Source organism: Punica granatum, chromosome 7 (assembly GCF_007655135.1).
Source record: "Punica granatum isolate Tunisia-2019 chromosome 7, ASM765513v2, whole genome shotgun sequence".
Taxonomy (NCBI): Eukaryota; Viridiplantae; Streptophyta; class Magnoliopsida; order Myrtales; family Lythraceae; genus Punica; species Punica granatum.
In genome coordinates this window covers 3,022,379-3,132,183 of record NC_045133.1, presented here as the reverse complement: position 1 = coordinate 3,132,183, position 109,805 = coordinate 3,022,379, and the positions used below count along the sequence as shown (strand labels likewise).

General features: G+C 35.6%; 8 protein-coding genes and 1 long non-coding RNA gene across 13 annotated transcripts; 3 read left to right on the top strand and 6 right to left on the bottom strand.

The window, feature by feature from the left end:
* Positions 1-4,752: 4,752 nt before the first annotated feature.
* Positions 4,753-6,924, top strand: LOC116213148 (beta-1,2-xylosyltransferase XYXT1-like). Its single transcript, XM_031547987.1, has 3 exons — positions 4,753-5,134; positions 5,334-5,423; positions 5,574-6,924. The coding sequence occupies exons 1-3, from the start codon at positions 4,993-4,995 to the stop codon at positions 6,743-6,745; spliced, it is 1,404 nt and encodes a 467-aa protein (XP_031403847.1). The 5' UTR covers positions 4,753-4,992; the 3' UTR covers positions 6,746-6,924.
* A 13,535-nt stretch (positions 6,925-20,459) lies between these two features.
* Positions 20,460-22,013, top strand: LOC116213638 (organic cation/carnitine transporter 3-like). Its single transcript, XM_031548658.1, has one exon. The coding sequence runs from the start codon at positions 20,460-20,462 to the stop codon at positions 22,011-22,013; it is 1,554 nt and encodes a 517-aa protein (XP_031404518.1).
* Positions 22,014-28,503: 6,490 nt separating this feature from the next.
* Positions 28,504-30,549, bottom strand: LOC116212641. Its single transcript, XM_031547274.1, has 4 exons — positions 30,205-30,549; positions 29,767-29,949; positions 29,606-29,665; positions 28,504-29,134 (listed from the first exon to the last, which is right to left on the bottom strand). The coding sequence occupies exons 1-4, from the start codon at positions 30,439-30,441 to the stop codon at positions 28,841-28,843; spliced, it is 774 nt and encodes a 257-aa protein (XP_031403134.1). The 5' UTR covers positions 30,442-30,549; the 3' UTR covers positions 28,504-28,840.
* A 3,547-nt stretch (positions 30,550-34,096) lies between these two features.
* On the top strand, positions 34,097-36,080 carry LOC116213637. The gene is made up of 2 exons (XM_031548657.1): positions 34,097-34,169; positions 35,056-36,080. Exons 1-2 carry the CDS (start codon positions 34,097-34,099, stop codon positions 36,078-36,080), a joined length of 1,098 nt encoding a protein of 365 aa, XP_031404517.1.
* Positions 36,081-36,643: 563 nt separating this feature from the next.
* Positions 36,644-39,800, bottom strand: LOC116215010. The gene is made up of 6 exons (XR_004158391.1): positions 39,739-39,800; positions 39,241-39,367; positions 39,051-39,086; positions 38,672-38,949; positions 37,889-38,548; positions 36,644-36,954 (listed from the first exon to the last, which is right to left on the bottom strand). It is a non-coding gene; the product is annotated as an uncharacterized LOC116215010 (long non-coding RNA).
* An 11,800-nt stretch (positions 39,801-51,600) lies between these two features.
* Positions 51,601-56,767, bottom strand: LOC116214754 (eukaryotic peptide chain release factor GTP-binding subunit ERF3A-like). Of its 5 annotated transcripts, none has more exons than XM_031550203.1 (19): positions 56,360-56,767; positions 55,863-55,917; positions 55,701-55,775; positions 55,181-55,234; positions 54,994-55,092; positions 54,804-54,915; positions 54,612-54,657; positions 54,458-54,529; positions 54,182-54,244; positions 53,941-54,095; positions 53,734-53,798; positions 53,305-53,455; positions 53,053-53,158; positions 52,777-52,912; positions 52,605-52,669; positions 52,338-52,502; positions 52,140-52,212; positions 51,988-52,058; positions 51,601-51,879 (listed from the first exon to the last, which is right to left on the bottom strand). In XM_031550203.1, the coding sequence occupies exons 2-18, from the start codon at positions 55,909-55,911 to the stop codon at positions 52,003-52,005; spliced, it is 1,542 nt and encodes a 513-aa protein (XP_031406063.1). In that variant the 5' UTR covers positions 55,912-55,917; positions 56,360-56,767; the 3' UTR covers positions 51,601-51,879; positions 51,988-52,002. The 5 variants fall into 5 exon arrangements, with proteins under 5 accessions (XP_031406063.1, XP_031406059.1, XP_031406058.1 ...); XM_031550199.1 differs by having other exon boundaries at positions 55,863-55,904; positions 56,360-56,719; XM_031550198.1 differs by having other exon boundaries at positions 51,983-52,058; positions 56,360-56,633.
* Positions 56,768-64,104: 7,337 nt separating this feature from the next.
* On the bottom strand, positions 64,105-67,818 carry LOC116215186 (pre-mRNA-splicing factor SPF27 homolog). The gene is made up of 7 exons (XM_031550797.1): positions 67,512-67,818; positions 66,990-67,165; positions 66,271-66,354; positions 65,140-65,209; positions 64,925-65,058; positions 64,792-64,847; positions 64,105-64,543 (listed from the first exon to the last, which is right to left on the bottom strand). Exons 1-6 carry the CDS (start codon positions 67,764-67,766, stop codon positions 64,802-64,804), a joined length of 765 nt encoding a protein of 254 aa, XP_031406657.1. The 5' UTR covers positions 67,767-67,818; the 3' UTR covers positions 64,105-64,543; positions 64,792-64,801.
* A 394-nt stretch (positions 67,819-68,212) lies between these two features.
* LOC116215185 (peroxisome biogenesis protein 3-1-like) lies at positions 68,213-72,631 on the bottom strand. The gene is made up of 7 exons (XM_031550796.1): positions 72,352-72,631; positions 71,989-72,150; positions 71,669-71,868; positions 71,428-71,555; positions 70,116-70,243; positions 69,106-69,333; positions 68,213-68,810 (listed from the first exon to the last, which is right to left on the bottom strand). Exons 1-7 carry the CDS (start codon positions 72,363-72,365, stop codon positions 68,564-68,566), a joined length of 1,107 nt encoding a protein of 368 aa, XP_031406656.1. The 5' UTR covers positions 72,366-72,631; the 3' UTR covers positions 68,213-68,563.
* An 828-nt stretch (positions 72,632-73,459) lies between these two features.
* LOC116215184 (DExH-box ATP-dependent RNA helicase DExH3) lies at positions 73,460-81,559 on the bottom strand. Its single transcript, XM_031550795.1, has 19 exons — positions 80,914-81,559; positions 79,360-79,514; positions 79,170-79,257; positions 78,810-79,052; positions 78,606-78,701; positions 78,334-78,522; positions 78,070-78,229; positions 77,847-77,977; positions 77,402-77,572; positions 77,047-77,319; positions 76,235-76,429; positions 75,948-76,151; positions 75,798-75,867; positions 75,570-75,718; positions 75,166-75,474; positions 74,967-75,026; positions 74,740-74,892; positions 74,495-74,605; positions 73,460-74,394 (listed from the first exon to the last, which is right to left on the bottom strand). The coding sequence occupies exons 1-19, from the start codon at positions 81,253-81,255 to the stop codon at positions 73,903-73,905; spliced, it is 3,591 nt and encodes a 1,196-aa protein (XP_031406655.1). The 5' UTR covers positions 81,256-81,559; the 3' UTR covers positions 73,460-73,902.
* Positions 81,560-109,805: the final 28,246 nt, after the last annotated feature.

The window sequence follows — 109,805 nt, the reverse complement described above, 5'->3', positions numbered from 1 at the left end:
TGACAATGACATCCAACTTTTACCCGAAATAGAAATTGAAATAGGATCCTTTTCTGTGAGAAAATATCACATAAAAGAATCCTAATTAACCTCACGAAATTTACGATATAAAGGAGGAAAAACGCCAAGTTCTTCTATTATATATCTAGTAATAAGTGTGACCAGTCTCATTCTTGTCAATTTATATAAAATTAAATACAGGAGCGAACGTTACATGGATTTGAGAAATTATTAATTTTATGTAATTTTCTTATTATTTTTGAAAGAATTTTTTGTAATTTCGAAAATTGAGAAAACCTAACATTTAAAAACTTTTAAAGTTTATTTCATGTTTTTAGTATGATAATAAAAATAATAATTTTGCTAAGAATAAAACAATGAAAAACATATAAAATTTTAAACTGAGGTTTATCAAAATAAAAATTCGTACTTATCCAATTTTTTTTTAAAAAAATATAGAAGTCTCACGTATTTTCCGACATTCTTTATAATTTTATATGTGCTTGAAATGGATAATAAACCTAAATAATATAGAAACAAAAGATTTAACTGCAACAATTTTTTTTTGGTAAATAACTGCAAAACTTGAATCATACAAAAATAGGATTGTAGGATTCAGGAAGAACAAAATTACAAGGACAAGAAGAACCAATTTAAATTGCGTGGGATTATTATTATCAATAAAAAATTACAAAAAGAATTATGTTAAAACTCAAAATACGCACAATATGACTACAAAATAGAAAGAAGATAATATAGAAAATGTATTTTTTGTGTTCTATTTAGAGGATATTTAGTACATTAAATTTATCAAAATATTTTCATTTTTTGTGAAAAACTTTTAAGTGTTTGAGAGAATTTTTAAATTTTTAAAAAATCATTAATAATATCCAGAAATACAAATAATGTGAACAAGTATTTTAAATTCATTTAACAGACCACATACCGAATTTGCAAAATTCACTTAAGTTAAGACTATAGATATATGAATCTTAAAGTCCGAATTTATTAGGCCTTACACTCGAAAAGTCATGCAACAATCAAGCCCTTGGTTTTATCAATTGGATTATGTTGTACAACTACGTCTCGGTTGGCAACTCTTATATGTTATAATAATCAATTCTAGCATGTAGAAGAGCTATATATCGACATATTTATGAAGTGGTCTAACGAAAAAATGAGAAAAAAGATGGAAAATGTATACTATATGACGTTTGAGAGCTTTGTCAATGTGCTATATGACAGGGGCGGCCTAAGCCAAATGGTCGCCTAAAGCGAAAAATTATATGAGGCCTTTAAAATCTTTTTTAGGATAAAAATTTAACAAATTAATACATAATTTTTTATTTTAATTGACTTGCAAATTAACAATTAAAATTTTATAATAAATTTCTCCGAATATTTTATTATTCAATCATTTTCAACGATATTTTTTCTTTCTTGCATCAAGAAAAGAGTAAAAATTATTAGAAAAATCACCAAAAAAAAAAGAAAGTCAAGTCAAGAAATGAAGAGAAAAGTTGACAAGTTAGTTGATAAAAAAATGGATGACTAGAAGAACAAAATTAGTTTAATTGATTATCACGAATGAACAAATTCAGATAGAACAAAGAGAATGAGAAATTTGACTAATAAACAACCGTAAAATTCTGGGACGGTGCAAGAGAAAAGAAGCCCTAAAACAAAAAATTATATGAGGCCTTTAAAAAAAATTACTAAAGAAAAGTTAATAAAATTAATACATAATTTTTTTTTATTTTTATTGACATGCAAATTAACAATTAAAAATTTTATAATAAATTCCTCCCAATATATTATTTCAATCATTTTCAGCAATCTTTTTTCCTTTCTTGCATCAGTAAAAATTATTAGAAAAATCACCAAAAATGAAAATCAAGTGAAAAAAAAGAAGAGAAAACTTGACAATTTACTCTGTAAAAAAAAAGGATGACTAGAAGCATAAAATTAGTTTAATTGAATATTACAAAAGATGAACAAATTCAGACAAAACAAAGAGAATTAAAAATCCCACTAATAAACAATGAGCTATTTAATATAGATGAGTGTTAGGAAAATTAAAAGGCACAATTTTGGGAGGATTTAATATTTTTTTGATATTATTATTTTAATTGAAGTTCTATTCTATTAATTATGAATCTCATGGAGAGTTCGATCCTAGCTTAGGATGAACATTCGCGACATGCTTAACACATGCAAATTGGACGGGAAGCGGTGTTTCTAATGGCAGATGTGTGAGTAATGCATAAGATTTTGTCATTGAGAGGAGAACAGTTGGAAACGACTGCTAAAAAGCATGATAGAGAGTTCTTTATTTCTCCGAACACTTAATTAAAAAAGTCAAAAGCCTGGGAACTAGTTTGAGAAAATAGCTTGACAAGTGGCATCCATTGCATGGTTAGGGCATAGATGATGGTGCACTGAGTTCATGTAATACCATCTCATAGATATAGAAGATAACCAGTGATCAAGGAATAATAGACACAAGTTGTCTCGTGGGCATGGGCCAGGATCCCATGTAGCTTTGCCAATTGCCAGTCATTTCAGGTGGGGCCCAATGGTTTGCAGTTTAGGCTGTAAATGGGCCCGGGCTAGTGGTGGGAGACTCAATTTGTTTTCATGGTTCGATAATTGGGCTGGTAATGGACCCAGTGAGAAACGACCCAATGGGCCCTGCCCCGTTTGAGTGGGAGAAGAGCAATTGGTCCGAGTTATAATATGTATCGGCTGTGACATGAAATCATTCAAGAATCCTCGTGATATATACAAGCAATGAAGTGATAACCGGAGAAAACTCACCTTTGGAAGAGTCAAGACCCAACCGAACTTAGATTAGTCAGGACCCACTGAATCTATGGATGCCAATTGCCAAGTGATGCACATCGAAAGAAATGAAAATTAAAGGACGGACCAGGGGATTTTGATAAGTTTCTCTGTTTTTCGTTCCGCTTGGATGCACAGATGATCTCCCTCTAGGAGATTAAAGGATAGGGTCAGAGCCTATGAACGTTTCTTGTAATTCAAAGGTATGGCTGAGGTAAATAGTCCAATTAGAGATGGAGTTTCACCTAGTGATGAATCTGCTTGCACCAAATAATTCAATTCAGAGACATAATCCGCATGTGGATTTAAATCCAATTTTGAATACGGAAAAGGGGAAATATATATATATATATATATATATATAAATAAAATTAAAAAAAGTGTAGTACAGTGGTGCACGATTTTGCATGGTAACCAAGAAGTTCCAAGTTTGATACCCGTTGGGGACCATCGTGCCCATTTATTAGCTATTAGATTAGAACTTTTATTTCATTGTAACAGAGTCATGAACCTCTCTACATAACCATATATATATATATATGTATGAATAATCGAATTCCACAATCTAATAATTTCAGGTTAAGAACCATGGCACATTGCAAGGACTGTTTACTGGGTTTTCGTTTTTCGTTTTGTTGAATCATGAGCAGGGAATGGACGGACACTTTCTCGAACTAACACAGCTTAGAAATAGATAAATTAAACTATATAAATGTGGTTGCAAAAAATAAATATGTATATATATTATATGTAATCATTAAAAATACAGGAATAATTTTATTTTATAATTGCACTCGTTTTCAATTTGACTGTAAGAAGAAACCATTTCTAGTCTAGGTGACTGCTAGCATTGCATCAATCCCCGACCAAGCTTGAAACCTAAAAGGGCAGTTGATATGTCTTTGTCGACCGGCCGAGCAACAATTGTTAATTTGTGGATCAATATGTTCTTCTTGACAATCAATCCCACCGTATGCAATCTCCGAACCTTATAATTAGTACGAATGATTAGCAACTTCATTAAGTTTCCTATGCCTATATAGAGGGGTCATCACTAGGTCGTCTCTCCTCAGTGGCATCCTTGTTTCATAGACATAGTGCAATCTCGACCCATTCGATTCGATTGTGCACATGCATGCCGTCTCCAAGAACTTCCCGTATTGTTTTCAGGTGCAAAATTCAGCCCCTCGTCGATCCTTGATTGAACTCGTGTGTCCAGCGGTCGTGAGCATGTCTAGTCTCAATCAATTAGCAGAATGGCTTCCCGTACGAAAAGACTGACCACGTTCATGGTACGTGTGTAGGTGGGTATTACATAGAGCTGTCCCGACACTTGTGAATGAGAGAAACTTATGGATTGATAAGGAGAAATGACATTATTCTCTCTTCAGAAGGCATCTTCTGATAACATATAATATTATATATTATATCTTAGAATCCGCCAATTCAGAGAAAGAAAATAGTATAGTGACACATGCCCTCTCTCAATCTGTAATTAAAATGTTTCAGACTCGATTCTCGTTAGTGAAATTATATGTAGCATTTATTTAGTTTGATTGGTTTTCATGGATATAAATAGTCTTGTTAACATTCAATATGTGTAGTCCTAGGGTGATTTGATTCAGATATAGATTTATATATTCTACATACTTCGTCCATGTAATATACCAAAAAACTATCAATGCTTTGGAAAATCTTCCCACCAACTCCGTTTAGGTCCCATTATATATGCGAGGAAGGTAATATCTACTTTGGTGAGAAATGTTCATATATTATTCTAAGATATATACGTACATGCAGGGACATGTCACCTAACCCCAATCATAGAAACAAATGCTTACCACTGTGGTCAACCCCAATATATAGTGATTTCCCCCAGCAAAATCTATATATATATATATTATACATATATAATTATAACCCCAATATGCATGTATTTGTATTATTAAGTTCGCTAACCCAAGATTTACAATCGTGGGCAGCAATAATTCAAGTGAAATGTGGCATTCAGTGATTGATCTTTGGAGTCTTCCTATAATAGCATAAACCCACAACATTGAGCTCCAACCTCATGTTTCTTGCCAAAAACCATATATTCCAGTGATGATGATGATGTAAAACTTGGAAGAGATCTTGCCGTGTTTGAGAAAAATGACAGACGAAACGATACTTGCTCGGAGTTTCAGCCGAAGCGATCAGAGGAAATTGCAGTATGGTGCGGTTTTCGTTTGCCTGCTCATTGCATTGAGCATTTCAACTGCACTCAAGCCTTACATGGGCCCTCTGGCTTCTTGTAAGTTAATAGCTTGTTTTCAATTCGTCGTGCTTTGACGCTGGATAATTTCCCGAATTTCATTCACTATGATGTTTATAATATGCGTTTTAGTTCATTCATGTCCTGCACTGCAAAGGCGCGTTAGCATTCAGTTTATGAAGCAATGCGTATTTCTCGAGTTTTCTGCCTTGCAATTAATTGGGACGTTCGTTTCCAGTGAATTTGAGATTGTCCACGGGAGATGGCCTCAAAATGCTCGTAGTCAAGGAGAGCAGCTACGGACAGAAACATGAAGCTGCTGCTACAGGTAGGATTAGGTGATGACTACTACTACAAATTAAGTTGAATTTTTCGAGAACGAACCCAACACCGACGACTTGTCTTAATCTCGAGTTGTTGAGTTAAGGAAAAAGACTTTGGTATGATCACTAATGTATGTAGCCTCATTGATATGCAGCTAAAGAAAATGTGACAAAGGAAGTAGAACAGCTATGCGCCATCGATCCAAGATCAGATTACTGTGCCATCAATGGTGACCTGAGAATCCATGCCAATTCATCTACAGTCTTTGCAGCTACGATCCCCGGGATGGCAACTTTTGGAAATGGTTCTCGGGCCATACGACCCTATGCACGTAAAGGAGACATGACGGCGATGAGCAACGTGAGGGAATGGACCATTATACCCCCAACTGATCCTCGAAGTATCCCTCAGTGTACCCGGAATCATAGTGTTCCAGGCATGCTCTTTTCCACCGGAGGGTACTCCGGGAACAACTTCCATGACTTCAGCGACATTATCGTTCCACTGTTCTTGACGTCGAGGCAATTCAGTGGACAAGTCCAGTTCCTTGTGACCAACTACAACTCCTGGTGGGTTCGGAAATTTCATGTGATTTTGGAGAGTCTGTCTCGATACAGGTTGATCGACATCGATAAGGAAGAAGCGCAAGTTCACTGCTTCACGGAACTCATTGTCGGCCTGAAACATCACAAGGAACTTATCATCGATCCCTTGAGGTCCCCGTACTCAATGAAGGACTTCAGGGAGTTTTTGAGAAACGCCTACTCGCTCAAAAGATCAACCGCGATCAAAATAAGTGACAGAAAACGTAACAAAAGGCCTCGGCTCCTAATCGTGTCGAGGAAGAGAACACGCGCTTTCCTAAATGGGGCAGAAATTGCCCAACTGGCAGAGACCTTAGGATACGAAGTGATCATGGCTGAGGCGGTGTCGAACACGAGCAGGAACGCCGAGATCGTGAACTCGTGTGACGTGATGATGGGAGTCCATGGGGCCGGTCTCACCAACTTCCTCTTCTTGCCCCAAAAACCGGTCCTGATACAAGTGGTGCCCTTGGGAGGGATGGAGGGGCACTCCAAGATCTGCTTCGGGGATCCCGCGAGAAGCATGAACATGAGCTACTTGGAGTACAGGATCACGGAGAGGGAAAGCTCGCTCATGCGCGAGTACCCACCCGGTCATATCGTATTGAAGGACCCGGCCGCCTTTCATAGGAGCAGATGGAGTGTTTTCAAGTCGGTGTACTTGGAGAAACAGAATGTGGAGCTTGACTTGAACAGGTTCAGAGGCACATTACTGAAGGCCTTGGAGCTCTTGCAAGCTTGATTAGGTAAATTTCTTGGATCAAACAAATTAGAATGTAGTGTACAATGTTGTTCATTGTGTGATTTTAAATTTGTTGAGGAAAAATTTAAGTATTCTACAGAATCTGCATCGAATATGTTTTCTCGGAGATGTTAATTTACGACGATTCAATAAAATACTTCGATGAGGTATATCCTTCTCACCATGTTATATCAAGTCGATCACAAATATGAAAGGCTTGAAGTGCTTTTCAGGGATACGGCTTTCCAGAAAGGCCAATTATGAAGTTAATGTTTTAATCACGATTCATGAAGAATGAAACAAAGTTTCAACGGACAGGCTGCAAGGGTTCTAAACCTACTAAAAATTTCTCATGTTTAAGATTAAACCGACGTTCGAACAGAATTGATGTCATTCTATTGCCTGAGAACAAAGACGTCGGTAGTCTCAATATAAGAAAATGTTCCTAGGAAATGATTTCCGAAATTAATTATTTATGTGATTTGGGCCCCAAATACATAATCATATAACCCAACCTTCTTAAGTGGGAATTGCATAGGAATCTTGTTCTTTGGTCAATGATGTTCCTAATTTCTCGCTACCCATGTCATGTGAATGCATAAGAGCTTATTAAAATTCGAACAAATTGCTAGCAAACACATACCATGACAACCTGGCACAATAAAAATAGGTAAATCTTAATATATACTTTTTCTTTCCAATACTGAAATTCGATTAGGTTGCATAATCCTTTTTTAAATGCGTCGGACAAGAAGGTGAGGTCATCAGATGGTTCAAAGATCTCAAATAACTAAATCCTAGCTAGAAAAATGAATAGCAGGATAAATTTTCCTGCGGTTACGCGAAACTATAGAAAAAGCGATCGAGAATATCTCACGCTTCAATGTTTGTGTCGGTCCAAGTTGATTATAATAGTCAGTTTGTTTCTCATAGTCGCTTCATAGACATGACAACGAGGTAATCTCCATGGCTTACGTCCATCATCCATAGGAAAAAGGTAGCCCTAATTCGAAAGTACTTTCTGTCAGTTCACCGGAGCCTGAAATTCCGAGCACTGCCATGTTGATACGATCGTAGGATGACATCGCGACGAGCTTGGAAAGTGCCCTCCCACGAGTTGGTCATAACATTCATGGGCCCCAAATGCGCACACCATAGCTCGTTCATCACGGGCCTGCCCAATTCATGCTTGTACATGGGCTGTCCCAGTTTATTGTGAATCTCCTCAATAATAACTTGATCGCAAGAATACATTTATAGACACGCATACACTTATACATGGGGTAATTTGTCACATCTCCTCACAATGAATATCTTTCTGAGAAATCACCAAAAGATCTTGGTCGACTGTATACACGTAGAATGCTGGAAGCTCAGGAAGCAAGACATGGTTTCGTCATGTAAGTCAAATTACAAAATCCTCGACTAATCCTTATATGACTTTTTAAGTGTAAAGCTTTACAGATTTGGAAAATATTTATGTATATATTGGCTTAACTATAATATATATATATATATATATATATATATAAAAAGCCAGCAATAACAATAAAAAAGCGCCAAATTAGCCTTTTCTTGATATTCTCAACTTATGATTAAGTGTCTGTTCGGTCAATTAATATCATTCACAACCATATTATGATATATCCTTTAAACTAATTAAAAATAAAAATAAAAAGAACTTGTAAACTTTAATTATTATTAAAAATTTAAAAAATTTTCAATTCACAAATAAATAGCAAAGCAATTTTGAAACAATGTAGGAAAAGAGATCGTGTGCTTCTAATGGCAACATCAAGCACTTCGTTGTTTTCCCTAAGAGAGAAACTCCATCACCCAAGTTAGATAGACTGACAAATGATACGATTACCATCTCCAAATGCATTTGGTTGGACCACATAAATTAGAAGCACACGATTCTTTTTCCTATATTGTTTATCATCTTTTGCTCCCAATCGAAACAATTAGCATCTCTTTATAGAACCCAAGGGTCAACCTCTAGTCCTCGAGCTGAAACTTCATCGCCACACTTTGGGACGCGGCGTATAGATTTACCATGAAAGCCAACGCAGAAATTTAAGAGGGGAAAAAAAACAATATCTCCCGATTTTATTAAAGTAAAGGCTATCGAGCTTATATAAAGCTAAATTCATATCAAACAGTTCTATAAATGCGGTAGGATTAGCATCGTCTATTGGACAAAATTCCACTCTCTGCCCCACTATTACGTATACTATATATGGTTGTCTTTGTAATTTTTATAATAGTACTCAATGTGTGCGGGCCTCTGCTTGTTCTGTATTTTAGTTTATATCTTGCAAATTAAAGTTCTACATTTTAAAAACACCCATGAATCTCGGCCGTTCCTCCTCATTAATCAAAGAAGGTGAACTCTTCATTCAACTTTGATATTAGAAAGGGTAAAAAGAAATCAAAAGAGAGTATAGTGCAGTGGAGTACACTCTCAATTGGTAATCAAGAAGTTTCGAGTTCGATACTCAGTGGGATTATTCGTATCCATTTATTAGTTATTAGGAATTTTTTTTATTGCATTAGGTCAACAGACATCCTTTATAATCGGAAAGGGCGAAAGAAAAAATATTGAGCAATTATTATTCGTTTACTAGATAATTGCCAGCAACCAATTGGAATGCCTCTAACAGGTTAGCCATCTACGAGATTGGTATTTGGCAACCTTAGCTTTTCTACGAGGGCCCGCATATCAGCCTCTGGTCCCACCACCTCCACCATATTAAATCTTACCAGTGAACCAGTCCCATGTTTGTTCAGGTTGGGCTTGGATCAAAGGCCTGCTTCCTAATGCTCAGCTCCTACACTCTCCGGGATATTGGCTTGTCTTGTAGTTATATATATATACCGTAAAATTTCCAGCAAGTTTATAAGTTTGAGCTAATAGCATAGTAAACTCAACCAACTTACATACCAAGATTTTCATTCTATTTCCTCAATATGAGACAACAACTCTCAACACATACAATACAAATATCCTGTTGAGAGTTGTCAATCCCACATCGGAAAATGTAAAAAGACATCATTGAATTTATATGAGACTGGATACCACAACCCATCAGCTCGAGATTTTGGATTGAAGATCTTATAAGTTCAGTGAAAATTTTATATGATTGGAGATGTGCCCTTTCTTGGCCTGAGTGGAAATTTTACCCATCCATTCATTATGTAATTAACCAACATAATAAGTTGTCTCAGTGAAATATAAATAAAAAGAAGAAAAACGAGAAGGTGCCCCACAATATATACTAGCTTTCCTGTCACGTGCGTTGCACGGATTCGTTTTCATATATTGATATTAAGTTTCATATGATAATCAATTAATAAAATTAGACTAACTTTTAATGTTTCGATAAATATTTTCAATTAACGGTCTCAATTATAGTACCTTGTATATTTAATTAATCGTTCTATATTACATACTGACACAAACTTGATTACACATTTTTTAAATACGAAATTTTATGACACCCTTATATCAAATATTTAAAATTTTATTTTATATGTTGGTATATCATAATAAGAAATGATATAAGATATATGAATTATTTTAAATCATCTCGTTAATCTTTTACATAATTTATTTATTTCAAATATTTAATTTTAAACTCATTTCATGGACCGTTTGTAATGGTCGTGGTGGCTGGTACACCAAGTTGTATCTCTTATTAGTGAAGTCGGTGGTGTTCTGTGCGTAGTACGATTATTTGCGGATCGCAACAGTAGATAGTCCCCTGCATCACCTTGGGTGCAATCAAATACGCATTATATAGACGAAAGGGTCAAAAAATTGATTTTAACTTTTGTGAAGAGAGTGAACGTGTTTGAAGGTTCAAAAAATTGGTCCCCTTGCAATAAAATTGATTGCAACCATTGTTTGTCTCCCCTTCCCTTTTTTGTGACAGATATAGCCGATCGATCGATACACAAAGTTTTATTTTTTTCTTATTTCTTTTATATCTAATTATAAAAGAAATTTATGATTTTTGTTGAACGATATTGTCCCACACAAAAAAAAACAATTATGAGTAAATCACAAGTTTATGAGAGAATAGATTCCGTAATTTATCGGCTCGAATTTTTTGATTGAAGATGAATTCAATTGATTATAGATCATGTTGAAATTTTACAATTCTAGCAAACATAAAATAAAAAGGAAATAAAATTGTACCGAAAGTCTCGATAAAATTATATGAAGTACATGTGTGTAATTTTTTTAACAATGAAATACATCACTTATCCAATATATATATATATATATATATATATATATATGTAATTGCGGCTCAACTCACTTAGTGGTTACGATCGATGTAATGCTGACCAGAAACTCTTACTGATTCCTGCCTTGTGGCTCCAATTGATCAATAATCGGTCACCTTTGGGAGCATATAATGTTCGATCCTCTCAGCTTTTTTGATGCAATTCATTCCCTTCGGCGATTCTCTCATGTATGCAACAATCTAACCATTGAATAAATTGAGAAGATTTTATAATCTGCTTTCGAATCAATGCCTTGTTACTCATTTCTTTTTGTCTAAAATGCGCGTGATCACTAATCCCTGGAAGTTTCTTTTTATTATTAAAGGATTAATTGTATAAACACATGCCGATGCATGTTCTTAACCATATTAAATAACATTAGTCAAAGAGGAGTTACTGAATTATCAGTTCTTAGCTCATTGTCCCTTTTGACTTCTCTACGTTAATACATACATAAATTTTTAATTTCTTTTAATGGTGCTCTTTATTTCTTTTAGCAACCATTCGCCTGCCAAAGAAAATCTGCGGAGTCATGATAAATGACCTCAACCATCACAAGCGATTCATTGTCCGGTAAGGCACCAAAATTCTTTAGCAACTATTCACCTGCCAAAGAGAATTTTCTGAGCCATAATTAATGACCTTAATCATTACGACCGGTTCGTTGTCCATTAAGGCACCAAAATTGATCACTGTGTCAATGACAGGCGGTTCCGCCGCATTGGATGCGCGTGGGGCTCGTGAGACACTGTAGCATCCGACGATGGGGAGTGCAATGTGACGATAACACAATATTATATTAGAATTTTTCAAATTGATCTTCTTCTTCTTCTTCTCATCAATACTTCTTATTTAGTAGCATATATATATATATAAATCACACCACATATTCGTACATGATAACATTAATCTTTGAAGAAGATGTTTTAGTGCAGTAATACAAAATGCTAAATAGGATCTAAGAAGTTCTGAGAATTCAATTTTTACCTCCGAAACATATTAGCATCTTTATTTCACTTTTTTTCCTATACTTGTATTAAATCAATGAACCTCTCTTGTGACTCATAAAATAAAAAATAATATTTTAAATTAGATGGTTCTGACATTTCAAAATCTTACACGGTATCATATCGCAGGTTCAATACGTCGCGCACATATTTGTCCTCTATTTAATTAATTTTATGCAGTGAGCCTTCAAAACTGATTCAACCCACGAATAAGGGGGACTATTGAGTATTATTAGATTAAACAGTTATTACATTATCAAAATCACACGCTTGTATAGCATCTTTATGTCCTTCTTTGTCATGCTCAATGTTCGTGGAACACATTTTAGGGTTTGACAGGGACACGAATATCATCAAGCCAACATCTTTCACCATTGATAGAGAGGGTCACACTTATAATTCGTCAAATTATGCAATTGCATTATGGGCCTTTCCTAGTAAATAATAAAAAAAGAAAGAAAAAACTCGGTTCGCCCCCCACTTTTTCCAGTTAAATTTGAAATATGAGATCGATTCGTTTGATATTGTCAAAAAAAGCCTATAATTCTAACCGACTGAAACAGTGATGGAAGCACAAATGCTGAAGAAGTTCAATCTTGGCAGTATTGACACAACACTTGACAGTATAGTTCACGTGATGCAATTTCCACGATAGCCGGCTCAAACTAATGAAGTACCAAAGTAGAGTGTTATTGAGGCAATGACATGCTTGGAGTAGTAGAGTAGTAGTAATGAGTTGGGTCACCAACCGGCCATCTTCAATTCAATTCTTATCAGCTCACGCTTAGACTAACTCAAGTTAATCCATGAATTTATGTAAGTCCCTCTGTAACAAACATATGGATGGTGTCAAGAAACTTTCACATTACGGAAGATACTAATGCCATAGCCTCTTAGAACACTCATGAGCCTTATGCACGTTCGATCCGCTTGAACTAATGTTTTATTTCGATTTAAACTTTTATGATTGTTAAAAAAATAAAAATAAATGAAGACTGCATGCAGTCTGCAGCAACTATGCAAAGGTTCTTTCTCGCTCCTAAATTGTGTGAGCTGTATCAACAAACCCAACGTGGGATTCATCAGATTTCGGACAAACGACACCGTCCTTCCTACTTTTTGATTCCCTGTACGTCTCATTTCATCATTTCTCGAAAAGGGTAAGAACACGCGGGAGAAAGATCCCGTGACTGGAGGGCCTATAGGCACTGAAATGTCAACTACAGCCTTTGCTTGTTCGAACAAAAACAACCGAGCATGGGACATGAGGGGGCATATTTGTCTTTTTGTCATCGAGTACCCAATAATTTTAGTACGTACCAACCATTGTTAATCTAATGGACCTGAGTACTTGCCCCGACAGAGAAACTCCACCAATCTCAAGTTTTTCTGTTGCTCGGCTCTGATTTCCAGGTGCAAAAGAAATGTGTTAAAATAGGATTGATTAGAAGAGTAGAGCTATCGTTGGCGAGTCTCTTTAAGACCCAGAATAAAATTGGATGGGATGATGAGAAGTTTCAGTTAATCATATGATCGTGATTTCAAAAAATTATGTAAACTTAACTAATCGGCTCAAAAAGAAAAAAATGATATTGGGACAATGTCTTTTCTTACCATATGACACCTTTAGAAACCTTGCAGTTGGGGTTGTATGTCAAGCATCAGTGATCGTAAAGTCTCTTTTATACTTCAACTAGATGGTCTCAATCCCTTCATACACCAACTTAGTCTAGCTATGTAACGATAAGGCCATTTAATAAAAACAAACTTTGAAATCTCGCCTCATTTGAATTTTTTAGCAGCCCAACATATATATATATATATATATTATTTTAACGGTGAGTTTCTATCAGTTGTGAGTAGCTTTTGTCCTCTTAGATGGATGAATGAGATTCTTTGCACTACTATCGATTCCCACTTCCATTAGACTCTCAAAAGCTTGCTATATATCCCCTCATAATTCTTGGAATCTCCTGTGCGAGGAGGAGTGGGATGTTGGGTCTGTATTATGGAAGAGAGCGTCGCAAAGTCATGAGTTGGTGTTCGGTGGATCACCATACCTATTATTTATATCCTTACATGTGGTGGACGCATATCAAGGTCAAATTAGTAAAAATAGTTCATCGGTTATTACTATATCAAGGCAAACTTATTGAATCGAATTTAAAAGCTTATGGTCGGACGAACTCTTGCAAAGTGACATCCTATCAGTTGTGGCATTCATCCCTTCTAACTTATAGAACATAAATGATCAATACTAATTTATGTATTATATGAACTTAAATGTTAGTGATATGGTCCCATGGCGACATAAGAGTGAAGTAATGTATATGATAATGATTAGGGAGGAAGGAGTATCAAGTGGAGGGACCCAACATTAACTAAATCCTACCAAGTAGCAATATTAAACTTAGCAAGGGGATGCCGAAGATAAAAAAGAAAGTATGATTTAGTGGCACGCATTTTTTTCGATAACTAAGATGTTTTACATTCAAATTACAGTGCTAAGATTTCCTATATCCCATTATTTACGTTTTTTTCCTGTACAAGGATCATATACCACTCTTGCAATTCAAAAAAAAAAATTCCAAACTTAATGGAGACAACCAAACAAATAGATATTGGCACTTAGGCCCCATAGGTTTTTGGATTTTTTTTTATAAATATAATTTTCCCCCAAATTTGTTTTTTAAAATTTTTCCCCTAAAACTAGGTGGATATATTTCAGTGGAGGAGCCCATTGGATCATGGAGTATCACATGCACCAATAATTGCTCTTACTTTAATTGCTTTGCCTTTAAAATTAGAAAAAGAAAAACCCCCACCGTCACCCAAAAAGAGAGAATATCTGAAGTGGTCTGCTTAGGTACGAATAAGAGCTACAGTATACCGTTTTCTGATGAGTGATCAATAGTTGGATCATCATCAATATATAATTTTCTCTTAAATTCTATAGGAGTGATCCAATGATGACCAGGGGTATGAGTATGGTATCCCCTTCGTAGATTTTGTCAAATCTAAAACTAAAAGATCAGCCATGCTTACACCTTTGATTTCCCGACAAAACGTTTAAGCGATGATGATGAAAACCTCCCTATGGCATGGAGAGTTCGGCTTTCATATCTTCCCTTGAAAAGAGATAATCATCATTCATTTATTTAGGGTATGAATCCATCAACTGAATATAGTTTCAAGATTAAAGGTGTTGAAAAACACAAACAATTGAGGAAGATTCACCACCAAAGGTAGTAGTCTAGTGATTATATGCTTATTTACAATGTGGTTTAGTACCTCGAGGGTTTCAAGTTCAAATCTCCTCTATGCATTTGTCAAAAACATTTGCTAATTGCATGCCATTCGGCTTGAATATGGGGAATATCGGCTTTTGTTAACTGTTATAGGCCTTTGATGATACTAAGTTGATGGGGTCAGTACTTACACTGGTTATTTAGTTTGTTTGATATGTTCACAGTTGAATACAAAAGTCCGAACATTGAATAGTGGGAGGCGGCAATGTTGCCACTACAATGCCCACAATTCTATTCATCAAAAGGAAAAAAATTGAGGAATAGGATTTGATACGGCTACTACAATTAACCGATTCAAAATCATTTATGAAGTCTCGAGTTTGATCATTATCAATGGAACTTCTATGGCCTCTATTTAGCTTTTTGTACTAAACGTCCTTTAATTACATATAACGGAAAAAAAAGGTGCACACACACAAACACAATCCCTATACGTATATATGTATATATATATATATAGGGATGAACCGGGTTGCTTTCAAGTTTCTAGGAACGGTTTGGTTAAATAGTTGGATTTCACAAATGTTCATTGAGATCAGAGTGAGAGATTTTTTTAACATCAATTTTCGTCTTAACTTATACATAGATACTTAAAACGTAAAAGACCTAGCATCTAATGCGGGCAAGGTCTAAGAATTCCAACAGAGTTGCCATGATATGGCCAAAAAAAAATGAAAAAAAACTCCCGACTAAGAAAATCAACTTCGAGGATAATATGCCTACTTGATAAGTGCTAGAAATGCTATATATTTACTTAACATATGCTTTTGATTATGTTCTATTTTATTTATAGTTAGATTAATACTTGTTTTTATTTTGTTTAATTTCTTGATTACTTTGTTTATGTTTTTAGGTGTTTGATGAAGTTGAAGTGCAATAAAACTCATGAATGGAAGAAGACACAAAGCGATGGATTACTGGGATGCGATGAAACACAACCGGAAAAGTCAAGTTTATGATGCGGAGGATTAATCCCATGATTATGCCTTTTTCTCTAAGTTTTTAGAATATTTATTGAAAATCAAGAGAAAATATTATCATATTTATTTAAAGTTAAAATCTCAATGAGATATTTTACGAATATTTAGATTTAGTATATATATATATATAAATAATTCTAATCTGGTCGTATCTCTTTATAAAGATAAGGAAAATAATATATAGATAGAGGCTAGAGACTTGAACATACGAGAGAGGAGAAGAGAAGTGGCCTGTGGCATTCTAGGTTTTCTTGTGAGAATCCGAAATTGAAAAAGATCGAGACTCGAGCTTTCAAGTCTGCTCATCATCGACAGGGGAACAAGCATGGACATTTCTTTATCTTTCTTTTCTTTGTATTTTCATTATCCCTTTTGACTTCTCTACGTCAATGCATACATAAAATTTAATGTCAAGTTTGGATTCAAAGTCAATTGATTTTAACTTTAACTTTAATTTTAACTCAACATACTACACAACAAAAATACATATTTTTCAATTTAAAAATTTTAACTTTAACTTTAACTCAACACACTATACAACAAAAACACACGTTTCCCAAGTCAAATTTATAATCACATCTGATTTGTCATTTTCCACCATCAAAATCAAAATCAAAATCAAAGTAATTTTAACTTAAATCTCGGCCCATTAATTTCTTTTAATGGTGCTCTTTATTTCTTTGAACAACTATTCACCTGCCAAAGAGAACCTGCGGGGCCATGATAAATGACCTCAATCATCACGAGCGATTCATTGTCCGGTAAGACACCAAAATTCTTTAGCAACTATTCACCTGCCAAAGAGAATCTTCTGAGCCATAATTAATGACCTTAATCATTTCGAGCGGTTCATTGTCCATTAAGGTACCAAAATTGATCACTCCGTCACTGACAGGCGGTTCCACCGCATTGGATGCTCGTGGGGCTTGTGAGACACTGTGGCATCCGACGATGGGGAGTGCAATGTGACGATAACACAATATTGTGTCAGAATTTTTCAAATTGATCTTCTTCTTCTTCTCATCAATACTTTTTATTTAGTAATAAATATATATATATATATATATATATATATCACACCACATATTATTGCCTAATAACATTAATCTTTGAAGAAACAGTCTTAATACAGTAATACAATACGTTAAATAGGAACTAAGAAGTTATGGGGATTCAATTTTTACCTTCGAAATTTATTAGCATTTTTATTTCACTTTTTTTTTCCTGTGCTTGTATTAAATCAAAAAATCTCTCCCGTGACTCATAAAATAAAAATATTTTTTTTTGAATTAAATGATTTCGACATTTCAAAATCTCACACGATATCATATCGCAGGTTCAATACGTCGCGCATATATTTGTCCTCTATTTAATTAATTTTATGCAGTGAGCTTTCAAAACTGATTCAACCCACAAGTAAGGGGAATATTGAATACTATTAGATTAAAAAGTTATTGCATTATCAAAATCACACGCTATTATAGCATCTTTTATGTCCTCCTTTGTTATGCTCTATGCTCGTGGAACACATTTTAGGGTTTGACAGGGACACGAATATCATCAAGCCAACATCTTTCACCATTGATAGAGAGGACCACATGGTCGGCTGCATTTTCCACAGCTAATCATGACTTCAAGCATTTCATCTTGATCTTTATTGACGAACTCGTCAGCCACATATATGTTGACTTCAACTTGTAAGATTTCTCTAGAATTTAATTCGATCTTTCTTTTCTCTCAATGTGCGGTTTCAAACTTTTGGCAGCCTGTTGAATTCTATACCACAATGACCAAGTATGATAGTATATATAAAAATTGACAAAAATTTACATACCGTAATATGCCTTTTACAATCTTTCAAATATTTTTATTGATAAAAATATGAAGGAAAAAAAAGAGCTGAGCTTCAATTTTTCCACATATATGTACATATATGGGTGAATTAGGAGGCCAAATTCCGAATGCATTAATTAGAAGAAAGAACAGAATAAAAAGACGAGGTAACTATATCCTCTACAATATAGCCAAACAAAAGCGGAGCGAGGCCAGCTAGGATGCCTGTAGGTATAGCTAATGCATATTTCCTCGATCAGCCAACACACATATTCCCTTCCCGATACAAGTTATCAATCCGTCACTGTCCAATCTCTCGAGCTATAAGGATGCGTATATCCTGGACAATGGCTTCATTGCCTCCCACCTGTTCCCGGTCCGACTGAAGGAGTTGAGTGACTACCATCGAATCAACCTCATAAACAAGTTTCCGCACTCATAAGTCATAACTCCCACGCTAATTAACTCAAATTCCGACTTGACCGCCCAAATCGAGGCTAAAAGAAAATGAGCTCTCGGAATTCACCTTATCCTCCTATAAAATGTCGAAGGGAAAATTTTCCCTTACCTACCTTTTTTCCTCTTTTACCCTCAAACCAAAAAAAAAAAAACTGTTAGCTACATTTTTTTATCAAAGCTCTCGGAGCTGACCAATTTCATTTTCTTCGCCCAAAACAATATTAGATATATCATATGTATATATTTTTTGTGCATCTTTTTCTCGGTTATGAAACAAGAGGGAGAATAAGGGATATCAAGAATCTCCCTAACGAAACTCAAATTAATAACCTCTTAAGACTTGCGAGCGGCGTTATTACACCAAACCCACTTCTTAATTTTTTCTAGTTGTCTACGTGTCTTGTTGGAGGATGTTTTTTCGTTGACCTGACTTATTAAATATCAATGAAATAATTGACCCAATGAGATGTCTTCGTAGAACTAACTGACCCAAGAGATCCCAATTCTCTAGTATTATTATTAGGACATCATATTCAGCTGTCGGGCCAATAATAAAATATCTATATCATGGGAATCTAGTTTGTAGAAAGACATGGGGAATCAAAATCTATTATTAAATGGGTATAATGCAGTAATTAAAAGATTCTAAATTCAATATTTAGTTGACCATTTATAACCAAAAAAAATCTATTCATCTTTTTTTTTTCAGTGTGAAATCTAATATCTGAATTATAAATCCAATCGAGTCGGATCGGTCCCACTAAGAGGTAAATCTATTTCATCTTCATTGATTGCAATTTGAAGAAATTCAAAAGATATCACCAACTTTGGAAAAAAATTTATCTCATATGTCAAGTGTGTAATATATAGCTAGATTGTAGTAATCAGCATTGGCTATCACAAGATATCGCCAACTTTGGAAAAAAAATTATCTCATATGTCAAGTGTGTAATATATAGCTAGATTGTAGTAATCAGCATTGGCTATCACAATATAACTCGATAGATTTTTTCAGTTGTAAGAGACATCCCTGATCTCTAGTACAATTATAGAAAATAAAGTAAAATAAAGTGACGCGTAAATTTCACTATTGAAGATTGAATTCAGGATCTTTTGATTATATATTAACGTCTTATATCATTGCACTAAAATTCCTTCCATAACATGCCAGATTAATTCTTGCAGAATGTAGATGACAATTTGTTGATTTTCTCCATCGGTAATTTCCTTATTTGACTTTAAGGAATGCAACTTATATTCTTACAAAATATCTCTCTATACTTTCAAACAAACTTACAATTATTGCTTTTAACGAGCCATCTTGTATAGGACTTTTCTTTTATTTTTTATAAAATTATTGAAGATATTGCTATCATAATTTTAAGAAATCGAATATTATAAGTTATTCTCCTTTCAATAATAGGCATTAAAATTGTAGGACCCATTAATTTTCATAACAATGAGCATGACCCTTCTTGAATATGTATTTGTTTTGGTGGAAACTGTACCGAAATTCAAATGTATTAAATTAAATAAAGGATAGTTAATAAATAAAAAAGAGACGTATGACCGCCCTAGAGATATCACCAAATAAAAGTAAATCGAGCCCAATAAGGCATTTGTTATACTTATAAATTTCAAGAGGAAATGTGATCACGTGGTTAGCCAGCTAGTCTATACGCATATTTCCCTCCCATAAATATTTCTATCTCAGTATCTCTTCTTAAGCTCCATTCACTATATAGAAGAGCCTTCCATCCTCCACAAAAATCATATTCAGGCGAAAGCAGATTCAGTTCAAGAACAACGAGCTAGCGTCATATCACATTACATTATGTCGAGTTCAGCTCCACTTCTCTCAAGGCCCGACTCATCATCGGAGCATGAAACTCCGAGCGATGCCTTGCCCCCTGAGTCATTGGATGAGATGATAGAGTGGTGCATGGGAGGGTTCCGCTGGAGACAGTTCCTGCAGGCCCTCGTCGTCTCGGCAGCCTGGTTCTTGGATGGTCAGCAAGCTTGCATTAGCGACTTCACTGACTCAGAACCGACTTGGCACTGCACATCCGTGAGCAATTCCACGTGCTCATCGAGCTCAAATGTGTGCAACCTCCCTGCGTCACAGTGGGCTTGGGACAGCCCCTCCTACAAGACGATCATATCGGAGTGGTCCCTCGAATGCGCTAGCTCATTCATCACTGGCCTGCCCACTTCATGCTTCTATATGGGCTGCCTAGTTGGGGGCTTAATCTTCACGACCCTCGCAGACTCAACCCTCGGCCGAAAAAACTTGCTCACGATGTCGTGCCTATTGATGTCCGTGGCGGCATTCGCCACGACATTCTCAACCAATATCTGGATGTACTCAGCCCTGAGGTTCATAAGCGGGTTTGGGCGTGCATCAATCGGCACCTGTGCAATTGTACTGGCCACTGAAATGGTCGGAAAAACGTGGCGAGGGCTCATTGGGATGATAGGCCTTTTTGTAGGCACGCTAGGGTTACTTTCCCTACCCGCCTTGGCTTACGCACTTAGGACCGCCTCGTGGCGATCCCTCTACCTCACGACTTCTCTAATGGGGATAGTATACTGTGTGCTTGTTTACTTCTTTACCAGCGAGTCTCCGAAGTGGCTCATCATGCAAGGACGAGAATTCGAGGCCTTGGCGATACTCCAACAAACTATCTCGCCCGCAAAGCATAATTCCTTGAAACTTTACTTGTCCAGCCTGGAGCCAAACGTTAAGCAAGACTTCTCTAAAGTCGGTCTCTACTCATCAATGAAAGATCTACTCAAGACCCAATGGGCTCTCTGCCGAGTGCTGAAGATCATGGTTGTAGGGTTCGGCGTCGGGATGATGTACTATGGTATGCTTCTAGGTGTCGGGAACCTCAACTTCAACATCTACCTCGCCGTCACCTTCAATGGAATTATGATCATTCCGTCATACTTTGTCTCATACTTCTTGATAGATCGACTGAATAGGAAGAGCACATTGCTATGTTCTACCATGCTAAGCGGGGTGCTCAGCATAATATGTGCTTTCGTCGGAAGTCAGCTAGACAGTGTAAAATTACCGATGGAGCTGGCATCGTTCTTCTGCGTATGCGTGGCCTATAATGTGCACGTGATTTATACAATCGAGCTATTCCCCACGTGTGTGAGGAACTCGGCCACTTCGATGATGAGGCAAGCGATCATATTGGGTGTCCTATTTGATCCGACATTAATTGCAGCGGGAAGGAGCATTTCATTCCTCACCTATCTAGTGTACGGACTGATGATAATTTTATGTGGGATGGTGGTAATTTTCTTGCCAGAGACAAGGGGAGTTACGCTTTCTGATACGATGGAGGAAGACCCAAAGAAGGGTAATGCAAATGCTTGATCGGTTAATTATTGTGCTCATCGGAGTTAATAACATTATGTAGTCCTTTTCGTGCTGCCTGTAGAAGAACGGCTATGTTGGTCATCTATCGAAGCCACGTTCAAGTATTTTGTTTTAAACTCTAATGAATGATCTTAGGAGTGTCCGATAATTGTGATCCAGACGCAGATTTGTTGGCAAGTCTTATGTACATCCTTTTCATTACTGACTAATGAATCAGTTGTAACATATCAGATTTTTCATGTAGAGAACCCACATCTACAATGATCACAACTACCCTCTTTCGGTGAGTAAATGGACAATACCGATCATCTTCGCGGAATACACTTGAGTGCGGTCGTGTCCGCTGGCCCTTTATGATTAGATATTCGATAGCTGGGGTGTTTGAAAACGAATGATCGATGAACCCAACCTGCAATACTTTAATAATTGACAAGAAGCATGCAACAAAATATTAATTGTGGAGGAAGTGTGATAGGCAATATGTGGAGCGGGCGAAACACAACATTGAAGTCTCTGTAGTCTTCGTATATATACATTAATAGGTCCCCCAAGACGAATATAGAAAAGGAAAATAGCCACTAAAACTCGATGACAATTACACTTCATACAGGCCACATGGTCGGGAAAGAGGGTGCAATGTAGGCCGTTGCCCTTCCCCTTGAATTATAAGAGGTCCTGAATTTAATTCTAATCAGTACGATTCTCCATATCCCTTTACTTCTCTTACTTAAGTCTATAGTTTTAATTTTAATAAATACGATAACTCCATTTGTGAAATTTGGGCCCGTGAATCAGTGCATAGGCTTTTTGCTTTTGGGTGAATACTTTTTTTTTTTTCTCTTTTGGGTGAAAGGGTGAAATCATTTTGATCATGTAACTTTCTCCTGCCAATAACTTCGACCATGGAGTTGGCCCAAGCAGGACTGAACCATGCAAGTTAATTTATTTGATAATTCTATTCTTCCTCCGCTAGCTTCTCATAAATAACTAACAAAATCACGTTGTCTTGGAAATAATCCTCTCGATTGGTCATCAACATCACGAATACATACCATTTGATGACTGTAAGGTGGAGTTCAATATAAGCCATTAAGCCTCATCTGAGAGTACGAGGAGGAGGATGAGGTTACTATCGAGAAATGAACTAATAACGATAAAATCGATTTGTTGAACATTCATGATTCTGAGTAATATATGCTGAGCTAGTAACGGTCATAGCATTTCCTTCTCATGGCTGATAAAGATAATCGAAGCAAGGGGGACCATAAAATAAAGAAATCATCAAAAGAAATGTGATGCGCACTCCAACATGAAAAGACGAGTGATGCTTTATTCATTTTTATGGAAGGAACCTACCGTATATACAATGAAATCGGCAATTCTCGATATTCTCGTCAGGTGGTACAGTCTATTCTCGTGCAATAGAATTAATCATCACGTTTCGGTATTTATATCGATCGTATTCAGGCAGAGACCAGAGAAGAAAATGTGAACTGTCAGTATTAATATTGTATCCGTATGTTAGTAAGTACCTATGTTTAGGATTAATGCTGTGTACATATGTTGGTAAGTAGGTCCACGGATACGTGTACTCATCTGCCTAACGCAACTTCTTCGTTTAGTAATGGAGATTAATTCCATTACAACTTCACTTCACTCCATTTTTTCAACAAAATAATCATTTTTCTTTTTTCTTTTTCTCCTACTTAATAATAAATTTTTACAAATATTTTTTCTTAATCATTATTACAATCAATTTTTTAATAATAAATCAACTCACTTCATTCCATTATTTCATCAATTGAATAATATAATCATTACTATTTTTGTTTGTTTTACTATTTAATAATAAATTCTGAGCCATACTTTTTCCTAATCATTACAATTACACTTATATATATAAATTAATATTTATAATGGACTCCACTTCATTACCAAACGTCACATAGTCATTTCTAAGTATCGAATCTTGAACGTCTTGGTTATTAAGCGAGTGCATACATTACTACGTTACGCCCTCTATGATAGCACTTTTCTTCCTTTATCTAGTATATCATGTTGTTGAATCATGACCTCGAAAATCATCCCATCTTCCTATTGAGATATGGATAATCGCTTCTGGGATAGCCTGACTTGCAAGTCAAGTACAGTAGGGGCCTTGTCTAGGAAGGAGAACCCGACCTCGTCTTCCTTTGCTTTCTCAAAGATCGGGCTTCTCTTCTCAAAGATAGTATACGTTTGGTCTGTTGAGAGAGATTTCATGTTTACGATTCTTCATTTATCCTTATAATCAGTACTTTAGGAGCATGCCGGAAACCGGCCAGCGGATGATTACTTTATGGCCATCGCCAAGGGCAACATACATACTTGCATGCAGACCATTAAGCGATTGTTGCTTAAGAATGAAGAAGTGATGTTGGTCATTGGATCCTCTTAAGTATGGTCATTGATTATGCACTAAGAAGTGGTTGTTGAACTAGCTGGATCGCGAAAGCCTAGCAGTCCCTGACAAGACCAGAACCCGAGGCATGGCTGGCCATATTTTTTGACATCATTATCACAATGTACGAAATTCATCAAAATTTTTTGTATAGTTGTATACAAATCATATCAGCACGAAAATAAAAAGAAATTCTTGATGAGGAAGAACACTCTTTAGTCTCGAAAATCAATTAAAGGATGTCTGTACTTAATGTCCTTCCAATCTATTATATATATTTAAAGAGAACTCCGCTACAAGAGTTCTCTATTTGTTCTACAAGAGCTTATCATTGGTCTTCCCCTCAGCTAAAGGTGAGTCGTCCATTCACGTTCCCTATTACAAGTGTCATTCGAGTAGTCATTTAAAGTGATTTTGAAATGTCTTCTTCAATGTACTCAGATAAGCATTCGTGGAATTAGATTTTTTTTTAAGTGTGAACAGTCAAACAACACTAAATAAAGAAGGGAAGAGAAAAGAAAAGAAATGGAATAATGATTGGATCAATTAATCATGCATGCATTCCTCTGAGGCATGAATGACCCCAGGCTATTTTCGGTCAGATCGGATGAGTCATGTTTGTTGCTTCTTTCTTAATTATCGATACGTTATTTTCAATCCATGTTGAAATTTCTCTGACTCTTATCTGATTACTGGAATCGAGAGTTGACGTGCAATAGTCAGTACAAAGTATGACCTTACAAAATACAAGTTATACATTTCAATTCCAATATATTATCCAAAACTAAATTTATGAAATATAAATTGAAAAGTAATAATGCAAGTCCTCATGCAATGCGTGGACTAAATGACTAGTGTCTACATTAATATTGACCATTTGAATTTTTCTCGAAAATAAATTCATGCTATTGGGACATTACTCTTTAACTCGGAAAATGCCTCGTTCATAATTCTGTAATTATAATATAATATAGTTTCAATATCAAAGAGTTGATTTACGGATCATAATCTCAAGTTTGTTTACAAAACACAAGTTATACATTTCAATTCCAATATATTATCCAAAACTAAATTTTCTGAAATACAAATTGAAAAGTAATAATGCAAGTCCTGGTGCAATGCGCAGGCTAAATGACTAGTTTCTATATTAATATCGACCATTTGAAATTTTCTCGAAAATAAATTCATGCTATTGAGAAAAACTTTACTCTTTAACTCAGAAAATGCCTCGTTCATAATTCGGTAAATATAATATAATATAGTTTCAATATCAAAGAGTTGATTTACGGATCATAATCTCAAGTCTATTTTAACATCTCAATAAAATCTTCTGTCCGTGTGGAATTTTACTTTTAACTATCATAGGATCAGGCTATTAAATTCTCACATTAAACGCACATTAAACTCTCTCTCTCTCTCTCTCTCTCTCTCTCTCTCTCTCTCTCTCTCTCTCTCTCTCTCTGTCTGTGTTTGGTTTTGGCCGTGAGGATTGAAATGGTCAAACAATGAAAAAGGACAATTTGAGCAAGCAATAAATTGTCTGAGACCCACCAAAAGAAAATATCTACTCATATTTTTTTAAAAGAGAATCATAATAATTAATTAAAAAAATCGCCTGAATGTCCAAAGTGGGTATACAAACATGTATAAATACGAAAAAATGGGGAAATAGGTTACGATTTTACCTCATTCAAAGAAAATTGATTTGAGCGCAAAAGAACTCGCAATTAAATATATGTAACTAAACAAATATATGTTAATAAACAAGTGAAATCCTTAATACCACAAGTTCTCTAAAATCGAATTAAATCTTAGTTTAGCGTATAAAATTCCTTAATAATTACTAAAATATAAATTCACAACTTGTGAAGACTGATTAGAAATTCAGGATTTCACAAAATCCCCTCCTTTAAGGAACTTCATCCACGAAATCGGTGAAATTTTATACATCAAAATTAGGTGCCAAAAACCTATATATATATATATATATTTTAAAGAGTACCCTAAAGAAGTGTAGTATTAAAACTCTCTTAAATTATATATGTTTAGAAAACTCAGGCGCTACACTTCTCCACCTCTTAAAGTTAATTCCTCTTACAAATATAGCTACTAAACAACAGAAATTCGCTAAAATTTAGAACTAATGCAAAATTTGGCATACGAAAATGAAATGAAAAGAAATGAAATAAAATGAATATTTTATAATAAAATGCGATCATATTGAGAGAAAAATAGTGATTTCTGGTTGAAATATAGAGTATGAATGAGTGTATGTAATTGGATGAATTTATTTTCAAAATATCATTCTATACATTATTATATATATATATATATAATGCATGTAAAATTAAGTAGAAGTGATGGAATGAGCATTTTTTTTTAGGAATGATCATTCTATTCAGTTGAAGGGAAAATGCTTTGATACGAAGTATTCATTCTAACTCATGAAAATGTCGTCATACAAATAAATAGAATAAAAGAATGGAATCTTCACTCCGTACCGTTCTATTTCATTCCAACTAGACCTAAATGCATATCGGGCATATTACATCTTCACTTCATTCCATTCCAGTGGGAACTAAGAGCATATCATATTTTCCTTGGTAATATATTCCTACTTTCGGCTGTTCCTAATTCAGTAAATATAATACAAAATAGTTTGAATATCAAAGAGTTACAATTGCATATTATAATTCTCAAGTCCGTTAACATATTAATGAAATCTCCTATACATCTCAAATTTCATTTTTAACTATCACGGAATCATTTGAGCTCCAATCAAGTAAATTTACTGCTAATTAAAGTAGGAAACAGCACCTTCGACTCGAGAAATCATTGTACTCGTTGTCCTTTCCTGTTCTCTCGAACTCTCTCTTTGCTTCGTCCTTGAAGATGAAATGGCCAGAAGAATGAAAAACACATTTCCTAAAAGCAGGGAAAAAAAAGAAGAAGAAAAAAGCTAGGCGGTGGAAATGTTGGTGAAAATGATTGGGCAAGCAATAAAATTGTTTGAGCCCACCAAGAAAAAAAAATTCCATTTATATTTATTTAAAAAAATCAAAATAATCAATTAACAAAATCATCTCAAATGTCAGAAGTATGTACACAAACATGTCTAAGCACGAATAAATTCGGGATGGTATAATCTTAGCTCCTTCAAAGAAAGTTTGATTTAAGTCACGTAAAAAATATTAAAACCAAAAGTTCTCTAAAACCGAATAAAGTTATAATTCAATGTATTAAATCCTTAAGAATAAGAAATTCGGGTTAAACAAAACCTGTAATTTTTTTGATAAGTTTCTGGTAAAAATTGCGCCAAAAACCTTAAATTAAAGAGAAAAAAAAGTATGATGTCTACAAAAAGGAAGAATCAGAGCTATTCTTTTTACCGGTATTTACTCATATATCCAGAAACCTAACGAGTTATGATTAATTCAATTCGAGTCTGATCAGCCTGTTAAGGGGTGGTGAAGTTTTCCCAATCAAGAATTTTCTCCATTTCACAAGAGTCAAATCCGAAATTTTATTTAAAGAGAATAAATACTGAACCCCTTGAACCAATTTTGATTGATGGAGCTATTTTTTTTAGTTGTCATCCTTCACAATTTCTTTTATTTATTACATATTTTTATAATAAATATTTATTTTTTCATTTTGATAATTTTAAATTTTTTTGAAAAATTATTATTTTAAAATTTTATTTTTAATGTATATGTCCGACAAAGCATGTAGTTTGCGTAAATCTTCACATCTCCGACCAGAAGATGCCATGTCCCAAACTTCTGATCAGCTTCTTATGCTAACGAAGCGTGGACCGAACCCAATCCTTAATAACAGACCAGACATCTTCAATATATAGTGATACTCGTTTTCAATATGGAACAATTAGGTTCTAATAAGTATGATTAACTCCATACTAGGAGAACATTACTCTTTAGTGAGTCGACTCGGCTCGACTGAATTAATCGAGCTCTATTAGACTTTCGAATATTAAGATTCACACCGAAAAATAAGTACCATTAATTCTTGGTGATGACATATCGAACAAATTCTTGATCCCTAGATACGGACATCTTCATAGTTTCTCTCGACGACGTACTAAGGTGCCATATAAGAACCTGCTCCTTAACAAAAGTTATTGTCATAGAAACTTCAAAAGAAGCCTAAATTGTTTCCCCTAGTTTAATGTAATGCAAAAGAGTAAAACTGAAAATGAATCACGAACTCCGAATGGCGGAGCACATACAAACGTAGTTAGATTCTTAAGAATGTACATACTATTCGATGTTTACCATGCTATATACCCAACTGTGGACAGCAATGAGAATGGACAGGCCAGGAAAATACAGTTTGTGGGTGTTCAAACAGCGACGCAGTGGGATGTTCAAGGATTATTTGCCACGCGACGGCACCGGCACCAGAAGGCGGTCCCCCCGCTTCTCCCCTGAGCAACTGCTATTTCCTCATCAACATAGAACCAGATAAAGAAAGGATCCTTTGTGCTTGGTTCTCTATCATCCTTTTGCCCGAGACCGATCTCTAGCGGGTTGAAAGGTCCGACTTTTATGCGGATTCTCTCAAAGATGAAGGCGAGTATCCTCTTCTTCCATGAAAACCTGCCTTCAAATGTCAAAAACCCGAGAGAACCAAGATATACTCCGTTTTCAATCCTCTTTCCCTGGTAATCCAAGTAGGAATTTATCAGTTGTTACAGCTCTAACAAAGGCAGACGAGAAATATTTCAGGATCTCCAAAGAAGGAAAAGGAAACATATCGACAAACGTAAAGTAGTCCATGCATTAAAGAAGCTTCAGCATGGCCGATAAATGCCTGATAAAGAGTTCATTCGGGTTGAGCAATTTCAAGATATGCTACTCCGGTTTATATCTTTTTGAAAGGTCAAGAGATGCTTCTCGAGTTTTAGCAAGGAGAATCAGAAATAATTTACAAATTTAGCATTAGGATACTTGTCATCTCTCCGATAAATATTTTCGCTTGCATATATACATTGAGATAAAATCACCCTCTGTCGAATTAGATTTAGGACCGAAGGATGTTTCAAGTTTGCTCCATATCCTTCCTGACAGCAAGCTCCTTTCATTCGCACCAAGAAAGAAAATAACAAAGCACCAGAGAAGAGAATGCTTACAGCAGAATCAAACCTCTGAACCGCCGTCAACGGAAAGTACCGACCTTGCTCAAGCTTTTTCTGCGATTCAATCGATACACCAATAAGAACTAACCAATGATCCTCAAATGTGATGCACACAGTTCAACATGTGTAGATCAAAAGAGTGAGAGGGTCAAGACCTCGGCGGTGTATATAAGCATCCATGTCTTCCCCGGAGTTTTCGTTCCACCAAGAGTCTCGAGAAAAGGCGAAGGATCAATCTTTGCCTTCTCGATCACTGAGAGAGCTGGGAGGATCTCCTCCGACGCAACCTTTCTCGTCTTCGCCGCATTCTTCAGCACCTTTATGCTCTCCACGACTTCCTTAATCATAACAGGATTGAATGCAGTCATTGCCCGCTTAGAACAACAAAAGAGACAACAAGAAGCGCGCGCTGGAACCCACGATACTTCAGCTACAAAGTATTCGATTTCCAAATCTCCTACATCCCGGAAGGCAATATACATCTCACATGATATCCGATTGCAAGAAACTGCAGCAAACTACCCTTTCATGTCTATCCTCCATTGAAACAGAGAATCACATGTAAACCGAAGAAATGGGAGGAAGAACCTTACCGGGCTGAGCTGTTCTTGAACAAGAACTGGAGCAGCGGTGTAGCTCTGGTCCTTCTCACCAACAGCTGCTCTGATTCTTGATCTGCCCGATTTCACATGGCAATGGCGATGCTTCCCTCTGAAGGAGGCAGACTCGGGGAAGCCGAGGAAAGGGGTTCTGTGGGTATTAGGAAAGGCGAAGCTGAGGGGATTAGAATGGCAGGAGAGAGATGGATTCAGTGAACAAGCCATGGCCATTGAGCTTTGAATCTGCTTGAATTTGGGGACTTTGGGAAAGAACAGAGGCTTTTCCGTACATCCCCTCGTCCTCGTAAATTTGTGTGGATTAGATTTTCCCTTGTGATTTCTCATGGTCGTGTCGTTTGCTTAAGAGTAAATTGAAAAATTAGTCCTCCAAATATGCATATTACATCAAATCCGATTTCAAAATTCTTTTATATTAAATTGAACATTGAGAGATTAAATATACATCAAATCCGACCTCATAATTTTTTTATCAAATTGAATCTTAAGAGATTAATTGTATATCAAATCCGACCTCAAGAAATTTTTTATATGAAATTGAATATTGAAAAATTAAGTGTACATCAAATCCGACCTTCCATCATAATGTCATCTAAAAATGGATGGAAAAATCTGATCTGGTATTCAACAGTTGATGTGGCATTATTTGATTGTTTTCTTCAATTTTTTTTTATTATTCTCCATTTTTGTCTGATTTTAAAAAGTATTTCCTACAGTTCTATGACTTTTCAGTCGGAGGCGGAAAAAAATTTCTCCTCCCAACGCGCCCTCTTCAATCGCTAGTGCTCTTGGCATAGAGAGCTTACGGCGATAACGATTTGAGAGTCTACGCCGAGAGCACCAGCAATTGAGGAGAATGCGTCGAGAAGAGCAAGTTTTTCTTGCCTCCGACTGAAAAGTCAGTGAACTGTAGGAAATTTTTTTTTAAGCCAGACAAAAATGAGGAATAATATAAAAAAATGAAAGAAAACAATTAAACAATGCCACATCAGTTGTTGAATGTCAAATCATATTTTTTCATTCATTTTTGGACGGCATTATGACGGAAAGTCGGATTTAATGTGCACTTAATCTTTCAAGGTTTAATTTGATATAAAAAATTTCTTGAGGTTCGATTTGATGTATACTTAATCTCTCAATGTTCAATTTGATGTAAAAAATTTATTGAGGTCTGATTTAATATACACTTAATCTCTCAATGTTCAATTTGATGTAAAAAATTTCTTGATATCAGATTTAATGTAATATGCATACCTGGATGGTCAATTTGTCAATTTACTATTTGCTTAAATCTTTCGTTTTCAGGAACAGGTAGCTAAGAAATTTTCATTTTCCTTTTTCTTTTTTTTGTATAAATAGTAGGCAATCGCGTGAGACTAAAAAATTTTATATGACTGAAAAAGTAAGAAGTTGCAAATGCTTACCAAAATTATAAGTAATGAAGTGTGAAGTCAACATAAGGGACCAAGGGGAGGCAATTTTTATCTCATGTTTCAACCCAGCATACTATTCATAACAGTGGCTGTGTCCTTACAGCTTCTGCGAGTTGCATGTGAACAGTTCATCAAGCCATTTCTCGAACGATCGCTTCTCCTTGAATTAGGAACGATAGCTTGCAAGAGATTGGCATAAAACATGATAACAGATAATCTTAAAGGGTATATATATATATATATATATATAAGAGGTATAGGGTCTTTCGTGAGGGATCTGGTCATAGCATAGTGAAAAGAGCTACACACCTGGTGGAGTGGGAAGGAATGAAGACTAACTTGATAAGAGTATAAGAACCCGTACGATAATCGGCTAGATCCCCTTTAAATATAGGCTCAATAAGCTTCTTTTTCCTATTTGAAAAATTAGTCTTTTCGATCAGTCTTACCAGCATGCATACAAAAGGGTCGCTCGAGAAAAATGGCGATATGTCGAATTGTTACTATATACCACACAGTTGTGAAAGAGCAAGAACCCCGCCAAATGTTTATAATTTGGCAAACAAAATCACATATGCACTCATATTATCCCAAATTTTGTGGGGCAGGGGGTACCGGCAAGGCTCCCACCATCCTTCTAATCACCACTAGTCCTAATTTTTACTTTTTTGATTTTCGGAACTATTTGTAAATTCTGCAAAGTGAAAATATGATGGAACTATAGTGTTGATACTACTTAAACACCATATTTATTGTTTCATAAAAAATCCACACGCCAAAACAGAACAAATGGATATTCAAGACTATAGTTACATGTCTGAGCTACAATTATTGGTGCTTAATGAAGATTATCACTTATCATCAAAGACGCTGGAGGCAAATGAGCCACGACCAGAGAAGCTTATGCCAAGGGACCAGGGGGGTGCCTTGGCCTGAGCTCCTGCCAAAGCCCGCATGTGCTTAATCTCCATTCATCAGCCTTCCAAAGAAAAGTGCATGTCAACATATGCCCTCTGAACTGGATTGGCCCTCTAAATAACTGAAGTTCCATGTTTTTAAAAAATTAGGCATATATTATTGTGAGAACCGCGACGATTATCATGCTCATGACTAAATCAATTTTGGAACTTAGCAAGCTTGTCAATTAAAGGTTCTTATAAATTCTAATGTGTGTAGTGATCTAAGACTGATTGAAGAGTTCCGAAATTATCAACAAATTCATAATCGATATGTGGCCTCGAAAATTATTTAACTCATAAGACTTCAGTGAATAATGTTAATGCTCACTTAGGTAGGTGACATGCTAGAGGAAGAACCTATTGAGACCTTACAATGGTCTGATTAGATCTAATTATGATTATTTTATTACATTACTTTGACACGGCTGGTATAAAGGGTGTGGTGTTTCTTTCCCCACCTGAGTACTTCTTCTAGTTCTTTCTACATAGACAGGTAAAGCCTATTGAGTTAAAGTCCTCTGTAAAACCAATCAAAGGCACATATTGAAATAAATTTCTGTATTGTCAATGTGCAGACAGTGTTAATAGAATCTTGTTGCCTGTCTTAATACATTGGTCACTTAATTCTTTGCAGACATCAACTAATCCAAGTATTGATGCCCAAATTCCAAATTTCAATTGAATGATATTAATGGCAAGAAATCTGAAATAGAAGAAGAGATGAATGAGAAGCCAAATAGAATAAGAAGATACCTAGAGCATGTACAGCCTCAGTCTCTTCTTGAACTGATTCTCATTCTTTCTTTCTTTAGCTCAGTGAACTAATTAAGCGGATATGACTTCTGCAATGTGACGACTCAGAGAAAAGGATGAACATTTCGGAAATAGATTAAATACTATAATATATATTACGACCAATACTGTCATTACGATTCTTTGTAATAATTTGACGTGAGATTAAAAAAGTAAAGTGATATTGAATAGTATGTCAAGAAATGGGTCATAAACTGAAAAAACATAAGTAAAATAAATATTAAGTTAAGAAAATTACATGTAAGTAAAATATCGTTTTATATTTTATGGTACTTTATAATAGCACTCACGCAGGCGCTAAGCGCAGGCGCGATTATTTACTGGCCTTGGATCAAACTCGACTATTGGTTTAAAGTCCAAATTGTTACTCTCGGCCATTGGCGCAAATTCGACTATGGAATTTACGATCCAATTCGCTGAATTATTGCTCTCCACATATTAGTACCTAAAGCTATATGACTGAACACGCTAAAAAAATTGCTAGACAGCAACGCGTGGCCAGCAACACCGATTTCTATATCCCGATTTCGGTGCGGGCAGGCCACGTTGCTGCCTAGCAATTTGTTTAGGCTGTTTAGTCATAGAGCTAGGTTTAGGAAATAATATTTAGAGAGCAATAATTCCGCGAATTGGATTGTAAATCCTATAGTCGAATTTGCGCTAATGGCCGAGAGTAATGATTTGGACTTTAAAACAGTAGTCGAGTTTGTTCCAAGGTCGAAATCGGTGCAGGCAGGCAACGTTTCTGCCTAGCAATTTGTTTAGCCTGTTTAGTCATAGAGCTAGATTTAGGAAATAATATGTAGAGAGCAATAATTCAGCAAGTTAGATCGTAAATCCAATAGTCGAATTGCGCAAATGGCCGAGAGTAACGATTTCGACCTTAAAACAATAGTCGAGTTTGTTCCAAGGTCAAAAAGCACGCGTGCGTGAGGGCTAATAATAATTAATTAAACTTTTTGACTCAAGGATTATATTGGAAAGTGAAAATGAGATGGAAAGTCGTATTTCTGGCATTATATATTAGTATAGAAGTATAGATATGCATATCTTTTTTTTGCTTAGAAAGAAAATATATGCATATCGATATTTTAAATGTATTTCAAAAAAAAAAGGCAACATAAGAAGTACTCTTTGAAAAACAAATATGAAATAGGTGGAGGGATTTTATTTTACCTATCAAAACTAATCGGGTAGAATATTTTCTCAAAACTATTTTTCTCCAATTTCTTATTATGTACTCCACTCCACACATATGCGTCCTCTAAATATTCTCTCAATCACTAAAAATAAGGAATTTCCCGGTAAAAATTATCCCCGACATTATACTTTCCATTTAGGGAGAGGTCAGAAGTCTGGTGATCACGAACCACTTCTTGACATTTTTAGGGTTTGCGGGAGATTTCTTTTTCTTCTATTATAGATTAGCAGACAAAATCGTGATACTTTAGGCATCTTAGAATTTACCCTTGTTGTGATAGGTCATCTTTGTAGATTTATGTATTCATTCATTTGAGAATTAATCACTAAAACATGAGTACTTAAATTTAGTAGTACTTGTATGATAAATCGTGAATCGGCACTTTAGTACTTAATTTTACTATATGCATACAATATCGCAGGGTGGTACGACATCATCCAAAACAGGATTGGTGATTCTCGACTGCTTGTGCCTTATAATGGAAGATGTTGCGGATCGTCACATGGATGGTTGATTTTCACAGAAGAGAATTTGGCTTTGACGCTGTACAACCCTTTCACCGGCAAATCCATTCATCTCCCCCCTGTGATTCCAGTCCCATCCGAGAATGAACGTGCTCTTGATTACGACTACCAGCACGAGATCCCGAAAGTAGTGCTTTCTGCTGACCCTTTGGAGGCTCCTGACACCTATGAGGTTGTCGCCATATACAATATATGCGTTGGGAAGCTTGCTTACTTTAAGTCGGGATGGAGCACCTGGATTTATGCAAGACAGTCGAAGCATCGTAGAGCTTTAAGTTTTCATTTCTACGACATAACCTGCTTCAATGGAAAATTTTATGCCGCAAATGGTCAATGGTTGGCATCTCTTGAGGTATGCATCGGTGAAGCGGAACCTAATGCATCATATATTAGGTTGAATCATGTCGCGGTCCGAGACTTTAATGAGTACCAGTATTTGATCGTAAAGTGCTACATCGTGGGATCGCCCGACGGACGTCTTGTCTGGATTGATAGGCACAACAGACGGCGAAGAGCAGGAAAAAAGGAATACTTTGATATCAATGGGAGTTCTTATGAGTTTGATCCTGACAGAATGCAACTTACATCGCGTTTCAAAGTATACGAGATGAAGGAAATAGACGGAGAGATGAAGCATGTAGAGTTGAGAAAGCTAGAAGGCCAAGCCATATTCGTAGGTCACAACCATTCGGAGATGATCTTGACTAAGATTTTGCCGGAGTGCAAGCCCAACAGGATTCACTACACGGATGACTGTATGGATAGAATTGACGGGCCGTATAAGCCCCTCGGAGCTGTCGATATCGGAGTCTTCGATCTTGAAAAGGAACGCATCGAGTCGCTCTATGTGCCGGGCCCATCAAAAAGGGATGTGCCACCGCCAATTTGGTTCGTCCCGAGGGCCAATCACATTGTTAATTGAATTCCATTTGTTTTAATTTGTTTCACAGGTTTTTAAGTTTATTATTATAAGTAGTAACGCTTTGCATAATGAATTTGATCGAATCACTGCGTCTGTTTTTTTTTTCTTTATTATTTCTTACTCCACTGTATCGAGTTATATATATTCTATTTGCTTTCTTACTTTTGCATCTAAATAATTTAACTTTCAATTAAATAGAGACTATGGTATTGGTAGTCACTAGACGAGGCAACCGTGGGAATGTTATTATTGTGCAATGCTCTTTTTTAGAACCACAAAAAAGTGAAAATATTATCAGATATAGTGGCCAGACTCGAAGAATAGAAGCTAAAAATGGTTATTCATTTGTTCTTGTTTACTTGTATTTTTCTTTTCCGGTAGTTATTAACTTATATATTTAAATTGAAAATTGATATTACAATCAATATACTCGATTGAATTCCGTGTCTATGTCCCCTGTGTGTGCGCGCGCATATATAGAGACTTCCAAAAATACAAAAATAACAATATATATATATATATATATATATCAAATTGGTTATTATAGTTATTAGCCCGTCGAACAAAAATGATTTATATCTGACTTAAAGCCTCAAATTTGAACGGCAATCAGACATTAAGAAATGGTTTAAAACTAAAATGGTACCGGAAGGATGGTGTCTAAAGAAACTTATCGACAGCTTCCGCTTCGAGGAACGACAATGCCAGTGTAGGAGCTCTTAATCCAGCAGAGTAGCTACCTGCATGCAGCAAACAATGCTGGTAATCGAGCTTTGCGAAGCTCATGAATCTTTGGTTTCTTCGTACGGGCTTTAATCCGATAGCCAGTCTTCGAGGAAGAGCCATGTCGTCTATGGGGCTGTCATGCTCTCCTCTGCAGGGATGGATCTAGGAATTTAGTCCAATGAAGGTGTACTTCGAAAGGACTTCGTATCGTGAAATCATGAAGGCGAAATAGGGCAATCTTATTAAAAGAAAATTGCAAAATTTGACCAAATTTAATATAAATTTTTCCAAATTTTTTAGAGTTGATGGGGGGCGATCGCCCCCCTAAATCCATCCCTGCTTCTCTGAGCTGAACATTCTTATAGTCTATTACTGAATTCTTATAATAAGGTTCAATTAATGACACACTAAACTAGAAAGGCTCATATTATAAAGTGTTGTTGTTGTCTCCTACTTATCCTCCAAAATATCTTCCTAATTCAAAACTCTTTTTACAATTGCACGAGTTATAATTTTCATAACGTCCAAGGTTATTGAAAAGATGTGAGTTAGATTTTGAATTAGGAGAATTTTCAGGCACACTAAGTAGGAGGATTTAGCATTTTTGTAATTCTAATGCGTACGGATCCAATCTATGGCACCTTGATAACAGCCCTGTAATTTATAAAATTGCACCATAAATCATTGATTGATTTAAACATCTTCCGATTTAGCCATGTACAAAAGCATCACATCCCGAAGCAAAACCGTCATAGCGATGAATAATGAACACAAATGTATAATTCTATCGGGATATCGAGTACCGCTCACGAAACTGCATGTACAACAGAAAAGGAAACTAACATTTCGAGAGAACGATTGAACTGCAAAAGTTCAATATGACGAGTAATGCTTCTGGCCACCTGTTCTGGCACACCTACTGGTTGAACTCGGGAATTTTGTTCCCAAGAGGGCATTCCCGAGTTTTCTTGCATAATTCAGACAGATAAGTATTCCCGAGTCTCTATCGAAGTCTTGTTACAAGAACTCCGTATGCAGAAAAGAGAGAAGAAAGAAAGAACATGGTCTGAAGGATTACTGACCTGATGGCAGAATGGAGTTCCACACTCCATGCACCGAGCAGACTGGGTGTGTGTTCAAAAGGGGCCTGGGCTTTGTCTCCTCCTTGACTTCCTTCCAGTCGTTGACCCGAACGTTACGCTCCCTCTACTGAACGCTGCTCCTCTCGTACTTGATAAAACCGCCATGTCTCGTAGCATTAGTAACTTCAGCAGGCCTTTCAACGGACTGCTCAGATGATGCAGCTACTTCAACCTTCTGCAGGTTCGTAACTTCTGGGGAACTTCACGTGGATCGTATCAGAAGGAAGCCCAAGCATTCTGTAATGATTTGTAACTTCGTGACTCAGCAGAGTTCCGCCTGCTCTGTTCACATTGCAAATGGTCATGTCAATGTATACCGGGATGCTTTTCTCGAGAGCAGGTCCTGCGAGTGAAATGAGCTCATTGTCCAAAGCCACATCCAGCCCATGATCCTGCTTCTGGACACAGTGCCGTGCAGCATCAGGCCTAATATCGACAGCAGGTCTAAGGAGGAGGGACAGGTCAATGTTCTCAAGCTTCTCGTTGTTCTTGGTTATTTCCTTGTCGATCTCAAGCATGCCCGATCACCTAACCATCTCATTCATCGTTCTTAACCCAAGCTGAGACATGATTTTTGTGGTGCAGGTGCAAATATGTTCCCTGCATCAAATATAGCCAATCCAGATTAGGCAAGCAACAAAAGCCCTGCCTTAAGAGGATGACATCATCAGGACGGTTAATGCTCTTCAACATGAAACAAGCAAAGAGAAAAACTGATCTCACCTTCACTCCCTCACTCGAACTTCCTTCACAGGATGGGGGTAAATATCAACAAAAGCTCGAATCTTGGTGGCAATAGGCACCTTTATGCAACCACCAGCCCGGTAAGAGATTGAATATTACTATTAACGGCTAACCAAATGTGAAAAATCGGCTTTCTATGAGATGCAACGACCTCCAAACCCACACATGACGGCCTGATATCATTCCGTCCTTCGCAAAAGCATCCCCGTTAACTAACACGGATCAATAGTTGTCTCTTTGCCCTTCAACAACCAATACTAGTAAATGGAGAACCGCATCAGCAACATGAACAATGAATCCATGACACGTTCGTGAAAATCTGGTAAAACAAAAGAACAAAAGCACCAGAACTTCATACCAGAATTTTAGTTTTCCGGCCATGGTCTTTTAACTCCTACATAGAAGGAAAAAAGCAACAAGTCAGGTAGGGAATGCCTTCGCCGATGTCAGGGAGTTTCACAATAGCACGTACACTTGGGTAGACAGCTTTTTGTTCCTACCTATAAGGAAACAAAATAGAGCGTTCCAAGAGAAGCACAAAGTGATACCTCATTCTGGAGGTGGCTTAGGGATAGCAAGCTTCGACCCCTCCAGAGACTGAAGAATCTTCTGGTTGTCTCGTCTCTGCTGCTCTTTCACTGTTTCACAGACCTCATCGACTTCCATTGGTTCAGCCTATTCAGATAATAGAAGCATTCTGAAATTAGTGCTACTGAATAGTGTCTATGAGTAACGGATAAATGAGGCATAAATTATGGGGCAAAGGATGATTTCGTATAAGAGAACAAAGAAAATGACAGCATTCAGTTTGCAGTGAAAGCATAACGGAATTGCTTTATAAAATGTTTGCTTTGAGACCATTACCATACCTTTTCATTCCATTGTATCAAAAATTATCTAAAAGTGCTTTAAAGCCTACAGATCACGGAAACCCTTTCCAAATCAGTCTGCTGATCTAAAACCCAAAAACATTCCATTCATTTGATGGAAAAATGGAACTAGAAAATGGGGGTACTTGGAACAGAAGGTAATATATTAAGAACTACCTTATTCTGTGATCTTATCTCCAGCAGATTCAGAAGTAACAGAATCCAACAGAGGATTGCCGTTGACAACCTTAGTTGAAGCCTAGTCCGATCTATTTAGAGCGGAAGTACCTTAATCATCAAATTAAATTTTTAGGATATTATTTTAAATGTTGAACTTTAAGAAGAAGATGACATATTCACTTACCTAACTTAATCATCATAAAAAATTTAAAAGGATGAGAAAGAGCTCACAGTTAAAGGGTCATTATTACAATTCATTATATTATATTGTATTATATGCATATATATAATGTCCCAGTCCAAGGCAGTTTAGAGTTTAAATTCCAACAACGAAATCCAGATCAAAATTAAAGGGGTCATTATTGCACAATTTTTAAATTGATTGGTTGGTGATGTTCGGGAACTTTAGCTTTTAGGATATTGTTAACCTACCTTAATCATCATCAAAAATTTAAAAGGATGAGAGAGAGCTCACTGTTAAAAGGGTCATTATTACACAATTCATTATATTATATTATATTATATTTTATGCATATATATAATGTACCAGTCCAAGGTAATTCAGAGTTCAAATTCCAACAATCAAATCCAGATCAAAATTAAAGGGGTCATTATTACACAATTTTTAAATTTATTGGTTGGTGATGCTCAGGAACTTTAATTTTTACGATTTTGTTTTAAAGCGTGAGCTCTTTCTCATCCTTTTATTTTTTTTATGATCATTAAGGTAGGTGAATGACTATGTCATCCTCTTCTTCATCCATTTCCCATCCTAAAACATCCCAAAGTCTCGATTCTCTCTGTATAGGCAAGCTCTTAATTCGCTGGAAATGTTAAAGGAAGAGGAAGAGATTCTCTTTTGCAGTAAAGGAAATGCAATTGAACTTTAAGGAGAAGATTCTTCTTAAAGTAACTATGTCATCTTCTTCTTAAAGTTCAATGTGAGCTCTTTCACTATTTTAAAATTCAAAAAATAATCTTCTTCTTAAAGTGACTATGTCATCTTCTTCTAAAAGAGACTACGTCATATTCTTCTAAAACTTCAGTATGAGCTCTTTCACAGTTTTAAAGTTCAAAAATTTTAAACAATATCCTAAGAATTAAAGTTCTTGAGCATCACCAACCAAACCCAACCCATTAAAACTAACTTATTTATAAAATAAATATGAGTCTTCATCACTATCACCCTCCATCTCCAGTCCATCCAACCAACGTCCATTAGTTCTGTAGAATGAAAAATAGCAAGGATTTAAAAAAATTAAAAAATTAAAAAATTAATAAAAATAATAAGAGAAGTTGAGAAACAGGACTAACCTGAGTGAATCGACATCTCCCCTCATGCACGGTCAGCTCCGACTTGCTAGTGAAATGGACGTCGCAATGCTTACAAATGAAGCGTGCCTTATAGTGCTTCCCTTTCTGGTGGTTGATCATCGGCTTTAAGCTTTCGAAGCAAGCCTCGTAGTGGTTGCACTGACATTGCACCACATCCCCTGTAAAATGACGACAAATACAATGAACAAGAAATGCTATACCATATTGGATAGCGGAAAAAAGAGACTAGAAACTCACTGCAAAAAAAGAATCTCTTCCTCATTCTTTAAAATTTCCAGCGAATCAAGAGCCAGCAATTATTGAGGGAATCGAGACTTTGGAATGTTTTAGGATAGAAAATGGATGAAGAAGAAGATGACATAGTTACTCACCTACCTTAATCATCATCAAAAATTTAAAAGGATGAGAAAGAGCTCACAGTTAAAGGGGGTCATTCTTACACAATTCATTATATTATATTATAATATATTATATGCATTTATATGATGTTCCAGTCCAAGGCAATTCAGTGTTCAAATTCCAACAACCAAATCTAGATCAAAATTAAAGGGGTCATCAATACACAAGTTTTAAATTATTGGTTGGTGATGTTCGGGAACTTTAATTTTTAGGATATTGTTAACCTACATTAATCATCATAAAAAATTTAAAAGGATGAGAAAGTGCTCACTGCTAAAGGGGTCATTATTACACAATTCATTATATTATATTATACTATATGCATACATACAATGTCCCAGTCCAAGGCAATTCAAAGTTCAAATTCCAACAATCAAATCCATATCAAAATTAAAGGGGTCATTATTACACAATTTTTAAATTTATTGGTTGGTGATGTTCAGAAACTTTAATTTTTAGGACATTGTTTAAAGCGTGAGCGCTTTCTCATCCTTTTAAATTTTAATGATGATTAAGGTAGGTGAGTGACTATGTCATCTTCTTCTTCATCAATTTCTCTATGTATATGCAGGCTCTTGATTCGCTGGAAATGTTAAAAGAAGAGCAAAAAATTCTTCTTTGCAGTAAAGGAAATGAAATTGAACTTTAAGAAGAAGATTCTTAAAGTGACTATGTCATCTTCTTCTTAAAGTTCAGTGTGAGCTCTTTCACTATTTTAAAGTTCAAAAATTTAATCTTCTTCTTAAAGTGATTATGTCATATTCTTCTTAAAGAGACTATGTCATATTCTTCTTAAAGTTCAATGTGAGCTCTTTCACTGTTTTAAAGTTCAAAAATTTAAAATAATAGCCCAAAGATAAAGTTCCTAAACATCACCAACCAACCCCAACCCACTAAAACTAACTTATTTATAAAATAAATATGCGTCTTGATCACCATCACCTTCCATCTCCACTCCATCCAACCAATGTCCATTAGTTCTGCAGAATAAAAAATAACAAGTATTTAAAAAAAATTAATAAAAATGACAAGGGAAACAGAGAAACAGGACTAATCTGAGTGAATCAACATCTCCCCTCGTGCATGGTCTGCTCCAACTTGCTAGCGACCTAGACGTCGCAACGCTTACAAATGAAGCGTGCCATTAAGTGCTTCCCTTTCTGGTGGCCGATCATCGGCTTGAAGCTTTCGAAGCGAGCCTCATAGTGGTTGCACTAACATTGCATCACGTCCCCTTTAAAATGACGACAAATAAAATGAACAAGAAATGTTATACTATACTAGACATGGGAAAAGAGACGAGAAACTCATTGCAAAAAAGAATCTCTTCCTTTGCCTTTAACATTTCCAGCGAATCAAAAGCCTGCATATATAGAGAGAATCGAGACTTGATGTTTTAGGATGGGAAATGGATGAAGAAGAAGATGACATAGTCACTCAACAACCTTAATCGTCATAAAAAATTTAAAAGAATGAGAAAAAGCTCACAATTAAAGGGGTCATTATTACACAATTCATTGTATTATATTATATGCATTTATATAATGTTCCGGTCCAAGGCAATTCAGAGTTCAAATTCCGACAGCCAAATCCAGATCAAAATTAAATGGGTCATTATTACACAATTTTTTAATTTATTGGTTGGTGATGTTTGGGAACTTTAATTTTTAGGATATTGCTAACCTACATTAATGATCATCAAAAATTTAAAAGGATGAGAAAGAGCTCACAGTTAAAGGTATCATTATTACACAATCCATTATATTATATTATATGCATATATGTAATGTCTCAGTCCAAGGCAATTCAAAGTTCAAATTCCAACAACCAAATCCAGATCAAAATTAAAGGGGTCAATATTACACAATTTTAAAATTTATTGGTTGGTAATGTTCAAGAACTTTAATTTTTAGGATATTGTTTTAAAGCGTGAGCTCTTTCTCATCCTTTTAAATTTTTGATGATCATTAAGGTAGGTGAGTGAATATGTCATCTTCTTCTTCATCCATTTCCCATCCTAAAACATCCCAAAGTCTCAATTCTCTTTGTATATGCAGGCTCTTGATTCGTTGGAAATGTTAAAGGAAGCGGAAGAGATTCTTTTTTGCAGTAAAGGAAATGCAATTGAACTTTAAATCTTCTTAAATTGACTAAGTCATCATCTTCTTAAAGTTCGGTGTCAGCTCTTTCACTGTTTTAAAGTTCAAAAATTTAATCTTCCTCTTAAAGTGACTATGTCATCTTTTTCTTAAGGTGACTATGTCTTCTTCTTCTTAAAGGTCAGTGTGAGCTCTTTCACTATTTTAAAGTCCAAAAATTTAAAACAATATCCTAAAAATTAAAGTTGTTGAACATCACCAACCAAACTCAACCCACTAAAACTAACTTATTTATAAAATAAATATGAGTCTTCATCACCATCACCCTCCATCTCCAGTCCATCCAACAACATCCATTAGTTATGCGGAATGAAAAATAACAAGGATTTAAAAAAACAAAAAAGCAAAAATTAATAAAAATAATGAGAGAAACAAAGAATCAGGACTAACTCGAGTGAATCGGCATCTCCCCCCGTGCACGGTCAGCTCCGACTTGTAAAGCTTACAGATGAAGCGCGCCTCCTAGAGCTTCCCTTTATGGCGGCTAATTATCGACTTGAAGCTTTCGAAGCGAGCCTCACAGTGATTGCACTGATACTGCATCAGGTCCCCTGTAAAATAACGATAAATATAATGAACAAGAAATGCTATACTATACTAGACAGTGGGAAAAAGAGAAGAGAAACTCACCTACAATCACCGCAAACTCGCAGAGCTCCGCCATTCTTGTGTTCTTGATCTTGTTGGTCTCCTCTATCTTCTGTCCATGGCCTTATATTGGGGGAGGAGGAGGAAGGCCATCTTCGCACATGGAGAAGAATTAGATGAAACCCAAAAATGGGTTTGATTTGGTTCAGTTTATGAGCTTGAAGGGGCATTTTGGGATGGAGTTTTGATGCAGCAGAAAACAGGCAATTTTATGTTATTTAGGCTTTTTTTGCAATTTTTAGAGAATAGTTTATTTTACGGAATAGTTTATTTCCTTCGTTATAATTTCGTTTAAGCCTATTTAAGCGTTGTAAGCCCTAGAGCTAAGGACAGTAGAGTTTTTTTGGATGAATAAAATTTCGAGAGAATATTATCTCTATTTTTCCAAATTCGGCATTGATTAATTAACGAATTTGATGCATATTCTCTAGTATTCGTATAATTAACAGGTTACAGAAGATTATTTTTTAGCATTCGTGCACTAATCAACATATTACAATTGTTCTTTAGTTTCGCTGCGTCAAGTTTGCTGGTATTTTTGGAAGGGTTGTGTTTTTTTGGACGATCAGTGATAGAGGGAGAGACGGAGGGAGGGAGACGATGAAATTAAAGGGGTCATTATTGCACAATTTTTAAATTGATTGGTTGGTGATGTTCATGACCTTTAGCTTTTAAGATATTGTTAACCTACCTTAATCATCATCAAAAATTTAAAAGGATGAGAAAGAGCTCACTGCTAAAAGGGTCATTATTACACAATTCATTATATTATATTATATTTTATGCATATATATATATAATGTACCAGTCCAAGGCAATTCAGAGTTCAAATTCCAGTTATCAAATCCAGATCAAAATTAAAGGGGTCATTATTACACAATTTTTAAATTTATTGGTTGGTAATGTTCAGGAACTTTAATTTTTACGATATTGTTTTAAAGCGTGAGCTCTTTCTCATCCTTTTAATTTTTTTATGATCATTAAGGTAGGAGAATGAGTATGTCATCCTCTTCTTCATCCATTTCCCATCATAAAACATCCCAAAGTCTCGATTCTTTCTGTATATGAAAGCTCTTGATTCCCTGGAAATGTTAAAGGAAGAGGAAGAGATTCTCTTTTGCAGTAAAGGAAATGCAATTGAACTTTAAGAAGAAGATTCTTCTTAAAGTAACTATGTCATCTTCTTCTTAAAATTCAATGTGAGCTTTTTCACTATTTTAAAGTTCAAAAAATAATCTTCTTCTTAAAGTGACTATGTCATCTTCTTCTTAAAGATACTACGTCATATTCTTCTTAAACTTCAGTATGAGCTCTTTCACTGTTTTAAAGTTCAAAAATTTAAAACAATATACTAAAAATTAAAGTTCTTGAACATCACCAACCAAACCCAACCCATTAAAACTAACTTATTTATAAAATAAATATGAGTCTTCATCACCATCACCCTCCATCTCCAGTCCATGCAACCAACGTCCTTTAGTTCTGCAGAATGAAAAATTGCAAGGGTTTGAAAAAATAAAAAAAAATAATAAATTAATAAAAATAATAAGAGAAGCAGTGAAACGGGACTAACCAAAGTGAGTCGGCATCTCCCCTCGTGCACGGTCAGCTCCGACTTGCTGGTGAACTGGACGTCGCAATGCTTATAGATGAAGCGTGCCTTATAGTGCTTCCCTTTCTGGTGGTTGATCATCGGCTTTAAGCTTTCGAAGCAAGCCTCGCAGTTGTTACACTGACATTGCACCACGTCCCCTGTAAAATGACGACAAATACAATGAACAAGAAATGCTATACTATACTGGATAGCGGAAAAAAGTGACTAGAAACTCACTGCAAAAAAAGAATCTCTTCCTCTTTCTTTAACATTTCCAGCAAATCAAGAGCCAACATATACTGAGGGAATCGAGACTTTGGAATGTTTTAGGATAGGAAATGGATGAAGAAGAAGATGACATAGTCACTCACCTACCTTAATCATCATCAAAAATTTAAAAGGATGAGAAAGAGCTCACAGTTAAAGGGGGTCATTATTACACAATTCATTATATTATATTATATTATATGCATTTATATGATGTCCCAATCCAAGGCAATTCAGAGTTCAAATTCCAACAACCAAATCCATATCAAAATTAAAGGGGTCATTAATACACAAGTTTTAAATTATTGGTTGGTAATGTTCGGGAACTTCAATTTTTAGGATATTGTTAACCTACATTAATCATCATAAAAAATTTAAAAGGATGAGAAAGAGCTCACTGCTAAAGGGGTCATTATTACACAATTCATTATATTATATTATACTATATGCATACATATAATGTCCCAGTCCAAGGCAATTCAAAGTTCAAATTCCAACAACCAAATCCATATCAAAATTAAAGGGGTCATTATTACACAATTTTTAAATTTATTGGTTGGTGATGTTCAGGAACTTTAATTTTTAGGACATTGTTTAAAGCGTGAGCGCTTTCTCATCCTTTTAAATTTTAATGATGATTAAGGTAGGTGAGTGTCTATGTCATCTTCTTCTTCATCAATTTCTCTATGTATATGCAGGCTCTTGATTCGCTGGAAATGTTAAAGGAAGAGCAAAAAATTCTTCTTTGCAGTAAAGGAAATGAAATTGAACTTTAAGAAGAAGATTCTTAAAGTGACTATGTCATCTTTGTCTTAAAGTTCAATGTGAGCTCTTTCACTATTTTAAAGTTCAAAAATTTAATCTTCTTCTTAAAGTGATTATGTCATATTCTTCTTAAAGAGACTATGTCATATTCTTCTTAAAGTTCAATGTGAGCTCTTTCACTGTTTTAAAGTTCAAAAATTTAAAATAATAGCCTAAAGATAAAGTTCCTAAACATCACCAACCAAACCCAACCCACTAAAACTAACTTATTTATAAAATAAATATGCGTCTTGATCACCATCACCTTCCATCTCCACTCCATCCAACCAACGTCCATTAGTTCTGCAGAATGAAAAATAACAAGCATTTAAAAAAATAAAAAAGAAAAAATTAATAAAAATGATAAGAGAAACGGAGAAACAGGACTAACCTGAGTGAATCAACATCTCCCCTCGTGCATGGTCTACTCCGACTTGCTAGCGAACTAGACGTCTCAACGCTTACAAATGAAATGCGCCATATAGTGCTTCCCTTTTTGGTGGCCGATCATCGGCTTGAAGCTTTCGAAGCGAGCCTCATAGTGGTTGCACTGACATTGCATCACGTCCCCTTTAAAATGACGACAAATAAAATGAACAAGAAATGTTATACTATACTAGACATGGGAAAAGAGACGAGAAACTCATTGCAAAAAAGAATCTCTTCCTTTGCCTTTAACATTTCCAGCGAATCAAAAGCCTGCATATATAGAGAGAATCGAGACTTTGGGATGTTTTAGGATGGGAAATGGATGAAGAAGAAGATGACATAGTCACTCAACTAACTTAATCGTCATAAAAAATTTAAAAGAACGAGAAAAAGCTCACAATTAAAGGGGTCATTATTACACAATTCATTGTATTATATTATATGCATTTATATAATGTTCCGGTCCAAGGCAATTCAGAGTTCAAATTCCGACAGCCAAATCCAGATCAAAATTAAATGGGTCATTATTACACAATTTTTTAATTTATTGGTTGGTGATGTTTGGGAACTTTAATTTTAGGATATTGCTAACCTACATTAATGATCATCAAAAATTTAAAAGGATGAGAAAGAGCTCACAGTTAAAGGTATCATTATTACACAATCCATTATATTATATTATATGCATATATGTAATGTCTCAGTCCAAGGCAATTCAAAGTTCAAATTCCAACAACCAAATCCAGATCAAAATTAAAGGGGTCAATATTACACAATTTTAAAATTTATTGGTTGGTAATGTTCAAGAACTTTAATTTTTAGGATATTGTTTTAAAGCGTGAGCTCTTTCTCATCCTTTTAAATTTTTGATGATCATTAAGGTAGGTGAGTGAATATGTCATCTTCTTCTTCATCCATTTCCCATCCTAAAACATCCCAAAGTCTCAATTCTCTTTGTATATGCAGGCTCTTGATTCGTTGGAAATGTTAAAGGAAGAGGAAGAGATTCTTTTTTGCAGTAAAGGAAATGCAATTGAACTTTAAATCTTCTTAAAGTGACTATGTCATCATCTTCTTAAAGTTCGGTGTAAGCTCTTTCACTGTTTTAAAGTTCAAAAATTTAATCTTCCTCTTAAAGTGACTATGTCATCTTTTTCTTAAGGTGACTATGTCATCTTCTTCTTAAAGGTCAGTGTGAGCTCTTTCACTGTTTTTAAGTCCAAAAATTTAAAACAATATCCTAAAAATTAAAGTTGTTGAACATCACCAACCAAACTCAACCCACTAAAACTAACTTATTTATAAAATAAATATGAGTCTTCATCACCATCACCCTCCATCTCCAGTCCATCTAACCAACATCCATTAGTTATGCGGAATGAAAAATAACAAGGATTTAAAAAAACAAAAAAGCAAAAATTAATAAAAATAATGAGAGAAACAAAGAATCAGGACTAACTCGAGTGAATCGGCATCTCCCCCGTGCACGGTCAGCTCCTACTTGTAAAGCTTACAGATGAAGCGCGCCTCCTAGAGCTTCCCTTTATGGCGGCTAATTATCGACTTGAAGCTTTCGAAGCGAGCCTCACAGTGATTGCACTGATACTGCATCAGGTCTCCTGTAAAATAACGATAAATATAATGAACAAGAAATGCTATACTATACTAGACAGTGGGAAAAAGAGAAGAGAAACTCACCTACAATCACCGCAAACTCGCAGAGCTCCGCCATTCTTGTGTTCTTGATCTTGTTGGTCTCCTCTATCTTCTGTCCATGGCCTTATATTGGGGGAGGAGGAGGAAGGCCATCTTCGCACATGGAGAAGAATTAGATGAAACCCAAAAATGGGTTTGATTTGGTTCAGTTTATGAGCTTGAAGGGGCATTTTGGGATGGAGTTTTGATGCAGCAGAAAACAGGCAATTTTATGTTATTTAGGCTTTTTTTGCAATTTTTAGAGAATAGTTTATTTTACGGAATAGTTTATTTTATGGAATAGTTTATTTCCTTCGTTATAATTTCATTTAAGCCTATTTAAGCGTTGTAAGCCCTAGGGCTAAGGACAATTGAGTTTTTTTTATGAATAAAATTTCGAGAGAATATTTTCTCTATTTTCCCAAATTCGGCATTGATTGAATCAACGAATTTGATGACTAGTCCTTGGTATTCGTATAATCAGCAGGTTATAGAATATTATTTTCTGGCATTTGTGCGCGAATCAACAGATTACAATTGTTCTTTAGTTTCGCTGTGTCAGTGTGTATCAAGGACAAGTTAGGAATCATAGTCGCCGACGCATTGATTTACGCTTCAAGTCAACCGACGGAATCAACATCTACCAATGAAAAGTTTCAGTTTCATGCCAGCATATCACGTCAAAGACATATCGTATGATGAAGTCAATCCAATTTTCGATATATATCCAGATGAAGATCAAGAAGAAGTTACAAAATTTGTATTTGATGATCAAGGAAAACCAATGTTTGTTGTCAACAAATCCGTATTAAAGGATATTGGAGGCGATAAACTTTTTCATTATTGTACTCAGATTAAGGATATTCTAGATAAAGAAATTTCCAATGCAAAGAAATATGCATGGATGCTTGCGGTGCCGATTTCGGAAATTATTCAGTTGCCAAAGTTGGTCGAAGTGCACGCGACTTGATCAAGAAAGTAATGATTCAGTGAAAGTGTTTATTGGCTAAGATGTGTACGAAATTTTATGTACGAAGAATTAAGAGAAAGAGTTCGCAAAGAAAAGAATGCATTCAAATTAATAATTTTATATACATTGGACTACTTTGAAAAAATCCTAATTAATAATGAGAGATAATTTCTTCCTCATGCTTGTTCGTCGATCAATTCCTCTTTTTCGAATGATTACTATTATTGCTTCTTAATAATCTGTTTCATTTTATCTTGAGAACGCTTACAGTTTGGTCCTCAAATTATTTCCCGAGCCAACAGTTTGGTGGTTAAATTGCATTTTTTATCTTGAGAGTGAAGCCCGACTCAACTACATGGAGGACCTTGCCCAATGCTCGCAGGATCCACGGTCATGCCTCCCCTTGGGGAACGAGTGGTCGAGCACTTGATAGAGCTGAAAGCTCAGGAAGCAGGGGACAGTGTTCTGTTGCTGAACATGTACTCTTCGGCCGGCAACTCGGACAAGGTGACTGGAAGTTAGGCAGTTCATGAAGGAGAAAGGGATCCAGACGGCATCATCACTTGACACCGACACCGGCGACCTCGCCCGAGGGGGAGGTGGCCGGCTGGGGGCACCAAGAAGCTCAAACCGAACTTTGTTTATGCAGAATTTTCATCAGGGACGGATGCGAGCGCACGTCAAGGTAGTCTCCCTTGTAGTCCTGGACGCCTTCCTGCGGACCTTGAAAACCCATGAAAGGCTCCTGATCGTCCCTGACATTGATATTACACGGCCATAACCTCATGCCGTGCTCCTCCTCCTCCGGGGGCTCGTCGATCTGGACTCGCCTCTGCGATCTGAACCGGTAGTCCATCGCCGGTGACGGAGAGAGCTCGGAGCTCGAAACAAATGGCGATGGTCTTTTCGACAAGGTGAGTTGGAACTCGGGGCGATGACGATGAGGTTCTCCGGCGACGGAAAACGGACCCAAAATAGGAGAGGAGTCGGGTCTGAGAAAATGGTTCGGAACGTATCCATTGTGCCATGGGCTTGGACTCATAAGGCCCGGCCCATGAGTTGCGTTGGGGCATGATATTATTGATGCCTATTTGCTACCCACAAAAAAATCGAATTAATGTTCTATATATATAAATATATATGTATTCGGATTTTTTATTTCTCAAACCTCATTTAGAAATTCTTCTAATTTAAACTATTCGATTAAGGTGGGGATCATAGCCTAACAACATATAAAAAGTTCTAACCCAAAAAATAAAAAAGCTTCTTGACCACAATCGCAAATCTTTTATTCGCATGCGATAAATAGTCTCAACCAGCAGGTTATGGATACCAAATAATGATCTCATACAGAGCCAAGGTGTACATCTGAATAATCAGGGCAAGCAAATTATTAGCACCTCCATTGCGACAATCACACATCGAGATATCGCTTTCTTGTCACCCTCGCTTCAGGTTTTTGTCTTCGCGAAACATTGTTTCAACATCCAAAGCTCGCTGATGGCTTTTATTTGGACTCACCGGACACGAATGTCCTCCTCGAGATTCAAGGTTCTGAATGATGCAGAATATAATGTAATGTTTATAAGCATTAAGTGTTTGATGGAACAAAACTGGACTCCTTAAAAGGAATTTGCGGCCTGCAAAAGATTCATAAATGCTGTATATGTTCAATTCTTTCAAACATCATGGGAGTCTTGCCCCTCTAAAAGAAGACATCCTCACTCTGCTCCGAACCAGCAAAGAAAAAATCACTGGCTCTCTCCGTTATGATACAATTCAAAAGGCTTCACCCCGGAGATGTGAGACATCATTCCCATACTGAAAGCAGTAGCAGCCTGCCAATGTAGGGGGAATTTGAATGAGTTCCGAGAACAGCTTCAGTTTGCAGATTGTAATCACGATATTGTTCGCGATAATGTACGTTTTGTTTGAGTATACCTCACCTCACCAAAATAGACTTAAGATTTAGCAACGGAAGGTAGATCAGTGACTTTCCCGACCGCAACTGTCTTTCCTGTAAAATAAACTCATCACATGGTACTGATAGTATAAGAATTCATAAAATATGATCAGGATTCGGCAATAGATGCGTCACCTTCAGTGCGAAGAGTGAACCTCCCAAGCTGCGGGAAATCAGAGAACTTCTCCACACATATCATGTTATTCACCTGGGAAGTAACGAAAAAACCATGTAATCGTTAGGCATTTGTTCACTCGTGCATAATAAGACTACAAGAATGTAGTCATCTCTTGGAGCAATGCATTAAGACAAAGTAACGCCACATTAACTGACCTGAACGCGACATACGACAACAGCGTTGGACTTTACAAAGAGAACTTTCTTTTTCATGGGCTTCTTTGTCTTTGGATCAATCTGTTGTAGCAGCTCAACAATCTCACATTCCTCGACAACGGAATGAATATGCAAGACAGCCTTGTAACCCGCAGTGAAAATTGCCTATACATAACGGAATTAGATCAGAAGTCTTAGCATCTCTTGACATAGTTGATCATAAACCCCAATGATTGGAGAAGAATGAGCAGTTGGTCGAAGAAGTACATTGTCTAACAACTCAAGGATTTGGAGCTGAGCAACAAACTCAGTGACAGCAGAAATTGGTTTCGCTGCAAGAGGATCAGAAAAGGATCAGAAAGATCTCTATAAACAACAATTTCATGACAAGATCTACAAAATTTGTTGAAATAGGAGGCATCACAGAAAACACACTCACCAACACTTGACAAGACAAACCCCGCTAATATGTCCTCTTCTTCAATCCCAGATAATCTGATACGAAGATTCTCACCAGGCCCTGCGTGTCTAACCTTGTTTTCGTCGCAGTATATACCAATTACCTTCACATGAGCCTACAATTCGAAACATAGTCCTTGTAAGACATGCAGTTGATAGATCCAAGTTCAAGAAGAATAATAGGCCAAGAGAAAAGGTGAACAGATGAGCTGGAGAAGAGAAGACTCGAGCAGAAAGAGCAAGAAAAGCAAGTCACCTTATTTGGCATGACAATCAATGAATCACCCTCACGTATACTTCCTGATTCTACTTTACCCATAACAACAGTCCCCATGTCCTTGAATTTGTCAAGTATGGGCATCCTGCTCATCAAGGAGTTTCACACAGAACCATCAAAAAACAGTAGTTATAACGAAAGAGAAATCTGGACTCACAAACAGAAATATATATATATTCTCTTTTTCAGTCCTCAGTTAGACATAACAGGATATTTAACACTTCATCGTACCTGAAAGGACCCTTAGGATCACGTGGAGGGCCCTCAATAGCATCGAGGGCTTTAAAGAGACAGGGACCGTTCCACCAAGAACATACACTTTTGTCCACTCTGGTCTTCATGTTTGAACCAAAGAGGCCAGAAATTGGCAGAAACTGAACATCTGCATACAGGACACCATCAGAAAATAAAACAGTGAGCAGATATCCGTAAGTTGATATCAAGTAAAAAATGTCCATGCAGAAAGGGACCATCGATCACATCCCTTGGAAAGCTTAAACTGCTGAACACCAATAGCCAGTTAAGGATTGAAACATTAAGGTCGTTAAAAAAGTCGTGCATTTCATATCTGGTTCACACAATTCAATATTGGATCATTATCCAGTCATGTCAAGAGAAAGCGATGAAAACCTAGGCCTGCGGAATAATCTTAATCAGTACCTTTCTTCACATTGTAACCAGAAGACCTTAGGAATGGTATCATCTTAGATTCGATTTCATCATACCTGCAAGAAAAGAGTCCCGTAAACAAGTACTATGTCATATGAACATCAAAAAACAGATGTGCAAGCATAGATGAACATGTATCACACCTATGCAGATATGTGATAAACATACATATAATAAATATATGTAGAGAGAAGTCACCTTTCTTTTGACCAATTCACAGTGGGATCATCCATTTTGTTCACTACAACAAGGAGCTTAGACACGCCCAAAGTTTTTGCAAGCATGACATGTTCACGGGTCTGTCCACCTTTCTCATACCCAGTCTCGAATTCACCCTTTCGAGCAGAAATTACCTGTGCATGTAAGACGATGTGAGAGAGAAAGATCGTAGATATGTGAAGTTGTGAGCTTGAGCAAGAATGTTACAGCACTCACTCACCAGCACACCAATATCGGCCTGGGATGCCCCCATAATCATGTTTGGAACATAACTCTTATGACCCTATAACAATAGAAGGAAAGCAAAAGCAAGGCTCACCAAAGTTAGAGACAAGAAGCGCACATAAAATGCCCACCCAAAAAAATAGCAGTCTTATTTTCTATTATTGAAGACAATATCATCAGATAAGTTGGTAGCAAACTTGTATCAACACCAAATAGAGACATGTCTTTTTAAAATGGGGCAGCTATATAGTAAAAGTAACAAAGTACTTACTGGGGCATCAAGAATCGTAAATCTAGTGCTCTCTGTTTCAAAATATGCCCTTCCAACCTCAACTGTTTTCCCCTACACAGCAGTATCGTTTCTGTCAGTCTCAATACCGAATAAATACTTGAAAAGGCCGAAACTTGTGGCCACCATATGGTACCTTGGCTCTCTCCTCTTCATTTGTGTCCATGATATATGCCATGTACCTGATTCAAAGGAAAATAAGGTCAACCAAAGGAACAAGAACAATCACACATGCATGGAGAGAGCATGTACATCTGCCATTTCCAATATGTGCAGCATTCAAATAACAGAAGTCACAAATCTCAGACGAAGAACAATTGAGTCTCACCAACTTTCTCTACTTTTATCCTTAGCCTCTTTCTCGTACTTTTGGATCGTACGATCATCAACCTGACCACTTAAGAAGAGTATCTGCCCTCCAGTCGTTGATTTACCAGCATCTGACCACCAGATTCAAGCAAAAGTGAATAACACTATTTAAGTAAAGTAAGTTGACATTATTTAGAAAATCAACCTACCAACATGACCAATAAAGACAACATTCAGATGTCGCTTTTTGTCCACTTCCATTTCCTCTTGTTCATCAACTTCTGGAACAGATAATTCCTTTTCTTTACCTATAATTCAAGAAAGAGTACATTTAAAATAGGCTATCTACACACTGCAATAGCAAATAAGAATTAAATCTAAGCCAACATTGCTGACCCTTAGGTTCAGTCTGCAGTGGCTGAGCTTTTTCACGTATATCATCTTTTATATCTGCAGAACATAAGGAATCTCTATAAGGACAACAAAGCTGTTGCATCCAGAATCAGCAATTAGGACGTGCAATAAACCTTTAATTTATTCATTTCATAAAAGGCAAGCCCGCACATCAGATTACAGGTCACAATTCTATAGACTGGAATACCACTGAGATACAGGATTGATCATCGTCAAGGGAAAAAAAAAACAACCGTACAGCATTTTGACAAACATAAGTAAGCAACCTCTTCAGTGACGAGTAAGCAATTGATTACTGTAAAAATACCAAAGATTGATATGCATATAATGCAAAAAGAAGTTGGGAAATCTGCCAATGAATTTTGTTGCTATTTTTATCAACTGGGAAAGTCAGATATTTCCCAATGAGCAACCAAAACAAGAACAATCACAATCGCTGCCATGTGTGAATGCACTTTGCTAGCATAAATTCACATATAAGAAGCAAGTTCGCCTTACAAACCTTCATCCATTTTGTCCACCTTCCCTGCTTCTTTTACCTTCACATCCTCAGCATTGGGAAGACCATTATTATCTTCTGGATTTAAACAAAACACTTGAGCATGAATTGCTTCAAAAAGAAAAGGGGACAAGTAGAAGAAAATACAATTGACTTCAATTACACCTGCTAAGTCAAGCTGCAGAGCTCGAATCTCTTCCTCGATATCTATCATGAAACACTAGTTATCATCAGTAATTCACATAGTTAACCGGAACAGCAAATGCACAAAATCATTGGGCTGCCGCTGCCCATCACTTGCAAAGAAGAGCAGCTGGACAGCCGCCGAGAAGAGAGATAAAGGATTTGCAGCCTATAGCCTCCAATATCCACATTTAGACCAGGATTCTCCATTTTCCCAACAATTTCAACACGTGAACCCTCAGCGAGGAGTAGAATTTTCAATCCGACGAGCTGAAAGCAAACCCATTCGACTGAAAGGAAGAATCTTCATTTTCGGCGCTGACACCTCGCAGATCAGAGATTCAGAGCTCACGCACTAAACCAATCATCAGCCCCAGCAAAAGAACCAAATCGAAAACAAACCCAGTTCGCAGATGACGCGATAAGGCCAATAACTGATCGAAAAATGGACACCCCATTGAAGGAAGAATCGAACTCACCCATCGGCCCGTAGAGATTGCCAAGCGAATTTGGGAGAGCAGAGGCTGCCGAATGAAGCTGAACAGTTGACAGCGCAGGGACGGTGCTCGTGTCGGACGAAAAGGAAAATGAATGAGCGGAGTGAATGTGGGCGTTTTGGGCGGAACGTGCGACGGTCCAAAGCTCTTGTTTCGGCTTCTGTTTGCGTCGTTCGTCCGTCTCTCACTCCCTCTGTGAGTCCTCTCACGGTCTCTCCCTTCCCCCCACCGCGTCAGATCCCCGTCCCTTTTTTCACCTTTTAACCGCGTCCGGGTCTTGTCATATGCAACCACAATATATTGATTGATGATGATCCAGAAAATCTTGGTATTGGGGGGTTCGTAATGTTCGATCTCCGTGTTCGGTTGCGATTTATAACTAAAGACTCGTCATATCGAATCAAAATAGATTAATGAGGACTTGTACATGTACATAATGCGCTCCGCAACAACTCTTGATCGGGTTTATGTAGAACATTAAAAGCCACCACACCAGCAATTGTGATTTGTATCTGCCCGATTTATGGTGGAGGTGGACTTGGGACTTGGGAGTGGTCGAGCACTCCCAAGTCCCATTAAGGCCAATTGAGATTTGCGCGAGAAGTGCCCGACTTTCGTACCAATTATTTTGGAAAACAAAAACACTCAACTTTCATATGGTTGGTGCGGTGCTCATATTTTCAATCGTGCTCCAAACAAGATCGTTCTTTCTTTAGCTCTTATGAAACACGATGGGGATCCCTATTTTCCAAATTTGAACTGTTCCATTTTTTAAAAAAAAAATTAAAAAGTTTGAAGCTTTTGACTCGGATGTTGGACCATATCATGAGCAAAACTTTTAGTAGTATCCTCGAATAATCACACTCCATTTTCTTGCGCCTCAAGCACATGAAATGGCATCTATTGGGCCAAAAAGCCCAACATTAATTGGATCATACCGTTGGTAATGGAACTGAAGCCCAGAAGTGCTGGTTCCGAACATTCAGCCCACAGTCTCTTAACCTGGCAGGGCGGCCCAATGGGCCTCCTTGGTAATATTAGGTCTTCTGCAAATCAATCAACCATCGAATTTTGTAGGATACTTTTGCTTAAATTAGGTGGCTGAATCTACTCAAATAATTTTTACAAAGAAAACATTTTTATTCACAATTAATTGTTGACAAATGTGTGAGAAAATTAATAAAAGAAAACAGCAATGCAATCTCAGAAAAATACGAGCATTCACCGTCGTACACTGAATGGTAAGGTAAATACCGAAAGATCGGGGGTTACCGGTGCACCTGAAGTTGAGGAGCCATGACAAGAAGCAAGAGAGGTTCGAAAGATTCAGCCATCCACGTCGCATCGAAGCCGAGAGAAAAGAAGAATAAATTGGAACACCGGCTATGCAGACACACAATACTCGAAGGTTGAGTGAACATATCTAATGTGACATCGGTAATTTTGAATTTTTTTTCCAAGGCAATGATATAAAAGATCATGGAACAATGCCATGAAATATAAGGAAGATTTGGAAAATTATCTTTATCCCTTAAGCGAACTATTCTTTAGAATGTCAGAGCTATCCGATTAACACTCGGGACTTAGGCGCACGTTCCATGCTAATCAGACGGCCCTTATATGCTAAAAAATCGCCTGACCAACGTAAAGCGAAATTTCCAAAAAAATGTTCGTGTTTCTCATAAAGAGTTAAGGCGTGTTTCACCGAAGTTCTGGTCTGAATAATTCAGCTTCGAGTATCAGTCTTGTAATTAAAGCTCTTCCCATCTCCATTTTATCCGCTTGTATAATTTGAATCCAACACCTTCAAAGTATGGAGAATATAATACAATGACGCATGTACTCGTCTGTTAATTTAGAGATCGTAAATTCGATACTAGTGATACTATTTATATTATTTTATTAATTATTTAAAATTTATTTTTTCATCGTGTTAGACCTTATATTTACTTTATGGTCAAAAAACCCTTACTCGAAGTAAAATTATCTGAACCAACAGGGATCGGTTGTTTTTGCTAGAAAATTTAACCAAATTACAAAATTCGTACAAGGTAGAAAGTAAATGCACTCTAGTTTACAGGAGCGGGCCAAATCTAAAGGATAGATTTTTTCTTCGGTTGAGGAGAGCGCGAGTGGGGCCCACTGAGGAATTGCGTGGTGTGTTGTCGCTGTCGGGAAAATGCCTGCTTTTTTCTTCTTTCTTTTTCATTTTAATTTTTTTTTCTTTTTGGGTCTAATCAAAGAAAAAGAAAAGAGGGGTTGAAGGGCAAAGCTGTCCTCAACCCAACCACCATTCCATTTCTTCAATTCACCACCTTCCAGGCTTCCCCTCCACTCCACCCTCACCTAAAATCTTATTTTTTTTAAAAAATTATCATTTTATTTTTAACTAACGAGATATACTCAATTTATTCAATAAATTTATTCGGATATTAGTTTACCTTGGTAATTTTCAATACATGAACTGCAGCGACGTAAATTGTCACAATTGCATCATACCGGGTAATAAGTAAAAAACATTACTAGTTATTCAAAAAAAAATTGAAAGAGATTAATAAAGTATTGGATCTTCATCCCCTATCTTTTGCATTTTTATTTATGATTAAATCTTGTTACCAAAATAGATAATTATATCGCATCCATCGAGAGTGGAACTTTTCTACAGTGACTGGCATGCTAGACGAACCCTCTGGTTTCATATCTATGTTCTTGATACAATTCCTAACAATTAGTACATATGTTATTTGAAGACGTTTTGACGGGTTCCACTTTCTATTATCTACTCCACATATGCATTGTTGAATATCTTTTGTATACTCTGAGCAAAAAAAAAAAAAGAAGAATATCTTTTGTATCCTAACCGTTTTCAAAAAATTGTATTCCTAGATTTTTTTTTTTCATATATTAACACTGCATCGGTGTAGCAAGAGAGAGTTTTTAGTTTTTACAATAATAACAAAAAAGGAAAAAAAAAAAGGACTTTAAACTTTAAAGGGAAACGAAGGAAAGGAAAACGAATTCACGGTTGGCATGAGTGAGTGGTGCCTTTCTCCATTCTATGCCGCCCGACAGTCTCCCAATTACTGCTTTGGGGCAAGTGGGGGACGCACATGTTAAATCTCGTCAGTCAATACATCGAGAAGTGTAAATTTTCATGGTGTTTTCTGCAGCAAAATATTTTAAAAAATATAATAACCCAAAGCATAATCATAATAATAATAATGTTAATAAAATTAAATGAGGGTACCCAATCGACAGAGAAGGCACGTGAAAGTGATATAATTTTGCAGCAGCGCAGGGAATCTTCTCTCTCTACTAAAAGAGAGCCGGTTCTCGAGATATTGCACTTTTCCATGAAGGACTAACCATACAATTTTCTAAGAAAAATTAACCCTAGAAAATAAATTATGTGCAAGCGTCTAATATATACGTTATTGCATTTTTAGGCCAATATATAAGTTGTATATAGTAAGCATATATCATACTTAGATCAAACATACAGGCTTGTATTACAACACTAGAATACGTATGATTTTCATCAATAACTAGTCATGACGCCCACACGCATGGCATGGATCTCTAAATTAAATGGAATACGAAGCAATTTAATAGTTTATTTGCATATTGGGATGACGATTCAATCGATGAGCAATTTTGAATGGATTTCAAGACCTTTGAACTCCTTCTGATAGATTAGTTCGAAAGAATTTGTAACAAATTTATTATCGTATATAACCATACAAATCTTTGTATACATCAAATATACGGGAGACCTAAGCTTTATCGACCACCAGCGCAAGAAATAACCTAAAAAAGCCTATTTATAAGGCTTTCGTCCCACAAATGATGGGACTCTGGTCGGAACTATTGGGACTTTCATCATTTAACCTATCTTTATTACCTCTCCGTATGTATAGATAGAGGAGATATTGTAATTTGAAAGAAACCCAAAAACAAAAGGTAATTACTGATTATAAGTTACTTGCAAGAATTACACACAGATGGACTTATGTAAACATCATGTTGATATCTGAACGAGATTATCTCAATCTATTAATTGAAAATATTCATAATCTCACCAAAAGATTAATAATTAATAATATAAGTAAATTTTAATTGAATTATTAATTACTAATATATATTTTTTATATAGGCATCACATTCACGGACAAAATCAGATTATTTCACTCCTATTTGTTGAGAGTAATTGCCATCTTATAAAAAATAATTGATTAATAATCTTTTAATACGTAAGTTGTGCAGGTACTTATATCTTTTAGAGACGCGTAAGTAGATTATATATTTATTGGGTAAAATTTGTTAGAAATCCAAATTCAAGACTGTCTTCATGATCCAAAAGTAAGTGATTATGGTGAAATTTATAAAAATCAAAATATATTTGTTGCCTTAATTTAAGAAAGTGAAGAAAATCTTCACCAGAAACTAAGTGTATATGGCGCATCCTAGTACATTTAACGAGAGATTATGTGCTCTTGTGAGAATATTTTAAATTACATAATATATAAATTAATGTAATAATACAAGTTAATTTTGGTCGAAATATTAATTAGTAAATTATCTTTTGGACGTCAACATATCACTTCACATCGCTATAAGATAGACAGATGATAGATGGCAGTTGTCCATCGTCCCTTCAGTGTCAGCCTTCTCACCTCCTCCATCTACCCATAGCCCTCTCCCTCTTCCTCCTCCCTCTTCTTCTATTGCCTTCTTTAGGGCACACAGCACTACAGCAGTGTCATATGATCGGTAGTTCCATGAGGAAGTCCAACGGTCCCGAGGCCGGGCTATCACGGGATGCCCCGGGATCGTTGGATGGGGGGACAGCCCCCGGCGGCTGAAGGGAGGGGCTCCCTCCATCTAACGGTCCCGGGGGGCCTCCCCGGACGGCCTGGCCCCGGGACTGTAGGATAGGTGGTGGTGGTGGTGGTTTTGTGGCCGGTAAGTGAGGCCTGCAAGAGCAGAAGGGGTAAAATTCAAGTGTGTGGTAGGGTTAGGGTTAGGGTTACTGGGGTGGAGCTCTCTGAAGTCCAATAGAGGGCTGTGTTGGGTGGATTGAGCTGCTGATCTATGGATCCCACAGTACTATCCCCATTTGAAATAATTAAGGAAGAAGAAAGGGATAGGGTTGTGGCTTGCATATGTCAGGAGCTTCATTTGCTCAACTCAACTGATCCCTTGTTTGGATTGAAGGGAGCTCTACACTTTGGCTCCATCTCTCCCACCCTCTCTCTCTCTGTATATACTTATATATATATATATATGTATATATGATATTATTAGTTTCTTTTTTCTGAAAATTAATTAAAGTCCATCGATGGATCTTTTTTGTTCTTTTACTATTTTACTAATTGTTTATGCATGTTCTTGGCCTAGGAGTTGTTTTTATCACGGCAGGGTTTCTTATATCTCATGGATCTGACTAGGAGAGATCTGAGTTAATTTCTTGGTTTGTCTTTTCTTTTCGGTGAAATCATGAGGTGACTATAGTTATTAGGATTAAGATTAATTTACCCATTAGGCGGTGGTTTGTTCTTGCATGTGGTCAAATCAAACCAGCCTTTTTTCATTTTATGTTGTAATATTATGATATTTCTATTTTATTTTTAGATTTGGCTATTTCGTGGTATCTCCTTTCAGTCTTTGTATTTTTCATGCTATGTATTAACTTTTCTAGGATAGAACAGGATCGTGTATTTGGTTTGGCATAGACCAAAAAGGGGGGAAAAAAAGAAGAAAAATAATGTTGCAGTCGAAAATCTCATGTTAGAAATAGCAAATGGAAGTATTATGAGTTATTTTAAGCACCAAAAAAGAAAAAAAAAAGCATTATGAGTTATGTCTTTTATTTTTTTGGTGGAAGTGGGTTGTGGCTTTATTTATTTCTCGTTTGTCTTCTCGGTTGGGTAAAATTCCTATGTACATGTGTACTGTTATATCGAAGATCTTTCTTTTGTTTTTCCTAACAATGGTGATATGTTATTTCATGGTCAGTTGTGGTTTATGATACAGGGACATTATTATATCAATTTTTTATTACAATGAAATTTTGATGCCTGCGACGGAAGAGATGGACATTGTTGTACCAATATGGTTCCACCATGTTTGTGAAATATGGAGCCGAAGCCTGAACTGTTCGGGAATGTGATTTAGGACTATATCTTTTCAAGATCGTGTAAGATCTAGTTCGTTTATTTTTTACTCAAATTTACTGTAACTAGCTATAGGTTATAAAATTAGGTTTTTAGTGCTGTAGTTAATTTTATTGTCTCAAGTTTGTATCTTAATAATGTTTGTGACATTCGATGAACATAGGATTGAAAGCATTTGCATTTGTGAGATTTGTAATTTTTTGTTGATCCTTGCAACGTTAAACGTGTGGGACGACTGACTTGTAATTAAGATGACGTAAAAAGCATATTAAATATTGTGACCTTCTGGGGAGTTAATAGTGCAACATGCCCCGATAATAGTACAAATGAGTAATATGAACTTGTCAAAGTAAAAACAAGGAAGGACACCTCACATAATAGTTTTTCTTCTTTCTGGCCAGGACCATGCATGGCTTGAAAGCACAAGAAATATTTATAATATGTTTCTAAAATTGCTTTCAAATTTATCAAGAAGAAAGAAGAAAATCTATGTACGTAATTACATTTTGTGATCGTACGTGGGGAGTAACCCTCCGCCATCGTAGAGGAAGTGAGGAACAAGTTAAAATATAGACAAGCATTTTCGTATTAATTATAATTGTGGTTCATTTTATTCCAATCGCACTTCCAACATCATCATTCGACTTACTTAGTCATGGCTTGTTGATTGAGTTTTTGACTTTCTCAGTCTTTCATCGCTTGTTGATTGGGTATCAGAGCAATATCAAGCATTTTAACTGATAAGAGCAACAAGCTTAGTGACATACTCGATCGACACCCAAGGTTATTGCTCCCCACAGTAATGACGCAATTTCAGGATTCGAGGTCGTGCTGCGCCTAGAATCACGCAAGATTTTCCATAGGCATGTCCATATTTACCAAACTCAAGTCAATTCCTTGGTGGTTGGTAAATATAAAGAGGTTCAAAGGTAGTCCGGATGCTATGATTATCCACAAGGGTGAGCTCAAGCATCTTCACTGCTGCACCTTCCTATTTTCATGGCAAACTCAAACCAGGACTCGATCTATTACTAACATCGCGAGTCCAGTGAAAGGAAGAAAAGGTCTATGCCGGAGCCGAGGACGCTGCAATGACCTATTCGATGCTTGGGTAGTCGATCCCGAAGTTATAATCTAGTTAGAGTTATAATCAAACTTTAACCTTGAACAAACGCCGACTGATTGTCTCCAATAAAACCACTACGGAGGCCTTCGATCATATGGAAACACCACCTACTGTCGCTCCTTCGTCCCGATTTTTGCAAGATTCCCAGTCCCGCATATTAGAACTATTTTCACGTCCTCTCATCGAACGAAGACTATTAAACAAGTGCATACCAGTAAATTTTCGAACAAAGACTAGAAAATCAGTGCATCCCAGTAATTTTCGAATTCACAAATAAAATCTTCCAATACGATTGCAGAGAGTCCCCCCCACAAAAGTCCCCTCGATACTATGAACACTGCCGATGCCAACGGCTATTAAAAAATTTTGTACTCCCTTCCGGTTTTTTGTTCTTTAAAAGCAATAGTATTGTTTCAGGATGCCGATTATGGTGGGCATTATAGTCTGATATTTTCAATATTTGCCAGTGAAAATGGCATTGTCATATCATATGGACTGTCGAGTCCATATGATATAATCCATTCAAATCATCAGCTGAAGATCATTAGGGAATGATGGTACACCATGAAAATCGACTACAAGTTCCCACAAAGAACTCGACGTTGTTCCTAAATTTAGGCAACAGAGATTAGAGGTCTCCCAAAATGTATTCTTTAGAAGGCTAAGCTTGCAATTGATGAAACTGATGCACTCGACTCAGCAGCAGTTTTCAGGGTCAATGACCCCGGCGAAGGCGTCTGGGGTTGCACCTTGATGTCCTTCTCAAGCTGCTCAAGCACTCTACTGCGCACAGAACATAATAAGCTTCCATATGGCCCGGGGCTGTTCGTCCTAGACAATGTGGTAGTCCCAGTGCAAGGATTTTCACTGCAATATCAAATTTTCAGGAGTAAATCACTAAAATCAGTGAGGTACAGGATATCAAGACTTAAAAGAACAGATTTCTCTTTTCATTCTAATCAAATTTCATCTCGATTGATAATCGCAACTCCCTTCCTTTTCAACAAACATAAACACCTTGCTCTCGAAACCAACCAAAATAGAGGGGGGAAAAAGAAAGGGAAGAATAAAAGCCAGATATAAGGTATAAAGAAAAGCAAGGAGGAAGATCATACCACAGTATAGCTAGTGGGAAGGGCCATTCTCAGTAGCAGTTTCCAAATTCCAGCCTCTGAAGAGGTGACCACTAGTCAGCTCAAAAGCTAACATATGCAAGCAAGAATAAGTATTGGAGAGAGAGAGTGATACCTTTCAACTGCTTCTCTCTTTATTTCTTCGATTTGGTTCTCGAGGTTAACACATGAAGCTTGGATCTCCATGTTCTTCAAGCAGAGCTCCCTCCATTGAGCAGACAGAGCATTGAGCTCATATGCAGTATTTTGCTGATTGTCCAGAGAACAAAACTTGGTGTTTCAGAAAATGGAAGACCACATGAATGGCAGGCAGAGAAACTAATGATTTACCTGATGGTATTTCCTTTCCCGATTCACGGACTCGATCTTTTCATTCTGTTCATGAGCTAATTTCTGCAACCTGCGAAGAGAAGGTTGAAGTTTGAATTTATAAGCAGCTCTAGGCCACTCCTAAATGGATTAAGAGCAGAGGAGGAATTATTTCAACACATATCACGGATATCAAATCCCATTAGGAATCGCAAACTCAAAAATGCGCGAACACTGGCAAACTTAAGGTTATACTTGTTGCAATGATCATGTCCACGTTTTATTGAGAATACAAAGGCAATCCCATTATCTAGAAAGTTCTATTACCTTTGAGTAACTGGGTTAGGTACTTAACATCATAGAAGTATATAAGAATAATTTTAGCAGCAATCATTTCACTGAAGATTGAAATATGTGAATACCCTTGACACAAAACCAGCACAACTATCAACAGCAATTACACTTCCAAGTCAACAACAGTTGAATTCCCATGAGATAAGAAATTTATAAAATAATAGGATACAATGTCTACACTCGCATGGATCATAATTGCTGCAGGCATAGCACAGATCATGAAATGAATCACTCCTAACTGATGCTTATCCTGTTTCATAAGAATAGCAAAATGTTCATTGCCATAACACCCCACAAGAGTTGAAGTTTTTGTATGCCATATAAGATTTCTCATTTTTATGTAGATATAAGCTGCCAACCAAGGAGATTTTACCAAAATTTACTACGACCAATTTGTCCAAAGAAAAGAAATCTCTGATGAATTAGAAAAGAAATGCGCTAATAAGCCATCTGCAATGCCAAATTCTTTAGAGGTTCTATAGAATCTACAGTAACTTTTAAATTAAAATTTGATTCATATGAAAGAAGCGATGCCTACTGACCAAACATATATTTCCTTCCATTTTGCCCACCTCTAGTTCTCCTGATCTTAAATTAGAACCATCACTCTCACTAGGACGCCAGTAACTCTAAATAATGGCATGCATAATAGTTGTTAGGTAAATAGTTGACATGGTGAGAATTATGCACCTCGGAATTACAACTGCAAAAGATTTGCTAATAAAGCATACAATGATCACGGTAACTATGAGCTAGATGAAAAGTATGCTGCATGTCAATTAAATGAGGCAGTCAAACCTGGTTAAGAAACCTTCTAATCTTTTGTTATGTTGAATCCATACTTCGGCTCCATGTTTAGACAACAAGTCCAAATTTTCCAGCCTGTAAATCAGTCAATAATCAATAACTTTAGAAAAGTAGAAGCAATTGGAAGTTGCACACAGCAAAACAGTCCAACATGAAGAAACAAAAGCAGAACTTACAGTAACACATGATAATAGGAAGTCTTGCATAGATCATGGTACTATACATATTCAAATTACAACACTCACACAAAATCTCTTCATCAGCTGCATGAGTAGTCATAAGCTTGTCCCCACTAGATATATGAAGCACAAAGCAAAACTTTCATCTCTTCACCTTATTCATTATTGATCCAAAAGATGCAAATCTATAATTGCTTTATGCCAAAATCATTTAAATATTCCTTTGGGACAAAATGACACAAAAAACCTTCTGTCATAGTCTATCCGTCTCCCAAGTGATTACTAGTCACTACACTTGCTTTATGTCAAAAAAATTTTGCATTGAAATTTTCCACTCAGTACAACATATTGATATGGACATCATGTATTCACATTTTACTTAGGACTGAGGACTCCCAACTCTATGGTGCCTATTAAAAATGCATATAACTATCCAGAGGTGCAGCAACTCACTGGACTCTCATAAACCAACTGAAGCTGAGTATATTAGAAGGTCAGAGAGGCATCTACTATCGGTAAAGCAGAATTTACCGGATATCTTCATGCTGTAACAGGCGCTGAGCTCTTTGAAGTGCCTGCTTCCAAGCACTTTCATCATTCCTTCTATTCATAGGCGGTACATCCAAGTTGTAACGTGACGAGTCGAAGGGCACCGGAGGCTTCCCAGCTCTCACGCGCTCATACTCCCGAGCGAGCATGGGATTGTTCTGTGATCAAACTCCATAATCAGCAAAAAGCCAATCCCTTTCCGCGTAATGTTAATAACAAAACCCGAACTTCCCGCAGTTTCACATTGTACAAATGGGACTGGGAGGATACCAATTGAGCTATGAACAGGGGAAAGGAGTGAAACCCTAACTAAACATCCCGAAATTCTCTCATGATTACACAGTGAACACCAAAGAAGCAAAGAAACCCAGAGACAGCTCAGAACTTTCATCCTCCAGCTTTGATTCTTTCCATATTCACATCCTTCGAGAATCAGATTCGCTCTTGCCCAAAAAAATGACAGCAAATTTAGGCCGCAAGGAAGGACAAGGAAAGAGAACCGACCTCGAAGGTGAGCTTGGGAAGAGGAGGCAGGTCCTTGAGGAAGTCGGATGGCTTCTTGGAGCTCCGCCGCATCTCTTCCTCCACCAGCCGGTCCACCTCCTGCTTCACGACGGGGTGGCCGTAGTCCTCGTCGATGTACGGCAGCGCGTCGATGGTCTCCGCGTTCGAAGGGGACGCCCACGAAGGCCGCGTGGGGTCCGGCGGAGCCTCCAGCATCAATACGTCGCCATTGCTGTCTCTGCCGTTCCTAGCCATTGTGCGGTACCAACACTACTGAAGCGCTCTCTTCCTCCTTGAGAATCCCCCCTTCGCGAAGAAGGTATACTTTAGGTTTAATTTCACTTTGACCCCTATACTTTTTGTATATCTCATGGGTCCCCAATATTTTGTTTATCTTTGGTTTACTCCTTGAGTTTTTCGAACCATCTCAAATTGGACCAAAATATGCACACCGTGACGTCGTAACCAAAATTTGCATCGTTATATCGATCTGGTACAATAATTAAGAACAAAATCCATCAAATTTAGTTATCTTATAATAGAGCCCGCAGATAGTCACGGTTTCAAAAACTTCAATATGCTAAATCTATAGGAATAGATGTTCCCACCTCGATCATTAATTGATCATCTTATCGTTGATCTCTTTCGGGCTCGAGCCTACTAGACTATGGCGGGCAACAAACCATTCACCTTATTGCAGGGAAAACAAATCGGAACTTCATTTTAAAATAGTTTTATACTACAAATTTATCATAATCGTCTTACAAGTTCTATCTAGAGATCTCCTCCTGCCACAAACCCGAGTACCGAACGACAAAAGATTTTTCAAGGAAAGGCGTTACAATTCACAAACCAAAAGATGGTTCAATGATTGACAAGGTACAAGGGAAGGAAAGAATAACACCAATCGCGTGCCTTAAACCCGTCTTTGCAACTTATTTCTATCAAAGTGTTGAGAATCCCAAACCCGAGCTAGTTCGCTTCTAAGCTCTTTACACATATCGGATACCTTGAGTGGGAGAACTAACTAGAAGCAATCCCCGGGGTCAGCGCTATGAGGATGGCATGTTGGCATACAGAAGAGTGAAGAAGACTTCAACTTCAGGCGCGTTGCGAATTATCTGGATGAATCGGTTCTTGTTCGGTTCCTCGAGCAACAAGGGCCCAACCTGAGCAACTCGTGGCAGAAGCTTCGCAAGAGGTGTCCCGGGATTCTCTGCATTTTGAACTTCGAAATCCTCCACTAAAGCATTCGCCACTATGTTAAAGGATGTGTCAACCACGCTTCTGAATTCCTCGCTGCAGGAAAAGATGGCCAAGAACTTTAGCAGAATGATCAAACGACATCAATAAAGTTACGGATAAGAGGTTAATTAAAACTATTCTTAAGTAGTAAACACCACGTAAAGCACAACTACTCTGTCTTAAACTCGTCGGACAGATTAAATCTTGAACCCACTAGTTTTGGAATATGTAAAATCAGGGTGGAGGGGGAGGGGGGGCTAAATCCGGTATCAACCGAATCGCATTTTCCTGGGTTTGGTTCCCAGTCCATTTATTTAGATCAATTGCATATTATTGCAAGAAGACAAACCTTGACAACACCATGCGAGCCTCCATCATAAGCTGGTCGAACTTGGTGGCACTAGGAAGAATGGATCCATCCGTGCTCGAAGGTGAAGCTGGACTACATGATTTTGCATCCTGATGCATCATATAGTCCACCCAGTGATGTGGACTTCCCATGCTCATGAATGTGTCCATTATCTGCATGATCGTTTCACGTAACGTGATGCTGCTGAAGTTATCCCTCAACTGCTTTCTGCGAGTAAATATTTTGGAAATTCATTGATAAAGCGACTATACAATAAGAAACAGGAAGAAAAATAGTAAAAGCTTTCAATAATGGATAACAGTGTGCTGGAACTTAGAACTGAAAGTTCAGGTTTGCCAGAGGATCCAGATGGGCATATAAGTCTTTCTAGATATGTAACTGACTAGTACATGTTCTTGAGACCTCATTTGCTTCTTGCTACTTTTTCGTATCTCTTCTCACAGGTTGCAGTCCTTCCAGTGCCTTTTTCAATTAGATCTCTTATTTCCAATTCGCAAATGAAAGTTTATTTCCAATGCTACACGATAACACCGCCTAAATGTTTTGCCATTTAGCATGCAAGAAAGTCATTTAACACCTAAACTGTATATAGTCTTCTAAAGAGGTTCATGTAATATATAGTACCTCTACCCTTGTTTGAGAAGTACTAAGTAGCTCCATTCACCAATCAACTATAGGGTCTTTGGGCAGTATTTTAAGCTTGAAGGTTGGTCAAGAATCAAGATATATATATATATATATATATATATATTTTTTTTTTTTTGAAAGGAAAAAAGAAAAGGAGGAAGTTCCAGTGGTGCTTAGTCGTATGAAAGAATCTAGTCTAAAAGTGATAACATCATCCTCACTATATGAAAGACCTCTCAAATTACAAATCAACTGACTGAATGCAAACAAAACAGATGAGTCCTGTAGTCAATTTATTCCTTCAGAAATGTATGCAAGTGCACGCGCATGCGCTAGTGAGAGAGAGAGAGAAAGATCCTAACCCCTTGAGAACTTCTGTAGCAGCTGCCTGCATATTCGATATTAAGGCGGGCAAGCCTTGATTAGACAGAAAATCGGCACTTGCGAGAAACTTTTCTTGGTCCTCCATGTCAATGAGATTGGAATCCTCCTGGAAACACCCGAATATCAAGAAAAAAAGTCGGACAATTAAATTATGAAACAAACGCATTACTTGACAAGCAACAAGTTCAATATGGATGGATCAGCAGACAAGTGTTGATAATAGCAAAAAACCAATGTTCAAGCCAAAAAGAAAATAAAGTAAAAAACCAATGCAATGTTTAATACCAGAGAAATAGTGGGACTTAGTTTCCTAATACACGTGATTATAGGTCACCAAACAAAAGTAGGCTGACAAGCTTCAGATAAACACTTATTCTTCCTAGTTCCTACCACAAGCATCTACAAACCTAATGTCACCTAAAATTCTGATCATCTTCAAGCTACCTTCTACATTCATCACTTATCCCATCCAGACTCCTTAGAAACAAATTCTCTCATAAGCTTCTACTTCAACTGACACAAAAAAAGAAAAAAAGAAAAAAAGAAAAAAAAAGTTACATCTGACATCGCTATAATCTCCAACAAATATATATCTTTTCAATCATAACAAGCACCACAATTAACCACATCATATACGTCCCCGCTTATTGTTTTGGTAGCCATAGATAGACAATAATAAATGGTATCTTCTTTTAAAAATGGCCAAATCCTTTTCACCATTATGTTAGGACTGAAGCAAAGCACAGTTAGATGGACCCATCATCATAAGGATCCAAATGTTACAATGCCAAATTAATTGGAGCTCCACTGAATTACAGAACAGGTGCAAACTTTGTCTATAGGATCTCTCACTGGACAAAAATTATATGTATTGATGGCACATAAATAGTTAACATAGCTTGCATGGAACCGTGAATGCCGCCACGGAGGGGAACTAGTGCAGGTAATCATGTACTAAAATTTTACTCTACCCAACTCAACTAGATTCATCCACAAATTTAACATTACAATCATTACTGTTTTGTCTTTTTCTTTCTTTAATAATAATGTCTCACTCATATTCTTTTCTAATCATTTTTATAATCAAATTTTTAATAATAAATTCCCCATCTACTTTATATCTATATATTCTCACACATCCATATATTTTTCAACATTTATAATAATTATTTTGTCTTTTCTTATTCCCCAAAATTGAGTCAAGTTGAGTTAAAATCTCAACTCAAAAACCAAACACACCAGCTCCTAGACGTGCTTTGACATAAAAGAGAGGTAAGAATAGTCAATTACAAGTTGAGAGCTGCCGAGGCCTCGGGCAGTATCAATATATAAATGTCTTCCCAGTATGTTGACTTGAACCCTAATGTATAGGCTAAGCACTGTCATTGCCCAGAGTGAAAGTACCATTCTCGTGAAACCTGTAAAGAGAAAAAAACAAGAGAGCATACAGCTAATTCAAATGTTGGGATGGACTAACACCGTATATGATCTGAGAATAAGGATGTCTTAAGCCAAAGTAAGGTAATCGTACTTAGAATCTTCAGTTTATCCCACAACTCAAGTTTCTCCGCTTGACTCAAAGTATTGGGCTGACCCCTCCCCTTCATTAACCTCTCCATCAAGTGCGAAAGATCCAACCCTTCTGCTACCCGGCAGCTGAGATAGTGCATCGCGTGGGGTAATGTCGACGCATCAGCGATTCTTTGAATGTTCTCAAAGTGGGCTTGCATACTACAAAGACACCATTACCAATATATATTCGATGTCAGACCATGTCAGCAGACCTCGTAGAAAGCAAAACAGATTCTTATGGAGAAAAGTAAGAGACGGGGAAGTTAGATTCTCCTTAACTGGGCTTTGAGGAGCTCATCATTTTCCCGTTCATTGGCGAGTTCCTTTTCAAGATCGGCGAGCCTCTTGTTATGAGCATCATAGAGTTTATACAACAAATAGCCAGTGCCCAAAACGCCAGCACTGACAAAAACCTTCCTCCTATGCCTTCTCCAGAAATCCCTGTAACCACGCCGAATCAGTGAGAGGAGAGCAACTCAACTATCCAACACCAGAGTCCCTTAACACACGCATTTCTTCAAACAGATGGAATCAAACGAACCAACGAACCAGACCCAGACGAAGAAGCTCAAATTCAAAACCAATTACAGAGCCAAACAAGAGTGACCCACATGGCAAGAACACTGCCTGAGCTGAACTGACCTTAAAGAAAGCATTTTTTCTCATGCTACGAAGCCCAAGAACCCATCGCTATCCCGATTACAGAAGCAATTGTAGCTCCTCCAAACACGGACTCCGCTATCCAACTGAGTAGTTGGGACTTGAGGTCGGAAGAAAGAGATGAAGCAGATGAGGAATTAAATGTTGGAAGTTCAGAATCCAATCTATCAGACAGACCCGAAGAGGGAAATGGATTCGTTTGTGAAGCGGATTCTCAAGGAAGCCTCGAACGAAGAACAGGACAGGGGCAGAGCCAAAACCCAGGCATGTCTTTTGCATTTTGCGCCCTGAAGTTCCACCCATTTTGCATTTTGCGCCCTGAAGTTTCCAGGAAATTCGGTTTTGCACCCTAAAGTTCCACCCATTTTGCATTTTGCGCCCTGAAGTTTCTTTGGCGGTTGACCATTTGTTCAAGATGGACTTCAGTGTTACTTTGTTCATTGACTTGGTTTAGCTTGGAAATGAAGCGCACCATCTCATGCGGCGTCGATGGAGATCAGAGAGTCGAACATCTGAAGTGTAAATAAAGGAGATGGTTGGTATCTACAGCCGATCCGGACTATTCGTGGTCTCGGATAGCGACCTGATCCGCAACTCCATTTGCAGTTTCTTCAAACTGAGGAGAACCTCACTTCCTCGGTTCATTGAAACTTGGCAGCCCAAGCCTGTAGCCAAACTGTCCATAGGCTTTTGAGGTAAGCTGAACTTCAGCTTTTGTTATAATGCACGTCCATGAGTCAAGTAAAGATCGGAGAATAGAAATAAAGGGGACACGGGCGAGTTATCGATAAGAATGCGAGTTAGAAACTTCCTGATTTGGTGATATTCTATCGCCTCCTTTTTCCCGTTTCTTCATTTTTTAGTTTTACAACCCGATGCACAAAACTCCTTCAGTTGCCAATCGGTATTCTACGATGATGCCGATTCGAAATCGCCACCCGCTCATTCTCAGCAAGGTTGTATACAAATTTGGACTCTGCATCACTATTTTGTTTTAGGATATCCCGATTCCAGTACATATCGCAACTTCTCTTATCTCGCATCGCTTCCCTGATCATTCAAAAAGCTACCTGTTGGAATTCGATTCGACTTGGAACTCAAAAAGCTAATATCTTAATTGATATTACCATTTGAGCTCAATGCCGCTCAAGGGTACCAAAAATTGACCATCTAATGGAAGCTTTATTTGTTCATTCATCTACTAATCAATGGAACATATACATGTATAGAACATAGTTTCTTTCCTAATTCAGAGCATATAATCGCTCATGGACCGACTCTTTGGGGCCTCTTCAATCTCTTCGCTACTTAGACGAACACAGGTTTCAGAGTCCCTCTGAGCCGGTGATGTAGATGATAGATTGGCGAGAGAGAGAGAGAGAGACCTCCATCTCAGGTAACCGGCATCTCTGTGCATAAGTAGTACTAAACATACTAACCACTGTTGAATGTGTTTCAAACCGGGCAGCCTCCTTTGAACGAATCATCTTCTTTTAGCTTCCACGACTGCTCGGACTCCATGAGGATCTCCTCCTACTGCCTTTTAACCAACCTTGCTCCACCAGCAGCTTTCCGATTCTTCTTCCTGTCCTTCACCAGCAGCATCGACGCGTGATCGTACGCTGCAGAAGGCGAATGGGTCTCGCCCTTCAGAAACAGCAGAGCCTGAGCGGCAGCGTCCTTCTCCGCAGCCTTCTTGCTGCTGCACGGGTGTCCCGTGAAGTTCAAGCCATTGAATATAACGGTGGAACGGAACTGATTGTTACTCAGGGGTTTTGTTTTATAAGTTGGGACGTCATGGCCCGCCCTAAGAAGCAGTGTCTGAAGCTCATTCTTTGCATTATCATCCCCCGCATCCCTTTTAACTTTCGCAAATGGGTTCTCGAGTGTCTCTCTCTTACTAACTCTCTTGGGAACTGTGCGGCCAAAGATGAATCTACCCTCACACTGATCCTCCGATATTAGCATTCTTGCTGCCATCAGAAGGTTGCTACAGGATTGTATGTCAAACTTTGGGTCTAGAAGCTGCACGCGGAAGGACAGCAATTAATATCGGAAATATGAGATAATTGAAACTTATAAAATCAAAGAAAGGAGAAAGGAACATGTGAAAACAAATCATCACCTTGGCCTGAACGAGCTCTCCAAGCTCCCTCCTTATGGTCAAATATGTCTCCGACAATGAAGGTTGCATAAAGAATTCCAAGTACCCTCCCAACATTTTCAGGTGACCGTCCTACCAAAGGAGACAGAAAATAGATCATTATGCACAATGAAAGTCAATAGGAAATGTGAAGCCTCGTCACTAGAAAAATGGTAAGACCAGACGGTTAGAGAAGGAAGAGGAACAATTATAGGCTCAGAACTTACAAGTCCACCCGTTGAGATATCTGCTCCGAATAAGAGAAGTGCGGAGTCAGATATCCCGGTTGAGTCCCGAAGAAAAACTGAGTTCACCTTCACCTTCTCATTGAAGACGAGCCACGGATATGGAATTTTGGGTGCAGCAGCATTCACAGAATTCTGTTTAATTGGAGTCCATAAGAATGCTTGAAAAGTTATAAGGAAAAAACGAACTTCTCAGAACAGAAACGCACCGAGTACAGGAGCACTTGACCATCCTCCATAGTCTTCAGCGTGATTGACTTCTCTTTGTTCTGTCCAAAAACAGTTTCAGAATTAAAACTTCGATAAAAATGCTAAAGAGAATTCAACAATGAGGAGGTTCAAAACCCTGATGGATAATCTCGAAAAGAAAGTTGTAATTTCTACTTCGAGGGTAAATTGGAAGTATACCACAACAGAACACACGCCTGGGAACAGACCAGCACATATGACTGCTCGGACAAGATGCTCATCATGGGCCCACGAGCTGGCATTGTCATCAGGGTAATTAACCAGACCAGTGTCCTTGAGCAGAGAGTAGAATTGCTTCCTAAGAGAGTCAATGCCCCTCATAGTTTGAATAGAAAGAAAGTTCCTCCAACAGTATTCATGACCCTGCATATGTGTCTCAGCTTCTCGCCAACCTTCATAAGCTCGGACAATTGCAAGGTGGTCACTGTAACCATTCCTAGCAAATTGGGCTTTTGCAGACTCAGCGAGCTAAGATGAGTCAAAAGAACACAGCTGAGATCAGCTCCCAGTAGAGGTCGACAAAGAAAGCTACCAAGAAAAGGCATCAAGAATGGGACACTCACATCCTTCTTGTCAAAAGGCATCAAGAATGGATCTCTGACGCTGAGACCAGCAACAACAGTCATTATTGGATCCAGGCAGTTGAAGATGGCACCATATATGAGCATTTTCCCAAGCTTCGGCTCTACGGGAAGCATCGACAGGTGGCGTCCTATAAAGAAATGTAAACATATTATAAGGGTCCCATGAATATTATCAATGGAAGATAAGCACGTTATAATTGAACATACCTAACACTGTAAGATTCTCATTTTCATCTAATGCCCCAATAATCTTCAGATACCCTATAGCATTTTCCACCTGCCAGAAAAGAAGTGAGAAAATACTAGAGAATAAACAAGAATAAACTGAAAGAAAAGTTGAAATCAAATTAGGTGTACCGAGAGTTTCTCCGGTGGTTCCAATGCCTGAAAGAGGAAGTTTTTAATGCTCCCCAGTTGGAGACTCTTGACTTGCAGACAGAGGGACTGCAAAGGAGTCCTCAGAAGTTCAGGCATCTGGTAATTGCTGAAAGAGTCGTATACACACCGAGGGTAGAGGTGGTAACACTCTCCAGGCTGAACACGACCTGCTCTACCTCGTCTCTGCACGATGCAAATGGCAAATCCCCTTGAGGAAAAAGAGAAGAAGCCCAACGAGTACAAAAACCGTAAATGGTTAAGCTTACTTGGCGAGCAGAAGCCTTCGAGATCCAAGAAGGGAGCAAGCAAGGGGTATTGTTCAATGCATCATAAGAAGTCTCTTTTGCCTTCCCACAGTCGACCACGAAGACCCCATCATTGATTGTAATACTTGTCTCGGCCATGTTCGTGGCTAGAACAATTTTCCTCACTCCATCTTCAGGCTTATCGAATATCAGTCTCTGTCGAAAAAATTGAAAAAGATCAGCTGAAATTTTAGAAACTGCAAGCTAACATCAACACTCAACATGCAAAGTCAGGAAGCTTTTCAAGTAGGTAGCTACTAATTTCATATCCGATGTCTGTAATAGCATCTGATTATCATATTGGAGTTCAAATATGTTGAAACTGGGGAGCCAAATGAAAAACATAACTCATGACAGGCAAACAGAAATGTGTACTCTATGAGAAGAACTTCAATCATATTAAAACTATTAGATCTGTCATCACAAACTTGTTAAGTAACCGATTTTCTAAGGACTTAGTCCATAAGATTGTTCATCAACAACATATAAAAACTTGGTTTAAGACTTCCTATCACACACAAATAAAAACCACGGATGGCTCAGAGCAAAACCCCATTTACTAAATAAACCAAAACAGAGTCATCAGGACTTGAATCAAGAGCATGTACTCTGAGACAATATTAAGAGATTGATCTTCCTAAAAGCTTCAAGTTGGCAGGCTTGTGAATGCACATCAAGCATCCGTTGATTTGATACATACTATGTGATATTATTTGGGCTCTATATCCAGTTGATAATACACAACAAGGTTTAAACACTTGAGCACTAATTACCTGCTCTGAGCTGGCCATTGATCCATGACATGCAAGGAGCAACACCCTGCTCGGGTCTCCCAGGACGGGGTCAGATTGGAGCTGATCTTTCAATGAGTTTATGTCATCCCAACCCGTCATGAAGACCAGGACAGCACCGGGCCTCTCTTTGGTAACAATATGGTGGAGGACACGCTCAATGAGGTTGAATCCAATTGGGTCAGGATTCCAACATGATAAAGATTCCTGAACCCTTGGACTGTACCCACTGAAGTCAGCCGCTTCAAGAGCATCCTTTGGGGAATCATAGAGACAAATAAGTACTCTTTGTAGTCAAAAGAGATAGAAACTAGTGGAATGTGAAATGGTTGTGAACCTCAACACTAGACGTGATTTGGGTCTTCCTCTTCTTCATTGCTGCTTGTTTCTGCATCTTCCACGCTTTGTCTTGACCATAATCATCAATTTGGTTATATGCAGTTAATCTGTATCCAGTTATCTGCAAGACGTCCTCAAGAAAATGTGCTCGTACTGGATAAGTGAAGCCCTGAAGAATGGAGAACCAGAGAAACCGCAAACAAGATTTCATCACTAAATAAGTAAAGGAAAAAAGATGAAGAGACACGAGAAGAACTGTGGACTTGTGAAGAGGTACCCAATAAATAATTAGTGATAATAGAGGTTCGGATATTCCTAAAAAATAATAAAGCAAAATCCCAGTAAGCTTAGAAATATGAAATGATGGGTGTTTTCTAACTTTCTAGGATTTATGATTATCTCAATCAATATATCCAATAGAACCTTCAATATTACAAACTTACAGGAATGTGGAACGTCGGAGCACCAGAAAAATAGTTTGAGAAGAGCTCGGCGTTCAGTGTGGCACTCATCAGAATCAGCCTCAGATCAGGGCGACGAGGAAGGAGATCTTTGAGTACAATGAGGAGAAAATCTAGGGGGAAAAAAGCACAGGAAGAAATGAAAAATAATTTAGGGGAAAAAAAAAAGCGAAGAAATAAAGCTAACAAGATATGTCATACTAACCTTCATTCATTCCACGTTCATGAATTTCATCAACAATAACATGACTTACACCATTCAAGTCTCTGTCAACAAGTAATCTCCTCAACAATATGCCAGTGGTACAAAAGAGGAGACGAGTGTCCCTCCCTTTTATCCCCTCCAGGCGAACCTTATACCCAACCTTATACAACAGAAACAAAAAAAAAAAGAATAATCAGAAATCTCGGTCACAATTAATTTACAGAAGAATTAGAACATTAATTAGGTTTCAATATAAAAACTAACAGATTCTCCAGGATTCTCCCCCCGTTCTGCAGCGACTCGCTCAGAAACAGATATAGCAGATATTTTTCTCGGCTGTGTGCAGATTATACTGCATGTGGCCCCCCGAGCAGCTTCGATTTCAGATTCCAGTATATACTGAGGAAGCTGTGTTGTTTTACCACACCCAGTTTCACCAGAGACAACAACAACCTGGATTGAAATAAGACAAGGAATTCTTCTTGTTAATAACATACTAATAAGCAAATGACAATCGGATGAAAACTCTACTTCACCTGATTCTCCGCTATGGCTTTGAGTAATGCATCCCTCTCTTTGTATGCTGGGAGGCTCCTCCGAAATTCAAGCATCTTTTGGCCCTCAGGAGATTCCTAAAACATTCAATACAATTATATATATGAAAATGAAGCATTTGCAGGTTGTCAAGAAAAGCACAAGTATAAGATGCATATTTTAAATGAGCCACATGCTAAACGAACCTGCCACTCTTGTTGTTTCTCACGTAACTGCAAACTTCTTCTGTGATGGATTTTTTCTAAGATAATGCTATTCCTTATTGGGGGTTCCTTCCGCTCATTCAAACCACCCTCAGCATTAATATCTCCTCCAAGGCTTAACCCCGCAAACTTATTCAACAAGCTCCCCCCAGCTATTGACCTTTCAGAGAGATGCAGTCTGACCCGTAAGTTGACTTCTCGTTGCAAGCCAACAGGTAATAGTACCTACAATCGCCCAAATTACATATGACAAACTTTCGACTACATTAGGTAACTAAATTGAAAAGGTAATATGGACATAGAAGGTAAATAGGATAAGAAGGCGAGGAATTAAGAAAATACCTCTCTCTGAGGGCGCTTATCATCGAGATCGGGTCTGTAATTTGGGAGCGGCACCTTACTGAAGACTACAACTTTTGAATATTGGCGGCTGCAAGTGTAGATAATATTTCAAGAACACCGCAAATGTTGAAGAACCAGGAAAGAGAAAAAGAGGTAAAAGGAAAACCGCTTATTGCAATCCAAAAAATACCTATATAACTTATTCCTAGCTGCCACAGCAGAGAGATGTTCAAAGTCGCGCCTGTCTTTCTTCTCCCTGGAGACCACCTCCAACTCTGCATTGTTGCGCATGAGCATGGCCAACTTGAACTCCCACTCCTCAACATTGTCAAGGGTCGATTGCCCCTAAAAACCGATTATTGACAAGAAGTGTGAGGATCAAATGTTTTTCATTGAGAAAGATACTGATCAAATACAGGTGGAGAGCAGACCACAAGGCAAAAGAAAAAGAAATCAGTCAATGTAAGATTGGACATTCAGATGTATAAATATGGTCCAATGTGTAACTCTTAGAATTGATATACATCGTTTAAACTTCAAAATTTTTATTTAGAACGACTTCTTGTCTCACAAAGCAAAGTATAAGCTTAAGCTCTATTACTTGCAAATGCATATCTACGCACATCTGAATCAACATTTCCCGGACCTAAGTACAGGAATCCCAATGAATTATCCTAAGATGCAATAATTCTTACGAGGATCTGATGAGATTAATATCAAACATCAAGCCAAGTTTGAAATAGTAAATCTCCTCACAGAGACCATAGAATCTTAACAGCACTTATTGACCAACCTGTCTATGTCTGAACTTATTCCGCTTTTTGGTGACATAAGGGTGGTGGAAGTTCCGAGCTACCCTCACATCACCATAGCAGAAATCCCAAGCTCCGTACATATCACCACAGTGAAAATTCAGAAGGCCCAACATATCACCACGGTGAAAATTCCAAGCTCTGAACATATCACCATGGTGAAAATTCCAAGCTCCCAACATGTTACTAAGAAAGTGAAGCGCGCTTCTATGGATGCGACGTTTCGAGGGAAGCTACCTATAGACGGCCAAGAGACTAGAAAAGGAAACAATAACGGCAGGAAATTTCTCCAATTTCCGTAGCAGGAAATCCCGCCTAATTATTATGCGTTACTAGTTCACATGACAAAATTCACTTTTCCTTCATCTGAGGTTAGGAACACACAAGCAGTTTTCATCTTTGTTGCTCTCACAACTTAACAAATGGCCCATTCTATGCGACGAAAAGGCGTAGAGTGCTACGGAATTGAATTGGGAGACCCAAAATATAATATTACAGAACTGAGTATCCTTTCTGTTGTAGCATATTAAACAGAATTACAAGAAAGCCGAATTGCGGAAAATGGGGTTATTCAGAAGCAGGTTTTCATCTTTGTTGCTCTCACAACCTGGCAAATGGTCGATTCTGTGCAACAAAATGGCGTATAAGCTCTACGGAATCCACAAAAAGTTGAAAATATAATATCGTTCCACTGAATATCATTTCTATTCTAGCATCTTAACAGGGTTATAAGAGAGCCAAATTGCGGAAACTGGGGCTATGTCATTCGAAAAATCCATTCCTATTTCATTGCATTCTTCATATCTAAGCTCAGTGACATTCAGTCCAATTCAGAATGAACGGCAGAAAGCAAATGATCACAGAAACAAACTAATTAATTGGGCAATCAGAACAATTGAAAAGAATGTTTATGACCATTGAAATAGACTAACCAGCTGGGACTGAGACGACCCGATTTCGAGGTCCGACTCATCGCTGGACACATCCTGGTACGCGAACCGGCCGTAGTGCTTGGAGCTCTGCCGGTTCAGCAGCTGCAAGTCGGCGTTGCTCCTCTGCCTCCACTCCGCCTCCAAGACGGACCCCGCAAAGCACGTGGGGACAACCGCCCGGCGCCTGAGATACGACGCCGTCCTGAACCCAGCCGCCTGCGTCCTCCTCACGGTGGGGCCCAAAGCTGAGGCCTTTACCAGCTGCCTGCGGAATTGCAGGGAACAGAGCCTCACGGACACGGCGGTCCGGAGACACCCCTGGAAAATGGCGGCGTACGCCATGCCGTCGAGCTCGTCGGACTTCAGGGGCTGCTGCGGCGGGCTTGACGCTTACATTTGCTGTGACTCAATTCAAGAACTTGACAGCAATTCTGCAGGGCTCAGAGGGGAGCAGTTTCTTCCTCTTCTTCTTCTTCTTCTTCTCAGGCAACGACGGTGGGAGAGCTCCGAGCTCGGAAGGTCAGTATCTGTTATTCAGTTTCTTGGAGGGATGTCAGTCAGGGGAGTGGCGGTGGAGCTGACAGCACGGCCCACAGACGACCTCCCGTTTCTTAGGTTTTGAAAGTTAAGGCAAGAACTGAAACATGTCTGTCGGGTGTTCCAACGGAGGCCCGGTGAGAAGCTCAGCTCCAGCTGCCATGGAGACGAGATGAAGACAGATGACAGAGCCCATCCGGCTGACTGCAACATCCATTGTCGTAAGTATTTGGGCCGGGCTTGAGGCCTCCGAGAAGAGCCCACCCAGGCGGATATGGATCCTATCCTCGGGCGGGGTTCGTATCATATCGAGCCGCGAAGCCGAGATATTGAATCCGTCTTCGGTCAACAGGAAAATCGGTTACAATTTTCGGAAACTGTTTTTTCAGACAACTGAGTATTGTAGTCCCGGAGGCTGCCATCAGAAAAGCCCTGTGAAGTTGTGGGGTCGCCTTCCGTTGCATTTTGGGCCGGCTTTGTCGGGGCAGGGCGTCTAACGAGGAGTCGCGACAGCCTCTGCGGCCAATCTGGCTCAATGACCTCGAGCAAGTTCGCTAATCGCTTATGGTAGGAGGCAAGTTGGCATTCCAGTGATCCCCGGCCAAGGGAGCAAACCAATTATAAATGAGCATGAAAGTGATCGGGTCGCTTCGGGCTCAAAGTATCTAGGGTTCAAATGAATCTCATCAAAAAAATATTAGCATTTTACAGCCGATGTGCTACAAAATTGCCCGAGGACACGGTAGAAGACTTCATAAGTACTTTTACACTATGGTAAATGTAAAATTAGAGTGAGAAGGGGTGCAGTGTAATAGGACACGTTCTCGCCTGATAAATTAGAGGGTTTAGATGATTATTCTCATCAGTGATATTACTCTTTTCGGTGATATATGAGACTCATAAGCTTAATTAAATAAAAATCTAACATCTACTAAAGAGGCACTGGTCGAAACTTCTTGGATACTAAACGAGAACGTGCACCATTGCATTATTCTCACTTTGATATAAGGCATTCTTTTAAGAACAATTCCTATCATTTATGTTTATTTTTACATATCAGTATCGTGATTTACTTTTCATTGTCAATAGGAAGTTTTAAATTGAACAAAAAAATTAATAAATGAAATATCTTAAAATCTACAAAGAAAAACAAAAGGCTTTTGGAAATATACTATATATTTTCTATTATATATATAAAAGTATGAAACTCACTACTTGTTTCTCCACATTTACTTTTCGAAAATACCCTTCAAACTATAAAATGTAACCGCATGTACCTTTTCATGCATATAATGCTGCAAAAATAAATTCATACATTTAAAAACACACTTTTCATCAATAAATATATGTTTCTCCACATTAATTTTTCCAAAATGCCCTTCAAAATTTAAAAAACAAGCATTTACATCACTCCAACTGTCTCTTCAATTGTAACCCATTAAAATGTAACCGCATATACCTTTTCGTATAGATTGTACTATATAAACAAATTCATACATTTATAAAAACACTTTTTCATCAATAAATATCTCTTTTAGAATATGGCAATGAAAAGAAAATTTATACTAATTTTTTACATACTAAATTCTATCATGTCGTAAATCTATTATTTATTTTTATCCATATCTATAATTATATATAAAAGTGTTAAAATCAATATTTGTTTCTCCACATGTGCTTTCTCAAAATTCCTTCCAAACTTTAAAAAGCAAACATTTACATCCCTTTCACTGGTAACCCCTTCAAATGTAATTGCATGTACCTTTTCATGTACATTATAGCCTATAAAACCATTCATCTGTTTCTAAACACACATTTTCATCCATAAATATCTCTTTTGCAACAAATTTTTTTAAATCTATACATATTTTATATATGCTAAATTTTATCATATAGTAAATTTTTCAGTAGGATATCATATACTAAATTATCACTCGATATATCTATATCTATATCTATATCTATATCTATACTATCGATAAAAAATTGAAGCTCAACTTATATTTCTCCATTTATTTTACCAGTTATTTTGTTTTCCTCTACTTTTATAATTCCTATAATACCCATATATCAAATATGCACTTGCCTTTTCATGAAAAAGTTATTGTACCCCTTTGCCTTACACTTTTCTCGTAAACATAATTGTGTCGTTTCTGTATGGGCATTTCAATTTTTCACTTTTTACATACGCCGTTTCTCTCCCATTTTTACACCCAAAAAAAAGGCCATTTCTTTATTGCGCCATTGTTTTTCCAAAGTATTATCCAATTTTCGGTCTAAGATGATTTATATATTTTCTAGTTTAACTACTTAAACAATATAGTGTCCTTTCAAAAGAAAAACAGAGAAGGGAAAATATAAAAGAATTGAACCGAAATGTTGTTTCAATAATGAGCCATAAATAGTTCAACTGTCTCCTCTCAACCGCCCCTCTCCTCCGTCCAACTCCGCTTTATGCCTTTTCCCCTCTCTGCAACCTCCAAAACTATTTCCGATCAGCCACTGTCAAACTAGAAGAATGGAACCAAGATTTTTCCAGCAGCCCCCGAAAACCAAACCAGAAAGAAGAATGAGGAACATCGATAAGTACCACTAAGGTGGTAGTTCAGTGGAACGGGTTTTGTCTTCCAAAGGGGAGGTCAAGGGGTCGAAATTCGACTTAAACACGAAAACGCTTGCGTTAGTAAACCTTTATTCTCAACCCTATGTGAGCTATTCTGATTCACTGTGTATTTTGGTGGTATTATTGTGACTTAGGTGGGCTGATGTCTCACATAATCCTTTATCCATTCGAACGAATGTAATATTTTATGGTGGCTGTAGAGCTCCTTTGGTCTCTAGAGGGGGTTGCTATGCTGATATTCCCTCCCCCACCCTTTTATTCAGGAAAAAAAAAAGAGGCACGTCGATAAGTATTTCTTCTTCTTTTTCTTTTTGGTCTGTGGAACGTCTCCACCGTTAACAATCATTCTTATATTATGTTTTTTATTCTTTTTCATTTTTTATTTTTAGATTTAGATACCAATTTCGACACAATGATTGACCAGCTTTCTCCCATGTATTGCTATTGCTTCATGTTTACCCTGTTGCAAACACGGCTATTTCAGAACGGGTTTATATAAAAATGATGGTGTCACATAGAGCGGCACAGCTTATCAACCAAGTGATTTGATTTTTATTGTTAGATTACTCGTGTTACTTTATTAATTTTTAGATTTCTATTTTATTATACTATAATCATAAATCTCTTTTTTAATCGAAAAAAATATTGAGGTGATATCGTCAAGTTATATCTAATGACTCATTTTATCATTCTTTTCATAGGGCACCTTTCACCCATTTGATCGCTGCTTTCCGTTGTTCTTTTTTTCTTTTTCTTTTTCTTTTCGGTAGAACGTTGTTCCTTATTTTCCATGATCATTGGGAGTTCCGTATGTTTCATTTTTCATTAATTCCCTTATAACAAGTTACATAGTTTTTTTTATCATCTATTAGCGGTATATAAAGCCTTCGTTTTTACTTTCTTTGTAATTGTAGTTCTAATGTTATATGAATGGATAGTTGTCAATGGCGATTTATTGATTTTATTCCATGTATTTATGTCGTCTTTAGAAAATTTACCTTTGAGAAATAAACTTTAATAAAGAGACTTCTAAAATGGGGTTAACAAAAAGCCAACAGGAGACAAGTGAATTGTGAATACTTATAGTTGTATATTTGTTCCATGTATTAACTTTTTTTGAATGTCCCTGCAATGCATTGCGCTTTTTGTGTTAAAACAAGGATGCAGATAGCAATTCGATTAACGATATGTACCAATTGAGAAATATGAAGGTAACTCAAGGAGTTATTCTTTTCCAATTATATCAAAATTTTATTATTGCTCTTCTATTGTTAAAGAAATGCTGACATAATAAATAACAATAAAGAAAAGAAGAAAAACAGACATATTGACCGGATAGAGAGGGGAAGATTACCGATTTTGCTCATTTTCATTTTTCTTACCAAACCATTGCTTAGTTAACTATTAATTTATGAATTATAAAATGACCACTCGTGCAACACGCGTACATATCTACTAGTTATTTAAAAAATGAAAAATACATAATTTTCGTATTTGTATAATAACTAATATTCATTTCAAAATTATACAAATAGTGTCTCAAATTATGTCATTTTTACATGTATTGCATGTGATTAATTAATTATTTGACTACTATTTTAAGACTATGATTTAAATGAATTTTATTAGTTGTAAACATGATTTTCTCCGACGGATTAAGGGATGATTATGAAAACAGTTTCTCTTTATTCTTCATTTCAATTATCAAGTTCGATACTTACCCCATATAAATGTTCAAGTTCGATTTCAACAATTTTAAGTTGGTGTCTTCCAGAACTTCAACTTATTAGGGCCCGTTTTGTTCTTGAAAATTGAGAGGGAAATCAGAAACGAAATGGACCGTTCCGATTGTTGATGTTTGTTTGAGAGGGATCGGTTTTCGATTCCCCTATACGGGGGAATTGATTCTCCTATACGAAGGAATCATCCACCCCAAGGAATGATGCAGGGGAATCAATATTAATTTTATTTTATCTTCTTTTTTTTTTGTAATTTTACTATGAAAATTCAATTAATAATCAAATTACAGAACGATTTCTTGACAATGAACACAAGTCAACTATGAGCAGAGTAAATTTCATTTGTTCAGAAAACCCAACAAATTGAAGATTTTACCTAAAATATGTAATTTATTCAAATTTATACATGTTACATGAATAAATATTGAGCCGCAGCAAGACTTGTTCATTGTTCACTAGGTATATTACTTTAAATTATGAAAATTGATTTCAATTCCGCAGGCAACGAACCAAACATAAACAATGGAATTGAATTCCGATTCCTTATTGAACCAAACAAAAATGAAAATGTGTCATTCCGTTTCCAATTCCATCCCATTTCGTCTCATTCCGTTTCCGTTTTCAACTCCCGAACCAAATGTGCCCTACGATTACTTATTTTTGCCATCTATAGGCTCAAGCCAATATTAAAAACCAGCTTGGTTCCAGAACCCTTCAAACTCTCAACCTCCATTTGGAACACCACCACATTATGCTGTTGTAGCAATACTCGTTAGTGTAAATTGCATTAAAAATCATGAACTTTGCATCAAATTTCAAATCTACCATGAATTTCAACTTTTAGCATAAAAAATCATCAACTATTACTTAAGACTCACATCTACCATCCGTTCGATTTTCCATCCACTTTTCTGACGTGGCAATCCTAGGTGGCAAATAACAGCCGGTCCTATTCCATTCAGTGAGCGAAATTTCAAAAAAGCCCCTCGTTCCTCCTCTATCTATCTTTTGCTATGGGCAAAATTGTCCATTCACCCATTCTTATAATATTAAAATAATTCAAATTAAAAAAAAAAAGGGAAAAAGATGATTCAATCCTAAGTTTGTAGTCTCTATGTTCGTTTCATAATTGTTTTTCAGAATCCTGGTGCTTGTTGGGTGAAATTTGGCACCTTTGGGTCTTCTTGACATCCTCAATGGCTTAGGTGGTGTAATGTTGTATGACGTGTCCGCAGCTAACTGTGTTCATTATGACATTGGCCATTTCGTAGCCAACTTCATGACGTGTTTTCCTGATCGATTACGTGATTAAGCTTAACGTTAACATCGGTTTTAGTGGATTAGTCGATTACGTGACATGTAGATTTGCTGAGATTCCAATCACTGTCCCCTATAAAAATTCTTACCAAATCCCCCAAACAAATCCTCAATTCAGTGGAAAATGGAGTTAAGGTGCGAGAGGGGTGGCAGGAGATTCGGGAGAAGGAGGAGAGGGCTCTTATTTTACTCGATCATTGTTTTTTCAGTACGTTGATGTAAAAGGTATATAAATTCGTCTCTTATTTTACTCAATCGTCAACTAAAATTTTTAATTTTTACAGAGGACAAGAGACCTTTCTAATTGAAATATATTAGAGACTAATATATATTCATATTCATATATATAAAGGCACGTCTTCTATTTGTCCTTGGACAGAAGTACCATATATAACGACGAAAATATGATTTGTTTACGAAACTGGATTTTAGAAACGAAACACTAAGGGTGTGTTTGTTGTCGGAACAATGTTCAACTCAATTCAATTCAACTCCATTTATCTTCAATTCAACATCACAATCATTACTTTTTTTATTTTTTAAATATTTTTAACCATTCAATTCAATTTTTAATATTAAATTCTCTCAACTATTCATTACTTTTTCACAATTCAACAACATAATCATTACGTAATCATTATTTTCTCTCAATTATTTATTACTTTTTCACACTTTTTCTCATAATTTAACAATACAATCATTACAAACCAATTAAAACCAAAACTCAACTCTCAATCCAAACATACTCTAAATATTGTATCTAATATTTCTGTCTCAATAAGTCATCTGTATTGTAGTGATTGGTATCCCACCATAGGTAGAATCGTAAATATTTAATAAAATATTTAATATTAATTAATTATTAAAGACTAATATTAATTTTTAGTATGTTATATGGAAGTTGAATAATATTAATTGCTATTGAAATTTAAGAAAATATATCGAAAAGAAACATTAAAAAGAATTTCAATCACGCTATTTTATAAGTAATTACTATTTTATTAGTAAATAAATATGCATAATTTTAAAGACATTAAGAATTATTAAACTTTACTTAATTAATTTTAATTGTCATTATTCGTCTTATAAAAATTAAATTAAGTAAATCTCTTTTTGAAGCTATTAGTCATTTTATCTAAAATTATTGAAATTTACAAAACTTAATATATGAAATATCGGTGAGAAAAAGAAAATTATGAGTACTTAATGTTAAAATTTTATAGACTCTATGATCATTAATCTTTCATTAATAATAAAGTACCAGTAGTTTTTTTAACATTTTATAAATATTTTCTTATAAATTGAATTGATAGTTGAGATCATATTTATGAAATATTTTATATGAATTATATGCATATTAGCTCTTTAATTAATATTAGCTACTGTCAATATGAAATTTATCGTATTAAAATTTATATAGTATAAAAATACTTTTTTCTATTTTCTATATATTAATATAAATTATAAATCAATATTAATAATTGTCTTAATATCTAACATTTCATAATAAATTTTCTTTACACAATCCGTGTAACGTACGGGTTCACTAGCCTTGTCTTATTATGAGATTAGAAGCTGAATGGGATTTGGATTCGTAAGTAGCATCTATTTATCTATATTATGCAATAAATCTAACTACGCATTGCATTAAATAAGGGCAAATCTATCTATCTATACTATGCAAGAAAGCTAACTACATATTGCATTAAATAAGGGCATATTAAATAGGGTTACAACAATTAAGTCGCGGATAAATAAGAAAATACAAATAATTTACAAAAAATATATATATATAAAGAACGCGTTGCAATTAACCATTTGACAAGTAACGAAATTAAAGATAGAATGGTCAATTTGCACACTAATTAGAAAATATAAATAATTGGAAAAAAGTAAAATCTAAAGAAAGTATTGCAATTAATCATTTGACAAATAACGAAATCAAAAAATTAGTTGAAAGACTATAATCTATATCTATTAGTAACACTAATTACAATTTACATTAAATAAGGGCCTATTAAATAGAATTAGAATAGTCAATTTACGCATAAATCAGTAAATATGAATAATTGACAAAAAAGAAAATATAAAGAAAGTATTGCAATTAACCATTTCACAAATAACAAAATTAAAGAAAGAATAGTAGATTTGCGCATAAATTAGAAAATATAAATTATTCCCAAAAAATTAAAATATAAAGAAAGTATTGCAATTAACCTTTTGACAAATAATGAAACTAAAGAATTGGTTGAAAGACTAGAATCTATATTTATACTATATAGTAGAACTAACTACATTTTGCATTAAATAAGGGCATATTAAATAAAAATAGAACAGTCAATTTGAGCATAAATTGGAAAATATAAATAATTGACAAAAAAGAAAATATATTGCAATTAACATAATTAAAGAAAGAATAGCGTTGCAATTAACCATTTGACAAATAACAAAATTAAAGAAAAAATAGTCAATTTGCACATAAATTAGAAATATAAATAATTGGCAATTAACCATTTCACGAATAACGAGATTAAAGAATTAGTTGAAAGACTAGAAATGCAAAACTATTATTGTACTATTAACTTATTCTAATTTTTAATAAAAAATTATGATTTTTTTGAAACTTCAAATTAATAATAATTAAAAAATATATTTGATCTTAATAGAAATTTAGTCTTTCAAAATAAAAAGAATTACAATATAAAAGAATAAAAAAGTATATTAAAATATGAACCTCTGCAACGCAGGGGCGGAAAGCTAGTATATATTAATTTAGTATGCTTTAATGATAATTTTTCTGTTCTTGCAACGAGGGCTTTCCACATAAATGTATTGGATTCACGAAATTCTTTCGTCCGTGCTTCTCAGTTTGTGGTGAGTTGTCTCTTCGATTTTCTCCATTAATGTAAACTTAGGCATTTTTTCAAAATTTTCCAAATTTCCATAATATATTTCCAATTTTATTATATATTACCAAGAAGGCTTTTACAAATTAACTTAACTACTCCCGATGTTTTTTTTTATTTCTAATATTTTGTATTATAAAATTAGTAATATAAACAAACATATGCTCAACACGTAAGTTATATGACTAGTATATATTATGTAATTTACACTCCCCTCCGAGAACTCATGAGAGCTCTCTATTCAATTGATGAGAACGTTCCATTCGTAAGCCTCAGCTCCTGAACGATCGATCATTTGCATCCCCAATATATTAATATAGACCTAAGTTTTTTTACATTTGCATAATTAATTTTTTTTTGAATTTTCACAATAATGTATATATTAGATATTTTTGAAGATATTATTTATTTCAACTTTTTTGTTATTATCAAATTCGTAAATACAATAATATTAACATAAAATAATGTCTGTAAAAAAATTCGCATAACACAAGAATTAGCCGATTTAAGTCAACCTAATTAATTTTATGGAATGTGAGAAAGTGACATATGTCCTTCATCTTGCTCGTAAAAAATAAAAGGAAAAAAGTGGCATATGTCCAAATTTGGAACTACGAGAGCTTGAGTTTGATCATGCTCAATAGAATTTGTCAAACCTTTTACTTGACTTTTTTTTAATAAAATCATAACACTACGTTTAGTTTAGTTTGTAAGTAACATTTTAAAATTAAAATTTGAAAATTAGTGTAGAGGATTTATTAATTATGAAATTATATTATAATATAGTGGTATAAATATTTTTGTATAGAATACAACTTTTGACTTTATATGAATTATTTTATTTTATTATGAGTAGAGTTAAGTTAAAGTAAAATTTTAAAATTTTACTTACAAAATAAACGAGTGATAAAATTTCCTTATAATTGAAAAAAAAATTGCCATAATGGGGAATTTTATACGGGCATGTGTACATGCAGGCGATCTATCCAATCCCAATCACATCAATCCTTTTCTCAAGAGGAAGGTGTTGCCGCAGCGAAGGACGAACAAAAGCAAAAGGCATCTGACCCCCTCAGCTAATTATAGAATGGAATGTCAGGTCTTTCTCTTACATCGATGTCCTCCCTCAATCACCACAAACCAACCCCAAGGGCTAAAAAAAAAAAAACAATCACGTATTTTTTTTTAAAATGTAAGATTATATTGAGGATATTCCCCTAATTTTCATTCCAACGTCGACTTACTTTGATAAGAAACTATTCTTAATTGGTTTATAACCATTGCACTATGTGTTTATCTGTTAATAGTATAATTTATCAACCGCGCCTTAACTCGTGTCTCGATTATGTAACCACTTGATAGTAAAAAAATTGGAGCATGCATAAATTATCGTATTACTTCATTTTTTTTTCCATAATATAACTACTTGATTATGCAGTGGAATTTCACAACCTTGCAAGTTGCTAGCAATTCGAACATGAGAAGGAAAATTAAGTCAAGAAACAACATCAAGCTTGATAAGTCCAAAGATTAAAGACGCCATCCACATAGCTTGTACACAATTTCTTCATTGTAAACTCATCGATTATAGACAATATCCATTGTAGTTTTCTTAAGATAAAGAGCTCGTTACTATATGTTGTTTGTAATGTTGATGATCGTATCGTAGATTGTATGGTGAGATCAATACCGACATTCATCCGATTAGAGATGAACCCATTGACCAAATATTTGATTCGAGATATATGTATGAGGAATATATCCAGATAGTGCTTTCAGATGATGATAAGATCGCGCCATTGGGATATGGTGGGTGGACTAAACCACTCAAAGATACTTTCTCTTTCGATATGATGGACTAAACATCCCCAAACACGACGACCATTGATCGTACAAAAATGAATCGAATGCTATACCTCTCTCTCCTCATAGCAACACTCTTTTACGAAATAAATACATTTGATTTGAGCCAAGCTATGGAAACAATGCATTTGGAAGTAAATTCAAGCGTTCTTCAAACGCTAGTCCGACAACTCAGTCATTGGCGTGGATGAATATTCATCCATCATCAGCATTAGGAATTCTCTGATCAGTCAAAGACATCACGGAGAGACGGAGACACAGACAGAGACAGAGAATGGATGCTTCTTTCATTTTCGTTCTATTATGTTCCGAACAGCATTGCCCCAAAAACAGCCCGATCACCATTGCTTTCACTTACTCAAAAAATTTATCGCTTTTATTGGAAAAAAAAAATAGAAGAGGAAGCATACCAATAAAGTATTGGTTGAGTGGTAAGAGACTTCAATCCCCTAAAAGAGGAGAACGCAAGTTCGAGTTTCGGATAGTGCACTTGTTGGAAGTGAGAATAACTTTTAACGTTTGATTTTCAAGGATTGTGAGAGCAATGTCTTCTAAAATTTATTCGCAGAAAAAAAAAAAGAGGAGGAATTTATTTCAGTCCCCCACCAATAAAGCAACAATTCCCCAACTCGCATTATCTTTCGGATATTTCACATTATATAATTTGATTACGTCTACTCAGACGGACTAGAAACTCCCAAGACTAGACTGACATCAGAGTGTATGTAGTTAATTGTTAGGAGTTATGTATGTTCAGACAGACTGGAAGTTCGAAAACTGGATTGAATGTCTGAGTGCGACAGCTAGCTGTCAGGAGTTATGTATATTCAGATAGACATGAAACTCGATCAAAAACTAAAATGAAGTGCACGCATATCTAGCTGTCCGGAGTTTTCAGGACGACTCATCACTCGTCACTCGCTGTCATCGGCCCACAATTGGAGGCAATACGAGAACGGAGGAATAGGGGTCCGACACATGCCGATGACAATGATATTTCCAAGGAAAGGTCAGCAAGCAAAGCCCACCACCCCAGACAGACGCCACCTTGTTCGGTGAATGTGTCCTTTAACTTTTGACAATTTGCATAGGCAATAGGGACGGCTGAGGGAGGACAGTGGTGGATAACTACAATATGAACGAATTTGAGAGAAGTGAGGCGATATGCTTCCTCACAAAGTCGTCTTCTCCGTGCTTCTTGTCAAGTTGCAGAATAGGAAAACTTATATGGTATGTACATATCTGGATATATACATGTAATCTGTGACGTAAACGCCAACTTCCCTCTCATCCATGTCTGCCACAGATCTCATTGGGCATGCTCGAGGCATAGCCAAAATCAAAATCATCCAGTCGCACACGTTCAAATGTTGCACCAAAATTGGATGCGTTACGATTATTCCCTTATTGTAATTGGTCAGGATCGGCGTGCTCCTTACATTACTACGTTATTTGGTGGAATCAAAACCTATTTCATGGAATATGTTGAGAGTCAAAATGAGTATAAACTCCAACACTGGCCATTGAAAGAGCAACATAAGGATTCATATGTGACTTGGTTTCATCGCCTAACACCTCAAATTTTAGGGTTGGAGATTGGTTCAAGTTCTTATAAGTCTATTAGAAATTAAACATATGAAGCATTGAAGTTGATGATACCTATCTCTAAGCTGTGCAGGAGGGAAGCTCGTGCTCGAATTGGATGTGTCACAATGTACTAAATTCATTGTAAGAGAATATAAATAACTATATCACGCCTGTACTTAACAAAAGTTAATCTTTTATATTAAATGGTCCACAACCATTTAATAAAGTTAACCTTTATTAGATATGATATGATTTAATTATTTATTTCTTACACTTTCCATCGTGATCTTGTTTCTATCAATATCCACAACCATTAGTTCGCAAGCTCTATCACTTGTTGCGTCATACTGTTTTTCTTTTTAATAAGTGTTGCATGATACTGTTGCATGATACTGATGCGCATCCCATAAAACGCTTACCCCGCCTTGGTATTTTTTTATTTTCTGTTTTAGAGTCGGACTTCAGCCTCGTTTTACTCCTTGATAACATTATTTAGAACACTGAAATACTAATTAGAAAATATAATTTTTTTAAACTAAAAGTAAGTAAGAATGAACAATTAAAATTATGAAAACTTCAAAAGTTTACCAGGAAAATGAATTTATAAATAAAATTATATTGAATTTTCAATTTTAGTATAATGATATTTGTGTTTTATACACAAATTTGATTATTATATTAATATATTAGTGAGTTAATAATATATAAAACTAATTTTTATTTTAACAGTATAAACAGGTAAATGAATACTAAATAAATAAATAAGATAAACTCATTTGATGCACGAGTTTAGACTAGTACATATGGTATATATCTCATTTATCAGGAAAGATAAATTTTTTTAAAAGATCATTAATTTCATTACCAGTATATATTGCAGACTTATTGAAATGTAGATTCGTACACATCTCTTTGTTACGAAAATCAACATTCACTTCCATCGTTTCGATTTTACTTTTCAATTCCATAAGCAAAGTTGTTTTATCAAATCAAATTAGTTCATCATACTGGCCCAAGAAACAATTTAGAGGTTCCCAAGAGCCAATTTAGAGGTTCTAACAACTCGATTCTCGTTAGCAAGAAATTATTATTTTTATAATTTTTTAACTTTTATTATTATATACTGTACATATGGATCTTTCTTGTAATTAAAAGAAAGAAGATAGTGCATCTTACCCAAGTTGCATTCATTATCCCTTGTTTCATTTCATCGGCTAAAAATATAACTAGTTCTCGCAAGCTTGAAATTTTATATTGCCATCTATATATATATATATATAAACTTGACAATGGAACAGTAAATGGGATCATAACGATAAATTTTGTAATATCATAAGAATAGAGAGGTCAATCTATATCTAATTGAAATTTATATCTATTAGGTATTATATCTTTACAATTAAGCATTATATTTTAATTAATTTGTGACGACCCAATTAATGTATATTATATATATATATATATATATCCATCTATATATATATATTTGACTCTACCTTAATAAATAGGGACAAAATAGTAAATGTATTACTAATTCATATGTTAATATATTATAATGAAATTGAATGATAATAATTTATTATTATGAGTAATAATAATATAAGAGAAAGGAGAAATTAAAGGTTCATTAGATAAATTATTAAAATCAATGGAATTTATTCAAATTCAAGAACACTTAATATATAAAAAATATATAAGAGAATATAAAAGTTCAAAAGTTTAAAGGTTTAGCAATTACTACTCTATAAAATTGAGGATTTTGACTTAACATAATTTTTTAGAATCATTTTATTAGAAATTTCAAAGTAAATGTCTTAATAATTTATATGTTAATATATTATAATGAAATTGAACGATAATATTTTTTTATTATGAGTGATAATAATATAAGAGAAAAGAGAAATTAAAGTTCATTAGATAAATTATTAAAATCAATTAAATTTATTCAAATTCATGAACACTTTATATAAAAGCAAAATGCATATGAGAATATAAAAGTTTAAAAGTTTAAAGGCTTTATAACTACTATTATTTTACTGATTAAAGTTGAGGATTTTGACTTAACATAATTTTAAAAAAATATTTTATAAGAAATTTCATTGATAATTGAAAAGATAAACGTGAACACGGATCTTTACATACAATTCTCGAATTAAATATTTGTCATCGTAATATAAAATTTACCATATTCAAACTTTCTAATCCATATTAATTATTATTTTCATACTTAATTTCTTATTATGAAATTTTTTGAACTAAATCTGTGCATTGCACGGGTTCAAAACCTAGTTACATACACATACATATATATATATATATATATGGGAAGGTCTTTTGTACAATATTTATAAAATAATTGCACCCCATACAACTAAAGTTAAATTACTCTAATTGGTACACAAATTATTGAATTTCAAAATAAGCTACACAAATTTAGAACTAATTTACGAATGTTAGAAGAAATTTACTTAAATTTTTAGTAAAACACATAATTTTTACTTAATTTTTTTAATAATTTACTTTACCGTATAGTGCAACTATTTTCATTGATCGTACAATAGAATCTCCCATATATATATAAATATATATATAGCCATTATAAATCTTTAAGTATTAATTTTGTTATGCACAATCAACTATTAACTATTAACTAAAGAAAAGAAAGCTCGTCCGTGCTTAATGCATGGGGTGAGTGGGGTAAGTGTTCCCACCCACCGCTTTTATTTATAAAATTTTTAATTCTTAGTTTCCTTTTCTTGAGGCGCATCCACCCGATTATCCAAAATTTTAATTGGTCCTGACTTATTCAAGTTCGATTAGTATAGGTTCACTAAAAGGTAAAATAATCTCAATTATCATGGGGCAGGTGGTTGGGTTTTCCAAATTTTATTCTATGATTGATTGGTATAAACATCAACAACTCTGAATTGGATCAGTTTCTCCTCAACAAATAAGTGCTCCTGTGAGGAGTCACACTAGTTTTTTTTTATTTCAATTTTTCTATAATTTTTTTTAGTTTGCACCCCCGATGTACAAAAACGCAATGGATCGGACTAATTCAAGTTCAAGTAGTGTCGACCCACTGAATGATAAAGTTTTTTCAATTGTAGATATTTTTCATTCACGAGACTTGAACCTAATAACTCACTTGAAGAAAACATTTAATTATGAGGAGGCAAATATATATTGCGCCACAAGCCTATAGGTTTCCTTTATAACAAAAAAAAAATGTATTGCCACGCATATTTTTTTATTTAAATTCTAACTCAAATTCTTTTAGTTATTATCACAAAATTACTTTCTCATAATTCTATTACCACAAAAATTAACTTTCTTATAAATTATATTTTGAACTTTCATCTTTGTTCATTCATATCCTTAAAAAATTTCTTTCCTTTTTTTTTAACCAACGTGGATTGGTTCAAGCGGTTCGACACATGTCTCCTTAAGCAAGATCTTGAATTCGAATCTGGTGAATAGAAAAAATCCTTGTTGGGGGAGCTTTGTCCCTCAGTGGATCGATCCGGTTGTACTAAATTAGTTGGAGTACAATTGAACTTTCGGATATTATGACAATTCTTTCTTTTTTTAAAATTATATTTTTCATTGATTTCGTTTCTCTTATGCATTTCATCCAAAATAAATGAGGACCTTATAAATAATCTATATTCTTTGTAAAGATCTTAGAAGTATAACCGTTATTTTTATGTTGTAATAAAATTTTCCAAATGGTAATGACATATATAAACATTAGATATAGTTTCAGTATTATTCAAAACCGTAATATGTAATTCTTTTTTCAAAGATTTGCAATGACAAGTATATCCACGGTATATCATTTCAGTGTTGTTACAATTAATTTCATATGCTTCTTATATAGAAATCTATTTTGATGATCTTAATTATAATGTATATAAATTTATTAATTATGAAATAAGATGTGATTATAATCTGTAAAATTAGTGAAACGTTTTACACTGGGTGAAGGAAATATAGCATATACAAATACAGAGAACAATACTTTCTTGCATTCTATGTAATAATAGTTAAGGCAAGAGACAATATGCCGTCTTCAAATTCTAATAAATGACGCGAATTTGCACTCAATATTTTATAATTGAAATGAAACTTTAAAACATTATATATGGGCTTTTTTACTTATGATTTTATAATAAATTAGAAAATGTATCATATCATATTATATAAAATTAAATGACACATCAATTTTTGATGCATTGGTTAGTCTTTCTTCATCTTGATCTAGGTTTTAAAATCTAATATGCAATTATAACAAGATCCAAACATGACGAGTTGTAAAGTGAGTAAGAGAAAAATGAAAAGGAAGCTGAATTTACAAATGATAAATCTAATTAACGCACTAAGTTATGTTTAAGAAATACAGAACGATGCAAAAATAAATGAATATCATACCATATTGATTATATATAACTACTAGTATTCTATACTTGATTTTTCAAATATTTGAATCTATAAATTTGGAGAATAAAACATAATAATATTATCTCAATATGTCATCATTATTAATATAAAAAATTAATTCAAAAAACCCAAACTTTACTCTCTTACTCTTACCTAAGTATAGCAAAAACCAAAAGATGTTAGAAATTTGAACATGTACTTTAGAATTACTTTTTATAACCAATTATGTAATTTTCATTAAGTTTTTCAGTTTTCCGCTAAGTTTTCTATTTTCCATTAGCTTTCCATTGATTAAAAAATTAAAATAAAATAGTATTTTAAAAAAATGAAATAATAAATGGGAAAAACACAAAATAATGGAGAGAAAGGAAGAGAAGGGCAGTCGAAACACGACGCTAAGGTACTGGCCGGCCGTCCAACTGTTCCTTAAGATAATCAGCCAATTCTAGCCAATCTGATCATGATTCATTTTTTTTTTCAAAATTTTATAATTTTAAAATTATTTTTCATTTTTTTGAAATTATATAATAGTTTTTCTGATGAAAAATTAATAAAACTTAAAACTATAAACACTATTATATCGAAAGAACATGCTTTAATTTCTTGCATGTTTCGGTTTGACTATCTTTAGGAAGAGTGTTATGTTGGTTTTTTATTTTTCTTAATTTAACCCTTAACAAAAATAAAAAATTTCTTTATCTACATCTTTTTAGCAGATTATTAAAATGTAATATCTTTTTGGTTACAATTAAAATATAATATTTTGATCCGCGACATTGCGCGGGTTATAATTGCATATAGTTTATCTTTATAATAATAGCCGTGAGAGTTATAATAAAATTGTAGTAAGTAGTAGTAATGAATAATAATAATAATCATAAATGGTATGATTATTGTTATTAACCATTAGTCTATATATCAAGTTTTGCTTAATGCGTGATAAGGACCATGCAGATTAATGCAGCCCAGTCCGGTATTTCCGCATACATCTGTATCCATCGACATGATTACCCCTAGCTAATTAAGAATAATCTGCTTATGATTTAATATCACTGTAGTATAACTATATATATAAATATACCGAGTGTATGCATATTTAATAATTTAAAATAAAGGCAAAAAAAGTAGAAGATAAAGCCAGGACCCAGTGATACTTCGTGGCGTTATGCAGATAGAAATGACAGTGATAAATATAAACATATATTTTCGTTTCCTTGAAGCTTTCAACTTTCTTTAATTTAATTATCCATTATTATAATGTATATTATATATTGCCCAAAGGTATATACTATATATAGCTTCAGATCAGACGGTCAAGGCCCTTTTCTCCCTTTTTTTTTCCTGAAGATAATTCAAGTCATGGCCTTTTTATTTCCCTGTCCACTTTCGATTCTCCGCCATGCATATTATTTATGGTCACAGGCCAGCCATATATAACTGTGCCTTTTTTTTTCACAATAGAGGTCTAAAAATCTAATAGAATGACGTATAATTGTGCCTTTGCCTAATATTAATTTGTGCCGTACAATATATATATATATGTGTGTGTGTATGAGTGTTATATATGTTCACGTCGGGTTGTCTGTCCAAAAGTATATTTTTCATATATTTATTATCTCTTTCAGAAAAAAAAGATATGGAGAATAAAAAAAGGAAAAAAATGGTAGGGTTTTTGCAATTGGAAAGAAATGGCTGGTGGAGTAGTGCTGCTGCTATCTCGATCATATCGATGGGCCCTCTTTCTTCACTCTCAAAAAACTGTCAGATCGGATAAGGGGCCATTTGATATCTTTCCTCTTCAACTCAATTTGAATATAGTTAATTACCAGCTAAAAAAAGAATCATAAAATGGGAGTTTTATTTTTTCCTGTTACGAAATGTGTCACAAACTTTATCATCCGGTGAATTACAAGAATTAATAGATAGATTTCTATTTGTAAGTACTGATATCCAATCTATAATTAATCAACTTATATATACGTTTATAGCTATAATTTTTTTTCTTTTTAGATAAAGATATAGCTAGCACTTCAATGTTGGGAACACAACTCCATCCTCGTGACAAGGTGGGGTATAGGTACTCCAATGCCAGCGAGCCGATCGACACTCAGACATATCAATTTAAGTAGGCCAAGCACCGTAAAAGTTGTAAAGAACATTTGTACACAATTAATCAACATATATACAGCTACAGCTAATATGTGGGACAATAGCATCATCATGATCCCAATCTATGGGGTATCCAATCCCAATGCGAGCATTTTGGAATCGCTTGACTTAAAAACCTCATCTAAGTAAATTAAGACAAGCGCGGTAATTTCAAGTGTTATGAATCCATCTATGAGTAATACTTAGGTCTTCCAAGTTATATAAGAGATCGATCCTTTTCTACGAGATCTATGAGTAATATTAGGGGTTAGGTTCTCAGGGACATTAGTGTCTCCATTTCTGGATCTATTAATTTTTTTTTTGGGTCATTCTTCCCCCATGGGATAGGCCTGAGAAGGCCGAATTATATATTTAGTTATTTACTAGTTTTTAGCTATTTTGATATATTTTGATATTCTTTCTTATATTGTAATCATTCTCATCTTGGTAGACTAATTTTTATTAGGATCAATAATATTTTTCAATTATTATTAATTTCAAGTTTCAAACAATAATTTTTTATAACTTGTTTAAAAATTAGAGTAAGTTAAATAGTTCAATCATAATTTTACAACTAATCATCTCATTTAGTAATAATTTATTTAAGTTAATTATTAATTCAGATTTATCGCATACACTTTAATTTAGAAATTACAATACAATTTTATATTTATATCTGAATTTTGTTTCGAAAATAGTTTTTATTACATTTATGTCTTCGAGTGTTTTTTTTATATATATTTTATTATTGATGAGCATATGTTCATATATAGTGTGTGAATCTCATCAATTGTTATCGGTAATATTATTCGAATTCATGTGGTTGGTTTATGTAGGGGTCAGGTTCTCAGGGACATTAGTGTCTCCATTTCTGGATCTAGTATTTTTTTTTTCGGTCATTCTTTCCCCATGGGATAGGCCTGTGAAGGCCAAATTATATATTCACTTGTTTTTTTTTGCTATTTTGATATATATTCATATTCTTTCTTATATCGTAATTATTCTCATCTTGGAATACCAATCAATAATATTTTCAGTTATTATTAATTTCAAATTTCAGATAACAATTTTTTATAATTTTTTTAAAAAATCAGAGTATGTTAAATAGTTTAATCATAATTTTGCAACTAATCGTTTCATTTAGTAATAATTTATTTAAGTTAATTATTAATTCATATTTATCACATACACTTTAATTTAGAAATTACAAGACAATTTTATATTTATATCTACCAACTTTGTTTTGAAAATGGCTTTTATGAGATATTTATGTCTTCAAGTGTTTTTTTATATTTTATTATTGATGAGCATATGTTCATATATAGTGTGTGAAGTTTTTCTCATATATGACCATAAGCTCATAAAATTACTAGCTTACAGTATTTTTTATGGAAATTATATATATATATATATATATATATATATATATGATCAATGAATTATTTTCTTTAGTGTTGCTATCCTTCGTGTTGTACTTTTTACTCATTTATATTTTGTTTCTTCTAATAATTATATTTTGAATTTTGGGGAATTTATTTTTTCTTCATATAATAATATATTTTGAGCGGTTAATTTTATACTATAATCAATGATATATTAGCAAAATTAAACTAACTTTTAAAATGGTTCAATAATTAACAATCATGTAAGTAACTCTATATAATAACTAAGTTTTTAAGGCTCGTGCGTTGTATGGATTTAGCAAAAATTTATGATAGAAAATTCAATTAATTTAAAACATAAAAACTCGAATTCAATAATAATTGTTAATGTGGATCTTATAGCTATAAATGTACATACCATACAAAATTGATTTCATCCCATATAAATTTTAATATGGCAAATATCAAATTCATGTAAACAATTAATTGATCGACAGGTTATTAGCCAACATTTGTGTAACATACCCAAACAGACCAATTCATATACCAATTTAGTTTCCGAAATATACAAATTTATTTGATAAAAGTACATCATAAAATAAAAAAATAGAAACTTATTTAATTGAATAAAGTTATTAGTAGGAAACAAGGTTGAATTACAAATTTACAACCATTATTTATGTTAAAGACTTCTAAAAAGCTAATATTTCAAATATAGATTAATTTGTATTTCATAAAGACTTTATAACAAAAAGGTTCAATAGTCTTCTTATGAAAAATTATTTAAAAAAAACAAAATTAATAATATAACTTCTCCTTTAACCAATAGAATTCATTTTCTTATATGACTTAATTAGTAAGTATGATAATATTACTCAACTCTATAATATCAGATAACTTAATAGCAAATAATTTTTCAAGAAGTAAAGACAAAGATTAAAAAACAAATATAATGTGTATGAAAGAATTAATACTCTCTTCTGGGAATAAGGTCTTCTCATATAAATACTTTTACTATGTTCATTGTAAGCTCTCATGAAAATATGCCAATAGAACCACGCCTAAAAAAGAAAAGCTAAATAAAAATTAGAACTTAATTTGAAGAAATTAGTTACCATATGAATATATATTATAAATATTTTTCCCATATATACATACGAATACCTAGCCCAAGAGATTGTCTTAGATGTTGGCGAAACAACCTCTCCACTTGCCTACGACAATGTATGGATAAACTCTAAACTCGGCATATATATTTATGTATGTAGATTTTCATGCAAATTAAACTAATTTAGAATTTAATAATCATAAGAAAACTTTTACTCCAAATTAATCACAAAATTTATGATTCTTTAATGACTGGCATTGAAAGTAAAATTTATATCGAATTGAACGAAAATGAATGAAGTTTTATTAACTTATAATGAACATTTAATTTTCAAGCAAACATACTAATACATACATATATATATATATATTTATATATATTAGTATGTGTGACATATTTATTTGATCATTTATATATGTATATTTATGGTTATCCTGACAAATTCAATTATATGTTTCTTAACATCGATGTTTAATTACATTCTTATTTTAAATAGTTTAAGTTTGTTTTACCATAAATTCATAGAATAACTATAACAATTTAATCTTTATATAAAAAAAAAATGTTAGTTTGAAAATTTGAATATCATAGATGATGGGCATTACGAGATTGCGTATTTCTAATCTCAGAAATAATTCTATAATTTCGTTATTTGTCAAATGATTGATTGTAATATTTTCTTTGTATTGTCTTATTTAAGTGCAAATTGATTATTCTAACCCAATTTAATATGCCCTTATTTAATGCAAAACGTAGTTAGTTTTATAAATATAGCATAAATACATGTCTTTTCTGCATTGGTTCTTCTTCATACTTTCTCAAATGTATAACTTCATGATCATGAGTTCTAAGTTTATAATTCTTCATATATGACCTCCCCATTGCATTTGCTTCATCATCTTCAATGCCCATTTTTCAGGGCAATAAAAAAAAACAAATATCGATATTTGAAGAAAAAATTTGACTTTCAATTAGTGTTACTCAATTGAGTAACATCCAATCAGAATGCATATAAGCGATAAATTGGGCTAGTAGTGGTCGTAGATATACTCACTTACATACATTTTGATTGGTTCTAACTTTCATCCACTATGTGTGAATAAGTAACAGTCACTAAATATTTCGTTATCAAAATTCCATAGGTGTTGCGTCCAACTAGCAAGGTAGAGAGAGAGCGATAAGAGAGATCGTATTTTTTTCTTTTTTCTAAAAATCCTCCGTAGTTTTTATGGGCTCGGGAGACATTATCTAATATGAACACTTTCAAAGTTTGAGTTTATCAAGAAACTACTCGAGAGGTTTCGTTGTACATACATTCATCATGTGCGCTGGTGGGTCACGGCATTACCCACCACTAGTGAGCCTACAGCATTGCAAGTCAATACTGCTTGTGCTTGACGAGACTTCCACCGCGGATATTGACCGATAATTTGTCAATTATAATTATCACGTGCATTTCCACAAAAGGTCCGAAATACCTGTCATATAATATGTGTTTGTGTCTGTGTCTGTGTCTGTGTGTGTATATATATATATATATGAGAACTATTGGAAATCAATATACAATTTTAGAAGATCATACGAGATACACAAGAAAAGGAAAATGAAATGAGATCTCGAAGGGCACATGGGGAGATCAAATTAAAGCTGCAAGCCCTGCTGACACTTTTGAAAACCGCCGTAATCGGACTTGGATATCTTTTCCCCAACAAAACCACCCAATGAGCTGTGGCCAAATCCAAATGATGATTCAAAGCTCCAAACTCCAATCTAGATCGTTTCCTACTAATAATGTACATATAAACATATCTTGTTTCTATTACAAAAGTAGAAACACATATCGAGGGATGGTGACAATAGAGAAACTTTTAATAATTATGATGGTGATTATTTCTTTACAGTCTATCGCGATAGAAATTTTTATTTATCTACTTATCAATTATGTGTATATTTATCACATTTTTGCCATGTATTTATGTAAATAAGAATGAACCATAAAAGATACTGCTAATCTCAACATAACTTAATTTACACCGGAACGATGGAAACACTGAATATTGCTTAAACAAATGGGAAACAAAAAGGAATCAAATTCACAGCATTGAACAAGCAAACCCGAAAAATGCGACCGGAATTATCTTCCCACCAATGGTTTGGAGCTACTGCATCATGCCCTTTTGCTAGCACCAGGGATGAACCTATGTGGGGTCAATTCAGAAGGGCAGCCGTCTTCCTAAATCATCGGTCTTTTATATATCAAAATGCAGATGCTCTCATAATTTTCTTGGGAATTTCTCATGTTTAGCTCCCTAACTGATTCACTAACAATTTATCTAAATTATTCGTCTCCATCTCGCCTCCTCCTTCTCGAAATCCCGAGTCCGTCCTTGTCTAGTACTAAATGCGGAAGAAATCATGAGAAAGGTGCAGAAGATATTTTCTATGCATGTTTAATCTTTGTTTTTTTTAAAGAAATAATTTTTGCATGGATTCGGTGTGAAAGGTGGAGAGTACAATTTTGGTTAGGGTTGTTAAGGAGTGGCTGAGTGGGTTGTCCTTTGAAAATCGCCCTTTTTGTTTTTGTTATCATACCCGTGAGTGAGTGAGTGAGAGAGAGAGAGAGAGAGAGGCGGTGACAAAATTTGATTGAGAATGAGATCTCTCAGTACAATTAAAAGAGTCGGCAGATCAGTACGCACAAACACCTGAATGAGAAAGAGGAAACGAAAAGGACAACATCTATCAACCTTTCCATTTTCACCTAAACCGAAACCTCTACTAGCGTTTGATTTTCGGTTCGCACTAGCCTCGGCGTCTATTGACCAGTCGTGCGTAGATTTACGTAGCAGTGTGTTCGTCAATCATAATATGTGTAATACAATATTATTCCAATCCGACAAGTAAAATTTAGGGTTTTTAAAGCATATTTCAACGGTTTTTCAGTAAGTCCTGTAAATCATTTATCATGATGACTCGACTCTGACGGATTTTAATAATATTTAAAACTATTCATTTAGTTTTTTTCATGAAGAATTTATTTCACAAGGGATATTATCGGGATTTTCAGACGCAGAATATATATATTTTCAATGGTGCCTGGTTAGAAGTTATGTTCAACTTGCCATAATTAAATATTGCACTAGGGATTGGATGCTTTATCTGGAACATTGGCTCACTTTATTATTTCCTATAAATAGAGGGGGGCTTCAGGGCAAAGTATTTGTAGGTCATCCCAAGAAAACCCAAACCCCCCTTATCTCTCTCTCATTGATCTCTCTCCATAATAATATCTCTCTTGACTGATCTTCCAAATAAAGCAACTTTCCCTTTTATAACCTTATGTATGTGATCCCCAATCAACAGAGAAGAGCAGGGTTAGATAGGGAGATCAGTGTAGGGCTAGCTGTAATGGGAGCAGCAGGCTTTTGTAGGGGACAAGGCACACACACACACACACACACACACAGGATGAATCTGACGGGAGGAGGGAAATGAATGGCTGAGGATTCTGAAGGTTTGGAGTGTTGGGGTTCTGTTGACAGAAGATAGAGAGCACAGATGGGGATTTGCAAACAGTTCTTGGATTAATAAATATTACCCTAAACCTCCCATCCCATTATTCATCATCATCACCACCACCCCATTGTCTCTCTCAGCTGCACATCTTTCCTTTGTGCTCTCTATGCTTCTGTCATCAACCCCCCCTTTCAGTTCTCAGGCTGTCATCCCTCTCTCTCCCTCTCCCTCTCCTCCTCCCTCCTCTCTTTCAGGTTGGTCTCAAAGGTGAGAAGATCTCTCTACACTCTCAAACTTACCGTTAATGGCTTCTTGATTATGGAATCTGTTTGCACAAAGATTGTGTGTTTTTTGCTGATTACAACCATTCCAGAGGTTCTTCGACATTTCAGGGCATCTGGTTAATTTCATGATTGTGATGCTTATATCTTTTTCTTTTTCGTTTATTTTTCCTTCAGTTGAGAGGTTTTTGCGGCTAAAATGAAAGATCAGGCAGCAGCAATTTGTGTTCTTCAGCTTAGTGAAACCGATATTATCAACCGGGGGGCCTAGCCCTTCCAATTGAGACGACGGTGGCACAAAACGGGATACTTCCCGCAATTCTTAAAAAAAAAAAGATAATTAAGTTTGCCGCATAATGTTACGGTTTCTCCCTTTGAATCTCATGATTTTACTTTTCTTTTTATAGATTGGTAGTATAGAAAGGGCAATCATTTCCTGCCTCAAAAGCTGCCCTAAATTGCAATACATGGTTTGTTTTATCCTATTATCTTGGATGTTGATTTCTTTTTTCCGCTAGTATTCTCTGCAATTTCTACAGCTATTTGTGGGTGGGAGGTTTCTTTTTCTTTTTCTTCTTTTATTTTTAGGCCTCTATGTACATATACTAGTACAGTTCTCGTGAAGATTTGCATGTGAATCGCATGACCGTGGAGCATTCTAGGTATTTCATTGTCCTCGTGAAGAACTTAATTTGGGGATGATTAGTATTTTGAAGAGTCTAGGAGAGCTCCGGTAATTTTTGTGCAATATAATTAACGGAATATGCTTACGCCATGGTCAATTTCATCTAAGATGGTTAATTCCGAGCGGTTAGGATAGATACATATGCAGTTGTTGATGAGGGATACGAAGAGATGAAACGAGAGAGCAAAAAAGGGAGATAAAAGAAAATATACCTATATACGAGATAATTTATATGCGGTTGAAAAGTTTCACTTCATCTTGATTACGAAACACGGCATCATCATCAAGTGTGTGATATGGTCATAGTGCATTCAGATAATTGTTTTCATCTAATTTCTCGATTTTCATTTAATCTTGCTATTTTTTACCTCTTGGCTGCAATTCAGGTTTCAAAATAAGAACATTATATATATATATATATATATATATATATACGTATATGTATGTATATTGAGGTTGGATTGATTACTCTAATTAATGGAAAACTTATGATTGGTTGACTCAGGTATGTCGATGAGGTCTTAACATGTGGCAGTTCTGATGATTGTGTTGTTGACAACGATTGTCCAACTGATTGTGGACAGGGTGATAAAGAGCTCAATCTATGGTCTGCTTCTTTATGTGGACCTCCAATCAATCAGATCCCAACAAGTTGATCAGGTATGACTCTGTTGATCTCATTTGGATAAGCTCAAAAAAGAAGGATTACCGACTGTTAATATTTCTAGAACTTTCTACATCTGACCGAGAAAAATGGAGAAAAAAATTATTTTACTTTGATAGAAAATATTGTTTGTAATTATATGATGATACTTGAGTTGTTATAATCTGATGGTGAAGTATCGATGAGGTGCATTTCGACAACTGAGATGTACGAGAAAATAAAATATCATGCTAATAGAGTCAGGATGAGGAATTTTTGCATTCCGTGTGCCTCGGGATTCTATGCTCCTCAATTTGTTGTTCGGTTTCGCTTTTACCATGAGATTGATGAGCATATATTTATGAACCCATAGATCTTTGAACTTGAAGTGTTGGAATAATGAGTGATTACTATCGTTGGGGCGTCCATTTTGCTTATATGTTGTCAATGGAAGTTCTGCATGAGAGGAAAAACAGTCCTGTCGTTGAAGTGTGTATATATGGGTGAAAATTACTATGTAAATCTATAGATATGTGTTACAAAATTAGAGGATTTATCTTATTGTCGCCTTTGTGAATCGTCAAACATAATTCTGCCTTTGAGTATAGAGTTTTTTGAGAAGTTGTGTACGTATCGAGTTTAAATTTTTTTAAAAAATTAATATATTCAATACTCTCAAGAAACACTCAGTTTTTAATTGTTGTTTTTATTTTACTATTTTTCGGCTGAAATGTAGTTATAATTTCTTAATAATTTTAAATTGCAAATTTCTGATCATCATATATATATATATATATATAATAGATTTTGCTTATTACAGTCTGGCTTGTGATGCTATATCTTTTAATTATCATTCAAGAGTCAAGCATCCTGTGCAAATTAATTAAGACGAGATATCCACACATATGGTCGCACCTTGGGTTCGACACATGAGAGGAAAAACAAAAAATATGTCTTTGACAAAATAATTTGTAGCTTGAGCTATTGGAATTCAGCGGGCATTCCGCATCTTTGAAAAAATCTTTGTTGTTTTTAATAGTTGACTAGATGAGGACTGCTACTATAGGTGGTATCATTAATTGTATAGAATCACACGTAATTATTCAAATGATTACTACGAAAATCATGGATTGAAACTAATTGTAACTAGTTAGGTTGCTCGTGCATCTCAGAGACTTGAGGATTAAAATTTATCTAAGGAGTTCCAATCATCTTCCTTTTTTTGGCATATAAGCAGTTTCGTTGATAAACATATTTATATGGGTTAAAAATAGAAAAAAAAAGCTAACAGCTATGATTGACTCTTTTATAAAAGTTAATTGTGAATAATTCGGTTTGTAATTGGTGCAATCTTAAAGAAATATATTTGGTTTTATTTAAATGAGTTGGAACCATTGTTATCAGAACCGGACCGGACCGGCCGGTTCGACCGGTCGGACCGGGAACCGGCACCAAGTCCGGTCCGGTTCGCCTGAAAACCGAAATGGCAGCTTTGAACCGCCGGACCATTGAACCGGCCGGTTTTAAGCAAAATTTCATTAAACCGGCCGGTTCTATGGGTTTTTATGGGTTTCCTATTTAATGTAAAAATTGGTTGGTTGTGTAAGGATTTGAACTCATGACCTCTTGCTTTTCATATTAGCATACTACCAACCAAGCCACCATCACTTTTTTGTTCTTTTAACTCTACTTTTAAGTACTTATTAAAATAAAATATTTATTTTGAAGTAAGAAATATTAAATATAGATACTTTCTTATACTATTGTTATATTTCTTTAAAATCATCATACTTTTATCTTAATTATCATAATTTTTTTAATAATATGAATATTTATTTTATTTTAAATAAACGAGCGGTCCGACCCATCGAACCCCCGGTTGGACCCATAAACCCATGACCCCGTACCCCTTCCGGTTCATCATCCGGTCCGGTTCTGATAACACTGGTTGGAACAAATATATACATGAAAGACGACAAACACAAATATATATTTAATATTGCAAGTTATTTGAATTTAAAGTTCGAGAATATGAGTTGAAATTTATGAATAGCAAAGGCTAAGATGCACTTTTATGCTACATGTTCCGTTCTGTTTTATTCCTTTGTTTTGGTTTG

Coding starts and splice junctions, on each gene's coding strand:
- LOC116213148 (XM_031547987.1), top strand. CDS start 4,993: ATGACAGACGAAACGATACTTGCTCGGAGTTTCAGCCGAAGCGATCAG. Junction 5,135..5,333: donor CATGGGCCCTCTGGCTTCTT/GTAAGTTAATAG, acceptor GTTCGTTTCCAG/TGAATTTGAGATTGTCCACG. Junction 5,424..5,573: donor ACATGAAGCTGCTGCTACAG/GTAGGATTAGGT, acceptor ATTGATATGCAG/CTAAAGAAAATGTGACAAAG.
- LOC116213638 (XM_031548658.1), top strand. CDS start 20,460: ATGTCGAGTTCAGCTCCACTTCTCTCAAGGCCCGACTCATCATCGGAG.
- LOC116212641 (XM_031547274.1), bottom strand. CDS start 30,441: ATGGCCATGGCTTGTTCACTGAATCCATCTCTCTCCTGCCATTCTAAT. Junction 29,666..29,766: donor TGCTTATATACACCGCCGAG/GTCTTGACCCTC, acceptor ATTGAATCGCAG/AAAAAGCTTGAGCAAGGTCG. Junction 29,135..29,605: donor TTCAGAGGTTTGATTCTGCT/GTAAGCATTCTC, acceptor TTGGATTACCAG/GGAAAGAGGATTGAAAACGG.
- LOC116213637 (XM_031548657.1), top strand. CDS start 34,097: ATGGCCGAGAGTAATGATTTGGACTTTAAAACAGTAGTCGAGTTTGTT. Junction 34,170..35,055: donor GTCGAAATCGGTGCAGGCAG/GCAACGTTTCTG, acceptor ACAATATCGCAG/GGTGGTACGACATCATCCAA.
- LOC116214754 (XM_031550203.1), bottom strand. CDS start 55,911: ATGATAGATATCGAGGAAGAGATTCGAGCTCTGCAGCTTGACTTAGCA. Junction 55,235..55,700: donor GGTGGACAAAATGGATGAAG/GTTTGTAAGGCG, acceptor TATGTTCTGCAG/ATATAAAAGATGATATACGT. Junction 52,503..52,604: donor TCCTTGAGTTGTTAGACAAT/GTACTTCTTCGA, acceptor CGTTATGTATAG/GCAATTTTCACTGCGGGTTA.
- LOC116215186 (XM_031550797.1), bottom strand. CDS start 67,766: ATGGCTAGGAACGGCAGAGACAGCAATGGCGACGTATTGATGCTGGAG. Junction 67,166..67,511: donor TTCCCAAGCTCACCTTCGAG/GTCGGTTCTCTT, acceptor GTTTGATCACAG/AACAATCCCATGCTCGCTCG. Junction 65,059..65,139: donor GGGAAAGGAAATACCATCAG/GTAAATCATTAG, acceptor CTGGACAATCAG/CAAAATACTGCATATGAGCT.
- LOC116215185 (XM_031550796.1), bottom strand. Junction 71,869..71,988: donor GATGAGCTCCTCAAAGCCCA/GTTAAGGAGAAT, acceptor GTGTCTTTGTAG/TATGCAAGCCCACTTTGAGA. Junction 69,334..70,115: donor GCTACAGAAGTTCTCAAGGG/GTTAGGATCTTT, acceptor ATTTACTCGCAG/AAAGCAGTTGAGGGATAACT.
- LOC116215184 (XM_031550795.1), bottom strand. CDS start 81,255: ATGGCGTACGCCGCCATTTTCCAGGGGTGTCTCCGGACCGCCGTGTCC. Junction 75,475..75,569: donor TGCCTTTTGACAAGAAGGAT/GTGAGTGTCCCA, acceptor GACTCATCTTAG/CTCGCTGAGTCTGCAAAAGC. Junction 74,893..74,966: donor GTCAAGTGCTCCTGTACTCG/GTGCGTTTCTGT, acceptor CCAATTAAACAG/AATTCTGTGAATGCTGCTGC.